Genomic DNA, 144,179 nt, shown 5'->3' on the forward strand with positions numbered 1-144,179 from the left:
GCTACCTCCCCACTGCAGCTCTGCATCTACTGACTGACTGCTGTCACAGGCACAGCATGAAGTCAGCGCATGGAGAGCGGATTTCCAGTACAGCGAGAGCAGAATGAATATAGATTTCCTATAGGCTCCGCTAATGATCATTATTACACGCACCTTAAGATCTTCTCTCATGGCCCTCGCAGCCTGATGTAATGAACTGCAGAGAAAGACAGATATTTGTAAAGTCGCCATTAGTTGGTGCCTGCTCCATCGTGCGGGCAGTGTAATACCCTATGGCTGCAGCTTTTTATATGGCTGCAGATTGGAGACCGCCAAGCACCATGGTAGGGCAACAGCCAGTGGGGGATTAAGCCATTACATAGAGTACATTATCAGCAATGCCAACCAGCTGTTGGTTCTCTAGGTCAACATATTGTGGAATGGTTGGTAAGTGCCCAGCAGATTTGGTGCACATGGGCACCAATGACAAAGTTGCAGGGAGGTGGCAGGTGCTCCGACTCAATCTTACCTGTAGTCCCACAGATAGATAAACTGCAGTTGCATCTCCCTCCTCCCCTTCCCTATGTCTTGAATTTGCTGCACTTTAGAAGGATATACTGACAAGATTTCATTTTCAAACATGAAAGTCTGGCTACTGGTTACTAAGCACAATATCCCTAGCAACCAGACTGTCAGACATGATCCAGCTCTTCTACTCGGGACGGGAATGACACTGTCCATACTGTCCCACTGAACTGCTTAGCATGACTCTGTCAGAATGACTACCTGCAGCCACCACTAGGGGGAGCTCACTGCATCCAGATTCATACAGTTCCTATAGGGTATCTAGGAAAATACAAGAGATGGTGGAGTTTGTGTCAAACCTCTTATAACACATACCTAATGAGACGGTGTAACAAAAGTAGAATAAAATGTAAAGTCCCTGTGGATGGAAGTAAATACAGAGTTAACTGAATGCTAGTAAAAAAATATATATATATAATATGCAAAAATCATGGTGTTTTTGTTATGGGGGACGTTAATTACTTGACTTTTTCACTCCAAACGACCTTACCAAGACGAGTCCACCCCACTATTCCTGCAGCGCCACCAAAGGAGAAATGAAGCATTACATTGTACCCATTGTAATCAGTTGACTTTCTGTGTAATTCATGGTCATGACCATGGGTTGTAATTGAACACAGGCTAGGACAGGTCCTCCAGAGCAAGAGACACTCTCTGTAGCCACTGTCCTATCTGGCCAAGAGTTGAGGATCCTGAACAGAGGACCCCGTCTATTAAATTGGGATTTTCCACTGAGGAATATGATAATGTTTTTTTAAAGATGGTGGTTGGTTTGTAAAGGAGGAGAAAGGCCATCAAGATAAAAAAACATCAAGAAACAAGCTACGCGTGATACACTTACATCAAAGTTCTTCTGGGCCCATTGGAAAAAAAAAAAGAATGGAGATGGCTCCACTTCAGGCAATAGGAACTGGAATAAAAAAAAGTGATTTTAGTAAAAACCAATGGTGAGCATGTGATTGTCTAACACTTCAGAAGATCCTCAGTATCTGGTGGTCTTCCCTTTGGCCTCAAGAAAGTAATAGACTTTCTATCTAAAGTTTAACATTTGTTTTCCAGCAGGGTTGGCTACAGGCTTTTAGGAGGACATTTACTAATTTACTTACGTCACAAAGGTGGTGTAAATAAGTTGCAAATTTACATAACTTACAACTTTTCTCCGCTCACTCCATTTTTAGGCCCAGCTCATTTATCATTTTGAACGTTGCCTTTTGGCATGGAAAATGGCTTAAATCTACGCCGCCACGAGGGCTGGTGTAGAGTGAAGTCTTTCACACGACCTGCCGGACGATGCACTAAATTTATGTAGAGGTCTGCGCCTCACCATAACTTTGGCGCTTCCTCCGGCAGCACAGAGGGACTTGAGACCGGTGTGGAAAACGTTGGTCTTAATAAATGTCCCCCTTAGTCTACAGAGGGCCCTCCCTCTACATGGCCCGCAAGTCTTCTGGGCACCGCTAAAAAATATAACTCCTTTCAGTAGTCCTCCATGTCTTCACTGCTCAACACTAGCATCAGACTTGTAGGCCATTGTGAATAGACCATAGTATAGTCCCATTATAGGAATCCCCAATATTGGACATTTTTAAGCTTACCTCAAAGATCTCTTCAAGCAGGTTAAGTATGGTTTCAGCCATACTTGTTTCTCTCTCTGGTTCTGCTGAAATAACCTGAGACATAATGTGAAGATAGAAGTGGAGGCTATGGTGATATCTGACATGGAAACAAAAAATATGTCTTCTTGGGTCAGGATGTCCTCAACATGACAGGTCCACTGTGGCAAAGGAATAGATGCAATATTACCGTACTTTAGTACTTATGGCTATTCTGAATTTCTGGCACCATTATAGGGGTGCATTAAATTGCACTGTTTATGGGGGAACTCTCTATTTATGAGGACACATACTGGTAAGGTTTATAGAGGCACTCTGACTTTCACTGCAGGCATAGTGTATAGGAACACTGTATTAGGTGGTCATACATACTCGGACATTATTGGAGAAAAAGATCTACCCTCAACTATTGGCCATTTCACTACAGACCAGAGGTAGGCAAGCTCCAGCTGTTGTGAAACTACAACTCCCAGCATGCATACTTGCTCTGCTCTTCTAAGAACTCTCATCGAAATTAATGGAGCATGCTGGGAATTGTAGTTTCATAACAGCTGAAGTGCCGAAGGTTGCTGATCACTGCTATAGACGGAGCACTACCATAATTTTCTTCATCAAAAACTTTCTTAATACTAAAGAATACAGTTACATAATAAAACCTCCATGCCACGACCATATTTTACACCACATAGTGATAGAAAAATCCCATCACAGAGTTACCATGATCAGAAACCAGTTTCCTCATGCTGCAGATCGTACAGTATTGATCGGACGCATTCACAGGCAGCAGACACTGATTATACGTATTCTGCAGTGTTTGCTGCCCAGACATCTTTGGCTCCTCATTTCTCCTGCACATCCATACCCCCTGAAGTTACACGAGCTCCCCATCTTGCTGCCCCCTTGAACACTGCCTTCAGTGTACCCAAATACAGAACTGCCAAAATAATAGTGCTATATTAATGGTTACCCCAAAAATTATATTCCCCCTGACAGATAGCACCATTGAAAGTGCCATGTAGGACCTGCCCTTACAGAGCTCTCCATGAGCTGTTGTGCGGTTGCTTTGGCAACCAGGCTGCCTCATCTGTTGTGGGCCTCAATCTCGGCCTTTGGCTCCATTTCAAGGCATTCACTGTCACGATTACACCAGTTACAACAAAACAGCACAGATGTGTGACCGTTAGGAACAGTTCCACCATATGCCCCCAAAAATGGCTCAACCACATGCCCACCATGAACAAGCTGAGCCTCGTGTCCTTCAGAAAGCACTCCACCATGTTTCCACCCCATGAAACCATACAGCCATAGCTCATCCAAATATCCCAGAAACTGCTCCGCTACATGCCTATTGCAGCGACTCGGATGGTAGGAGGTTAGGAGTGGTGGTTGGGGCCCTGAGGGCGATAGTAGTACTCACAGTTTACAGCTGCAATCTCCCCCCTGGCTCTTCCTGGGGAGTGTGGGGATTCGCTCTGGTAGGTAGTTTAGCGGACGCAGTATAGAGGCAATCACAAAGTCTTTAACTTAAACAGTTCAGTGTTTATTCACACAGAAGGCAAAACAAAATAAAAGTTTGCAGTCTTGGTGTTTGTTCACACCATGGAAAGTCCACAGAACACAAACATTCACCTTGATAGCAGTTTTTCATCAGCGGTCCCCAGCCGGCTTTAGGGGCCTGTTTTCCAGCATGCGGCTCTCAGCCCTTTCGCACGGCACACAGCTTCAGATCCCAAACCACAGAGACTCCACAGCTTCACTATGAGATGGAGGATAATCCACACTACCTGATTAATGGTGACTGCTTTTTATAAGCCTCCCAAGATCCGGCCTGGAACGTGGGGAGTAGCCACCCACCCAGAACTTCCAGTAAGAGCCGTCCTGGATCGGCTTTACAGCCATACTCAACTGCTGAAGTGTCAGACTGCAAAGCAATAATGACACTTTAGGAAAAAAATGGCTCTTACCTCACCAAGGCCAGGAACCTCGGTGACACGTACCGACCATCAATGATGGTCCCTTGTTCCTTACTACAGGACATACAGTCACTAGGGGGCGCACATGGTCTTCCCTTGGGGTACTGGGGCTACTGCCTGGTGTTAGTTGGGGTGCCCTTGATGTCAGGTGTTTGGCAGGAGTGTCGATGCAGCGGCCAATATATAATGGAGTCTGTAACCAGGCCGATTGGTATATATAATTAAAGGGGTTATACAATTTCAGAAACATCCCCCCCCCCCCCCCATGTGCAGGGCCCCTCACAGGTAATATACTTACCCCGCTCCTTGCGCTGCTCCTGGCTCCCGCACCGCCGCTGCTTCTCCCTGCACACTGATGAAAACATCCGGTGTCGGGAGGGAACGGCCAATGGCAGACGAGGACGAGCCTCCCTAGCATCACCCACGATGCTAGGGAGGCTTGTCCTGCCCCGGCCATTGGCTGCTCTCCCCGATACTGGATGTTTTCATCAGTGTGCAGGGAGAAGCAGCGGCGGTGCGGGGACCAGGAGCGGCGTAAGTATATTACCTGTGAGGGGCCCGGCCCATGGGGGGATGTTTCTGAAATTGGATATCCCCCTTTAAGTTTCTTTTTACTAAAGAGGAGTAGTGTAGGAGTAGTGGTATATCCGGCAATAGCAAGGCACAGTTCCAAGGCATATAACAGTTAAAGCCCCTAATAGCAATGTATGGACAGCAGCAATGATGGAGGTTGTAGTGCTCTGTCTTGTTAAACACTTATGTGATTCCCGGGCTGAAGGATGCAGATTAGTGATGAGCAAATCTGCTGCTACAGCCCTCAGCATGTCCAGGCGTTATTACACTGACCAAAAATATAAACGCAACACTTTCGGTTTCGCTCCCATTTTGCATGAGCTGAACTCAAAGATCTGAAGCATTTTCTACATACACAAAAGACCCATTACTCTCCAATATTGTTCACAAATCTGTCTAAATCTGTGTTAGTGAGCACTTCTCCTTTGCCAAGATAATCCATCCCACCTCACAAGTGTGGCATATCAAGGTGCTGATTAGACAGCATGAATATTGCACAGGCGTGCCTTAGACTGCCCACAATGAAAGGCCACTCTGAAATGTGCAGTTTGATCACACAGCACAATGCCACAGATGTCGCAACGTTTGAGGGAGCGTGCAATTGGCATGCTGACTGCAGGAATATCTACCAGAGCTGTTGCCCATGCAATGAATGTTCATTTCTCTACCATAAGCAGTCTCCAAAGACGTTTCAGAGAATTTGGCAGTACATCCAACCGGCCTCACAACCGCAGACCACGTGTAACCACACCAGCCCAGGACCTCCACATCCAGCATGTTCACCTCCATGATCGTCTAAGACCAGCCACCCGGACAGCTGCAGCAACAATCGGTTTGCATAACCAAAGAATTTCTGCTCAAACTGTCAGAAACCATCTCGAAAAGCTTATGCTCGTCGTCCTCATCGGGGTCTGGACCAGACTGCAGCTCGTCGTCATAACCGACTTGAGTGGGCAAATGCTCACATTTGATGGCGTCTGGCACGTTGGAGAGGCGTTCTGTTCACGGATGAGTCCCGGTTTTCACTGTTCAGGGCAGATAGCAGACAGCGTGCGTGGCGTCGTGTGGGTGAGCGGTTTGCTGACGTCAACGTTGTGGATCGAGTGGCCCATGGTGGTGGTGGGGTTATTGTATGGGCAGGCATATGTTATGGACAAGAAACACAGGTGCATTTTATTGATGGCATTTTGAATGCACAGAGATACCGTGACGAGGTCCTGAGGCCCATTGTTGTGCGATTCATCCACGACCATCACCTCATGTTGCAGCAGGATAATGCACGGCCCCATATTGCAAGGATCTGTACACAATTCCTGGAAGCTGAAAACATCCCAGTTCTTGCATGGCCAGCATACTCACCGGACATGTCACCCATTGAGCAGGTTTGGGATGCTCTGGATCGGTGTATATGGCAGCGTGTTCCAGTTCCTGACAATATTCTGCAACTTCGCACAGCTACTGAAGAGGAGTGGACCAACATTCCACAGGCCACAATCAACAATCTGATCAACTCTATGCGACGGAGATGTGTTGCACGGCGTGAGGCAAATGGTGACCACACCAGATACTGACTGGTTTTCTGACTCCCCCCAGTACGGCAAAACTGTGCACATTTCAGAGTGTCCTTTTATTGTGGGCAGTCTAAGACACACATGTGCAATATTCATACTGTCTAATCAGCACCTTGATATGCCACACCTGTGAGGTGGGATGGATTATCTCGGCAAAGGAGAAGTGCTCACTAACACAGATTTAGACAGATTTGTGAACAATATTTGACAGTAATGGGTCTTTTGTGTATGTAGAAAATGGTTCAGATCTTTGAGTTCAGCTCATGCAAAATGGGAGCAAAACCAAAAATATTGTGTTTATATTTTTGGTCAGTGTATGTGATATCAGAGGACATTACAGGAGAAGGTATAAGAGGAGAGGACTACAACTCCTAGAATGTACAGGCCGTTATTATGTGATATCAGAGGGCATTACAGGAGAGGACTACAACTCCCAGCATGTCCAGGACATTATGATGTAATATCAGAGGATGTTACAGGAGAATGTAAAAGAGCAGAGGAGTACAGTTCCCAGCATATCCAGGCTATTCTAATGTGAAATCAGAGCATATTACAAGAGGAGGTATAAGAGGGAGAACTACAACTCCCAGCATGTCCAGGCTGTTATTATGTGATTTCAGAGCACATTACAAGAGGAGGAATAAGAGGAGAGAACTACGGGATGTTATGTGATATCAGAATACATTACAGTAGAAAGCATTAGAGAGGACTACAACTCCCAGCATGCCCCAGATGTTATTATGTAATAGTAGAGCATATTACAAGAAGAGGTATAAGAGGAGATGACTACAATTCCCAGCATGTCCAGGCTGTTATTATGTGATATCAGAGGACATTACAGGAGAAGGTATAAAAGAAGAGGACTACAACCCCCAGCATGTCCAGGCTGTTGTTATGTCACATCAGAGGACATTACAGGAAGGAGGCCTAGGAGGAGACAACTACAACTCCCAGGATTTCCCTGGCTCTCACAGTGAAACCATGCTTCCCTTACGTCCTCAACAGCAGCACAGATGGGGTTAACTGCCCCTGTGGACTGGTAGGACCGGCGGAATTTTAATGAGCCCAAGAACCAATAAACGATCTTCAGCTCCCTGAAAGGGAGGAGATCACCCCCCAGCCCACCGTGTTTTTTTCTGTCCTCTGGACAGGTGGACTGGCGTGTCGCTCCCTCTCTGGGAGCTGAAGATTGCTTAAGGGTTCCTTTTTCCCTCCTTAAAGCTTAGCTCGCTTTCTATGGATCTCAGTGCCTTTATTTTAGGCCTGATCATGGCGATTTCGGTCTGGGGTACCGTTGGGGAGGGGGGCGTCCCCTCCCCTCTTCTTTCATCATCTGTAGACGGTCCTCCGTTCCTCCGTTACCGCATGTGTGCGGCGCTATGGGCGCCGCCATTTTCCGGAAGTGACGCGCCCTAGGTGCGCTACGTCACTTCCGGTTTTCCGAAGCGATGCGGTGATGTATAAAACTCACCTTTCTTTAAACTGGCTCCCTAGAATGACATCCTGGACTTAGGAATTAGTCTGGGGAGACAATTTTTCGTTTAGGAAGAGCCAGTATAGGCTCTGGTTTTTCTGAGTGCTTGCTTTGGCAGCACATATACAGAAAAAAAAAAAAGGGAGTGGTGCTGATCTCGTTTCAGGAACCCGCCCATTGGGCGGGGTTTCCTCCTTTTAAGCGCCCAGAGCCCATCAGTCAGTGCTCTGGTTGCGTTGCTTTCACAAGTTAGCTCCAGAGCTCTCCTGTGCTTTGTGATATTCCTGCAGTATTGCTTTGCTTGGGTTTTGTACTTCCTCTTCTTTCAGCTCTATTTCTTCTAGTGCTGGTGGGCCCCCTTAAGGTCTGGTTTTCTCCACCTCCTGATGTTGTAGGTGTTATGACCTGTTTTGTTTCTTCCATTACAGACTATGGCTTCCCCTAAGGAGGATCAGCGGAAGGCTGGGGCCAAGAGGAAGCATTTGGCATGTTACGAATGTAACACACCCCTAGTTGACAGCTGTCCTTACTCCAGATGTGAGAGTTGTCGCACGGCATCCACGGAACCCACGATGCAGGAGATGTTCCAATGGACCAAGACATACGTGGATGATTCCATCAAGGGAGTAGTTCAGCTACTTAATGAGAGGCTACCAGGTCCCTCTCAGACTCCCATGGAGGTGGTCGCACCGGTCGAAAGACCTACCCCCTGTTCAGTGGGGTCTTCTTCTTCTGAGGAAGAAGAATCTACTTCTTGCTTTTTTCCTCCAGAAAAGACGCAGAAGTTACTCAAGTCCATCAGGTCGGGGGACCAGGATGTTGACATGGGGGAGTCCTCCGATCCCGCCGGTCGGACACAGCGTGTCTTTAGAGCGGATGAGACCCTCCTCTCTGTGATGCGCACAGAGTGGAAAAAGCCTGAGAAGGGTCCAGTGCTTACCAGAAAATTCAGACTCATGTACCCGATGGCTAAACCCTTGGTGGAATCGTGGGGTTCCGTTCCCAAGGTGGACATGGCTATAGCCAAGTTGTCCCGGCGCACTCTAGTCCCTGCAGACGATGGGTCTAGCCTGCAGGACCCTCTAGACCGGAGGGCAGAGTGCACCCTTAGGAGGGGTTACGCGGCGGCCGCTGCCTCCGCATCTACTTCCATTGCGGCCACTGAGGTAGCCACCTATCTACGCTCTAGGCTTAATCAAATCCAGACGGATGTGGACCAGAGCGTATCAAGAGACGACATCCTGGCAGCCTTCAAGTCAGCCAACCTGGCTATGGACTTTTTAGTTGATTCCTCCCAGATGCAGCTAAAGCTGGCCGCCAAAACTATGGCCCTAGTTTCAGCTGCCCGCAGACCACTCTGGCTGAAACCGTGGATCGCGGATAACGCATCCAAGTTTAACCTTTGTGGGCTCCCCTTCGAACCAGATAGGTTATTCGGGTCCGAATTGGACAAAATAATGGAGGGCTCTCCGATAAAAAAGGGAAGAGCCTCCCCCAGCAGCCCTTTCGGGGACGCCCCAGACAGGAAAAGAAGGGCGGAGGTCGTTCTGGGCAGCAGTCTAGGCGCAGAGATTGGGGGGGGCCGCCTCGTAAATATCCGAGACGCCCCCGCAAACCCACCAGGGAGGCAAAACCCTCCTGACTATGGGCCTCCTCGAGGCTCTTGGATAAGCCCTGCTGCCCCTGCAGTGTCTCCTCTAGATTTTCCCGTACCCCTCCCCCAGATTCCCGTGGGGGCCGTCTTACCCACTTCAAAGACTCTTGGAGCCGGTTGATTGCAGACCCCTGGGTCCAGGACATAGTTTCCGCCGGGTACCGGTTAGATCTTATCTCTCTCCCCCCTGAGAGATTCATCGCCACACGAAGCTTCGGGTCTGCCAAACAGGTGGTCCTAGAATCTTACATTCAGGACTATATTTCCAAGGGAGCCCTGGAGGAGGTACCGGCAGGGGAGAGGGGCCTAGGGATTTATTCACCAGTGTTCCTGGTTCCCAAGAAGACAGGAGATCTCCGGATGATCATCGATTTGAGATTCCTCAATCGATTTATAAGGAAAACAAGGTTTCGCATGGAAACCATAAGGTCAGTCAGCCATATCCTCAATCTTGGGGACGTCATGGCTACTCTGGACCTCAAGGATGCGTACCTTCACATTCCGATCCATTCCGCTTCCCGGAAACTCCTCAGGATCGCGGTCCAGATCTCAGGGGTTTGCAGGCACTTTCAGTTCGCCGTGCTTCCCTTCGGAATCTCTTCTGCCCCCCTCATCTTCACCAAGGTGGTGGTTTCGGTGGTGGCAGCTTTGAGACTCCAAGGTCTGACTATTATTCCTTATCTGGACGATTGGCTTTTCATAGCCTCTTCAGTTCCGATCCTTACCCACCATCTTCAGGTCGCAGTCTCCTTTCTCTTCCGCCTAGGCTGGATTATCAACTGGCAGAAGTCGAATGTGAGCCCATCGACTTCAATCCATTACTTAGGATTCGTGGTCGACTCTGGGGAGATGTCCCTCCGGTTGACTCCAGAAAGGAGAGCGTGGATTCAGGACCTGGCAAAGGTCCTTTATGTCCCCCGTCGAGTCTCTATCCGGACTCTCATGAAGATGCTGGGGCTCATGTCAGCGGCTGCGGATGCGGTCCCTTGGGCGTTATGGCATCTCCGTCCTCTTCAGTCGGAGGTCTTACACCTATGGAACGGCAGCCCTGCGGGGCTAGATTCCCTGTGCTCCCTGTCCGGTCAAACCCAAAATTCCCTCAAATGGTGGTTTCAGCTACCAGCAGGGAAGTCTATGACCCAACCAGCTTGGGTCATATTGACTACAGACGCGTCCCTTGTAGGCTGGGGCGCTCACCTGGACGGATCCCCAATTCAGGGATCTTGGTCTCCTCTGGAGCGGCATCTTTCCTCCAATCTTCGCGAGATGCGAGCTATCCAGCTAGCCCTCCTTCACTTTGCGCCTCAGATCCGGGGCAAAGCAGTGAAAGTCCAGTCAGACAATATGACTGCAGTCCTCTATATAAACAAACAGGGAGGCACAAGATCATTGCCCCTTCTGTCAGAGATCGGGGTAATTCTTCAGTGGGCAGAGCTGAACCTTTCCCATCTATCTGCCGTTCATATTCCAGGCTCCCTCAATATGATAGCGGACCGCTTAAGTCGAGGATTTATCGACCATGGAGTGGTCTCTGCATCCGGAGATCTTCAGGCAGCTAGTTCACAGATGGGGTATGCCAGAAGTGGATCTCATGGCAACCAGGTTCAACACCAAGGTGATGAGGTTCTGTTCCCTCTACAGGGAAGACAACCCCCTGGCGATAGATGCTCTGTCAATACCGTGGAGGTTCAGGCTGGCTTACATCTTCCCTCCCTTTTCCATGATACCGAGGGTATTGATGAAAATCCGTCAGGATCAGGCCTCGGTAATAGCTATCATACCGTTTTGGCCCAGAAGATCCTGGTTTACCCAGCTCATTCAGATGAGTCGGGGACAATACTGGAGACTCCCCCCGGAGCAGACCCTGGTGTCGTGGGACACTCACCTCTGCCCAGATCTGCACAGGTTCAACCTGAAAGCCTGGAGGTTGATCAGTCCCTTCCCAATATAGAAGGGCTTTCCGAGTCGGTCCTGAGAACTTTGTCGCATTCCCGAGCAGAGTCTACAAAGAAGGCCTACTCCAGGATCATGAGAATCTTCGAGGCATGGTGTGATTCCAGACAGGTGGCGTCTGCAGATCCGCCCCTTCCTGCGATACTTCAATTTCTTCAGGATGGATTAGATAGAGGCCTATCTCCAGCTACCTTGAAGGTACAGGTTTATGCCATCTCGGCCTGTCTCAACAGGCCACATTCTCGGGACCCACTCATCAAACGCTTCCTGAAGGGAGCTGAAAGACTAAAGCCTACTATACTGAAACCTATCCCCCAGTGGGATCTTTCAGTAGTGCTCAGGGGGCTAGCATCTCCCCCCTTCGAGCTCTTGGAGGAAGTAAATTTTAAATTTTTGACTTTAAAGATGGTCTTTCTTCTGGCTATAGCTTCAGCCAAAAGAGTTTCTGAATTGCTGGCTTTCTCCGCAAATCACCCGTACATTATTTTTCTACAGGATAGAGTACTCCTGAAGTTTTTACCTTACTTCAGGCCTAAGGTGCCTACTTTCCAGAACATCAATCAGGTAATATCTTTACCAGTTTTGTTTACAGCCTCCTCCTCTGATACTCCAGCTAGAGACCCGCTGGATATTTCAAGATGCCTCCAGATCTATGTGGATAGATCTAGTGAGTTCAGGATAGATGAGAATCTTCTTATCCTGTTTGCCGGTAAGTCTAAAGGCCGTAAAGCGTCTAAAGCCACCATTAGTCGCTGGATCAAGGAGGCCATTATGGAAGCTTTCGTCTCCCAATCCTTAGATCCTCCCGAGTTTGTGAGGGCCCATTCTACTAGGGCGGTCTCCACCTCGGTTGCGGAGAGAAGACTCCTCCCCTTAGAGTTGATCTGTAAGGCGGCCTCCTGGAGCTCTGAGTCAACCTTCATCTCCCATTATAGGATAGATGCTAGGATGGCAGAGTTTTCGGCTTTTGGGCAGACTGTTCTTAGTTCTGCCAGGCATGAGGACCCTCCCTAGGGGATTCTTCTTGCTATCTCCCCATCTGTGCTGCTGTTGAGGACGTAAGGGAATCGTTAATTTCTAACGATAATTTGTTTTCCCTTAGTCCTAACAGCAGCACACAAATATCCCACCCTAAATACATTATGCTTGTTAAAAACACGGTGGGCTGGGGGGTGATCTCCTCCCTTTCAGGGAGCTGAAGATCGTTTATTGGTTCTTGGGCTCATTAAAATTCCGCCGGTCCTACCAGTCCACAGGGGCAGTTAACCCCATCTGTGCTGCTGTTAGGACTAAGGGAAAACAAATTATCGTTAGAAATTAACGATTCTTCACTTCCCCTCATGTCCCATGATGTCATCACAAGTCTTCATCGCCATTTCTCTGCACTGCTGAGCTCCACCCCTTGCACTGATCACATGACTGTGACGTCATCACGGGTCCTTCAGCTCCAGTAGAAGGATGTTACTGGTGTCCTGTGGTAATGATTAGTTTCATACGTATTGCGCGTTCCGTAGTGGCTGTACTGTGTGTAGAGCGCTTATACTGCGGTGGACAGGGGACCTTGACAGAAAATACTGCCGTAAAAACAGAAACAAAAAAAAAAACTAACACTTTTTGAACAAAATACCTGCTAGGCCTATAAAATACCAGCAAGGTGGCAACCCTACCTGTAGAAGTCTCAGAGACGAAGGTTCCCTGAGTTCGGGCCTAGCTCTGAGGAGAATGCACATGCAGTTCTTCACTGTAGCAACCTTAAGAGCAGACAGACTTTCTCATAAATCAGGGGCGGACCCAAGTCCATCACCTGAAAACCTAGCAGGATGAGCCAAGGTTTAGGCCCTGGTTAATTGTCAGGGTACACATATATAGCAAATCACAACATTTAACTTAACAGTATAACATTACATCAGTTAACCCTTTGCAGTGATTCTGTTCTCGGGTACTGCACTATTAGGGTCCATTCAGACAGATGAACAGTATGAACGGGTCCGCACCCGTCCTGCAATATTGCGGACCCATTCATTTCAATGGGACTGCAAAAGAAGCCAGGTTTCGTGGTTCCGTTCCGCGGAAAGGATAGAGCATGTCCTATTCTTGTCCGCAATCACGGACAGGATTAGGCATTTTCTATTATGGTTGTGGCCATGTGTGGTCCACTACAGCCATCTGAATGTGCCACAGCCTCCTGGACCCATCACGTCTTGTACTCACCACCTGGATCCTTCTAGTCCTGACATGGGCAGGAAGCAGTTGCCCTGTTTAAAGCTGCCACCTGCTGGTGGGATTAATTATAGCTCTCCTTCATCAGGAAGAAAACCGACTCTCTAGTGCCACCTTTAGGTGGCTACCCTTTTGTCTGCTATAAGACAGAGAAGGCAATTGTTAAAGCTAACCTTGTAGAGAAAAACACAACCCATAAATTAAATTTAAAAAAAAAAAACTAAAATTTATTAGAATCTTACAAAAATACAGTAATTCTCCTGTGCATCTCATTATTCTCACAATTATCCCATGAAAAATAAAATAAATTAATAATTTAAGTCCTTGGCCCTTGGGTGACAACTAACAAGGCGGCCATTGTATCTCCCTCAGAGCTTTTCCACAGACTGGCAAATCGACATGAAAATTCCTTGAAGCCATCATCATGGGATCTAATGGATTAGTAAATAGTCTGCAGTACTGAAAACAAAAAAATGGATATGAATTTCAGTTGTAAGGTTGAAGAACCTTAAAGGGGCTGTCCCAATAGTACATTACCTGTCTATATACCGTATTAAGGCATATGGAGGGCAATGGCGGATCATAATAGGACATTTTGGATTGCCGCCCAAAACGCCCATCAATATTCCTGCACAACTCTAGGTCAAAACATTCAGGGCTTTTGCCTCGGACAGTCTGCCCAGTGCCCCTAATTTGAATACTGTGGCGGGGGTCCGGATACCGATGGCTGTTACCCCAGCCATTCACTCTCAAAAGGCCACTGGGCCTGAAGCCTATAAGGCCGTAGAGCGGCACAAGCAGTCAGAATGCAATGACATCATCGTGATGCTTGTGTCGGGTCACAGGTAGCACGATGATGTCATCGCGATGATGCAGGTAACTCAGGCCAGAAGTCAGGACTGTGGTTTGCATCACAGCTTGCGGGAGCGATTTTTTTTATTTTTCTTTGTCACTACTACTGCAAGGCACTTCAAGAGGTAAACTGGGGCTTTAAAGCGTGACATTATGGCTACTAAGTGCTCCGCATGGGGGGCTTTATAACTACTAGGGGCACTGGTGTGGCCATATTATGACTGGGCGCATTATTACTACTGTGGCCATTATAGCGAGGCATTATTGCTACTGCAGGCTCTATAGGAAGGCCTGACGCTGGGTTCAGACCTTGAACGTACACTCTGTATGCGCGATTGTACGGGCGTTTGCAATCGCGCATACAGAGACAAGCGAACGCCCATTGTCGCGCGTTCCCGCTGAAGTCTATGTACGGGAACGCGCGACAAGATGCTCCAAAGAAGCTCATGTACTTCTTGGGGCGTCGGGCGTTTTACAGCGCGATCGTACGCGCTGTAAAACGCTCAGGTGAGAACCATGCCCATAGGGAATCATTGGTTGTTGCCTGTTGAGCGTTTTACAGCGCGTAGGAACGCGCTGTAAAACACTCAGGTCTGAACCCAGCCTTATAGAGAGGCTTTATCACTCCTGGGGCCACTGTAGGGGGGGCTTTATTACTATTATTATTACTTTATTACTGGGGCACTATGGGTACATTGTTACTACTGAGAGTACTATGGGGGCATTTTTATTAGTGAAAACAATATGGAGGGCACTACTACTAATGGGGGCACTCAGGGAAATAATCACTATTGGGGCAATTTAGGGGGTTTATTACTAATGAGGGCACTCTGGGAGAGAATTACTATTGATAGGGCTTTTGGGACTAATCTTATTATGAGGGGGACTATCTGTATGGTACTATTATTTCTGCAGTATAGTATTTTGGGGCATTGGGGAGCACAGTTTATTTATTATACACACTTATATAGCGCTACTAATTCTGCAGCGCTTAGTTGGCACAGTATTGGCGGCAGCAGCAGGATAACATTGTTGGGGCACCAGAAGGAAGAGGATGAGAGAAAAGCAAGGAACCAAAGATGTTTGTGTGGCATCAACCTAAGATGGCATCTGCTTCCTTGGAGAAGATGATGAAACAGAATGTCTACATCAGAGGAGACCTCACTGGATGTAATAGGTATGTGGTACTGCATTCTCCTGTATGTTTGGTAGTGCTGAATTTAATGTCAGGGTATGTCTTTAGCATTAGGGCTGGGGGGGTGTAATTTTTTTTATCCCATGGGACCCAGGCTTGAGGAACAGCCCGGTGTCTTTGGGCCACTTAATCCGCAGTTGATGGAGGACATTCCCTGGTTGGGACTCCGCAGTTGATGGAGGACATTTCCTGGTTGGGACCCCTCCCTCTCTATTAGCCAGACTTCAGAGTGATGCGAGCAACATGGGCAAAATGTAATACCACATTTCCCCAGTAGTGGCCTCTGCAGAAGAAACAAGCAACTTTGTGTCAGAGGTGTCAGCTAATTTCTCATCAAGAATTTCCTAATTGGTTCCTTCTGCTTGGTCTTCTACTCCTGGTCCATATTACATTGTAGATCTGATCCAGATGACCAACATTTCTAAATGATTAAAGAAAATAAATTCATGAACTTTTCCGGATTATCCGATGCAGGCAAAAAGGAATTTCACTCTAGCTGTCTCAAAAAGCTGTGGTGGCCACCCCTCTTTCCAGAATGCAGATAAGGACTGGAGGTAAAGAAAATGCTTTTCAAGTTTTGGATAAAAAAAAAAAAAAATTCTTCACAGTTGGTTGGAAACTGCATTACGGTCCTCGCTGGAGGTCCAGCCTGTGCCCTCCGAAGATAACCCTCATGGGCAAGCCACTGGTCCTTTTCACAAGAGACCATCACATGGTCGAATCGGAGCGATAACGTCAATGAAGTAACCTGCCAAAGCAGAGAGCTGGCAGGAGGGTGGCATCTCATGTACCCACCCCTGAGGTTGCCAGTGGAGTCCTTATTTGGGATGACTGGGTCCGGCTCCTCCAACCTCAGTCCCTCATGTAGAGCTTCATTACCCCGGCATTGTGCAGCTTCTGCCAGAGGTTCATCTCCTTACGGAAGTTGTGGTTTGAATAGAAGATGACCGGCTTGTAGGTGGAGTCAAAGTAGTGGTCGGAAAATGTCTTATAGTTTGGCGTCATGAACCCATAAGCGCTGACCTGGAGGGGACAAGAGAGGCAGTGGTTAATCTCGATGTGGCCATAAGGTGACCCCTTTGGGGGTGGTGGTGTTTGGGTGGGAGGTGACCACTACCATGGAATCAATAAAATGGTTTCATTATAAGGAGCGGGTGAGTGCTACTTCTGCGCCCCCTATCGCCACCTTCCTTTCTCAGAGACCTACCAGGGGAACCTTCGCCATTAAGGGTACGCCTACATGGCGACACTGGTCGCGGTCATGTACGCAGGGGCATTGCAGAGCCCATAGAAATGAATGGAGTTGGAATGCATGTTGCGCAACTGTGACCCCTGAATCGCAAAAAAGAGTTGGATTTTTTCCGCGATTCAGGAGTCGTAGTTGCGGCACACATGCACCGCGACCCCATTCATTTCTATGAGATCACCGCTACACTGCAATGTGCCTGCATACCTGACTGCGACCAATGTCTACATGCAGCCATACCCTTAAAGGGGATGTCCCGCAAATAATATTCTACGGTTTTCTAACCAGCATCCTGATCTGAATACTTCTGTAATTGCATGTCATTACAAATGTAGCATAGCTACGGAGTTATTCAATGAAATCTATCCATGTAGCGCCATCTGCTGGTTGCTCTTTTTCTAATTTCTTTGTCCTGTTCACAGAGATGGAAGCACATGCTCAGTTCCATCCTTCAACTGTCACCAGCTGCATCAGACAGGACATGCCCCCCCCCCCCCCAACTGCCAGCTTGAAATTAATCTAGCAGAACAATTGGAGCAATGAATGGGGAGATCTCTGGATCCATGTGAGGTACAGGGCTGGTTCTAGCTTTGTTAGAAAGATCATTTGAAGTGCTATACTATATATGATTTTCATACATGGGAGAACTCCTGATGCTGAGATTTCAATACTTGGAAAATGTGTAAATTATGGGAAATAGAATCATTTTGGGGTCCGGTCTGGATTAATGGGATCTGAGATCACTGTTGTGGGCATATATCTCCCTCTATTCTGTTCTCACTGTAAGGTCCTTATAGAGGGGACAATATACAGGGAATATTTGGGGGAAAAAGGGTTTATTCTAAACACACTTCACTCTCTGACAAGCCATGCCACAACACACCCCACTCCATACCAAACCCAAACCCCAATAAAACATCCTCTGTGTCCCTAGAAAAAAGTTCTCAAATGTTTGCAACCATGAAAGGGGTCTCCAGGAGGGGGCTGTATTTGGTACTACAGCACATCTCCATTGAAGTGAATGGGACTGAACTGCAATACCACCCACAACCTGTAGAAAGGTGTGGCACTGTTTTTTTTTGGGGGGGGGGGGGAGCAGCCATATATATTTCATCTTGTACAATCCCGTTAAGATAGACTTGATGATACATAACGGTTGTATAGTGTTTTGTTAATAACCTTTTAGTGCCATTCCCATCCACTAGGTGGCGATCTTGTCACAGCTGTTTCCAATCTACTATTGGCACATGTAAAATTCCGGAAATAAACTGAGTAATTGTGCTGCTCCTTAGCACAAGTACGTTGTTGACTTACGGTTTCTTCCTGATTTAACCGTACTTTATTATGTAAACAGTAGAGTCCTACTCAATATTTGCCTGTATCCGCACCTACGAATATTTGGAAGAAGGCCCAACTATGTAATTAGTGTTGCCACCTTGTTACTAACAGGAAATATTGGCAGGATAAGGCTACATGCACACAACAGTTGTTTTTCTCTGCGCCCGCTCCGTTTTTTTTTGGCTGATGGGATGGTTACCTATGCATTTCTATGGAGCCGTTAAAATTTCAGTGTAGTCAACCATTTCTTTTCCGCGTCTGCTGTCCGTGTTTCCCGTCCGTAAAAAAAAAGTATTGCATGTCCTATTCTTGTCCACAATAAACGTTTTGCGGACCCATTGAAGTCAATGGGTCTGCAAAAAAATGCGGAAGACCAACGGAAGCCATCCATATGTCATCCGCATCCGTTTTTTTTTTTTGCGGATGGTAGCTGGAAAACCTCTATATATTAAATTTCAAGAATTACAGCCTTAGTTTTTTTGGACGGACCGCAACAAAAACCTGAAGACACACGGAAACACAACCTACAAAATTTGCGGACAAATGGAACGGATATAAAAAAAACAGGAACACGGATCCGCTTTTTGCGGACCGCATAAAACAACTGTCGTGTCCATGTAGCATTAAACTGACTGTTTATTATGCAATATCTGTAAAGCAAAGGGGTTAATGTCAGCGTTCCTGGTGGTCTAGTGAAGATGCTGTTAATGTCATCATCCTGGTAGTCTAGTGAAGATGCTGTTAATGTCATCATCCTGGTAGTCTAGTGAAGATGCAGTTTATGTCAGTATCCCTGGTGGTCTAGGATACATAGAGTTAATGTCAGTATCCCTGGTGGTCTAGTGAAGATGCAGTTAATGTCAGCATCCCTGGTGGTCTAGTGAAGATGCAGTTAATGTCGGTATCCCTGGTGGTCTAGGATAAATGGAGTTAATGTCAGCATCCCTGGTGGTCAAGTGAAGATGCAGTTAATGTCAGTATCTCTGGTGGTCTAGGATAGATGTAGTTAATGTCAGCATCCCAGGTGGTCAAGTGAAGATGCAGTTTATGTCAGTATCCCTGGTGGTCTAGGATACATGGAGTTAATGTCAGTATCCATGGTGGTCTAGTGAAGATGCAGTTAATGTCAGCATCCCTGGTGGTCTAGTGAAGATGCAGTTAATGTCGGTATCTCTGGTGGTCTAGGATAGATGTAGTTAATGTCAGTATCCCTGGTGGTCTAGGATAAATGGAGTTAATGTCAGCATCCCTGGTGGTCAAGTGAAGATGCAGTTAATGTCAGTATCTCTGGTGGTCTAGGATAGATGCAGTTGATGTCAGCATCCCAGGTGGTCTAGTGAAGATGCAGTTAATGTCAGTATCTCTGGTGGTCTAGGATAGATGGAGTTAATGTCAGCATCCCTGGTGGTCTAGTGAAGATGCAGTTAATATCATCATCCTGGTGGGCTAGTGAAGATGTAGTTAATGTCATCATCCTGGTGGTCTAGTGAAGATGTAGTTAATGTCAGTATCTCTGGTGGTCTAGGATAGATGGATTTAATGTCAGCATCCCTGGTGGTCTAGGATCGATGGAGTTAATGTCGGTATCTCTGGTGGTCAAGTGAATATGCAGTTAATGTCAGCATCCCTGGTGGACTAGGATAGATGGATTTAATGTCAGCATCCCTGGTGGTCTAGTGAAGATGCAGTTATCAGTATCCCTGGTGGTCTAGTGAAGATGCAGTTAATGTCAGTATCTCTGGTCTAGGATAGATGTAGTTAATGTCAGTATCCCTGGTGGTCTAGTGAAGATGCAGTTAATGTCAGTATCCCTGGTGGTCTAGGATAGATGCAGTTAATGTCAGTATCCCAGGTGGTCTAGTGAAGATGCAGTTAATGTCATCATCCTGGTGGTTTAGTGAAGATGTAGTTAATGACATCATCCCTGGTGGTCTAGTGAAGATGTAGTTAATGTCAGTATCCCTGGTGGTCTAGGATAGATGCAGTTAATGTCAGTATCCCTGGTGGTCTAGGATAGATGCAGTTAATGTCAGTATCCCTGGTGGTCTAGGATAGATGCAGTTAATGTCAGCATCCCTGGTGGTCTAGGACAGATGGAGTTAAATAGGTTGTCTCACTTCAGCAAATGGCATTTATCACGTAGACACTATAAAACAAGGCACTTACTAATATATTGTGATTGCCTGTATTGCCTCCTTTGCTGGCTGGATTCTCTTTTCCATCACATCATACAGTGCTCATTTCCAGGGGTTATGGCCACTGCTGCATCATATATACGCAGGGGCCAGGTCGGGAGCTGCTGCGTATGTGTGCTTATTCACGCTTCCACGGGCCCGAACACCAGAGAGGCCAGTGCTTTTTCGTATATTGTGCAAGCACGACCACCGCTACTGGATTCCAGGGTGGTTGTAGCCATGGAAATGAGCAGTATATAATGTGATGGAAAGGAGGCAATATGGACAATCCCAATTAATTAGGAGGTGCCTTGTATTACCTTTACCTACATGATAAATTCCATTTGCATCCCTGGTGGTCTAGGAGAGAGGGGGTTAATATCAGCATCCCTGGTGGTATAAGGCAGATGTGGTTAATATTAGCATCCATGGTGGTTTCCTTCTGTGAAGGGGTTAATGTAAGCATCACTGGAGGTCTAGGACATATGGAGCTAATATCACCATCGCTTGTGGTCTAGCGCAGATGGGGTTAATGTCAGCATCCCTGGTGGTCTAGGGCAGATGGGGTTAATATCGCTATCCCTAGTGGTCAGTGACAGATGGGAATAATTCAGCATCTCTGGAGGTCTAGGACAGATAGGTTAATATCAGCGTCCCTTATCAGCGTAGTTTAGGTTAGATGGAGTTATTAGCATCCCTTGTGATGTAGGACAGATGGGGTTAATATCAGCATCCCTGGAGGTCTAGGACAGATGGGGTTAATATCAGCATCCCTGGAGGTCTAGGACAGATGGGGTTAATATCAGCATCCCTGGAGGTCTAGAACAGATGGGGTTAATAGCAACATCCCTAGTGGTCTACAGCTGAGTCATATCATATAGATCAGTGCCGACTGTGTGATAGCGTGTCGGTGCACAGTCTTAGCGTTGCATCCCCAATAGTAATAATAATAAAGCAGGTCCGGTGTAACGTTACATTACCCTACTTCGTGAGATTTCCCTACCTCGTAACTTCCGGTCGCACCGGAAATGACGTGAGGAGACGTGCGGGAGTTGTGCCGATCTGTGTATGCGCAAAACTACGGTTTAGGGAAATCTCACAGTTGTGCCGCTCTCCGCGCCTGCACAGTGTAGGGGTAGGGAGATCTGATGGCCATTTTTTCTGTTAAATAAATATATACATATATATATTTATTGAACAGAAAAAATGGCCATCAGATCTCCCTACCCCCACACGGTGCAGGCGCGGAGATCGGATGGATGTTCTGTAGTTAGCCGCGCATGCGCACTTGGCCGTAATTCTTCCCTACTGTAAGGCTGGTGAGGATCTCCGGCGCATGCGCAGTGTCCCGGTGTCCAGCTAAACTCCGCTGTGAGATTTCCCTAAACCGTCGTTTTGCGCATGCACAGATCGGCACAACTCCGGCACGCTTCTTACGTCATTTCCGGTGCGACCGGAAGTTACAAGGTAGGGAAATCTCACGAAGTAGGGTAATGTAACGTTACACTGACACTCCAATATTGCCGTGAGTTTTTCTTTTTATCTTCACTCTGTGACGTGTTTCGGCACCAGCAGTGCCTTTGTCAAACAGTGAAACACCACCATAGCAAACAAATTTAAATACCCCGCCAAAATCCCCAAAGTCGCGTTGTCAGGGTAACCAAATAAACAATGAAATCCCAGCTGAAGGTGCGTGTGGAATGGAGATCAGCAGTCCACTGCATCGGTGAGTTCCGGAGGAAAAATGAACCATCCATGTAGAAATTGCGCTGTAGAAATATCATATAAGAATACAGAAATACTAGGAAATAAAGCAGCGCAATTCCAGAAAGCTGTTGAGCGCATATTCCCTTCGGTTTAAGGGTCTGAAGACGGTGGATCCGGTATGCCTCACATCTCATCAGAGTCTCAATCCTGTTCCCTCCACGTCGGGGTAATGGTGCCTCCTCCACAATCCGGATATATTGTGCTTGTGTGTGTGGAAATGATGTGGGATCGGTAGTAGTCTTTCCTTTATCCGCGTGGATGTCTCCCCCACATTACCTAATCCATAGGGGCATTTTAAAGTGTAAATGATAAATCTACTGTCACATGTGAAGAAACCGCGTGTGGGGGTCCTCTCCCCGGTATGTGGGTGTATCACATGGGAGCAATGTGTACAATTTATACATGGAAAGGTGCCTTTTTTGGCTGTGGAGAGAACCCTTTGTCTTGGTTCCACTCTACTACTGCCTATGTCCGCTCTGGTTACAACACTCCAGTGTTTGTTGATGACCGATCCCACTCTATTCATCCAGGGATTATATTTTACAATGAAAGGTAGGCGCGTTTTTTTTTCTCCTTGTGGTCTGTTGGTTGTGGTGTATTTATCCTTTTCCTTTTGTGCGGGATACCCTCTCTGCTTAGATTTAGTTGTCATGTCTTATAGCCTTTTTCCCCCCCGAGTATCTGGGTCACTGACTATCCGATTCACTTGCTGGAATTGGGAATAGGGGAGAGATTTTTTAATGGCTGCTGTATGTTAGTAGACTGTTGCGATCTGTGCTCTTAAAGGGGTTTTCTCATCTCAGACAATGGGGGCATATCGCTAGGATATGCCCCCATTGTCTTATAGGCGCGGGTCCCGCACCTATATTGAGAACGGAGCCCCGAAAGTGAAGGAGAGCGCACTACGCATGCGCAGCCACCCTCCATTCATTTTTATGGGGCCGCTGAAAATAGCCGAGCGCTGGTTTGGCTATTGCCGTTTGCCCCATAGAAATGAATGGGAGCATGGACTGCGCATGCGCGGCACGCTCCCATTCACTTCCATGGGAGAGGCGAGGATTAGCGCTTGGTGGTGGACGAACCCTGGAAAATCTGGGGTCCTCCAGCCACAGCGCTCCCTGCTCCGTTCTTGATATAGGTGCAGGCCCTAGCGATATGCCCCCATTGTCTAAGATGGGAATACCCCTTTTAACAAAAAGATCTGTCTTGCATCTACCGCCCCCCCTTGATAACCCAAGTGTCCAGGAATGAAATACGTTGCATATCCCAATGTAATGTGAACTGGAGCTCAGGTCTGATCAAGTTAATGGATGATGTGAACTCCTGTAGGGTTTCGAGTTACAGCGCAAATGACCGTGAGATGATTCATTTTTCTTCCGGAACTCACTGATGCAGTGGACTGCTGATCTCCATTCCACACGCACCTTCAGGTGTGACTTCATTGTTTATTTAGTTAGCCTGACAACAAGACGTCAGGGTTTTGGGATTTTGGCGGGGTATTTAAGTTTGTTTGCTATGGTGGTGTTTCACTGTTTGACAAAGGCACTGGCTGGTGCCGAAACGTGTCACAGAGTGACAATAAAATAAAAACCTGCTTTATTATTACAAACCGGATTCCAAAAAAGTTGGGACACTATACAAATCGTGAATAAAAACTGAATGCAATGATGTGGAGGTGCCAACTTCTAATATTTTATTCAGAATAGAACATAAATCACAGAACGAAAGTTTAAACTGAGAAAATGTACCATTTTAAGGGAAAAATATGTTGAATCAGAATTTCATGGTGTCAACAAATCCCCAAAAAGTTGGGACAAGGCCATTTTCACCACTGTGTGGCATCTCCCCTTCTTCTTACAACACTCAACAGACGTCTGGGGACCGAGGAGACCGGTTTCTCAAGTTTAGAAATAGGAATGCTCTCCCATTCTTGTCTAATACAGGCCTCTAACTGTCCAATCGTCTCGGGCCTCCTTTGTTGCACCTTCCTCTTTATGATGCGCCAAATGTTCTCTATAGGTGAAAGATCTGGACTGCAGACTGGCCATTTCAGTACCCGGATCCTTCTCCTACGCAGCCATGATGTTGTGATTGATGCAGAATGTGGTCTGGCATTATCTTGTTGAAAAATGCAGGGTCTTCCCTAAAAGAGATGACGTCTGGATGGGAGCATATGTTGTTCTAGAACCTGAATATATTTTTCTGCATTGATGGTGCCTTTCCAGACATGCAAGCTGCCCATGCCACACGCACTCATGCAACCCCATACCATCAGAGATGCAGGCTTCTGAACTGAGCGTTGATAACAACTTGGGTTGTCCTTGTCCTCTTTGGTGCGGATGACATGGCGTCCCAGATTTCCAAAAAGAACTTCGAATCGTGACTCGTCTGACCACAGAACAGTCTTCCATTTTGCCACACTCCATTTTAAATGATCCCTGGCCCAGTGAAAACGCCTGAGCTTGTGGATCTTGCTTAGAAATGGCTTCTTCTTTGCACTGTAGAGTTTCAGCTGGCAACGGCGGATGGCACGGTGGATTGTGTTCACTGACAATGGTTTCTGGAAGTATTCCTGAGCCCATTCTGTGATTTCCTTTACAGTAGCATTCCTGTTTGTGGTGCAGTGTCGTTTAAGGGCCCGGAGATCACGGGCATCCAGTATGGTTTTACGGCCTTGACCAGAGATTGTTCCAGATTCTCTGAATCTTCGGATGATGTTATGCACAGTTGATGATGATAGATGCAAAGTCTTTGCAATGTTTCGCTGGGTAACACCTTTCTGATATTGCTCCACTATCTTTCTGCGCAACATTGTGGGAATTGGTGATCCTCTACCCATCTTGGCTTCTGAGAGACACTGCCACTCTGAGAAGCTCTTTTTATACCCAATCATGTTGCCAATTGACCTAATTAGTGTTAATTGGTCTTCCAGCTCTTCGTTATGGTCAAATTTACTTTTTCCAGCCTCTTATTGCTACTTGTCCCAACTTTTTGGGGATTTGTTGACACCATGAAAATTTGAATCAACTTATTTTTCCTTTTAAATGATACATTTACTCGGATTAAACGTTTGATCTGTCATCTACGTTCTATTACAAATAAAATATTGACATTTGCCATCTCCACATCATTGCATTCAGTTTTTATTCACAATTTGTTTAGTGTCCCAACTTTTGGGGAATCCGGTTTGTATTACTAGTGGTCTACAGCTGTGAAGGGGATTAATGTAAGCATTCCTAGTGGTCTACGACAGGTGGGGTAATATCAGCATACCTGATAGTCTAGGGCAAATGGGGTTGATATCACTATCTCATGACAGTGAAGGAATAGGAAATATCGCTAAGACATTTTGGAATAACCTTTGATTACTAGGGGCTCTTCATGCTACATATCGTGACAAATGATGGGGTCAACTACAGCTGGACACACTCCCTCTGAGCCCATGATCTGCAGAGCAATAGGCTCCTATTCTCCATGACTTTAATAATAATGTAAATCATGGAGACCCCCAAGCCCACAGGCCCCCTTCCCATATGAGCATCACAGAACAACCCCTCTAACATGTCAGATATGGCAGAGCAGATAGGGAAGGCATAATTAATATAGTGCTAGTGGGTAACCATGCTGCTTCCCAATGAAGTGCTCCCTCACCTGGTCACAAGTGTGTATAGCAGCCAGCAGCAGAGAGGCTCCTGTAGATGCCCGATAAATGTCACGACTCGTTGTCCTTAAAATTGGATCATTGAGGAACCTGGGAAAGTAAATCAGTATAAATTAAGCTGGAGGTTGATGGCGGACGCACCAGATGTTCAGGCCACGAGTGGCGCCAACTGATAGCACGTGGGCCCTATTTGTCTGCCAACAGTATGGCATTGTGTGCACACTGTTGTATCAGGCACAAAGTATGGCACTGTGTGCCACAGTGGGCAATTTATGGCTCTCAGTCACTACCGAAGTGTTGGTATGGCACTGTTTGTTTAGCTTAGTATGGCCACATTATGGCACCATGGGCAGAGCTGTCCACTCTCGCAGGTCGGGTCACCAGGCTCCTGGGTTTTCCCGGACTTAATTGTATCTGCACCCAATACTCACAGATACAGCGCTGGCGGGCAAGGGAACCATTGGTGTTCTGCCAGAGCTTTATTGTGGTGCAGACGGTGCGATTATGCCATTGTGCCACATGTGACTGTTCTGCAAGAGCAGGCCTGGTCAGAAGAGGCCGGGATGACAATGCGTGTGTGCGGAAAGGTGAGTATCTTTCAATTATGGGGGCACAGAGTATTTGCCGCTATCGAGAGGTGGAGACTCTCTAGGGGGCACAGAGTGCATGGCTTTATCAGAATGGGACACAAAATCCAGAGGAAAAAAAAGCAGGCTCGTTTGAGAGCTGCCCTGATACAAGCAGACAAACAATGCGAGTTTGTGAGCGTTCGCGTGTTTGAGTTCCAGTGTGCGTTCGTATTAAGTGTATGACTTTAGATGATGTGACTTGAGATTCAGGGACTTTAGGAGGGGACTGCAGTAAATCAGTTTCTTATCACTGCACTGTATTGTATTTTTTTGCTTTCTTTGCGTAATCCCCATTTGGTATGTGTCATTATTGACAGCGCAGCCCAGTGCACATCCTGTGTAATGTATGCAGTCCTCGAACAGCCGTTTGAGGGTGCATATCTTTGTTCAAAATGTAAGCAAATTGCTAATTTGGAATTGCACATCGAGTATCTAAAAGGGTGAGTTTCAACACTGAGAGGCGTTGACAATTTGGAAAAGAGTTTGCTTCTCACTGAGCAAGCACTCTATGGGCCAGATGTTGGGGAGGATGGTTGCGAGGAGGCTCAGGAAAGTGAGGTAGCTAGCTGGGTAACAGAAAGCGGGGTAGAGGGAAGAGTGCCAGGGAGGCTAGCCCTGATCTGACACACCCCAACAAGTTTACAAGGTTGGCAGATGAGGGGGATGTCAGTTCAGGGAGAGCACTGCTGCAGCCGGACCCTTCCTCTGCCAGTCAGGGGAATGTCAGCTCCAGTAAGCAGGGAACCAGGAGAGCAGGGCAGGCCAGACAGGTTCTGGTAATGGGAGACTCTTATTAGGGGTACAGATAGGGCGATCTGTCACAAAGACCGAGATCGTCAAACGGTGTGTTGTCTTCTTGGCGCTCTAGTTCGACACATCACGGATCGGGTTGACAGATTACTGGGAGGGGCTGGAGAAGATCCAGCGGTCATGGTCCATATCGGAACCAATGACAAAGTTAGAGGTAGGTGGAGCGTGTTTAGAAAGGATCGTCAAAACTGGAGAGGGGGAGGGGTCTGCCTTTAAGTAAAGTCCTGTCTAAAGCCCACACTCGGGGAATATATAAGTGAGGGACATGAACATGTGGAGTCACTGTGGGTAGAAATACATGGAGGCAAAAACAATAATAAAATACTAATAGGAGTTTATTATAAACTACCTGATATACTAGAGGCCACAGAAAATCTACTACTGAACGAGATAGACAAGGTGGCAGATCATAATGAGGTGGTTATTATGGGGGACTAAAAATACCGCCACAAAATGGGATATTTTTAAAAGCATCCTAAAATCTCATTGTGAGAGGTACATACCTTATGGGAATAAAATGTTAAGGAACAAGAAAAAACCAATAAGGAAGAAGAAAAAAAACAATGTTGATAAATAGAACTGTAAAGAAAGCAATAAATTACAAAAATAAAGCATTTAAATCACTAAAACAGGAGGGTAGCACAGAAGCACTGAAAAACTATAAGGAAAAAAGGAAAATATGTAAAAACCAAATAAAAGCAGTCAAACTAGAGAACAAGAGATTTATTGCCAAAGAGAGCAAAACTAACCTTAAAATGTTCTACAATTATATAAATGGTGAAAAGTATAAATCTGAAGGTGTCAGCCCTTTACAGAGTGATGAGGGGGGAGTTGCAGAGAGCGATGAGGGGAGAGCAAAGCTATTAAATATTTTTTTCTCCACTATATTCACTGAAGAAAATAAACTGTCAGATGAAATGCAGAATGTAAAAGTAAATTCCCCATTAAAAGTGTCCTGTCTGACCCAGGAAGAAGTACAACAGCGCCTTAAAAAGATTAAAATAGACAAATCGCCAGGACCAGATGGCATACACCCCTGTATCCTAAGAGAATTAAGTAATGCCATAACCAGACCCTTATTTCTGATATTTAAGACTCTATACTGACAGGAAGTGTTCCACAGGATTGGCGCATAGCAAATGTCGTGCCAATATTCAAAAAGGGTCTAAAAACAGAGCCCGGAAACTATAGTCCGGTAAGTTTAACATCTGTTGCGGGTAAACTGCTTGAAGGTTTTCTAAGAGTGCTATCTTGGAATACCTCAATAAAAAATAAGCAAATAACGCCATATCAGCATGGCTTCATGAGGGATCGGTCATGTCAAACTAATTTAATCAGTTTCTTTGAGGAGGTAAGTACTAGACTTGACAGCGGCAAATCAATGGATGTGGTATATGTGGACTTCTCCAAAGCATTTTACACTGTACCGCATAAAAGTTTAGTATATAAAGCCTCCAGATATAATCTGACCTCCTCATGAGGTTATCTGGTGTTCTGTTACTTCTGGCCCAGGGGAAGGGATGCAACTATATTTGCTTTACCTCTCCCCATGTAGAAACGCGACTCTCAGTCTGCTCAACTGTGGGCACCTGGAGGTTCGCCAAGTCTTTTGTTTTGGTTACATATGTATAATTTTTGTTAGTTTCTATTCCTTTAACTGCTCCATTGTCCTCACTCTACCCGCTCTAGATTAGCTGGACCGAGTATTTGGCTTACAAAGGGAAAATTCTTACCGGGATTTTACTTTCCTTGAGTCCGGAGGCAGCACAGAATGGGTTAACTTCGTCGTCATCCTTTTCCAGGACCGCCCACCTAGAACATATTAATTAACACATAATCAATGAATTAACTCCCCTATAAAACGCCTCCTCCACAATGCCTCCTTGTGTTTAAAAGAATAGACTCCGACAAATAGTGGATGCCAAAAATTTTTTTATTAGGGAGGGTATACTTGTGCTGCCTCCGGACTCAAGGAAAGTAAAATCCCGGTAAGAATTTTCCCTTTCCCGTTTCGTCCTCCGGCAGCACAGAATGGGATTTTCATAGACCTCAAAGGGGGGGAGTTTCAGAAAGAGCTGCCGACAACACACCAGTGCCAAAGGCTGAGCTCCTAGCGTTGATGTCCAGACGGTAGTGTTTCACGAAGGTGAGAGATGAAGACCAAGATGCCGCATTGCAAATTTCTTCTATCGGAACCTGCGCCATCTCCGCCCAGGAAGTGGCTGTGGCTCTGGTGGAGTGCGCTCTGATGGGGAAAGGAGGAGGCACTGCCTCAAGAGAATAAGCTTCCAGAATCGTGGACTTTATCCATCTTGCAAGGGTATCTTTGGAAGGAGAGAGTCCTTTCCTTGGGCCAGAGAAAAGGATAAACAGGTTTTCACTGCTTCTGAATTCTCCTGTTCTTTGGAGATAAATTTCTAATGCTCTCTTCACATCCAAGGTATGGCAGAGACTCTGTTGTTCGTCAAGAGGCTCCGGACAGAATACAGGGAGGAATGCTTCCCTGTTTTTGTTTCCTGAAGACGGAACCTTGGGCATGAAGAATGGCATGGTGCGAAGCAGGATCCCATCCGGAAGGAAACGCAAGTATGGAAACTTGGACGACAAGGCTTGGAGTTCCCCCAGTCTCTTTGCAGAAGTGATTGCTGTGAGAAAGAGTGCTTTGTAAGAGAGCCATTTGAGATCAGCCTCTTCCAATGGTTCAAATGGAGAAAGGGTCAGTCTTTTCAGAACCAAGGAAAGATCCCAGACCGGAAACGGATCCCTATGCGTAGGATTAAGTCTTCTGACTGTTTTAAAAAATCTCACGATCAACGGATGATGGAGGTATTTATTCTCAGTCATGGAATTAATAGCGGTCATATGTGACCTTAGGGTATTAGGCTTTAGCCCTTTCTGGAATCCATCTTGAAGGAACTGAAGGATGGAGGAAACATTAATAGTTTGAAAGCCAGTCTCAGACAACCAGGATATAAACCTTCTCCAGACTTTAGCATATTTTCTATTTGTAGAGTCTTTCCTTGAAGAAAGTAGAGTATTAACAACTGATTGAGAGAGGCCTTTTCCCTCTAATCTATTTCTTTCAGCCTCCAAGCAGTAAGGTGTAGATGGTCCAGACTCTGGTGATGCAATCCATTCTGAATCAGAAGATCCGGACGCAGAGGAAGTTTCCAGAAGTGGCCTTTGGACAGCTGGAACAGGAGAGGGAACCACGACCTCCTCGGCCAAAAAGGAGCTATTAATATGGCTTGAGGTTTCTCCTCTACTATTTTTCTCAGGACTCTCGGGATAAGGGGAACTGGAGGGAAGATGTAGACTGACAGGTGTCTCCAATTCATGGAAAATGCGTCTATCACCGTGGGGTTGTCGTGACTGTTTAGAGAACAGAATCTGTCCAGCTTTTTGTTCTTTGCTGACGCCATCAGATCCCAGGACGGTGTCCCCCATCTGGATATGATCTGTTGAAAGATGATTGGGTTGAGTTCCCAGTCGGCTTGATTGATCGTCTTCCTGCTCAGATGGTCCGCTCGAGTATTGTAGCAAGCTCTGATATGCATTGCTTTTAATTCCAGCAGATGTAATTCTGCCCACTTGAATATTTTTTTGCATAGCCTCAGAAGACGAGAGCTTCTTGTTCCACCTTGTTTGTTCAAATAAAATACCGTCGGCAGGTTGTCTGACCGGATCAACACAGGTTTCCCTGACACATAGGTTCTGAACCGGTGAAGAGCTAGAAGGACTGCTTTCATCTCTCTGTAGTTGGAGGATTGTTTCCTTTCCTTGGAAGACCAGAGACCCTGCGCCCATTTGTCCTGGAGGTGAGCCCCCCATCCTCGACCGGAAGCATCTGTAGTGATGATCACTGGCGTAAGAAACCGGAAATTTTTCCCCATGGTCAAATGGCTCGTGCGTAGCCACCATCTGAGGCTCTGGATAGTAGAGGGTCTCATCTTCATTCTTGCATCCAATCTGAATTTGTTCCGACGCCAGGCACGCAGCATATATTGTTGCAGCTCTCGGCTGTGAATATTTGCCCAAGGAACAGCATCGGAAACTGACGTGAGATGGCCGAGTGTCTTCATCACCCTGCGGATAGATGGGGAATGAAGCGACATCAATTTTTTTATTTCCTTCTTCAGGGTCCCTACTTTCCCAGGGGGGAGATAGAGCTTCATAGTCCTTGTGTCTATTGTAAATCCCAAGAAGGTCTTGGAGGTAGCTGGGACGATATCCGACTTCTCCCAGTTCACTAGGAATCCTGCCGATTGTAGGGCTTCTATAGTTTTCTTTAGATGTAGATGAAGTAGGACTTCTGATTCCGCTGCAATTAGCCAATCGTCCAGGTAGGGGAATATCTGAATCCCCTGGAGGCGCAGTGTCACTGCAATTACCACGGCTATTTTGGTGAAGACTCTCGGGGCTGAGCATAGACCAAATGGCAGGGCCTTGAACTGGTAGTGGAGTGTCACCCCATTCCTCTTGATGGCCACTCTTAAGAATTTCCTTGATTCTCGACTTATCGGGACATGGAGGTACGCGTCCTTTAGGTCTAGAGACGCCATAAACACCTTTCCCCTGAGAACAGCAGTGATGGATCTTATTGTCTCCATTTTGAAGTGTATTTTCTTCATATAACGGTTCAGGTAGCGGAGGTCTATAATCAACCGACTTTTGCCATCTCTTTTTGGGATACAGAAGATCCTGGAGTATACCCCCAAATTTTTCTGAGCCCTTGGAACTTCTTCCAGAACTCCTTTGACCAGGAACTCGTTTAGTAGAAGAAAGACATGAGGATTTTCTCCTTTGCTGAGTACAAATCTGTCTCTTGGAATATGATCGAGTTCCAGTCGATAACCTCTTCTTATAATCTCTAGGACCCAGATGTCTGAAGTGATGTGACACCAGTTCTCGTAGAAGAGAGACAACCGACCTCCTACTTTCTGCCCTCTGGCGTCAGAACTCGGATTTTGGAGGTCTGGTATCCTCTCCCTTTCTCTTGGACTTTTCGGAGGAGGTCCAGGCTCTTCGATCGGATCTTCCTCGTCCAGCCCGTCCTCTGAAGCTCGGTCTTCTTGAATCTTGACCCCTATAGGGACGAAAAAACCTGGTCTTGTCCCTGCGTCTGGGTTGCGGAAAGTTCAAGGCTTTATCTTCCTTATTAGCCTCCAGTAATTTATCTAACTGTGATCCAAACAGTTTCCCTGGTTCAAAGGGGAGGGCACACAAGTTGTTTTTTGAAGAGGAGTCGCCAGACCAGATTTTCAGCCAGAGAGATCTACGGATCGAGTTGGCTAACGCCATGTTTTTGGCACAAAACCGTATTGTGTCGACCGGGAAATCACAGAGAAATTCTGCCGCTGACTTGAGTGTAGGTAATTGCTTGAGAAGCTCTTCTCTTGACACCCCGTCTTCAATATCCCTGCCCAGGTGACTGAGCCATACTCTAAGAGCTCGCGCAACCGGGACGGTCGCCATTGCTGCTTTATTAAGTGAGGCAAGATATGTATGTTGTCTTTTGAGGAGACCATCAGCCTTTTTTTCCATGGGATCCTTCAACAAGGATGAATCATCAGAAGGGAAGAATGATCTTTTAGCCAATCTAGCTACAGCCGGGTCCACTTTAGCCGGGGTACCCCAGGAGGATGATTCCACTGGGTCCGTCTTGTATACACTTCTAAATCTGGAACCTAGGTTTATTCTTCCTACAGGATGTTCCCACTCTTTAGACATCACTGCATCCAGGACTGGGTGCCCAGGGAACACTGACGCCTTCTTTTTAGGAAAATAAAAAAGATCCTCTTCATTATGTTTGCTGCACTTTTCTTTATTGGTCTCCATAATATTCTTGACTTCCTTAATCAGCTGATTTGTGTCAGCTTTGTCAAATAAAAAATTATCCTCCATAACGGGAGAATCAGAAAATGAGGAGATCTCCCCCTCAGAACGTGACGATTTCTCGGACGAGGATGGGGAACGCGGTCTCCTCTTGGTACCTTTCTTCTTTGCCTTAGATTTTTTAAGGAAGGATTTAAAGAGGGAAACCATCTTGCGCGTCTCGTCGTCAGAAGACTCATCAGCATGAGAACATTGCTCACAGATATTAGTTGCGTGGTTATCCGGTAGGGGCTGGAGACAAGAAATACACACGGGGAACTGGCTCTCCGTTTTTTCTTTTGCGGGGAGGGTTCCTGGGTATCCTGATGGCATCTTATGCACAGGTCCTGAGGAAAGTCATCCGGAAGTGGCTGTTCGCATGATTGGCACATCCTGTGCCTACTCTTGCGGGAACTCTTTTCCCCTCTGTAGTCAGCCCAGGAACACATCTTCACATCGGGGCTATCGCTGCAGGTACTCCGGACACTAGCCGGCCAGACATGGAGCCAGGTACTCATGGCTATCCCCATACTGAGGCCTCCAAACCTTGTCACAACAAGGTATACGGCCGGACAATAGGTGGGCTTCATCCTCAGATGAGGACAAAAAAAAACACAAGGAGGCATTGTGGAGGAGGCGTTTTATAGGGGAGTTAATTCATTGATTAATTGTTAATTAATATGTTCTAGGTGGGCGGTCCTGGAAAAGGATGACGACGAAGTTAACCCATTCTGTGCTGCCGTAGGACGAAACGGGAAAGCTAATCTACTGTATATATGTCCTATTTGGGTACTTTCACACTTACGGCAGAGGATTCCGGCAGGCGGTTCCGTCGCAATCCGGACGCAAACTGATGGTATTTGTCAGACAGATCCGGATGCGGATCCGTCTGACAAATGCATTGAAATACTAGATCCGTCTCTCCGGCGTCATCTGGAAAAACGGATCCGGTATTAATTTTCTTTGCATTTTAAAAGATCTTTTCCGGAACAGGCACTAAAACACTTCAATGCCAGATCCGGCATTCTGGCAAGTGGTCAGTATTTTTGGCCGGAGAGAAAACTGCAGCATACTGTGGTATTTTCTCAGTCGAAAAAACTTAAGAGGGACTGAACTGAAGACATCCTGATGCATCCTGAACGGAATGCTCTCCATTCAGAATGCATGGGGATAAAACTGATCAGTTTTTTTCTGGTATTGAGCTCCTGTGACGGAACTCAATACCGGAAAACAAAAACGCTAGTGTGAAAGTACCCTTGGGTCAACCTTCGTGTGTCGTCCCCCCTAACCTTTTGTACTTACGTTTATCACTCCTTAACCCCCCTCCCCTTTTTTTAAAAAAAAAATTTTTTAATTTTTTTATTTTATTAGGTCAGGATAATGTCAACCTTCAATTTTGCTTCCATCAACGCCAATGGGTTGAACATCCTCTATTCTCCGGCAAGAAGGTACAAATTGCATTCATACAGGAGACCCACTTCTGCAAGGGCGCTCCCCCTCTGTTTAGATCACCCAGGTACCTGGACGCTTACCGTAGTTGTTACTCCTTTTTCGAAATCAAGGGGGGTGCGCATACTAGTCTACAGAACCGCCCTATGGGAATTGGGAGCCGTCCAGATAGATGATAATGGCAGGTACCTATTTGTAAAGGGTCATCTAGCCGGACATCTTTATACCCTTGCCAATGTATACCTACCCAATACCAACCAACTTATGGCCTTAGCAGGAATACTGTTGAAACTTGATCGTTTTCCGGAGGGCACGCTACTGGTCAGGGGGGGGGGGGCTTAAATTTTGCCATAGACCCTTTGGTAGATGTTTCCAGAGGTGCCTCTCATTTGGTTTACTCCTATCTCCATCGCATCAAACGTCTCCTTCACTCTCACCAGCTGGTTGAAGTGTGGAGGGCGGTTAATCCGGATGTTAGAAATTATACCTACTATTCCCCAAGCAAGAAATGGGTACTCTAGGCTAGATTATTTCCTTATACGGCACTCTGCGGTACCCCTCCTCGCCTCTTCCACCATTGATTTTATGACTTTTTCAGATAATGCTATGCTCCATGTTTCTCTGAGATCCCCCCTTCCTGCTCCTAAGTCCTGGCAGTGGCGACTGAATGAGTCCCTGATACAGAATCTAGAAATCGTTCAAGATATAAATACGGTTCTCTCACGTTACTTTGAAGAAAACCAAGTGGAGAAGACTTCTCCTCTTACAGTTTGGGCCGCAAATAAATGTGTGGTAAGGGGGGCACTCATTAAGCATAAAGCTAGGATGCAAGAAAGAGCAAGCAGCAGAGATCTCCCAGCTTTTGGCGGAAGTCTCCCGCATGGAACATTCGCATAAACAATCTCATGCTCTAGCCTCCCGTTCTGCCTTGCTAATGGCTCAGAAGAAAATTAAGGAGAAACTTGATATACGCACCAAAACCATGTTAACTAGGGGCAGACGCCACTTCTTTGAATTTTGGTAATAAATGTAGCAGGACACTAGCTAGGTCCTTACGGGAACAGAGAGCGAGAAACTATGTACCAGCGATTTCCACTCCACAGGGCCCCAAAACGAAATGACCCAGCTAGGATAGCAGAGGCCTTTGCTTAATATTATCAGGCTTTATATAACTTACCTTGTTCAAACCCTGCCAGCCCATCTCTACCATTAGCTATGTGCAAATACCTATCTGACTTGGGTCTCCCGAAAATTCCACGGGAGGCTACCATGGACAGACCAATATCGGAGGAGGAATTACCTGAAGCACTAAAATCTATGCAACCCAGTAAAGCCTCTGGACTATGGACGATGGACTATCAGCCTCCTATTATAAAAAAAATACCTACCTCTTCTAAGGCCCCCGCTCACTAGGGCATTAAACATGGTAACAAAAGGATGACAGGTCGAACTGGATGGACAAATGTCTTTTTTCGGCCTTATGTACTATGTTACTAAAAGGTAGTCCACTCCCTAGAGACATGACACACACACACATATTACAGTTATACACAAAGAGGGAAAGGATCCAGCTGCCTGCGCAAGTTACCTCCGTATCTCACTGCTAAATGTAGACCTCAAGCTGTTTGCAAATATTTGAGCCATGCGCCTTGTCCCTCTCTTATCAGGTCTTATCCATACCGGCAAGGTGAGCTTCATCCAATCTAGAGAGGCTCGCGACAATACCAAAGTGCTGAACCTGATTCACCATGCTAAATTACAGTGCTCTTCTTTGTCTTTTGTCCACAGATGCTGAAAAGGCATTTCACAGAGTAAGTTGGCCATGGCTTTTCGCAGTCTTGAAGCATGTGGGCATAGGCGATTCCATGATGGCCTGGATCCGTTCCCTCTATACCGCCCCCACTGCCTCTACGAAGGTTAATTGTAACTGGGTGCCGAAGGCGCACTCGGTCTCCCATCAGCCGCAGACCTGCTGCTTAGCTTCGGGAGCGAGGATCTGTGTTTGACCTCGTTCCCAGGGCAGCTTTGCTAGCTGGGAGGCTCCCTGCTCCTAGGTCTGCCTTGAGTGCCGAGCTGATCACTCGGTGCTCGACTGGTCGGTCTGTCGGTCATGTGACGCTGGCCACCTCACATGATCCTCACTCCCCACTATAAATACAGGCAGCCTGCTGGCCACAGGTTGCCTGTTAATTTAGGTTTCTGGCAGTTGTTGGATACCTGTGTACTTACCTGATCCTGTTCCCTGACGATCCTTTGCCTGTTCCTCCTGTACTGCGCATCCTTCCTGATATATTGACCTCGGCTTCCACCTGACTATTCTTTGCAGACTTCTTTGGTACTTCTCAACTCTCCTGGTATTTATGACCCCGGCTTCTCCTGACCTTCCTTTGCTTATCCCTCTGTACTGCGTTGTCCTCTTGGTTTTGACCCGGTCCGTTCACTATCCATTATTTGTCTTGTCTGTCCTTCCCGCACGTATTCTAAGTTAGGGACTGCCGTCCAGTTGTCCACTGTCATCAGGACTCGTGAGGCAAGTAGGCAGGGCCAGGGGTGAGGGTGGAGCGCAGTGGTCACTATCCTCCCCCCTGTGTGTGTGTGTACGTGACCGTTACATTAATGGTTATTATCATCCGCTTTTGACCTAAGAAATGGGACACGTCAGGGTTGCCCTCTTTCTCCTTTGATTTTTGTCCTTACCCCATAGCCCCTGCTCCAAAAGGTGAGGATGAATCACAATATCACAGGCCTCTCTGTGTGCTCCCAGGAATTTAAGATTGCCGCATATGCGGATGACCTGATGTTTACGATCACCAAGCCCATAACCTCCTTCCCGAATCTGATTGCAGAGTTCCACACGTTTAACATTCTAGCCAATTTGAAAATCAACTTCCAAAAGTCAGAGGCCTTAAATATATCATTAGCAGCTCATTGGAATCGACCCTTACCATCTCTCTCCCATTTAGATAGACAGTCGGAACCGTCACATGCCTGGGTACTTGGATCCCAAGGGATCTGAGAGAGGTATTCAGCAGGAATTATGCCCCCAGTCTGGGTCGGATTAGAGAGGATCTTAAGAGAATGTCGAAGGGACTTTACACATGGTTTGGCAGGTGTGCCATATTTAAGATGAACGTTCTGCCTCGTCTGCTGTACCTCTTTCAGACTCTCCCTATAAAATGACCTACAAGTTTCTTTGTAACTGCTCACCAAGATCTTTTTAGGTTTATCTGGGTGGGTAAGAGACCGCGACTGGCCCGTTCCCTACTTCATACCCCGAAGGAGCAGGGGGTCTGGGGTTACCTGATCTCTGCAAATATTATGCAGCCACGATGCTCCAACGAATCATGGACTGGTGCCGTCACGCACCTTTTAAACAATCGGTTACCATTGAGCAGCAGTGTTCCTAGTCCTCCCTAGCTCTCTTACCCTGGGCTAAGTCTCTGATCCCTACTACACTCTTTACCCGTCCCACCATAGGTCCTACCCTACTACAATTCTACAAACGCCATCACCAACGCCATCCCCACTGTTTCCAGTCCTAGGACATCCGGATTTCCCAGCTAGCTGCTCCCCTGGCCCTTTTATGAACTGGCGCATAGGGGGTAAGTGTTGAGCCCCTTACTTTAGAACTTCAGGACGATGGTTTACATTTTCAGAACTACTGAAACTCACAAACCCATGTGCATTGGGACCTTGGAGAATTAGGCAACTGTCTCATTTCCTTTCCACTATCCCCTCGTCCCCAATGTTGGATAGACCTCTCACCCCCTTTGAAAAAATATGTGTTGGATCGGGTGTATACCGGCACTCTCTGTCTGAATTCCATAAGGCTTTGGTGACCGGACCGGATTTTCGCCCTCCCTACGTTGACAGATGGGCCTCTGACTTACAGGTTGACATCCCCTCCGACCAGTGGCCAAGACTATACCGCTTTACCCACAAATCCTCGCTAGTATTGGGCCCTATTCTCTTCAATATATGTATTAATGATCTTGTAGAAGGCTTGCATAGTAAAGTATAAATTTTTGAGGATGACACTAAACTGTGTAAAGTAATTGACACGGAAGAGGGTAATATACTATGTGTATATATATATATATACAGTACAGACCAAAAGTTTGGACACACCTTCTCATTCAAAGAGTTTTCTTTATTTTCATGACTATGAAAATTGTAGATTCACACTGAAGGCATCAAAACTATGAATTAACACATGTGGAATTATTATATGGATTTGTCCATACTGCTAGCTTCACAGATTAAATATCATTTAACGCCATTGGAAGATTCTTCTCTTAGATTCTTCATTTCTCAAAGTCTTCTTCATAGTTGCCATCACCTCTGCAATGTGTATTAGTGAGCTGCAGGATTTGTCATACAAGGAACCTTATCTCAAAGATCTAGAGGATTGTCTAGTTTTTTATGAACCATGTTTGCTTTCCTCGTAAACAGGGGCATAGCTAGAAATGACTGGGCCCCATAGCAAAAAAAAATTATGGGACCTCCCCCCCCTCCCGGATCTTCCACCTCCACATTACCTCTCGGACTTTGACGCCACATCCGCAGCTCCTCATGCACTTACGACGGTTACGCGTAGGACTGAGCACAGACAGTTGGTCACTGGCAACGCATTTGTGCCAGTGTAGGAAATGTATGAATCTAAATGTCTGTGTATTAAAGTAGGACTAGTCAGAACTGCCGCCCAGACTGCGGGACCACTCCGGGGGCAAGTCCTGGGAAAAAAAAGTGTGGGAACTCCCCCAAGACCCACTGCCACCCCCCCCCCCCAAAAAATAATAATAATAATAATAATAATATATATTTATACCGTACAGACCAAAAGTTTGGACACACCTTCTCATTCAAAGAGTTTTCTTTATTTTCATGACTATGAAAATTGTGGATTTACACTGAAGGCATCAAAACTATGAATTAACACATCTGCAATTATATACATAACAAAAAAAGTGTGAAACAACTGAAAATATGTAATATTCTAGGTTCTTCAAAGTAGCCACCTTTTGCTTTGATTACTGCTTTGCACACTCTTGGCATTCTCTTGATGATCTTAAAGACGTAGTCACCTGAAATGGTCTTCCAACAGTCTTGAAAGAGTTCCCAGAGATGCTTAGCACTTGTTGGCCCTTTTGCCTTCACTCTGCGGTCCAGCTCACCCCAAACCATCTTGATTGGGGCCAGGTCATCTGCCGCAGCACCCCATCACCCCTTCATGGTCAAATAGCCCTTACACAGCCTGGAGGTGTGTTTGGGGTCATTGTCCTGTGGAAAAATAAATGATGGTCCAACTAAACGCTAACCGGATGGAATAGCATGCCGCTGCAAGATGCTGTGGTTGCCATGCTGGTTCAGTATGCCTTCAATTTTGAATAAATCCCCAACAGTGTCACCAGCAAAGCACCCCCACACCATCACACCTCCTCCTCCATGCTTCACGGTGGGAACCAGGCATGTAGAGTCCATCCGTTCACCTTTTCTGCGTCGCACAAAGACACGGTGGTTGGAACCAAAGATCTCAAATTTGGACTCATCAGACCAAAGCACAGATTTCCACTGGTCTAATGTCCATTCCTTGTGTTCTTTAGCCCAAACAAGTCTCTTCTGCTTGTTGCCTGTCCTTAGCAGTGGTTTCCTAGCAGATATTCTACCATGAAGGCCCGATTCACACAGTCTCCTCTTAACAGTTGTTCTAGAGATGTGTCTGCTGCTAGAACTCTGTGTGGCATCGACCTGGTCTCTAATCTGAGCTGCTGTTAACCTGCGATTTCTGAGGCTGGTGACTCGGATGAACTTATCCTCCGCAGCAGAGGTGACTCTTGGTCTTCCTTTCCTGGGGCGGTCTGCATGTAAGCCGGTTTCTTTGTAGCGCTTGATGGTTTTTGTGACTGCACTTGAGGACACTTTCAAAGTTTTCCCAATTTTTCGGACTGACTGACCTTCATTTCTTAAAGTAATGATGGCCACTCGTTTTTCTTTACTTAGCTGCTTTTTTCTTGCCATAATACAAATTCTAACAGTCTATTCAGTAGGACTATAAGCTGTGTATCCACCTCACTTCTCCACAACGCAACTGATGGTCCCAACCCCATTTATAAGGCAAGAAATCCCACTTATTAAACCTGACAGGGCACACCTGTGAAGTGAAAACCATTTCAGGTGACTACCTCTTGAAGCTCATCAAGAGAATGCCAAGAGTGTGCAAAGCAGTAATCAAAGCAAAAGGTGGCTACTTTGAAGAACCTAGAATATGACATATTTTCAGTTGTTTCACACTTTTTTGTTATGTATATAATTCCACATGTGTTAATTAATAGTTTTGATGCCTTCAGTGTGAATCTACAATTTTCATAGTCATGAAAATAAAGAAAACTCTTTGAATGAGAAGGTGCGTCCAAACTTTTGGTCTGTACTGTATATACTGTATACTGCAGAGGACAGTATACTGCCACAGAGGGATCTGGATAGATTGGAGGCTTAGGCAAAGAAGTGGCAGATGAGGTTTAACACTGATAAATGTAAGGTTATGCACATGGGAAGGAATAATGCAAGTCACCTGTACATACTAAATGGTAAAACACTGGGTAACACTGACATGGAAAAGGACCTAGGAATTTTAGTGAACAGCAAACTAAGCTGTAGAAACCAGTGTCAGGCAGCGGCTGCCAAGGCCAATAAGATAATGCGTTGCATCAAAAGGGGTATAGATACCCGGGATGAGAACATATTCCTGCCACTTTACAGGTCACTGGTCAGACCACACATGGAGTACTGTGTACAGTTCTGGGCTCCTGTGAACAAGGCAGACATAGCAGAGCTGGAGAGGGTTCAGAGGTGAGCAACTAAAGTAAGAACTGGAATGGGGCAACTACAGTACCCTGAAAGATTATCAAAATTAGGGTTATTCACTTTAGAAAAACAACGACTGAGAGGAGATCTAATTACTATGTATAAATATATCAGGGGACAGTACAGAGATCTATCCCATCATCTATTTATCCCCAGGACTGTGACGAGGGGACATCCCCTGCGTCTGGAGGAAAGAAGGTTTGTACACAAACATAGAAGAGGATTCTTTACGGTAAGAGCAGTGAGACTATGGAACTCTCTACCTGAGAAGGTGGTGATGGGGAGCACAATAAAGGAATTCAAGAGGGGCCTGGATGTATTTCTGGAGTGTAATAATATTACAGGCTATAGCAACTAGAGAGGGGTCGTTGATCCAGGGAGTTATCTGATTGCCCGATTGGAGTCGGGAAGGAATTGTTTTCCCCTTAGTGGGGAAAATTGGCTTCTACCTCACAGGTTGTTTTTTATTTTTTGCCTTCCTCTGGATCAAGTTGCAGGATGACAGGCCGAACTGGATGGACAGACGTATTTTTTTCGGCCTTATAAACTATGTTACTATATACAGGGGGTACTGAATATGTGAAACTATATACAGGGGGTGCCTAGCATAAGGCAATATACACAGGGGTCATATAATCTGTGGCACTATACAAGGGGCACAGAGTCTACAGCAGTGTACACTGGAAGCACAGAGCATGAGGCACTATAAACAGGGGGCACAGAGTCTATGTCACTATACACTGGGGGCACAGCATGTGTGGTACAATATACATGGGGCACAGAGTGTGTACCATTATATACTGGGAGTACAAGGGTGTAGTACTATATGCAGGGGGCACATGGTATGTGGCACTATCTATTGTATGCAAAGAGTGTGTGCCACTATCTGTAGGAGCGCTGAACATGTGGTACTATATTTAGGGGGCACTGTGTATGGAGCTTTATTTTAGACAGTATTATAGTAGCTCTGTACAGGAATATAACTACTATATTACTGCTCCTATTTACAAGAATATTACTACTATAATACTGCCTCTTATGTACAAGAATATAACATCTATAATACTGCCCCTATGTACAAGAATATAACTACTATAATACTGCTCCTCAGTACAAGAATATAACTACTATAATACTGCCTCCTATGTACAAGAATATAACTACTGTAATACTGCTCCTGTGTACAAGAATATAACTACTATAATACTGCTCCTGTGTACAAGAATACAACTACTATACTACTGCCTCCTATGTACAAGAATATAACTACAATAATACTGCTCCTGTGTACAAGAATACAACTACTATAATACTGCCTCTTATGTACAAGAATATAACTACTATAATACTGCTCCTATATACAAGCATATAACTACTATAATACTACCTCCTATGTACAAGAATATAACGACTATTATACTGCCTTCTATGTACAAGAATATAACTACTATAATCCTGCTCCTTTGTACAAGAATATAACTATTGTAATACTGTCTCCTATGTACTAGACTACAACTACAACAATACTGCCTCCTATTTACAAGATAATAACTACTATAATACTGCTCCTTTGTACAAGAATATAATTACTATAATACTGCTCCTATTTACAAGAATATAACTACTATAATACTGCCCCATGTACAAGAATATAACTACTATAATACTGCCCCTATGTACAAGAATATAACTACTATAATACTGCTCCTATATACAAGAATATAACTACTATAATACTACCTTCTATGTACAAGATTATAACTACTATAATACTGCCTCCTATGTACAAGAATATAGCTACTATAATACTGCTCCTTTGTACAAGAATATAACTACTATAATACTGCTCCTATATACAAGCATATAACTACTATAATACTACCTTCTATGTACAAGAATATAACTACTATAATACTGCCTATGTACAAGAATATAACTACTATAATACTGCTCCTATGTACAAGAATATAACTACTATAATACTGCTCCTATGTACAAGAATATAACTACAATAATATTGGCTCCTATGTGCAAGAATATAACTACTATAATACTGCTCCTATGTACAAGAATGTAACTACTATAATACTGCTCCTATGTACAAGAATATAACTACTATAATACTGCTCCTATGTACAAGAATATAACTACTATAATACTGTGCCTATGTACAAGAATATAACTGCTATAATACTGCCTCCTATGTACAAGAATATAACTACTATAATACTGTATCCTATGTACAAGAATGTAACTACTATAATACTGCTCCTATGTACAAGAATGTAACTACAATAATATTGGCTCCTATGTGCAAGAATGTAACTACAATAATGCCGCTCCTATGTACAAAACTATAAATCTAATGACATTATCTTTATATCTCTATAACCTTTGGAAGTGAAGTCTATATAATAGACAATACGCATTTGTGAATAATTCTTTTTGATAAAGAACAATGAGGGGTATAACATGCCAGAAATCATTTGATTTATTATGTCCTTTCTGGAATCACGAGGGATAAACGGTGGCTTTGACCTCTGTTGAGTCATGTTGACGGTCCCAAGCTCATTAGTCATGACATTCATTAAAAGAGAGCAAAGTACAAGACAAGAGCCCTATTGTGTTTCCATACAGATGTAGTAGAGGTATGGGTGTCAGATTTAGCAGAGCAGGCAGCATCACTTGTCGAAGAAGTTGACTGATTTGGTCAATCCGTGCATGATGAAGTCATCATGATAGGCCAGAGACCTGGTGAAGATGCACTAGGGCGGCTTCTAGTAAAGTATTTCTATGTCCCAACAAATAAAATTGGTGTGTATGTTCTTTTATGACATTTTAGCCCTCTAAATATAGGTGTAATATGGTGCCTCCCAATATAAATAAGGGGGGAACTTACCCCTACGGGTTCTCCAGAAGTAATCTAGTAGAACAAGACAGACTAAGTGGTCAGGTAAGTTGGAGATTTAGGCTGGTTAGGATCCTAAGGGACATTAGCTGATGACTGACCAACTGAACTCTCAAATCATGTCGTGTCACCTCACCAGGCATGGTGATGTCACTAATCTTGATCCAAGGAGGTCTCAGCCTACCCATGACTGTGTGGTCACCCCTTGTAAAGATTATTTTGGTGACTACTTGATCTCTGTTGGACTGACCACCATGTTCAAGACCTCTCTGATGCTGCTTCTGGTTTTAAGTGTCTTGTTACAGGAAGTTATTTCCTCAATTCCCTTTATAGGTTTGACTGTGTCAACCTAGAGCAGATGTCAAAATGGAAAAAAGTCCTTTTATCTTAATGGCAGCCGTGTAGTGCCTAATGAATAGGTCAGTAATCCTCGATGGCAGATAAACAAGACACACCAATGTATACACTGAGATAAAGGAGCCATACAAGGAGTTCTCATAAAGGAAACCAGTTCTCACGGCCAACTGCTTACATTTGCCACCTCCCTGTACTCAGTAGTCAACCCATGAATAGTTTTTTGAAGAATGGAGATTGGAGAGGTCTTCCATAATAGCCCCAGTCACAGTGCCCCCATGGCAGTACCAGACACATTGCTCCATAATTATGCTCTACTGGTGCTCCGGTACCAGTGCCAGCCATTGTGTCTCTTCAACAGTGCCGTCCACAACAGTATCAGCTACAGTGCCCCCAAAACAATAACAACCACATTATAGTGGCAGCTACTGTGCGTCCATTACAGTACCAACTACAATGCCCTAAAACCAGTGACAGCCAAAGTGTTGCATATCGGTATCAATTACTGTGTCCCTATAACAGTGCCAGCCAGTTCACAAAAAAAGTACAACCAACAGTGCCCCAATAGCAGTGACATCCACAGTGCTGCCATTACAGGTCCAGCTTCAGTGCCCTTATACCATTGACAGCCATTGTGCTCTCTTATTAAGAACAGCTATGCTGCCCCCAATAACAGTGGCAAGCACAGTGACCCTATAACAGTGTTAAAACAATACAAAAAAGTAGGATAGTACCACTTACTGACTATAGATAGTCTATACTAGGCGGCAGTGCTCGCGGTGTCAGGCCCCGGCCTCAGGGGTCCCACAGTCACAAGAGAAGATGTAGGAAGGAACCGCAGCACTCCAATCTACAATCCAATCATGTGTTTATTAACACCGAATCAAAGCAACGTTTCGACTTTACAAGTCTTTTTCAAGCTTGAAATAGACTTGTAAAGTCGAAACGTTGCTTTGATTCGGTGTTAATAAACACATGATTGGATTGTAGATTGGAGTGCTGCGGTTCCTTCCTACATCTTCTCCTATAACAGTGTTAGTCATTCTGCCCCATAACAGTGCTAGTCATTCTACCCCCATCAGAGTGCAAGCACAATAACCCATAACAGTGCTAGTCATATTGGCTCCATACCGCTGCTAGTCATTCTACCACCTTAACAAAGCCAGTCCCAATACCCCAATAAGTGATAGTCATTCTACCCCCATCACAGTGGCAGCCATATTGTCCCCATAACAGTGCTAATCATTCTACCCCCATAATATGGCTAGTCATTCTACTCTTATAACCGTGTCAGCCACAGTCCCCCCAGAACAGTCATCCTATCCCATAACAGGGCTAGTCAATCTATTCCCATAACAGTGTCAGCCACAGTCCCCCCATAACAGTGCTAGTCATTCTCCCATAACAGTGTCAGCCACGGTCCCCCCATAACAGTGCTAGTCATTCTCCCATAACAGTGTCAGCCACAGTCCCCTCTTAACAGTGCTAGTCATTCTCCCATAACAGTGTCATCCACAGTCCCCCCCATAACAGTGCTAGTCATTCTCCCATAACAGTGTCATCCACAGTCCCCCCCATAACAGTGCTAGTCATTCTCCCATAACAGTGTCAGCCACAGTCCCCTCTTAACAGTGCTAGTCATTCTCCCATAACAGTGTCAGCCACAGTCCCCCCCCATAACAGTGCTAGTCATTCTCCCATAACAGTGTCAGCCACAGTCCCCCCATAACAGTGCTAGTCATTCTCCCATAACAGTGTCAGCCACAGTCTCCCCCCCCCCCCCATAATAGTGCTAGTCATTCTGTCCCCATAACAATTTTAATTATTCTGTTCACATAACAATGCCAGCCATTGGACAATCACAGTCATATTGATAGGGCCAATAACAGCACCAAATAATCTGGATAACCACTTTGCCCCCATAAGAGTGTCATAAAATCTCATGTATATATGTATACCCATTATCCTATAATGTAGCTTTTCAGGAAAATATTGGTGAGAGTAAAGAACTCACCTGTTTCTGAGGTATCGCATAAAGTCGGGGTGCAGGATCTTAAAATGTTCTGTGGTCAGGTTCTTGCCAAAATAATGGGAAGGACTATGGACGGAAAAGAGAGGGAAGTTAATATCTGGTTATATGAAAAAAATGTATGACAAGTGCAGATCTCACCTTTGGGACTGCACCTTATGGGATGCGCTTCATCTGCCAATTTCTGTTACTCGAACACTCTATACATTTCAGAGGGGAGGTACCTACACCTGCAGGTGACCCTTTGCATTGAAGTCAATGAGAGATACAGAAATAACCAAGCATAGCCACCTCTCCTTTGAACTGTATGGAGATGGCAGGGAATGGGAATCAGCAAACTGGGGTCACTGGACTTCCTGATGGTTCCAGAGGTTGGACTATCAAGTATTTATGACCTATACTATGAATAGGCTATAACTCCTATAAATGGAAATACCCCTTTAAGGATATCATTATTCACAAGCAATATGGCTGATATTCCATTCCTGGTTTAGGATACTAAAGAAGATTAGCGTTGCTGTCATGACCACCATTTTGCTTGTTTACAGGAGCAATTCATCTTTAAATACATTTTTCTGTAGGATCTGACTCTGTAGAACTGAGACCTGCTCTCCTGAGATATAGGAGTTCTGGTCTTTTGTATATCTCTTGGTTGACATATCTAATGTCTGATTAGAAACAGTCAGACGCTCCCTAATTTGAAGCTGAGCTGATACACTGTCATTGGGCAGTAAGCTTCTTATGCATCGGATACTTGAATAGTTGCTGCTATAAATAGGGAAATATTATGAGATTTCAGCTCTAAAGCTTGTAGAATTGTGAATGGAGCTCTGGAGTATAATACAGGCAGAAACTCAGGATAAGTAGTGTGATGTATTTAGGAAGTTCCAAGTCTATTCCACCTAATAGGAAATCTAGTTAAGACAAAAAGACTTACTCTTTGCCCTTGTCCCAGCCCCGATCAATAATGGTGTTTGTGAGAGCTGCCCGCACCATTAAATAGTCTCTGTCATGATCCGGTAAGATGACATAGCGGGTTTCCTGAGGAGATGAAAGTGTGTAGTTAGAAACTAGACCGTGACCAGGGCACAATACTTGGAGCAAAGCTTACAATTTATCTACAGAGACAATCATGAATACGCTACTCAGGGGTGGAGCATGACTCATAGTTCAAAGACAACAAAGGAAAGCCCCACCAACTCTGGCCCTGGACTTGAAGTGTATCAGTTTTGCCCAGACTGCCCCTTTAAAAACTGAAGGGTATCTGTGAATAGAGTGGTCATCTTCAAAAGAAGAACAATGGACGCTATAACCAACTAGTGGTTCAGGGTCATTCTATCATTCTATGGCCTACGGTGAAAAATAAAATAGTGCTGCCCCCTTATGATGGTAAACCGATGAGTCCATATGACAAGCTCAGCATTCTGTGATGGAATTTTCAGAGATGCATCCTACCCCTGAATACTCAGGCCAAACTCTCTTCTCGGCCTGCCCACAAGTAGGACCTTTAGTCACATGACAGACAAAAGGGGCATGACCTGAAGCATTTGTAGATGTTGCATGAGTAGTGTAATAGGGATCACAAAGAAAAGGGAAATGTAGTAAATCCCACCTGATCCAAGTGGACAAAGTCTTCTACACTGGTTGACTATGGAGAGTGGCCCAAGATGGAGGGATGTGTATCCACATATGGCACTGAGGGTGGTGTACTTGACTCTTGAGTCTTTAAGATGCCTACAGCCAAAATTTAGGTAACAATGCCAATAAGTGTGTATATTTTGCATTACCGGTGTACGGGGAACCATCTTGAATCCTTTATTCCCATATGCATATAATGAATTCATCAATGTATTTGTTGAGAATGAAAAGAACGAAGTTCGTTCGCCAACATCCTTCTCAAAACCCTTCGTAATGGCACCATTTACCCTGAAAGTTAAGCCAATAAATAGAACATGAGGAACCGGCTACAATCATGGTCTTTGTGGTGAATTTTATAAGTGAAGCTTGATACCTGAAGACATAGTCATGGGAATCAATCTCTTGTCCCATTCCAGATCCATTCAAAATGCCACCATTGCCCACCACAGCACACCGAATACAAGGCTTCTGCCCTCTCCAGGTATCGAACATGTAGGCATTACCCGTGGAGTTCAACATGTTAAGGGATTCATTAATAACTGGAGAAAGATATATGAAAAAGTATTAAGTATATGACTAGTTTCCATCTGTGTGCTTGTCATGATTTTGGCTATGGGTGTTATAGCCGAAAAAGGGCCAACTGCATTTGAACGGCCATGGTTTTGGAATGGAATTAGAGATGTGTGAATCGCAGTTGACGAAGTGGAATTCAATCAGAATTTCAGGAAAAATTTGATTTGCACCGAATCCGAATTTCCTCACGCTTTGTGGTAACGAATTCCTTTTTTTTTTTCTAAAATGGCTGCTGCACATGTTAGGACATGGAGTAAGGAACTCTGGGAACAAGGAATCACCCACAATGCCATGCATGCAGCCAATCAGCAGCCAGCCAGCCCTGTGATGTCACAGCCCTATAAATAGCCTCAGCCATCTTGGATTCAGACATTTTCCAGTGTATTTAGTGCAGGGAGAGACGTCAGCAGGCACTAGGGAAAGTGCTAGGAAAACTTTAAAACTTTTATTTTGCTGTATAGACGTTCAGGGAAAGAACATTAGAAGTGTAGGGAAAGGATAGGGAGGAATTATTCCACAGTATTGAAGCAGAACAGGGTCCAATAGAGAGGTGTACAGCCTGGATAATAGGAGCAATCCTATTACACCTTGCTGCAATGACTGGGGATCCAAATTGCCAATATACAGCTGCTTTTAGGTTTGCAATAGATGATAGTTCTGCAATTCCAGCAAACCATTCTTTTTATTGGAGTGTAAGTGCTGTGTGATACAGCCATTAACAGGGTGTATTACTAGGAAATATTTCTACGTCTTATTAGCCCTTGTGCGGTGCGGTTATATCTTCTAAAGCCTTTTTTGGCGTGTATAAGTGGTGGAAAAAAAGGGCTTATTAGCCGTTGTGTGGTGAAGTGAGAAAACGACAGCCCTTTTTGGCATGTATTAGTGGCAAAAAAAAGTATTATTTGCTGTTCAGCGGTGCAGTTATATGGTCTAAAGTCTTTTTTAGGTATGTATTAGTGGGGAAAAAAGGGCTTATTTGCCGTTGTGTGGTGAAGTGAAAAAATTACAGCCTTTTTTAGCGTGTATTAGTGGGGGGCGGGAAAAAGTATTATTTGCCATTCAGTGGTGCAGTTATATGTTCTAATGCCTTTTTTGGCTTGTATTAGTGGTGGAAAAAAAGGGGCTTATTAGCCGTTGTGTGGTGAAGTGAGAAAATTACAGCCTTTTTTAGCATGTATTAGTGGGGGGAAAAAGTATTATTTGCCGTTCAAGGGTGCAGTTATATGTTCTAATGTTTTTTTGACATGTATTAGTGGGAAAAAAAGGGCTTATTAGCCGTTGTGTGGTGAAGTGAGAAAATTACAGCCCTTTTTGGCGTATATTAGTGGCAAAAAAAGTATTATTTTCCGTTCAGCGGTGCAGTTATATGTTCTGAAGCCTTTTTTGGCGTGTATTAGTGGCAAAAAAAAAGTATTATTTGCCATTTAGCGGTGCAGTTATATGTTCTGAAGCCTTTTTTGGCGTGTATTAGTGGCAAAAAAAAAGTATTATTTGCCATTTAGCGGTGCAGTTATATGTTCTGAAGCCTTTTTTGGCGTGTATTAGTGGCAAAAAAAAGTTATTTGCCATTGTGTGGTGAAGTGACAAAATTACAGCCTTTTTTGGGGTGTATTAATTTCCTTTTTATTTACTTATTTGATCTGACAGTATGTGAGACAGAGAAGTGAAAGGCCCTGCACAGGGAAGGGGCAGAGCCCTAAATGTTTCTGGCGCAGGGACAGGTCGCAGCAGAGTAAGGGTGCGTGGCAGCAGGAGTCACTTCCATAGGCCTGAGCTTCCAGTGTCAGCTAGCGGTTGTGTCTTGACCAGCAACCCAGCGGTTCTTGAATGGTTGACTCGGTCATCCACTTTGTCCCAAGTGACATCAGACACCGCCAGCCAAGAGTTGGTGGGTTCGTCAGACACAACCCTTAGTTGACATGGCCCTCACCTGTCCTCAACCCTCCTCTGTCCTTTTCTGTTCCCTCAGCCAAAGAAGTATTATATGCTGTGGACTCAGCTCCACTATACAGCGAGGACGAGCTACTAGAGAACAGTCAGCAGCTACTGCCCAGCAATGATCTGGAGGAGACATCCACCGCTTTCATCGGTAGGCGGGCAAGTAGTGATCAGGAGAGTGGCGTGGGAGCTGGTGTTGCAAGCGGTCAGGCTACTGGCTCAGAGACTGTTGAGGAGGACATCAGTGATGTGCAGACAGTACTCGATGATGATGTAGCCGATCGCAATTGGGAGCTGGGTGTCGAAGGGGCTTCATTGTCATCGAGAGAAGAGTGTGGCAGCTTGCTTGTAAGGCAGCGGCAGAGCCAGCAAGTCGGTCGCATGGCCGGGAGTCAGCAGGGTGGCAGCAGTGGGAGGTTGGGAGCCAAACATGCCCAGGGTAGACCACCCGCTGTGCAGGAGCCTACCTGCCCAGAAAGTACTGGTCCAGGTGTTCATGGAGCCAGCGGCGGTAGCAGTCAGTGCGGAGTGTTGGGGGTAAAATCACCTACTTGGCGGTGTGGCAGTTATTTGGTTAAGCCACCGGAGGAGGTGAACATGGCCATTTTCCAAATCTGTGGGCAGAATGTGAAGCGTGGCCAGGGTGCCAATGTTGGCACCACAGCCCTGCGTCAACATATGCAGCGTCACCATAAAAGTGACCTGGGAGAACCGTGGCTCCAATGTGGTGGTCCAGCCTGCTGCAGAAACCACTGCATCACCCAGTGGCACGCACCAGATTTCAGGCAGTCAAGGCTCCACCACCTCAGCCGAAGGGAGCTGTCTGTACTTTTCATCATCTGCTGGTCCTGATGCTTCTGCTGCTCGCCCTCCAACTCCATGTCAGTCATTCCGTCAGCAATCGATCCCCGATGCGATTTCCAGGAGACAACAGTATGCTTGCACTCATCCAACGGCGCAGAAGCTGAACGTGCTCCTGGCCAAGTTGCTGGTGCTGCAGTCCCTACCTTTCCAAGAGGTGGACTCTGCACCTTTCAGAGAACTGATGGCTTGTGCAGAGCCGATGTGGAGAGTCCCAAGCCGCCATTTCTTTGCCAAAAAGGCAGCCAGCCCTGCACACACATGTAGAACAGAAGGTCGGCCAGTCCTTGAGCCTGTTAGTGTCTGCCAAAGTGTACAGCAACGCCGACTTGTGGAGCAGTAACTATGGTCAAGTACAATATATGTCCTTTACAGCCCACTGGATAAATGTGGTTCCTGCCCAGCCAAACCAGCAACTTCGCCAGGTGATGCCGCTTCCGCCTCACGTTCTCACGTCGTTGGTCCTGTGACAATGTCTGCCTCTGCCTCCTCATCATCCATCGTGTCCTCAGCCTCCACTGCAGGGAAAATTCACAGTGCTCCTTCAGCATACCACATGTGCAGGGCACGGTGGTGTCACACTGTTCTACACCTCGTTTGCCTGGGCGAACAGAGTCACACAGGGGAGGAACTGCTCCACGTCCATCATCAAGAAATCAAATCCTTGCTTTCTCTGCGACAACTCGAAATCAGAACCATTGTGACCGAGAACTGGAAAAACATGGTGTCGGCGCTGTGTCTAGTAGGGCTGAGCCGTGCGCCCTGCATGGTGCACATGTTTAATCTGGTTGTCAAGCGGTTTTTGAAGTCTTCCACCCATCTGCAAGACATCCTAAAAATGACCAGGAAACTTTGCATGCACTTCAGCCACTCGTACACTGCCAAGCACACCCTCGAGGACTACGGGATGAACAACGTCATTCCACTACTTCATATCCTGGAACAGATGCTGGAACATCTGGCTGGTCAGGAGACTGGAGATATGGCGTCTACATCACCGTGGCAGTATGCAGTGGAGATGGAGGCAGGGAGTCTCTCCGAGTCATTTGCGCAAATGGCCTGCTGCATGCTCGCTTTCTAAGGTAGTGACAGCCGAATTGTGACCATTCGGCAGAGGGATGACTTCTGGCTCTCCACCTTTTTGGACCCTCGCTACCGGTCCAAATTGGGGGCCTTTTTTAGACCCACTAAGAGGGAGAACTACTATAGAGACATCCTATGTAGTCAGTTGGCTGCTGCCTATCTGCGCCATTGTCCATCCTCTCGTAGGTCTGACTGGGGGGCCCTCTGCCCTCTCATTCTACTGCCATGGCTGCTGTTGCGGGGTGGGGGGTGGGGGGTAGGAGCAGTACCAGCTCCATCAGCAGCAGCTTGAGTCTAGAGTCGATGATGAGCAGCTTTCTTAACCCGCCTAGTGAAGAAACTACTCACCAGCAGCAACACCTAGACCTGGAGCAGAACCTGAACTAGCAGGTGGCGGCATACTTGGACAGCACCCTGCCACCCCACATTGAAGATCCGCTGGACTACTGGGCAGCCAAACTGAATTTGTTATCGCAACTGGCCGAGTTTGGCCTGGAAAAGCTGTCCACCCAGCCAGTAGTGTGGCATCAGAGTGGGTGTTTAGTGTGGCGGGGGCCATAGTTACCCCAAGGAGAACTCGCCTATCGACCCAAAATGTGGAGAAACTGACCTTTGTTAAGATAAATCAGGTGTGAATCAGCCATCAGGCATGGATCCACGAATGCCTGATGCATCAGATTAGATCATCCATGTTTCCTCACCCAAACCTTGACAAAATAGGCCAGTTTCTTCTGGCTACCTGCCTCAGCTACTATTCTGATGCTGCCACCCGCCTGATGCCACATATCTAATGCCAAGTGCTCTTTCTTACACCCACCGTCAGCAGGTACTGTTATTGCCACCCACCTCCCCACTCTGTCACTGGTTCACTCTGTGGTCTCCTGATGCTGCTGCCACCTACACACCCTGTCATTGTGCCACTCTGTGGCCTTCTCATGCTGCTGCTGCCACCTCCACACTATGTCACCTTGCCACTCTGTGGTCTCCTCATGCTGCTGCTAAATCAACACTATGTCACTGGGGCACTCTGTGGCCAGCTCATGCTGCTGCTGCAACCTCCATACTATGTCACCTTGCCACTCTGTGGTCTCCTCATGCTGCTGCCAACTCACAACTCTGTCTCTGGGCCACTCTGTGGTCTCCTCATGCAGCTGCCACCTCCACACTCTGTCATTGTACCACTATGGCCTCCTCATGCTGCTGCTGCCACCTCTACACTATGTCACCTTTCCAGTCTGTGGCCTCCTCCATGCTGCTGCTGCTACCGCCTTGCTATGTCACCGTGCCACTCTGTGGTCTCTTCATGCTTATGCTAACTCAACACTATGTCCATGGGCCACTCTGTGGGCTCCTCATGCTGCTGCTGTTGCTGCCACCTCCACACTATGTCACCTTGCCAGTCTGTGACCTCCTCATGCTGCTGCTAACTCAACACTATGTCACTGGACACCTCTGTGGGCTCCTCATGCTGCTGCTGTTGCTGCCACCTCCACACTATGTCACCTTGCCAGTCTGTGGCCTCCTCATGCTGCTGCTAACTCAACACTATATAAATGGGCCACTCTGTGGTGTCCTAATGCTGCTGCTGCTGCCACCTCCCCACTATGTCACTGTGCCACTCTGTGGTCTCCTCATGCTGCTGCTACCTCAACACTATGTAATTGGGCCACTCTGTGGACTTCTCAAGCTGTTCTCCCACCCTCCGCACTCCATGACTGGGCCACTATTTTGCCTTTTTGGCCTGGTTGACATCATCATTTATTTGAACCTTCTTCTGATCTGTCAGAAGGAAGGGAAAATGAGACGCACAACGGATCCTGTCTATGTAGCAGCTGTAAGGCCTGTATGGTCCCATCAAAATTGGCTTATGATTTGGTAGCCAAAAGCAGGAGTGGTTACAAAACACAGAAAACATGCAAATATTCCATTCACGTGTCATCTCTGTTTTAGATCCACTCCTGTTTTTTTTTAACTTTAGCAATACTGATGGATTACTGACCAAATGCTGATCGAGTGAAGGCAGATGCTCAACAGACAGGATCTGTTTTTTGGGGGCTTATTGTTCTGATGAATCATAGGAAGGGAGGACTCTACTTGTATAAGCGTTTAATAGAACAGGTTCTGTAGACATCTATGTGGAATCAGCTGATGACGGTGTAAAAGGAGTGCGCTCTTTCACGCTACAGTAGGATCTTGGGTCTCTGCGCGGTTCTTTATACCTGGTGCTAACATCGATCTGTAAGGCTGAGTTAACACTTGAGTTATTTGGTCAGTCTTGGCCCTGTAACTGCCCAAATAAGTGAAGTGTGCAGTGATTCTAAAAGTGACACCTGTCATGTGCATGTCATACTGAGTCACAGTATTGTTTCACTACCACAGCAGACTCCCTATGCATGTTACTGCAGGGCACAGTGTTATACACCACTATACAGGCTTTCTGCAGCCAGGAAATAGCAGAATCTAATCTTTTCGGAAAATGTGGCAAACCGGACAAATCAAATTTTTTAGAAATTCTCTCATCTCTAAATGGAATGTCCAACAAGCTCATGTAGGTTTGATGGTTGGGTGTCCACATAGTGTTGGCCATGTAGTGTATCATTTGGCTGGTCTGTTTAGTGGACATTCATATAGCTCATCAGATGGTCATCTAATTGGTTTTTGTAGACCTTGAAGAACAAACCATGCCTAGACCTGAATGCATTGGGGATACTGATGGTTTAGATGTTCATTTAAAACCATCTTATGTATAAGTAATGCATGCTGTAGGGCTCAAGGACCACTTTGCTCTAGACATTAGACATGGTCATGAAATAAATAAATAACTTACTCTGCCAGGTCACTCCCTCCCAGCCTTGAGCTCCATTGTATTTCTTAAGTCTTTGGTATTCCGACTCTTGAGCGTGTTTTTTCCACTGCAAAACTGGTATTTTTTCCAAAAACATATCTTGGAATTCCTTACTCCCGAGCTTATCTCTTGTGCGGTTTGGACATTTCTGTAAATATGTGTAAGGAACACATTGAGGATGTATAGAGGTTCTCTAAAGATTATTCAGAATTCTTCTAGATCAGTGTTACTCAACTCCAGTCCTCAAGTTCTGATTCATTGACACTAATTATATCACCTGCTCAATACTAAGAAAATCCTGAAAACATGACCGGCAGGTGCACTGTAAGGACTTGAGGAACACTGTCTAGATTGTTGAAAGGACCAACCTTCAATACCCATAAAACCCAGAACTGTTTTCTTTAACCTAGGTCCTAACTTGATGACTTTGCTTGACCAATGGGCTTTATATTCTCTAGTCAATTTACTGTCTACTGAGCCAGGGTCGGTCTAGGATTCCTTGGGCCCACCAGAAAATCTCGGGGCCCAACTCTCATATCATCAATAATGTCAAATACTTGTTGATTTAAGAAAACAGACCCTGGTAGCAATTTATGGTCTCCTAAGGCAGCTCCAAATGTTGTTTTTCTCTGGACTTTGGGGGCCCACTATGGTAGCAGAGCTTCCGTCCACAGGAGGATCCTCTGGTGAGCCAGTCCAATGCTGTAAAGTAACTACATTAATGAAGCTCCATTAATGGTTCATTAGTGGGGCTCCACATTTTTGGGACATTCTCTAACACAAAGAGGTTGCCCAAATCTGTCAACTCCATTTGAGTTAAAGCGGCTAGTCTACTTTCAATAATTTGTGTTAATCTATCCTTAGGAAAGTTAATAAGAGGTTTTCCAAGATTTGGCAGAGAGCTTTGTAAAAAATTGTTAAGAAAACCTACTCACCTGTTTATGTTTCACTGCTTCAGTCGCTGCCACTCCGATCTCCACTGGGCATGAAGTGATGATTTCAGGTTCATCATTCACGTGACCTCTGCAACCAATCACTGGCCTCAGCAAGTGGACATAAATGAATGACACATGACTGCTGAGGCCGGTGATTGGCAGCAGTGGCCACTGGGACATTTTAAAGGTGAGTACAATTTCTTTTTTAATTTTACAAAGCCCACTGCTCCCTGCTAAATTTTAGCAAATCTTGGAGAACCCTCTGTTTAGGATCTTCATTTCTCCATGGTGTACAGAGCAGTTACAAAGAGCATCTTTCGCTACAGATGACCTGTCTTGTCCTGCATTATAAACAAAAATCACATAAAAGAGATAAAAAAACAAAGATAAAAACATCCTGCATTATATGACAAATAAATATGCGGATGTCCCTGGCTACATTTTTTTTTTTTAAATCACAGGAAAAAAAATATAATAATGCACTAACAAAATAGATGCAAACATTATATATGGACTAAGCCCTCATTCTGATGTAATAAAATCTGAGACTCTTAGCCAATATATTTGTTTATCATATCGTGCAGGATGTTTTTATCTTAGTTTTTTATCTCTTTTCTGTGATTTTTGTTTTTTTTGTAGTATATGCTTAAGGGGGTGGCTCCTTCAAGTGTGAATGCGCTCCTGTGCACTTTTGCCCTTTTTATCAAAGAGACCACCTTGATTAGGTGGTACATATAGGTGTGCTTGCTCCTCCTCTGGATGCACATAGAGGTTACTAGGAGCAGCACACTATATGTGCAGAGTCTTCGCTCCTGAACATAGATGGCCAGTTGTACAGGTAGGTTTTGCGTGGGACCTGCCTGACCTGAGACCACCTTGGTAGGGGGGCACAGATGTGTTTTGATTAAAATATATTGGCTAAGAGTCTCAGATTTTATTACATCAGAATGAGGGCTTAGTCCATATATAATGCTTGCATCTATTTTGTTAGTGCATTATTATCTTTTTTTCTATGATTCTTGTCCTGCATTACACAGAAAACCCATCAATGTGAATGGACACTGTGTAATATTTAATTTCTCCTATGGTGGCGCCACAGATTACAACTGATCATTGGTGGTCACAGCATGTAGACACTTAATAATCGTCTTATAGAATCTAACAAGCAGGTACTGTCTAAAGTGGAGAACCCCTTTAAGGATTAATGTTATATTCAGATTATGGATGCAAAAGTGAGCGTTGTGTTGGAAGCAAGAAACTTTTATGGACGGGCAGTCACTTTCTTGGCCATGTTTGGTCTCATTGTTCCCGATATTTGCACAGGTTTGTTCTTAGATGGGACAATAACAAGCATTCAGGATGGAAAGCATCCAAAGGCAGCATAAATGAATTAAATGATCCATGAAATATAGCTGCTTATGACCTCCCGAGTGATCAGCCGATTGCATGGCTGGGGGAGGTGGATGTGGAGGAATTGGGGGAGGAGAACAGGTGACCATGTAATACATATCCACAACAAGTCCTAAAGAGCTGGATCTGCTCTTACCACTAGTAGATGTGCTCCAGGATGTAGGAATTTCCAACTTTTACCCTTCAATTCAAAGACATCTTTACTAAACGCTATTTGCTCTATCAGTAACCAATATTTCCTTCCCTGAGTCTGGTGACATAAATAGATCACTAAGAGATTCATTATCACCGAAGAAGAACATACCTAGGGCCTGTGTAGAAGAGTTCTTAATAAGCCAGGACCCTCTGCTGCTAAAAGGCACAGACATAGAAAACTGAACGATAGGCATGAAAAAAGTAATTTTAATTGGAAACCAACAACAAGCATCATGCCTGCTTTTAATGGGTCTTCTAATGGCTATACTATTAGTTTAAAACCACCTGAAGCTGAAGACCTAGGGTAATAATCCAGGCATCAGTGGTATTACAGAAGTGACACATAAAAACACAGATCTGTAAAAAAAAGTTGCTGTTTCCAGAGTAAAAAATTAAATATTTTGTATCATGGTTACCCCTTTCATGGACCAACTGTGACCCATCTCTGATAAGCAGTGATCATCTAAAATCTGATATCACATACCATATGTAAAAAATAACTGATAGCATTGACTTACAGAATTGACGTGTGTCTCATCGGTGGCGTACTTTTCCCCCAAGTAGTTAAAGGTTGTGGATTTTCGAGTTGATGCATTCTGAAGCTTGAGGTTCACATTTGGTCTTTGGGTGGGTCCACGTGGTGATTCCACCAACTCATCTATTGGCTTGATGGACACTTTTTGAAGTGTAGGGGTCAGTTTTATAGGCTTGTTGGGGCCCATAGATGGTTTTGGTGAAGGGGCTGCGGTGGTGTCCTTAGGTTGTAGAGGCTCTGTAGAAAATTGTGTAGATGTGACTAGTTGTTCGTCTATTTCTTCGGACCCACTATTGTCCTTTGTTAGGTAGCTGTAAAATATCATATTGAGGTTAGGCAGGTTCAATAGTTTCAATACATTTCGAAACAGAAGAATGTAGAAAATCTATGGCTGAATAAGTTCTCCTCCAACAGTGGAACACAAGGGAGTCCAGTAGCCCTCCATAAACAGTGATGGATAAACAAGTGCAAGGAAAAGGCGACATAACAGAGGGAGAACACGCTGGTAATATCCTCACTGCTCCACAAGTTGATGGGTAGGTAAAGTGCAAGTGCAAATATACAAATATCAAAGACATATTAGCCATGGTGTGTTTCCTCCAGGGTGGCGCCAACCCTGACGCACGTTTCGGCGAACCTTCGTCTGGGGGTGTCGTCATCACCACAAGGCTCACAATAAATACCCTCATCCACCAATCACAATACTAATTGTACAAGCGTGCACACCTGGGCCAATGAATAATAGCGAATCGCATCTTAGTGACTGAGGCGTCACATGACTCCTCGGTCACGTGACCCATATCGCGTCACGTAATGACATCGGCACATCCTGCGAGATTATTGGGGATAGTACCGGTGGCATCAAATTACAAATAGCGCATGCACAGGCCTGCATAATAGCGCTGCAAAGAGAAAGAACACTGAAGGGGCAAAACAATTAATACTAGTGCAAGAACAGGCATTGTAATACCCCAATCCTGGCATACGACAACAAGTGATATAATAAAAAATATATTATGCATAACATAAATCATGGACCATAAGGAGTGAGACAAGTATAATACAAATAAACTGAGTGATACTAGAGTAGTCCAAAAATCTGTGATTTTCAAATAAAACATGTGATTTTTGGACTACTCTAGTATCACTCAGTTTATTTGTATTATACTTGTCTCACTCCTTATGGTCGGTTATATATATTGTGATTAGGGGTGAGCCCTAAATTTTGTTTGGGCTATATATAGGTTTCTAACATAAATCATGGCCATGAACATAAATTGTGAAAGAACACATCACATTTATGTGAACAAGGTGAATCACTTAGGCTATAAAAAACTCAAACAATTAATTGTGTGTACAAGTGTGTGTGCAAAAAGGAGCAGAAGAAAAAAGAACCATGATGATGACCTGAAAAAATAAAGTAATTATAAAATTATATATAATTATATATAATATAATATTAAAATTATAAAATAATTATGTAATCATAATGAATTAATCACAAATTAAATATCATGATAATTGATAGACGCATATTTGAGTGATGAAAAATATAGTGACCATGATTATGTATTGAAAGCCTAATAAAAACATGATTATGAATTGAAATATATATTATTATTTTTTTTTAATTTGATTATCTTTATTAATTAATATATCAAAACATTACAAATAGAAAAAAGGATACAATTCCCCCCCAACCCCAATTCCCTAAAACCCTCCCCTCCCCCCCTACCTGTGGTGCGTCAAAATAAAACCTTTATAAATAAAGAAATTAAACACAACTAATTAAGTCCTCCAACCACCCCATATCTTAATCCACTTCTCCTCAGCTTCCCTCTGTTTATACATAATTTTCTCATAATTTTTTACCTTAACAATTAGATTTATCCATGTAATTATATCTGGAGTATATCGCGCAAACCAGGTCCGACTGACCAACACTCTGGCCAACATCAGTATCCTACTCAGGAGGATCTTTTGATACTTGTGATTATTTAGTTTGGAAAGATCATTAAGCACGAATACTTGTAGTTCAAAAGGGATTCGTATTTTTAGTTTATACATAATACAATTATTTATAGTATTCCAGTAGTTTATGAGTTCTGGACAAGTCCATATCATATGAAGAAAATCCGCTCCTACAGTGTCGCATTTAGGGCAGTTAGACGTGTCTCTTAATCCACATTTATTCATCCATAGGGGAGTGATATATAATCTATGGCAAATATAAAATTGTATTAAAACATGGTTGAAGTTCTGGGATAGTGAGCCTAAGTTCCCAAAAATATTCTCCCACCCTTCTATTTGTAAATTCGGACAATCCACCTCCCACGCTTTTTGTCCTGGTGACTGTGTATCACTAAACCGTGCCTTAAGTAATAACTTATATATATTTGAAATTTTTATTCTAGACAGTGTACCCCCTACCCAATCATTCAAAAAAGATGAATTATCTATATCCAACACCAGTTTATCATCCAAACTGGATAGTACTGAGCGCAGTTGAAAATACCTAAACCATGAAAGGTTTTCTATATTATGTGTCATCTCTATAAATGGTTTAATTTCTCTATCTTTAACTACCTGTGAAATATACAGAATTTTATTCTTCTGCCAAAATGTGTCAGCTGCAATATCATCTAGCCTTTGTAAATACAGATTATGCCAGAGCGGCGTAAATGTAAGTGAACCCTTAACCTTCAACCATGTCCTAGTTGTAGCCCACACTTTCAGGAGTAGTTTTATAGTCTCTCTGTAGCCTCGCTCATAACTCTTCAATAGGCCAGATTCCAACAAGGTAAAAATATTATTGTGGGCGTGGCTAGTTACCAACTTCCCCAGCAATGCACTATTCTCTGATTCATAGCACATCAATAACTGGGCTGCAATAAAATACCCTTTAAAGTACGGGAGATTTAAACCCCCGCACTCCACTGATTTATACAAATATTCCAGCTTTATTCGAACTCGCTTTCTTCCCCATATTAAATCATTAATTATTCTTTCCATGAGTTTAAAATATTTATCTTGTATCCAAATAGGTGTATTCCTGAGCACATAAAGAAATTGTGGTAATATCACCATTTTAACTAGTGAAACTCGGTCAGCTCTGGATAGGGGAAGTCTCAGCCAGATCCCTATTTTAGCTCTAATCTTTACCATTATGGGGATCAAATTAAGTTGTACAAAATTTTCAACCCGGGGTGATATAGTCAAACCCAAGTATTGAAAAGTGTCAACAATGTCTAACTGTGTCACAAGAACCTCTTTCTGTGGCAGGGGGTCTATTGGCATCAAACTGGTCTTGGCCCAGTTTATAAGAAGACCAGACACCTCACCAAATGCTTTAACCATTTGAATAATCCTAGGAAGAGTAATTTCCGTGTGGTCTATAAAAAAAAGAACATCATCCGCATATAAGGAGATACGGTCTTGTGATCCTAGCGTACCAAATCCTTTAACCTGATCGTCCTGCCTGATGGCCATCGCAAGGGGTTCGATATAAATATCGAATAACAAGGGGGATAATGGACAGCCCTGCCGCGTGCCTCTATTTAAATCAATACTACTACTCAGTATTCCATTAAGACTCAATTTTGCCCTTGGAGATCTATACAATAACTTAAGAGTACGTATAAACTTTTCCCCAAAGCCCATCCTTGCCAGAACCTTCCAGAGGAAGCGCCACTCCACCCTGTCAAAGGCCTTAGAGGCATCCAATGACAGGATGGAGCGAGCGGTCCCCCCAGGGGCCTGAATATTAGAAAAAAGCCGATGTAAATTATGATGTGTGCCCTTGTTCTGAATAAAGCCACTCTGATCCGGATGGACAATAGAGGAAATGACCCTAGAAAGCCTTGTAGCCAGGACCCTCGCAAGAAGCTTTACATCTGCATTAAGCAGTGAGATTGGTCTATAAGATTCTAAATCTAAAGGGTCCTTGCCTTTTTTTGGAATTAATATTATTACAGCTTCCATCATTGAATCTGGCAACTTCCCATCCTCCATTGATTCAGAAAAGACCTCCAACAGTCTTGGGAGAATACAATCCCTATATTTACTATAGAATTCATATGGGAGCCCATCTGAACCAGGAGTGGAATTGGCGGAGCATAATTTAATAGCTCCCTCAAGTTCCTGAATTGAGACCTCTAGTTCAAGTGCTTTCTTTTGCGTCTCAGTAATAGTTGGAAAGATGATCCTGTCAAGATAGAAATCTATCTTATCATCTGTGATCTTGGATTCAGCTTTATACAAATCAAGGAAATAGTCAACAAAGGCCTTCTCTACCGGACCCTGTCTAGTGACCATCCTACCATCAATCAATCGAACCTTATCTATATATTTTTTGGATTGTTGGCTTGAAATTACTCTGGACAAAAATTTACCAGGTCGCCCTGACTCCGTAAAGTATTTTTGCCCTTTAAAAAAAAGGCTCTGTTGGGCCTTGTCCAATAAAAAATTAGAATATATTTGTGTGGCTCTTTGCATATTTTCCCTATTCTCCTCCGTCTTATTCATATAAAAGGATTCTGTCGCCAGTGCTACACGTTCTTCTAGATTTTTCTGTTTTTTCCCGTACTCCTTTCTAAGGTTCGCGATGTTACTAACCATCAATCCCCTCATATACGCCTTAAAAGTATCCCATACCACTTGAATTTTTGCTGAGCCATAGTTATTATCCCAGAATCGGCCAATTTCATTTTGGATTATTTCATGTGTCTTTATAACTGATAGCCAATAAGGATTTAGTCTAAAAGGAGGTTTTGGTGTGTATCTTTCCTGAGATAAGCAGAGTTCAAGTAGTAACGGAGAGTGATCCGATATTGACCTCGTTTCATATTTCATTCGCTTTACCAATTTCACATGTTTACCAATTTCCCCTGGACCGGACTATCACTCCTGACACTCGTAGAGACCCTATCACGTACAGGATCAATGACACAGTTGAAATCGCCAATAATCAGTGTTGGACACTCTGGCCATTTATCCATAAATAATACCAAAGAATTAAGAACCGAAAAGGAAAATGGCGGTGGAATATAGACAAAGGCCAAAATACATATCTTCCCCCTTAACCTACAATATAAAAAAATAAATCTCCCCTGTTGGTCGACAGAGGATGCCTCACAAACGAAGTCAATAAGTCTATGTATCAAGACAGTAACACCTCTCGAGTAATTAGAGAAAGTAGAATGATACGTGTGCGCAGCCCATCCCCTGTCGACCACCCTAGAGGTCTCCTCAGTGAGGTGGGTCTCTAGCAGGCATACTATTGCTGGTAAGTGGACCTGAGTCAAGTCAAAAACCGCTTGTCTTTTTCCTCTATCCCCCAAACCACGTATATTCCAGGCAATAATTCTAGTCAGCATTATCAACAGCGGTTAAATGGGAAAAGAGGAGAGAGGAAAAAAAAAAAAAAAAAAAACATATATATTTTGACGCACCACAGCCCAACCCCCCCCCCCCCCATACAGGTAATCCACCACGTATTGTAGTAGATTTCTCTCCTATGACCATCCCTCCCGCACTCCCCCCACTCGGCCACCCCCATTAGGAAGCGAAGAAAAAGAAATTTAGGGGTATAGGCCCCTTATAACAATTATTATTCCCGCCACATCATAAAACAATTAAATCATAGATTATTTCGATCAAGCCAATCCACGGCTTCTTCCGAGGTGTCAAAAAAAAGAGTTTTATCATTGAAAATAATCCGCAATTTTGCTGGGAATATAAGAGAATATTTAATATCCCTTTCTCTTAGCCTCTTTTTGACAGTCATAAATGTGCGTCTCTTTTCTTGTATATCTTTTGAGAAATCTGGAAAAAAGGCCAATCTGTTCCCATTGTATACAACCGGTGAGCATTCCCTCGCCCTTCTCAAAAGGATATCTTTATCCCCTGTGGTCAATAACTTAACAAGAAATGTCCGAGGTTGTCTCCCTGGAATTGGTTTACCCCCTGGGACCCGATGAGCTCTTTCTATCATAAAAAAAGGGGAAAACGAATCTTTCCCAAAATTCTCAAAAATTAACTTCTGTATGAATTGGGTTGGGTTCTTCTCTTCCGCACCCTCTGGAATCCCTATTATTCTCACGTTGTATCTTCGTGACCTATCCTCAAGGTCCGCCACCTTTTTCTTCAGGAGGTTATACTCTAATTTAAATGTGGAGACTTCGTGTTTATTTTTTTGGCTTCATTCTGTATCAGGGCAACGGAGCCCTCGAGGTTGTTAACTCTGTCTCGCATTTTTGACAAATTGTCTTTTATTAGTCCCACATCAACTTGGATAAACCCAAGTTGGGTTGTAACAGCCTGTATTAAATCCCCATTTTGTTTGACCGCTAGCAGTATTTCTTCTAACGGAGAGGAGTTGTCGTTAGGGATAACTTCCCCCATTATACCGTCTTCCTCTTCGGGGTATCTAGAGGCTTTTTGTGGTTCTAACTCAGTCATCTCTGAGTCGTCATTTTTTTTTGTGACAAGTTCCTTTTGTCCGCCCCTCGTATTAACCCTCGGAGACCTCAGAAACTGGTCTATTTTTGTTGTTTCAACAGTTTTGGACCCCAGTTTCTGACTTGAGAGGTCAGCCGAGCGCCTACTAGCTTTTGGAGCCATGCCCTGTTCCTGTACTCTTTTTTTTATTTTTATTTTTTTCACTTTTTTCCGCCTCTTTCTCTCCTTTTATATTTGTATCTTGATTTTTGGACTACTCTAGTATCACTCAGTTTATTTGTATTATACTTGTCTCACTCCTTATGGTCGGTTATATATATTGTGATTAGGGGTGAGCCCTAAATTTTGTTTGGGCTATATATAGGTTTCTAACATAAATCATGGCCATGAACATAAATTGTGAAAGAACACATCACATTTATGTGAACAAGGTGAATCACTTAGGCTATAAAAAACTCAAACAATTAATTGTGTGTACAAGTGTGTGTGCAAAAAGGAGCAGAAGAAAAAAGAACCATGATGATGACCTGAAAAAATAAAGTAATTATAAAATTATATATAATTATATATAATATAATATTAAAATTATAAAATAATTATGTAATCATAATGAATTAATCACAAATTAAATATCATGATAATTGATAGACACATATTTGAGTGATGAAAAATATAGTGACCATGATTATGTATTGAAAGCCTAATAAAAACATGATTATGAATTGAAATATATATTAAATTGTGACTACGTATTGAAAACCTAAAAAATAAAAAACATATTTGTGTATTGAAAACCTAATAAAATGATAAAAAGCATGATTGTACATTAAAAACATACTAAAGTGCTGAAAAAATGTCATACGCATGATGAAAGGAATAAAAAAAAGAGAGGAACTTTTTCTTTGCTCCATAAATGAACTAAAGGCCCAGGACTATATTGATGCACAAACCTAGAATGGAGGATGGTTAATAACATGTAATGACGACACTACATAAATAGATAATAATTCAAAAATTCATAAAAACCATTAAAAACAAGGAGCATGCGCTTACCAGGGAAAGCCTATAGGAAAGATGAAAAGACAGAAAATTCATTGAGTCCATTTGGACGCAATGTGTTGAGTTTACAAATCCACTAACATTCCAATTGAGCAAGTTTCCTAGATATCTTTTCACTACAAAAATTCTACATGATGCCCACATAAGAACCCATAAGAACGAAAGAATACCTCCAGGTAGGCCCATTATTTCTGGTAGTGGGAGCCTGATGGAGAAGGTGAGGCGATATTTAGACCGACTTTTTGCAGAGGGTTGATGGCATACATTTGGAAGATGACATGTACTTAGTGACATGTGATGTGGAATCTCTATACACTAGCATCAAACATCAGGATGGAATTCAGGCGGTGGAATTATTTTTGGAGAGAGAGAATGTGGATGAACGTAAGAAAACATTTCTGTTGGACCTCTTGGTCTTTCTACCTGCAGCTTCAGGGGACCGCAATCGGGGCTCCCTGTGCTCCCTCGTATGCTAATCTCTTCTTGGGGCTGTGGGAGAAAGACCTCTTCCTGTCAGATCGACACCCGTTGATGGACAGCGCCGTTTTTTGGGCGCGGTACAACGACTATGTGTTTTTGATCTAGCAGGGGTGCATTCATGATTTACATGAATGGCTCAAATTGTTGAATCAGAATAATAAGAATATAAGATTGACATATAAATTTGATAAGGACATCATTGATTTTTTGGATGTACAGGTCCGACAGAGTGAAGATGGTTCCATTGTGACAAGTGTGTTTAGGAAACCAACTTCTGTCAACTCCTTCCTTCATGCTTCCTCGTCTCATCCTCCACAGTTGATTCGATCCATTCCAGTTGGACAATTTCTTAGAGGACGTAGAATATGTTCCATTGACCATAATTTTGAAGAATATGCGAGTAATTTGAAACAACGTTTCTCTGATCGTGGATATAGTCAACGATGCATTAAAAGTGCTTACAGAAATCATGTTCCCGTTCAAATCTCCTGTACTCTAAGATAGAAAAATCTATAGATGATAAAGTGAGATTTGTCACTAATTTTCACTCCAGATGGTCTGAGACGAAGGCCTGTTTGGTTAAATATTGGCCGGTACTACTGAGGGATCCGATTGTTGCGAAATTAGTATATTTGTATATTTGTATAGTGAGAAATTTGTATATAAAACCGGTCCCTCTAATCCTTTCAGGAATTGGAAAACCCAAATGGGGCTTCACCCCTTGTGGGAAATGTATAGGATGTACCAACATGGAAAGGGCTACTGAGTTTTGTGATGTTACTGGTGAATGGGTTTTTAAAATCACACATCAACTGACTAGTTGCACTAGTACAGCAGTGATTTATTATGCGCAATGTCTATGTTCGAAAGTGTACATGGGCCTCACCACAAGGGAGTTGAAAGTCAGGGTACGGGAGCATGTTCGTGACATCTTGTCTGCTCTTAATGAGAGAGATGTGATGAGTTTGAAATGTGTTGCCAGACACTTTAAGATGTGTCATGCCTGCGACCCTAAGGGTCTGAAGGTTCGGGGGATATATTGCATACCCAAGGAAAATTGCTCAATTGGAATGTAAGTGGATTTGGAAACGCAACACATTTATTGGACTCAAACTCATTCATTGGACTCAGTGAATTTTCTGGCTTTTTGTCTTTCCTATAGGCTTTCCCTGGTCAGCGCACGCTCCTTGTTTTTAATGGTTTTTATTAATTTTTATCAATTTATGTAGTGTCGTCATTGCATGTTATTAACCATCCTCCATTCTAGGTTTGTGCATCAATATAGTCCTAGACCTTTGGTTTATTTATGGAGCAAAGAAAAAGTTCCTTGTTTATTTTTTTTCCCTTTTTTCACAATCATGCATATGACATTTTTTCATCACTTTAATATGCTTTTAATGTACAATCATGCTTTCTTGCTTTTTATCATTTTATTAGGTTTTCAATACACAATTATATATTTTTTTATCATTTATTATTTTATTTTTTTAGGTTTTCAATACGTAGTCACAACTTAATATATAATTAAATTCATAATCGTGTTTTTATTAGGCTTTCAATACATAATCATGGTCACTATATTTTTCATCACTCTAATATGTGTCATGAGATTTAATTTGCGATTAATTTTTATCACATTTACATATTTTACATCACTATATTGCACAATAATTTCCAATCACTTTATTATTTCACGTCATCATCATGGTTCTTTTTTGTTCTTCTCCTTTTTTCACACACACTTGTACACACAATTAATTGTTTGAGTTTTTTTATAGTCTAAGTGATTCACCTTGTTGACAGCGTCCCCCAACATAGACTGATATGTAACGTTTCGACCCATTGGAATTCCACCCCGCATATGTTGGACCAACTGTACAAACAGAGAAAGGCCATTAACGATTTATTGAAGATATAGGTGGACAGAGGTACTCCCCTGTGTAACTTCGATGTTAGCCAGTGACAGCTCATGCATGACACCTGCCGTTTGCTCATGTCCTTTGAGGAGGCCACTTTATTTGTCAGTCGCCAGGACTACGGGATGAACAACATCATTCCACTGGTTCATATCCTGGAACAGATGCTAGTAAATCTGGCTGGTCAGGGGACTGGAGACGTGGCGCCTACATCTCATGGTCACATGAGCCCTGTGGGGGCTGAAATGGAGGGGGAGGGGGAGGAGGACATTGGAGCACAGGCAATGTGTAGTGAAATGGGTGGTTTTTCTACACAGGTGACAGGAAAGGAGGAGCAGGAGCAGCCGGAGGAGCAAGAGGAAGATAAGGAAGATGAGACAGAAGACCAAGACACACTGTGGCAGTATGCAGTGGAGATGGAGGCAGGGAGTCCCTCCGAGTCACTTGCACAAATGACCCGATGCATGCTCACTTGCTTGCGTAGTGACATCCAAATTGTCACCATTAGGCAAAGGGATTACTTCTGGCTCTCCACCTTGTTGGACCCTCGCTACCGGTGAGAGGGAGGACAAACTGAACTACTGTAGAGAAATCCTATGTAGTCAGTTGGCCACTGCCTATCTGCGCCATCGTCCATCCTCTCGCAGGTCTGACCAGGGGGCCCTCTGCTCTCACATTCCTCTGCCATGGCTGCTGGAGGGGGTGGCAGGAGCAGTACCAGCTCCATCAGTAGCAGCCTGAGTCTAGAGTCGCTGATGAGCAGCTTCCTTCACCCGCATAGTGAAGAAACTACTCACCAGCAGCTAGACATAGAGCAGAACCTGAACCAGCAGGTGGCGGCATACTTGGAGTGCACCCTGCCAGCCATCATTGAAGATCCGCTGGACTACTGGGCAGTCAAACTTTATTTGTGTCCGCAACTGGCTGAGTTTCCTCTGGAAAAGCTGTCCTGCCAGCATCAGAGCGGGCGTTTAGTGCGTCAGGGGCCATAGTTACCCCAAGGAGAACTCGCCTGTCCACCCAAAATGTGGAGAGACTGACCTTTGTCAAGATGAATCAGACGTGGATCAGCCTGATTTCCACCCAACAATGCCTGATGGATCAGATTAGATAATCCATGCTGCCTCACCCAAACATTGACAAAAGAGACCGGTTTCTTCTGGCTATATGCCTCAGCTACTATTCTGATGCTGCCACCCACCTGATGCCACACATCTGATGCCAAGTGCTCCTTCTTACACCCACCATTGTCAGCGGGCACTGTTATTGCCACCCACCTCCCCACTCTGTCACCGGGTCACTCTGTGGAAACCTGATGCTTCTGCCACCTCCACACTATGTTGCCTTGCCACTCTGTGGCTTCCTCATGCTGCTGCTGCCAACTCCACACTCTGTCATTGTGCCACTCTGTGGTCTCTTGATGCTGCTGCCATATCCACACTATGTCACCTTGCCACTCTGTGGTCTTCTGATGCTGCTTCCACCTCCACACTATGTCACCTTGCCATTCTGTGGTCTCCTGATGCTGCTGCCACCACCAAACTATGTCATTGGGCCACTCTGTGGACTTCTTAAGCTGTTCTCCCACCCTCCCCACTCCATGACTGGGCCACTATTTTGCCTTTTTGGCCTGGTTGACATAATCATTTATTTGACCCTTCTTCTAATCTGTCAGAAGGAAGGAAAAATGAGACGCACAACGGATACTGTCTGTGTAGCAGCTGTAAGGCCTGTATGGTCCCATCAGAATTGACTTATGATTTGGTAGCCAAAAGCAGGAGTGGGTACAAAACACAGAAGACATGCAAATATTCCATTCACGTGTCATCTCTGTTTTGGATCCACTCCTGTTTTTTTTTGGGCTTTAGTAATACTGATGGATTACTGACCAAATGGTGACTGAGTAATAGCTCAACAGACAGGATCCGTTTTTTTGGGGGGTTATTGTTCTGACGGATCAGAGGGAGTGCAAAATAATCAGTGACGTCAACACAAACTTACTGCTGACACCTGCTCCATTCTGTCAGGGGGGCTCTAGTTGTATAAGCGTTTAATAGAACAGGTTCTGTAGACATCTATGTGGAATCAGTTGACGACGGTGTAAAAGGAGTGCGCTCTTTCACGCTACAGTAGCATCTTGGGTCTCTGCACAGTTCTTTATACCTGACGCTAACATCGACCTGTAAGGCTGAGTTCATACTTGAGTTATTTGGTCAGTTTTGGCCCTGTAACTGCCCAAATAAGTGAAGTGTGCAGTGATTCTAAGAGTGACGCCTGTCATCTGCATGTCATACTGACTCAGTATTGTTTCACTACCACAGCAGACTCCCGATGCGTGTTACTGCAAGGCGCAGTGTTCTACACCACTATACAGGCTCTCTGCAGCCAGGAAATAGCTGTTTTTTAACGCAATTTTCCACAAATTAATTTGGATTGAATATTGTTGGAAAATTTGGCGAACCGACCAAATTGAATTTCTGCGAAATTCTCTCATCTCTAATAGTCATCTTGGAACTACATTGGTCAAATCTGATCAAATCTGAAACTTCCCCAAAAAAATACATTGAGTTGGATCCCTATGTTATCACTTAAAGGTAAATTCATTGACTTGGGTCAAACTACAGATACCGTATATACTCGAGTATAAGATGAGTTTTTTGGCACATATTTTTGTGCTCAAAAAGCCCCTTCGTCTTATACTCGAGTCTCGATTTGGCCGACCCGAAAATGCCGTGATTATATATGAAGGGGCCCCGCGCACATAACTGGCTTTGTGTGTAAAGTATTTTACTAGTGTGTGAAACAATCTCTCTCCTATTGATAACAGGTCCGGCCTCTGTACTCACTTTCACGATGAATGCACTGCAGTAAGCGGCCCGGCCGGCGCGTGACTGACGTCACTTAGTAACGCTCCTGCTTCCTGAAGTGGGAGGAGCGTTACTAAGTGACATCAGTCATGCGCCAGCCAGCCAGCTCCCGCTCGCTGTAGTGCATTCATCGTGACAGTGAGTACAGAGGCGGCCATGTTATCAATAGGAGAGAGATTGTTTCACACAGTAGTAAAATACAAAGCCAGTTATGTGCGCAGCTTAGGACACATAGGGCCATGAGGGGGACCAGCATAAGATACTATATGTCTTATGCTGCCCCCCCCCCCTCATGGCCCTATGTGTCATAGCACATATCCCCTATAACAGTGTCCTCCACAGATCCACCCCATGACAGTGTCCTCCACAGATCCCCCCCATAACAGCGTCCTCCACAGATCCACCCCATAACAGTGCCATCCACAGGTCCCCTTAAGTGTCCTCCACAGATCCCCCATAACACTGTCCTCCACAGATCCCCCACATATGCTGCATTTCCCACCCTAGTCTTATACTCGAGTCAATAATTTTTCCCATTTTTGGGGGGTAAAATTAGGGGCCTCGGCTTATATTCGGGTCGGCTTATACTCGAGTATATACGGTAATCAATATAGGCTCCACAAATGAGACCAATCAGCCATTCATGGATTTCTTGGAGACTTTGTAGTGGGCTTGTGGAGTCCATCTGAACAGGAATGTAAAGCATCAGGAAGGGACACAGCAGATGAATGAGCTTTTGATGAGCAGGGGATAGCTTTTGGGCCACCAACAGACAACGCCGTTAATCTGGTTGTAGATGTGTCCCAGTGGAAGACTGTTAGATAAACATTAGATATTTGCAGATCCCATTGAGGGCAGACTGACGTCTATGGGACTGCCAAGAATTTCCCAAGGTCTCATGTTGGGGTAAAAATGGAAAGTGGTTACATAGAGCGATGGAGGCAGTGGAGAATTAGGCTCTTTCATTTTAATGAGAATTGTGTAATGCTTCCTTTCCCCTGTGGAGGCACTGCAGGAAAATTATACACTAGCCACCAGTGAATGCAACATTTTTATGTTTGACTGATTTCATTGAGACTTGTGTTTGAGATGACTCAGAGTCAAATAATTGCCAAGTTTTTCCATGGAAACCCCACACTATTTTACTGGAATCTCCAGTTTTCTCCCCTGCTATGTCCACCCAGCAGGTTCACTTTCATGTTCAGCGTCCACTGGAGGGTTAATTAAGATGAGGTGACTGCATTCCTTAGATATTAGACTAAAGGTTCAAATGCCCAACCCATGTCTATCGGTGTCCCTGCTTTATTATTAACTCTGATATTTAATAGGTGGCCAAGTCTAACCCAACTAATGGAGGAAATGGATGAAAAACGATCTTCTGACATTATATGACAGCCTGCATTATATGGAGCTCGTCTTCTGAGCTGAAATCTGCCTGCACTCCCTGCTTGTTCAGTGTCAGGCAGTGGATTCTGCAAGGAAAAGCTTCAGATGAGCTTCATCGAATTAACAATGGAACGAACCCTAATGCAGATCTGCTGGCACACTGTGACAGAAATCTGAGTGTCAACCTCAGATTCAATAAAAATGAAACATCAGCAAATTCTGAATTTGGAAACGGAGCCTGATTGTACGGTCTATGACATAGATATAAAAAGACAAATGTATAATTAATTACATATCAACTTATAGTTATTTCCATTGTGGCCAGTTTGCTTTTTATTTTGTACATTTTCATTGTTTTCTATTTTATGAACATTTTCTGCATTTTTTATCTTTTAATTTTTTTTCTACATGTTTATTAGTTATCCAGTTTTTTTTGTTTTCATAAAGATAGTAAATGATAGATACTAAGGCTATTTTTACACTAGCGTTCAGGTGTCCGCTTGTGAGCTCTGTTTGAAGGGGCTCACAAGCGGACCCGAACGCTTCCGTCCAGCACTAATGCATTCTTAGTGGACGCGGATCCGCTCAGAATGCATTAGTCTGGCAGCGATCAGCCTCCGCTCAGCAGGCGGACACTTGAACGCTGCTTGCAGCGTTCGGGTGTCCGCCTGGCCGTGCGGAGGCGTGCGGATCTGTCCAGACTTACAATGTAAGTCAATGGGGACGGATCCGTTTGAAGATGACACACTATGGCTCAATCTTCAAACGGATCCGTCCCCCATTGACTTTACATTGAAAGTCTGGACGGATCCGTCTGAGGCTATTTTCACACTTAGAAATATTTTAACAATATAATGCAGACGGATCCGTACTGAACGCAAGTGTGAAAGGAGCCTAAAATGTATATTTACCTGTTTTTCAACCGCTCACTTGGTAAAAAAAAATTCTAATTGCGAATTAGAATTTTTTTTTAATTTTTTTTAAATTTTATTTAGTACATTGTCATTGTTTTCTATTTAGTGCTTATTTCTCCCATTTGTAATTTTTAAATTCTGATATTTTCATTATTTTTTTTCATGAAGATGTTAAAATATTATTAATTTGTTATACTGAATATTTTGAATGTATTTTTTATTTACTCACAGATTGAAGGGGTTTTCTGGGATTTTGATACTGATGACCTATCCTCAGGATATCCTCCTGTTCTATGCCATATCTTAACAGCCTCTCTCTAATGTATTGCACAGAATTGGAAATCTTCATCAACCCCTCACATGTCTCAGACAATAAGGAAGGTAAATGTTAACTGTAGCTTTGAGAAAATGATTGCCAGAAGCAATAATACATTCGATAAATATACCAAAAATTGGGCACCATGGTCTTCCTCGAGGTACTTCTCATTATTAGACAGCTAAATCGGGTTGTGTCAGGTTGTTTTTTTTCTTTTACATAAGGGACCTAAATAGCTTTTCTAAGTTCTCTTTGATCATCTATCTTTTTATCTTTGGGTTTATTTCATCTCTATCTTCATCTGTCAGTTTATTATTTCTTCTACACTTTACATACAGTATACAATACTATCTTTTTTTTCCGGTCACGTGAAGGAGGCTCCAAGCACCCACTAGAAGGTCGCTATACTGAATCCCAATAAAGAACAGGATAATATCATATATAAGACTAAGAATATTATCTGAATAATTGTATTATATTGAAATGTATGTTCTCCTTTGGCTACCTGACTATAATGGTATTCTGCTTAACATTGTAACAAATCAAACTGTAATCTGCTATCTTTAACTGGTTTGTGTTAAAGTGTCTTTGTTTACTATGACCTATGAAAGTCTGAAGACTTTCTGAATGCACTGTAGAGATAGATAGATAGAAAAAGTCCTGAAAATGTGAACAGCACCGCCGAAAATGTGAAGCTCGGGAGCGATCTTCCTCCAAATGTCACAGGGCGCCGGCGACGCGGTCTTCCTGCGCTGCGCCGCCGGCGTCCTGCCTCTCTCTCTGAGCGACGACGCACACGGTGTCCCCGTCTTCCAGGTAACAGGGGGTGGATCGGACCCGACCGCGCTCCTGCTGTCTGTGCGGTTGGCGTTCTCCAGTCCCCTGGCAACAGTATCAGGCTGAGCACCAAGCTGGCCACTCGGTGCTCGGCTTCTGTGTCTAAGCAGGTCATGTGATGCTGGCCATGTCACATGACCTTAGCCTTTCACTATTTATACAGGCAGCCTGCTGGCCACATGTTGCCTGCGATTTTGGTCCTGTGCCTAACTGCTACTACTCCGTGCTTCTGCTGCTATGGATTTTGATCCTTGGCTTTTGTTCCTGACCCGACCTCGCCGTCCTTGCTATTCCTTGTGTACTGACGTGACATCCTGGTTTGACCTTAGGCGTGTTGGTTACCGTCCTTGTTACCCCTGTTTGCCTACGTTAGTGTTTATCTCTGGCATTTCAGTATTGCTCCTGACACTTTACGTGACTTCGGATCCATCTGCAGGGTTCCCTCCTACTGCCTCTGCCTGGCTATATTCTGTCTCTGTCCGCTCTGCCTCTCTGCTCTTATAGAGGTTAGGGACCGTCGCCCAGTTACGCCCCGTCGCTTAGGACAGGTAGTGTAAGTAGGCAGGGACAGAGGTGTGGGTGGCAGCTAGTGGGTGCTAGTGGGTAACTAGTTCATTACACCAAAATGATAAAAAACCAAGATATCCACGGCACGTTCTTAAGTAGAAAAGTGTATATTTACTCACCAATCACAACATTTTGGTCCTCACACTGAAACCTTTCTCAAGCAGGAAGTGCCGTGGATATCTTGGTTTTATTGATAGATAGATATTAGATAGATAGATATTAGATAGATAGATATTAGATGGATAGATAGATAAATAGATATTAGATAGATATGAGATAGATAGATAGATAGATAGATAGATAGATAGATATTAGATGGATAAATAGATATTAGATAGATATGAGATAGATAGATATTAGATGGATAGATATTATATGGATAAATAGATATTAGATAGATAGATATTATATGGATAAATAGATATTAGATAGATAAATAGATATTAGATAGATAGATATTAGATAGATAAATAGATATTAGATAGATAGATATTAGATAGATAAATAGATATTAGATAGATAGATATTAGATAGATAAATAGATATTAGATAGATAAATAGATATTAGATAGATAGATATTAGATAGATAAATAGATATTAGATAGATAAATAGATATTAGATAGATAGATGAAACATTGTGACTGGGGAAATAAACGGGTCTAACGGCCTTCACTGACATTGGAGTGCTGCCTCATCGTTTGTTTTTGGATACTGTCTATGGATTTTTGCCTGAAGTCCAGGAAGGATTGCACCCACTTCACCATTGACTGTGCTGCTGCTGCCATTCTTTGTTTGTTGTTTTAGATACAGTAGATAGATATTAGATAGATATAGATATTAGATCAGCTGTTTGAAGAGGTTGCTTTGCTCCAGTGATGGCCGAGGCGTCTTTCTAGGTCAGTGACGTCACGGTCATCGGTCACCTATGTGCCGCGTAGTCCCATTCAAGTGAAAGACCTGGTTGCAATACCAATCACATCCACTATACAATGCAGGGCGCTGTGCTCGGTATGCTGTGCGAGGGCCAAAGTGCCGCAGCCTCTTCAAACAGTATGTGTCACGGTAAAAATATGTTACGCCTTCAAAGTGGTAGGATTCTTGTGTAAATCAAATGGCACAAAACTGCCAAAAATACATTCTAATCCCAGACGGCAATGCAACAAAACAGGAAAAACCCTAAGGGAGTGAAAACTTTCACAAAGCACTGTAGATACTGTGGGAAGCTTTAAAAAAGCGCTTAAGGCTATATTGGGCAATCACCAAGGCTTGGCGCTGTCCTTAAGACATTGCTGTAGCTCTGATCCACTTGGCACACAGAAGACAATTTCCTCCTCACACTATGGGTGTGAAGAACATGTCCGCCCCTCTATTACACCACTCTCCAGACTTTAGGACATGCTGTACCTCACATTGTACCTCACATTCTTCCCTGGTGATAAGCTGAACACCTGTCTTACAAGCCCCAGATAGCTGTGTAACTCCGGGAGCCGTCCGGATTCTTTGGATATAACAGTTTCTAGGAAATCTGGGTGACAACCAATATGGCTGCCACTATGGTGGTCACCCAACTACTGGACTTGCTGGAAATGTTGATTCACTTTGGACACATTATGAAAATGGTCCGCTTATGATAAAATGGTAACGTGACCCCCAGCTGTAATCTGTAGGAAAACCTGGCAGCAAGTCTTTAATTTCCCTGCAGCGCCACCACAGGTGAAATAAAGTATTACACCGTTCCAATAGAAATCAATGGGCCATCCATGTAATACACGTACATGCTGGGTCCTCCAGAGGAAGAGACACTCTTTGTAGCCGTCTTTAATAGGAAATGTTGGTTTAATTTCTTGTAATCTTGCTTTCAATGATGCATGGGCGAGTTGGGGCTTATGTGCAAAAGCAGAGCTGCAGTATAAAGCACAGTGGAGGAGCAGAGCACCAGTTTAAAGGGGGTTTGGGTTTCCACTTTCAAATGCCCATTTAGAAAATACTGACTTTAAGGCAGTGTCCCAATCAGATCGACATGGGTCTGGTTCCTGGCACCTCTTACAAACAGCCAGTTTGTCCAGATAATCTCTTGTATAGCCTTTGCAGGGGGAATACACTATAGATACATATACAGTGGAGGAAATAATTATTTGACCCCTCACTGATTTTGTAAGTTTGTCCAATGACAAAGAAATGAAAAGTCTCAGAACAGTATCATTTCAATGGTAGGTTTATTGTAACAGTGGCAGATAGCACATCAAAAGGAAAATCGAAAAAATAACTTTAAATAAAAGATAGCAACTGATTTGCATTTCATTGAGTGAAATAAGTATTTGAACCCCTACCAACCATTAAGAGTTCTGGCTCCCACAGAGTGGTTAGACACTTCTACTCAATTAGTCACCCTCATTAAGGACACCTGTCTTAACTAATCACCTGTATAAAAGACACCTGTCCACAGAATCAATCAATCAAGCAGACTCCAAACTCTCCAACATGGGAAAGACCAAAGAGCTGTCCAAGGATGTCAGAGACAAAATTGTAGACCTGCACAAGGCTGGAATGGGCTACAAAACCATTAGCAAGAAGCTGGGAGAGAAGGTGAAAACTGTTGGTGCGATTGTTCGAAAATGGAATGAGCACAAAATGACCATCAATCGACCTCGCTCTGGGGCTCCACGCAAGATCTCACCTCGTGGGGTGTCAATGGTTCTGAGAAAGGTGAAAAAGCATCCTAGAACTACACGGGAGGAGTTAGTTAATGACCTCAAATTAGCAGGGACCACAGTCACCAAGAAAACCATTGGAAACACATTACACCGCAATGGATTAAAATCCTGCAGGGCTCGCAAGGTCCCCCTGCTCAGGAAGGCACATGTGCAGGCCCGTCTGAAGTTTGCCAATGAACACCTGAATGATTCAGAGAGTGACTGGGAGAAGGTGCTGTGGTCTGATGAGACCAAAATAGAGCTCTTTGGCATTAACTCAACTCGCTGTGTTTGGAGGAAGAAAAATGCTGCCTATGACCCCCAAAACACCGTCCCCACCGTCAAGCATGGGGGTGGAAACATTTTGCTTTGGGGGTGTTTTTCTGCTAAGGGCACAGGACAACTTATTCGCATAAACGGGAAAATGGACGGAGCCATGTATCGTGAAATCCTGAGCGACAACCTCCTTCCCTCTGCCAGGAAACTGAAAATGGGTCGTGGATGGGTGTTCCAGCACGACAATGACCCAAAACATACAGCAAAGGCAACAAAGGAGTGGCTCAAGAAGAAGCACATTAAGGTCATGGAGTGGCCTAGTCAGTCTCCGGACCTTAATCCAATCGAAAACCTATGGAGGGAGCTCAAGCTCAGAGTTGCACAGAGACAGCCTCGAAACCTTAGGGATTTAGAGATGATCTGCAAAGAGGAGTGGACCAATATTCCTCCTAAAATGTGCGCAAACTTGGTCATCAATTACAAGAAACGTTTGACCTCTGTGCTTGCAAACAAGGGTTTTTCCACCAAGTATTAAGTCTTTTTTTGTTAGAGGGTTCAAATACTTATTTCACTCAATGAAATGCAAATCAGTTGCTATCTTTTATTTAAAGTTATTTTTTCGATTTTCCTTTTGATGTGCTATCTGCCACTGTTACAATAAACCTACCATTGAAATGATACTGTTCTGAGACTTTTCATTTCTTTGTCATTGGACAAACTTACAAAATCAGTGAGGGGTCAAATAATTATTTCCTCCACTGTATGTCAGCCATTGTGACGCATGGTCAGGTTCTGTAAACTGAGGGGAACTGGTCTGGGGTTAGATCTCCCCATTCATTGCTCCAATTACTCTGCTAGATTCTCTTTAGCCTGACACCTCAGGGGTGTGTCCTTTGCCAGGGGGTGTGCGCTTTCTGCTGAAGCTCTCTCTCCCTGTAACATCATAGATTCCAACACTAGATCGGGCGGCTGGCAGTTGAAGGATGGAACTGAGCGTGTGCAACCACCTCAGTAGGTGGACGTGCACATTACTATACCAATTACACACCAGGGGGCGCCATTATAATTAAGTAAAGAGAATATCTCACAACTGGAGCATTTTTGTAACAGAAAGTAAATTACAGAAGTAACTAGTATTTCATGCTGAATTATATTACAATCACATTTAAAGGGATTACGTCACGAAACATTCTACATTTTTCAAACCAGCGCCTGGATCTGAATACTTTTGTAAGTGCTTGTAATAAAAAATTTAGTAGAGCCAGTGATTTATTCAATAAAATGTATCTGTATAGCGCCACCTGCTGTTTGTTCTGTTCCTTATTTTTTCTCCACCTCACTGATGTGGTCGCACGCGCGCTGTTTAAATCTTCAACTATTACCAGTCGTTATGTTCTGTTAGAAGCTGTGGCAGTTACAGAGAGAGCTGCAGCAGAAAGGACATGTCCCCTGAGCTGCAGCAGAAAGGACACGTCCCCTGAGCTGCAGCAGAAAGGACACGTCCCCTGAGCTGCAGCAGAAAGGACACGCCCCCTGAGCTGCTAGCTTGATATAAATCTAGCAGAGCAATTTCAGCAGTGAATGAGGAGATCTCTGGACCCATGTGAGGTACAGGGCTGGTTCTAGCTTTATTAGAAAGGGATTCTCATGTACTATGTATATTTTACATCAATCAATCGTGGCACAACCCCTTTAATGGGGCACATTGATAAAGGTTGTCTTCAACCTCTTCAGCCAGAGAGGGACTACAAAGAGCGCCTCTTCCTCTGTAGGACCCAACACGTCCATGCATTAAGAGGACAGTCTATTGATTTTGAAGGGCATTGTGTAACGCTTCGTTTCACCTGTGGAGGTGCTGCAGGGTAATTGAGGGGATAGTAATCCCGGACATGGATTCACAGTGGAGTCATTGACCCTCACATCACAGTGAGCCTATGAATCTTACTGCATCATCAGGCTGCTCTGCTGTGACCCCCTCCTCTATCTATATGGGGACAAACTACTCTGCATTCATCAAATTCCTTCCCAAACCAGCCTCCTGAAACACTCTGTGCCGCTGTATCTATGTGTCTGCGGTCTCCGTTCTAATCCTCCTATCTCCCTGACCCCATGCCACGACATACTGTCCTGCATTATCACTCAACAGGTCACAGTTTCCCATGGTAATAGCACACTCCTCTACTGAAATACTCTGTGCTGTTGGTGCCGCTGCTTATCTATGATTATACCTCTTGCCCACAGGAACAGCAGACCCATCTCCTGAAATACTCTGTGCTGCTGGGAATGTGGCTTCTCCTTTGACTACGTGGCTGTAACCTATTATTGGTTGCTATTCACGTCATGATCCTCCTCACTAATATATTGTAAGTGGTCGATGCGAAATCAGAACATTCTCCTCCTGAAATACTCTGTGCTGCTGGGAATGTGGCTTCTCCTTTGACTACGTGGCTGTAACCTATTATTGGTTGCTATTCACGTCATGATCCTCCTCACTAATATATTGTAAGTGGTCGATGCGAAATCAGAACATTCTCCTTCTGAAATACTCTGTGCCTCCTCATAGTAGGGCTTTGCCTCTGTTACTCCCTGACAATATTACACAAATGCACAGGAATCCAGACACTGACAATCATAACATGAGAGAAATTGTCCCCTGAAATACTCTGTACTGCTGAGGTGCTGTTTTTTGCACTGGGGGCTAGAAAGACTAGCGAAATTTGGGGAAGTAACAACACCCTCATTTTAACAGTTTTTAGACTGGAACAGTCCAATAATCAAGGGGGGGGGGGGGGGGTGCATGGAGGATTTGCAAGCCCTCCTCCGCCCTGCAGGTTATGATCAGGTCATCCCAATAACAGAGATATATTTAGGGAATTGCTATCTATGCCCCATATTCCAGAGGGCTCAGCTTACACACCCCACAGCCAGCTGGATGACCCTCTATGTGTGTCTGACATCTTCCCTCTATGCTTGGCAGGGCTCTACATACTCCAATAATCCCAAAATATACTGATTGTAAGTGGCTAGCCAAACCAGCCCTGATGTGAGTGTGAGGGAAATTAGATTGTAAGCTCTGCTGGTCTTGGGCCTGTTATCATGGATACCAAATGTTGGAGGGAAAGAGTGAAAGCGCAGGGTAAAGGGTTCAGAGCTGGACATGGGAGGTCATTTTAGGAAAGATGCAGAAGTAACTGATATGGTTTATAATAAACCCACATAACACCGATATACAGCACACTGCTAAATACTATACACAAGTATAATAACACCGACATACATAATCACATACCGTAAACACCTGTCATCATAAAGATACATAATCATATACATGAGTATAATCACACAGATACATAATACACGCATAAAACCACACAAACACACATAATACATACATACAGATAAGCACAAAAAAATAAAATACACTATACACACATACAATCACGCAGACACGCACAGAAATAGTGACATACATACGCAAACACCTATATTCATAAAGATATGTCATATACACATAGCATCACACAGACCCACAATACACACATAAAATCACAGAGACACACAGAACATTAACGCACACACACACATAATACACATAAAATCATACAGATACATAATACACAAAAAAATTACACAGAAACATATAAAATATACATAAACACCTATAATCATAAAGACACATTATATACACATAGCATCACACAGACACATAAAAGCACATAAATGCACAGAGCACATAACATGCATACCGATAATATACACTCACCTAAAGAATTATTAGGAACACCTGTTCTATTTCTCATTAATGCGATTATCTAGTCAACCAATCACATGGCAGTTGCTTGAATGCATGTAGGGTTGTGGTCCTGGTCAAGACAATCTCCTGAACTCCAAACTGAATGTCAGAATGGGAAAGAAAGGGGATTTAAGCAATTTTGAGCGTGGCATGGTTGTTGGTGCCAGACGGGCCGGTCTGAGTATTTCACAATCTGCTCAGTGACTGGGATTTTCACGCACAACCATTTCTAGGGTTTACAAAGAATGGTGTGAAAAGGGAAAAACATCCAGTATGCGGCAGTCCTGTGGGCGAAAATGCCTTGTTGATGCTGGAGGTCAGAGGAGAATGGGCCGACTGATTCAAGCTGATAGAAGAGCAACGTTGACTGAAATAACCACTTGTTACAACCGAGGTATGCAGCAAAGCATTTGTGAAGCCACAACACGCACAACCTTGAGGCGGATGGGCCACAACAGCAGAAGACCCCACTGGGTACCACTCATCTCCACTACAAATAGGAAAAAGAGGCTACAATTTGCACGAGCTCACCAAAATTGGACTGTTGAAGACTGGAAAAACGTTGCCTGGTCTGATGAGTCTCGATTTCTGTTGAGACATTCAAATGGTAGAGTCCGAATTTGGCGTAAACAGAATGAGAACATGTATCCATCATGCCTTGTTACCACTGTGCAGGCTGGTGGTGGTGGTGTAATGGTGTGGGGGATGTTTTCTGGGCACACTTTAGGCCCCTTAGTGCCAATTGGCCATCGTTTAAATGCCACGGGCTACCTGAGCATTGTTTCTGACCATGTCCATCCCTTCATGACCACCATGTACCCATCCTCTGGTGGCTACTTCCAGCAGGATAATGCACCATGTCACAAAGCTCGAATCATTTCAAATTGGTTTCTTGAACATGACAATGAGTTCACTGTACTAAAATGGCCCCCAAAGTCACAAGATCTCAACCCAATAGAGCATCTTTGGGATGTGGTGGAACGGGAGCTTCGTGCCCTGGATGTGCATCCCTCAAATCTCCATCAACTGCAAGATGCTATCCTATCAATATGGGCCAACATTTCTAAAGAATGCTATCAGCACCTTGTTGAATCAATGCCACGTAGAATTAAGGCAGTTCTGAAGGCAAAAGGGGGTCCAACACCGTATTAGTATGGTGTTCCTAATAATTCTTTAGGTGAGTGTATAATGAATAATACACAGGTACATACAGTACATAAGATCACAAATATGCCGATATAATACACAGATATCACACAGATACAAACTTATAATACACGTATAAAGAGATAGATCGATCGCCTCCAGCGATAGGACGAGATAAACAAGCAAGTGGATTGTTTTTACAAACCAGATTCCAAAAAAGTTGGGACACTAAACAAATTGTGAATAAAAACTGAATGCAATGATGTGGAGATGGCAAATGTCAATATTTTTTTTGTAATAGAACGTAGATGACAGATCAAACGTTTAATCCGAGTAAATGTATCATTTTAAAGGAAAAATACGTTGATTCAAATTTTCACGGTGTCAACAAATCCCCAAAAAGTTGGGACAAGTAGCAATAAGAGGCTGGAAAAAGAAAATTTCTGCATAACGAAGAGCTGGAAGACCAATTAACACTAATTAGGTCAATTGGCAACATGATTGGGTATAAAAAGAGCTTCTCAGAGTGGCAGTGTCTCTCAGAAGCCAAGATGGGTAGAGGATCACCAGTTCCCACAATGTTGCGCAGAAAGATAGCGGAGCAATATCAGAAAGGTGTTACCCAGCGAAAAATTGCAAAGACTTTGCATCTATCTGTCAGTATGGGATCTGCGTCTCCACGGCAGGGTGGCAGATCGCTGTCTACACATTGCAGCACTATGGGTCCCAGTACTGGCTTACCTTGTAGGAGACGCAGGTGCCCGCCAGCATACCGCCGCATCCGTCCTCTTTGCCAGGTGTCATCTGATGAGCTATAGCACGCGCGTGCGCACCTCTCCCTTTCTTATAGGAGTAGGCAGCTGCTTCCTGATTACCATCCCCACCCGGAGGCGGGACTATTTTGTATTTAAGGCAGCTTCACTCATCATGAAGTGTCCAAGCATGGTTGTTGTACCTCTTGACTCCCGCTGAAGCATTCCACTGTGTCCGTTTATTGGATTTCCTGGATTCTGACCTCCGCTTCATTTGACTACGCATCTGCCTGCTGTCTGTTTATTGGACCACCTGGATTATAGACCTCTGCACTGCCTGACAATGAGACCGCTTATATCTGCACTGCCTGATTACGCATCTGCCCATCTCCTCCTGTAAGTCTGCCTGGATCCAGACCCTGCGCTGCCTATGAGACTGCTTATATCTGCATGCTCTATTGCTCTGAACTTTGTGTTGCCTGTACCTGTCAAGTGACTTTTGAATACTGTCTGCCAGTAAAGACCATCTGTTACTTAATTCTGCCTTTGTTGGACTCTGTTCACACTACTGCAGGTAGCTGCATTCAAGGTAACAGGTGCAGACACCAGGGTCCTGTCTCTGAGAGTCAGCAGTCAGCAATATTGGACTAATTCCAGTCCTCTATCAGCTGACACAGAGGATCCACATCCTCTGGTCGTAACACTATCATCATCAACTGTGCATAACATCATCCGAAGATTCAGAGAATCTGGAACAATCTCTGTGCGTAAGGGTCAAGGGCGTAAAACCATACTGGATGCCCGTGATCTCCGGGCCCTTAAACGACACTGCACCACAAACAGGAATGCTACTGTAAAGGAAATCACAGAATGGGTTCAGGAATACTTCCAGAAACCATTGTCAGTGAACACAATATCACCGTGCCATCCGCCGTTGCCAGCTGAAACTCTACAGTGCAAAGAAGAAGCCATTTCTAAGCAAGATCCACAAGCTCAGGCGTTTTTACTGGGCCAGGGATCATTTAAAATGGAGTGTGGCAAAATGGAAGACTGTTCTGTGGTCAGACGAGTCACGATTCGAAGTTCTTTTTGGAAATCTGGGACGCCATGTCATCCGGACCAAAGAGGACAAGGACAACCCAAGTTGTTATCAACGCTCAGTTCAGAAGCCTGCATCTCTGATGGTATGGGGTTGCATGAGTCCATGTGGCATGGGCAGCTTGCATGTCTGGAAAGGCACCATCAATGCAGAAAAATATATTCAGGTTCTAGAACAACATATGCTCTATCGATCAGTTGGGAGGAGAAGCTGGAGTATGTATTCCCACCGCTTTCATTAGCGCTGAGAGTGCTCAGTAGGGTTCTAGAGAAGTAGACAGTTCTGTTGTGGCCTCACAGGGTCTAGGTCTCGCTCCAGTGGTCACTCTCGATGGGCAGGTGGTAGAGTCTGCCAGGCATTCTGCTCCTTCTCCCCCAGATGTGAATTTTTCTTCCCCATCCACACAAGTTACATCCACAAGTTACATCTCACAGCCTTGAAGCTTGCAAGGACCATCGGTTAAACTTGATGTTTGCCGACTGATGTTGGCACTATGTTAGCTGCCTGAAGGCCTACAAAAGGTGCAATTCACCATCAAGGCACAGTTACAAAACAAGGTTTCTAACCATCATTTTGTAAGGGCTTTCTCCAGATCTCATAGTTGCCATCATCTCTGCAAGGCATATTAGTGAGCTGCTGGATTTGTCATATAAGGAAAGGAACCTTATATCGGAGATCAAGAGGATTGTCTAATGTTTTATGAACCATGCCTGGTTTCCTCCTAAAGTTCCATCAACTAAGAACATTACCCTGGAGATTGTCCAGTGCTTGTTTCCAGATCCACAAGGTCAGAAACAGAAGGACTGGCACCCCCTTGGACTGTCTTAAGACATAGTCAAAGACAGATACCTTGAGCAAGTCTGAAGTCCTGTTTCTTCAACATCAAGGACCCAATAAGAACCAAAAAGAAAGTAATGCCATGAGTTTGGTGGTCCGAGTCACTCTGTCTGCTCCACTGCCACCTTACTGGGATGAATGCCACTGGAGCAAAATTTCAATGCTGCCATATGGTCAACATCTTCACCACTAATGAAGAATTGAAGGCTGGACAATCTCACTGCAAAGGGCTATCACGTTTAGCAAAGAGGGCTTGAAATGGAGTCTTCTATTCCACCCACTCAAATACTGCTTTACAAATGTGCTTGTGCTTGTGCTGCTGTAGGACGTCCAGGAAAACTAAAATTTACTTACCAAAATTTTCTTTTTCTGGAGTCCGTAGGCAGCACAACTTTCCTTCTCTTTAAGAACTGTAATATTGCTGTAGAAAAAGACACACTTCCCCCTTCCTAAACTTTATAGGGTCCATGGTGACCGGTTGCTCATTACTACTCATTGGCCTGTCTCTGATTGTACCAGGGGGACTCTAACCCATTTCTGTTTCTGCTGCCAAAGGACTATAGGAAATGAAAAGCTTTGTAAGTGCATTTTCATTATAAACACAGATACACATAATATACACACATGTACACATAATACACACACAGGTGCACATAATATACACACAGGTACACATAATGTACACAGGTGCACATAATATACACAGGTGCACATAATATACACATGGGTGCACATAATATACAAATACACATACACTCACCTAAAGAATTATTAGGAACACCTGTTCTATTTCTCATTAATGCGATTATCTAGTCAACCAATCACATGGCAGTTGCTTCAATGCATGTAGGGTTGTGCTCCTGGTCAAGACAATCTCCTGAACTCCAAACTGAATGTCAGAATGGGAAAGAAAGGTGGGCTACAACAGCAGGAGACCCCACAGGGTACCACTCATCTCCACTACAAATAGGAAAAAGAGGCTACAATTTGCACGAGCTCACCAAAATTGGACTGTTGAAGACTGGAAAAATGTTGCCTGGTCTGATGAGTCTCGATTTCTGTTGAGACATTCAAATGGTAGAGTCCGAATTTGGCGTAAACAGAATGAGAACATGTATCCATCATGCCTTGTTACCACTGTGCAGGCTGGTGGTGGTGGTGTAATGGTGTGGGGGATGTTTTCTGGGCACACTTTAGGCTCCTTTGTGCAAATTGGCTATTGTTTAAATACCACGGGCTACCTGAGCATTGTTTCTGACCTTGTACATCCCTTTATGACCACCATGTACCCATCCTCTGATGGCTACTTTCAGCAGGATAATGCACCATGTCACAAAGCTCGAATCATTTCAAATTGGTTTCTTGAACATGACAATGAGTTCACTGTACTAACATGGCCCCCACAGTCACCAGATCGCAACCCAATAGAGCATCTTTTGGATGTGGTGGAACGGGAGCTTCGTGCCCTGGATGTGCATCCCTCAAATCTCCATCAACTGCAAGATGCTATCCTATCAATATGGGCCAACATTTCTAAAGAATGCTATCAGCACCTTGTTGAATCAATGCCACGTAGAACTAAGGCAGTTCTGAAGGCAAAAGGGGGTCCAACACCGTATTAGTATGGTGTTCCTAATAATTCTTTAGGTGAGTGTAGATACATATAATATACACACAGAAAGACATGATATACACATAGGTACATATAATATACACATGATATAAACAAAGGCACAAAATAAACACACAGGTACATATAATATACACACAGGTAATAATAATAATAATAATAAAATGTATTTATATAGCACCACCATATTCCGCAGCGCTTTACAAATTCATAGGGTTCATATACAAAACAAAAGTAACTGGCTAATATGCAACTTAAACACTAGGAGTCAGGGTCCTGCTCGCAAGAGCTTACAATCTATGAGGAATTGGGGGTGACACATAAGGTGGTTGATTGTGATAAGTAGGATTTGAGCCATTATTGAGCTGACAGGAGCGGTGCTGGCCGATCTGCTTCGGGTTTGGGACTACTAGAGGTTCGAGTTTAGGCCAGAGGAGTTGGTGGGGGAAAGGTTTAGTTTGGGAAAAGTCATTTTAAATAGCTTAATAAGCCTGCCTGAAAAGATGTGTTTTTAACCCCTTAGGGACCGGGCTCATTTTCACCTTAAGGACCAGGCCATTTTTTGCAAATCTGACCAGTGTCACTTTATGTGGTGATAACTTTAAAACGCTTTGACTAATCCAGGCCATTCTGGGATTGTTTTTTTTGTCACATATTGTACTTCATGAGACTGGTAAAATGGAGTGAAAAAAAAGTTCATTTTTATTTATAAAAAAATACCAAATTTACCCAAAGTTTTTGGAAAATTTGAAAATTTTTTAGTTTCAATTTCTCTACTTCTATAATACATAGTAATACCTCCAAAAATGGTTATTACTTTACATTCCCCATATGTCTACTTCATGTTTGGATCATTTTGAGAATTATATTTTATTTTTTGGGGATGTTGTAATCTTTAAATTTTTCTGAAATTTTCAAAAACCCACTTTTTAAAGGACCAGTTCAGGTCTGAAGTCACTTTGTGAGGCTTATATTTAATACAAACCACCCAAAAATTACTCCATTCTAGAAACTACACCCTTCAAGGTATTCAAAACTGATTTTTACAAACGTTGTTAACCCTTTAGGTGTTCCACAAGAATTAATGGAAAATAGAGATACAATTTCAAAATTTCACATTTTTGGTAGATTTTCCATTTTTATATTTTTTTCCAGTTACAAAGCAAGGGTTAACAGCCAAACAAAACTCAATATTTATGGCCCTGATTCTGTAGTTTACAGAAACAGCCCATATGTGGTCGTAAACTACTGTACAGGCACACAGTAGGGCACAGAAGGAAAGGAACGCCCTACGGTTTTTGGAAGGCAGATTTTGCTGGACTGGTTTTTTGACACCATGTCCCATTTGAAGCCCCCCCCCCCCCCCCCCCCGATGCACCCCTAGAGTAGAAACTCCAAAAAAGTGACCCCATTTTAAAAACTACGGGATAGGGTGGCAGTTTTGTTGGTACTAGTTTAGTGTACATCTGATTTTTGGTTGCTCTATATTGCACTATTTGGCAAGGTAACAAGAAATAGCTGTTTTGGCAGAGTTTTTTTTGTTATTTACAACATTCATCTGACAGGTTAGATCATGTGGTATTTTTATAGAGCAGGTTGTCACGGACGCGCGATACCTAATATGTATACTATTTTTTTTATTTATGTAAGTTTTACACAATGATTTTTTTTTAAACAAAAAAAATCATGTTTTAGTGTTTCCATAGCCTGAGAGCCATAGTTTTTTCAGTTTTTGGGCGATTATCTTGGGTAGGGTGTGATTTTTGTGGGATGAGATTGCGGTTTGATTGGCACTATTTTGTGGTGTGTGTGACTTTTTGATTGCTTGCTATTACACTTTTTGTGTTGTAAGGTGACAAAAAAATTGCTTTTTTTTACAATGTTTTTTATTTTATTTTTTTACAGTGTTCACCTGAGTGGTTAGTTCATGTGATATTTTTATAGAGCAGGTTATTACGGATGCGGCGATACCTAATATGTATACTTTTTTTTATTTATGTAAGTTTTGCACAATAATATCATTTTTGAAACAAAAAAAAAATCATGTTTTAGTGTCTCCATAGTCTGAGAGCCATAGTTTTTTCAGCTTATCTTAAGTAGGGTCTCATTGTTTGCGGGATGAGATGGTGGTTTGATTGGCACTATTTCGGGGTGCATATGACTTTTGATCGCTTGCTATTACAATTTTTGTGATGTAAGGTGACAAAAAATGGCTTTTTTTACACCTTATTTTTTTTAAGGTGTTCACCTGAGGGGTTAGGTCATGTGATATATTTATAGAGCAGGTTATTACAGACACGCGATACCTAATATGTATACTTTTTAAATTTACTTAAGTTTTACACAATAACAGCTTTTTTAAAACAAAAAAAATGATGTTTTAGTGTCTCCATATTCTGAGCCATAGTTTTTTTATTTTTTGGGTGATTGTCTTAGGTAGAGGCAAATTTTTTGCGGGATGACGTGACGGTTTAATTGGTACTATTTTGGTGGGCATACGCCTTTTTGCTCACTTACTGTTGTACTTTTTGTGATGTAAGGTGACCAAAAATTTTTTTTTTTTAGCACAGTTTTTATTTTTTATTTTTTTACTCTGTTCATCTGAGGGGTTAGGTCATGTGATATGTTTATAGAGCCGGTTGGTTGGTTTTTACCATTTTTTTTTTTTACTTTATTTGGGGGATTATAACTTTAGTTTTTTTATTTGAAACTAAATTTTTTGGGGGGCAAACTTTATTTTTTCAACTTTGTTTTTCACATTTTTTTTGTCCCACTTTGGGACTTTTTGGGGGGTCTGATCCCCTTTACAATGCATTCCAATACTTCTGTATTGGAATGCATTGGCTGTATGAGTAATACTGTGTGTATTACTCATACAGCTTCCTGCCTGTGAGATCCAGGGGGCTGGATCTCACAGGCTCGTCACAGGAAGGCAGTGCCGATGCCTAAGGAAGGCATCGCGCTGCCTTCCATGCCATCTGGTCCCCCCTACAGCCCCACGGGGACCCAATTGCACCGCCGCCCGCCGCAACCTGTAAAAGTCGCAAACCGCAGGTCTGAATTGACCTGCGGTTTGCGGCGATCGCCGACATGGAGGGGGGTGGGTCACGGGACCCCCCAGTGCATTGACCCAAGGTGCCTGCTCAATGATTTGAGCAGGCACCTTGTTTCGATCACCGCCCGCCGGTCATCGGAAATACATAGGACGTCAGGGCATTCCTGACGTCATTCCAGGACATCAGGGCATTCCTGTACGCCCTATGTCCCAAACAGTTTAAGGCACGTTTGAAGGTGGAGAAGTTGTGAATTGACCTAGTATTCCGGGGCAGAGTATTCCAGAGAGTAGGTGCAGCTCGAGAAAAGTCTTGAAGATGGGAGTGAGAGGTACGAATTATGGAGGTTATTAATCTTAGGTCGCTAACAGAACGGAGAGCATGAGTAGGGTGGTAGATGGAGATGAGGGAGGAGATTGATGGAGGTGCAGCACTGTGGAGAGCTTTGTGGGTGAGGGTGAGACGTTTGAACTGTATTCTGTGGTGAAGTGACTGGCACAGACTAGTAGCATCAGTGTAGCGGTTGGATGGATAGATGAGCCTGGCTTCAGCATTTAGGACAGACTGAAGGGGTGAGAGTTTAGTGAGAGAGAGACCGATTAGTAATGCATTGCAGTAGTCAAGACGAGAATGAATCAAGGCAACAACAAGAGTTTTTTCCATTTCCACCGTAAGAAAAGGGTGGATTCTGGCGATATTCTTGAGGTGCAGACGACAAAAGCGTGTAAGTTATTGAATATGGAGAACAAAGGATAGATCAGAGTCGAATGTGGCCCCAAGACAGCAGGCATGTTGCACAGGAGTTAGGATAGTGCTGCAGACCGAAATTGAATCATCAAGTTTAGGTGAGTTAGTAGATGGGGAAAGACAAGAAGTTCCGTTTTTGAGAGGTTCAGTTTTAGATACAGAGTGGACATGATGTTAGAGACAGATGTTAGAGACAGCTGCCAGACAACTACTGGTGTTTTGGAGTAAAGCACGAGTGATGTCAGGGGATGAAGTGTAGTTGGGTGTCATCAGCTTAGAGATGGTACTGAAAGCGAAATCTACTGATAGTCTGTCCGATGGGGGCTGTATAGAGGCAGAACAGTAGGGGACCTAGTACTGAGCCCTGAGGAACGCCGACATCAAGAGGAAGAGGAGAAGTAGAGCCAGCAAATGATACACTACAGGAGCGGCCAGAGAGATAGGAAGAGAACCAAGAGAGAACAGTGTCCTTAAGGCCAATTGAGTGGAGCATGGTGAGGAGGAGTTTATGGTCTACGGTATAGAAAGGCTTCAGAGAGATCCAGCAGAATCAGTAGCGAATAGTCACCATTTCTTTTTGCTGTTAGGAGATCGCTAGACACTTTATTAAGGGCAGTTTCTGTAGAGTGAAGGAGGCGAAAGGCAGATTGTAAGGGGTCAAGAAGAGAGTTTGCAGAGAGATAGCTTATTAAGCGAGAGTAGACAAGACGTTCAAGGAGTTTAGAGATGAAGGGGAGGTTAGAAACAGGTCGGTAGTTAGCAGCACAGGTCGGGTCAAGAGATGGTTTCTTTAGTAGTGGGGTTATAACAGAGTGTTTGAAAGAGGAAGGAAAGATAACAGAAGAGAGAGAGAGGTTAAAAGTTGTAGTTAGGTGAGTGATAACAGCCGGGGGGAGAGGGACTGGAGGAGGTGTGATGAAACTAGGATCACTGCTACAGGTTGTGGGTCGAGAAGAAGAGAGAAGCCTGGAGACTTCTTCCTCTGTTATAGGGTCAAAAGAGAAGAGAGAGCATGTGGAGGAATTGGAGGGAGGAGGATTGAAATTATTTGGGGACTGGGAGATTATTTCCTGCCGGATACTGCCAACCTTGTCTCTGAAGTAAGTGGCCATGCCATCAGCGCAGAGGTCAGTGACAGGTTCTGGAACTTTAGGGCATAGAAGGAAATGAAAAGTGTCAAAGAGTCGTTTTGGGTTATTTGAGAGCGAGGAGATGAGAGAGGTGAAGTACTTTTGTTTGGCAATGTTGAGAGCTGAATTGTATGTTTTGAGCATAAATTTATAACGGAGGAAGTCTGCTGATATTCGCGATTTTCTCCATCAACGTTCTGCACATCTGAAGCAGCGCTGGGGAAAACGTGTTTCTTGTGTGTGCCAGGGTTGCAGTGTCGAGCGGGTCGGATTGATATTGGAGCAACTTCATCTAGGGTGGTTTTGAGGGTCTGGTCGTAATGATTGGCAGCCAAGTCTGGACAGGGAAGGAAAGTGATTGGGGTAAGAGCTAGTTGTAGGGTGTTAATAAGTTGCTGGCAGTTAATGGTATGTAGGTTTCTGTAAATGTGAGAAGTAGGATTGCCATGAGAAAAGTGAGAGGTCTTTATGGTAAATGAAAGAAGATTGTGGTCAGAAAGTGGGAAGGATAAGTTACAAAAGTTTGAGCCTGAGCAATGACGAAAGAAGACTAGATCACGTATATTGCCCTGTTCATGCGTGGCAGAGGAATCAAGTTGTGATAGGCCAAGAGAGGAGGTTAAAGTAGTATGCCTCCTCCACCGTGCCTGTCATCAGGTCTGGGGGTATGGGAGCAGTGAAGTCCACCATAGGATAGGGCAGCAGGAAACACATGATATATACACTGGATAGGTGAGCAGGTAGGGGTGGGCGATATGGCCTAAAATCTATATTGCGATATAATTTGAAGCATGTGCGATATATATTGTGATATATTATTTTCTTCTGTATGTATACAAAAAATGCAAATTACTAAACTTTTCAAGAAATTTTTAATATGTGTATTGTGTAACAGATCTTTTTCCAAATAATGTAAAGATGAAAACTAAGTGTTAGTAAAACACAAATTTCATACATGTCCCCCAGAGCCAGTTCCATCAGATCAGCCCCATGGCCATCCTTTGCAAATAGATCCCCCCCGATCATCCAGCCCCCCCAGAAGAATCGCTGTTATACTTACCTTTCCTGCAGGGTGCTCGGCAGCAGCTGGCTGATGGAGTCCACAGGTGACGCGTCTTCTTCCCAGCATGCATTGGGCGGGACCCGATGTCACAGACAGCGTCAGCCAGCAGGCACGCCAGGCCCTGGCCAGTACAGCGCAGTGTGGACTTGCGGAGTCAGGAGGCCACGGAACGGTGAGAAGCTTCTTTAATTCACTACCGCTCCGTGGTCATATCGCGGTCCGGCGATATATGCGATATTGACAAAATCTGTATCGTTTCACAAATTCATATCGTGCATATCGCCTACCCCAGCAGCAGGTACACATAATATACACACAGTTGCACATAATATACATACAGGTACACATCATATACACATAGATACATATAATATACACACAGGTACATATAATATACACACAGAAAGACATGATATACACACAAATACGCATAGGTACACGTGATATACACATAGGTATGCACAATATACACACAGGTACACAATATACACAGGTACACATAATACACACATAGGTGCACATCATATACACACAGGTACATATAATATACTTACAGGTGCACATAATATACACATAGAAAGACATTATATAAACACAGGTACATAATATACACAGGTACATATAATATACTCACAGGTGCACATAATATACAAACCGGATTCCAAAAAAGTTGGGACACTATACAAATCGTGAATAAAAACTGAATGCAATGATGTGGAGGTGCCAACTTCTAATATGTTATTCAGAATAGAACATAAATCACGGAACAAAAGTTTAAACTGAGAAAATGTACAATTTTAAGGGAAAAATATGTTGAATCAGAATTTCATGGTGTCAACAAATCCCCAACAAGTTGGGACAAGGCCATTTTCACCACTGTGTGGCATCTCCCCTTCTGCTTACAACACTCAACAGACGTCTGGGGATCGAGGAGACCAGTTTCTCAAGTTTAGAAATAGGAATGCTCTCCCATTCTTGTCTAATACAGGCCTCTAACTGTTCAATCGTCTTGGGCCTTCTTTGTTGCACCTTCCTCTTTATGATGCGCCAAATGTTCTCTATAGGTGAAAGATCTGGACTGCAGACTGGCCATTTCAGTACCCGGATCCTTCTCCTACGCAGCCATGATGTTGTGATTGATGCAGAATGTGGTCTGGCATTATCTTGTTGAAAAATGCAGGGTCTTCCCTGAAAGAGATGACGTCTGGATGGGAGTATATGTTGTTCTAGAACCTGAATATATTTTCCTGCATTGATGGTGCCTTTCCAGACATGCAAGCTGCCCATGCCACACGCACTCATGCAACCCCATACATCAGAGATGCAGGCTTCTGAACTGAGCGTTGATAACAACTTGGGTTGTCCTTATCCTCTTTGGTGCGGATGACATGGCGTCCCAGATTTCCAAAAATAACTTCGAATCGTGACTCGTCTGACCACAGAACAGTCTTCCATTTTGCCACACTCCATTTTAAATGATCCCTGGCCCAGTGAAAACGCCTGAGCTTGTGGATCTTGCTTAGAAATGGCTTCTTCTTTGCACTGTAGAGTTTCAGCTGGCAACGGCGGATGGCACGGTGGATTGTGTTCACTGACAATGGTTTCTGGAAGTATTCCTGAGCCCATTCTGTGATTTCCTTTACAGTAGCATTCCTGTTTGTGGTGCAGTGTCGTTTAAGGGCCCGGAGATCACGGGCATCCAGTATGGTTTTACGGCCTTGACCCTTACGCACAGAGATTGTTCCAGATTCTCTGAATCTTCGGATGATGTTATGCACAGTTGATGATGATAGATGCAAAGTCTTTGCAATTTTTCGCTGGGTAACACCTTTCTGATATTGCTCCACTATCTTTCTGCGCAACATTGTGGGAATTGGTGATCCTCTACCCATCTTGGCTTCTGAGAGACACTGCCACTCTGAGAAGCTCTTTTTATACCCAATCATGTTGCCAATTGACCTAATTAGTGTTAATTGGTCTTCCAGCTCTTCGTTATGCTGAAATTTACTTTTTCCAGCCTCTTATTGCTACTTGTCCCAACTTTTTGGGGATTTGTTGACACCATAAAAAATTTGAATCAACGTATTTTTCCTTTAAAATTATACATTTACTCGGATTAAACGTTAGATCTGTCATCTACGTTCTATTACAAATAAAATATTGACATTTGCCATCTCCACATCATTCCATTCAGTTTTTATTCACAATTTGTTTAGTGTCCCAACTTTTTTGGAATCCGGTTTGTACACATAGATACATATAATATACACACAGGTACATATATTATCCACACAGAAAGACATAATATACACACAGGTGCACATGATATACACAGATACATATAATATACACACAGGTACACATGATATACACGCAAAAATATATAATATACAGTCGTGGCCAAAAGTTTTGAGAATGACACAAATATTAGTTTTCACAAAGTTTGCTGCTAAACTGCTTTTAGATCTTTGTTTCAGTTGTTTCTGTGATGTAGTGAAATATAATTACACGCACTTCATAAGTTTCAAAGGCTTTTATCGACAATTACATGACATTTATGCAAAGAGTCAGTATTTGCAGTGTTGGCCCTTCTTTTTCAGGACCTCTGCAATTCGACTGGGCATGCTCTCAATCAACTTCTGGGCCAATTCCTGACTGATAGCAACCCATTCTTTCATAATCACTTCTTGGAGTTTGTCAGAATTAGTGGGTTTTTGTTTGTCCACCCGCCTCTTGAGGATTGACCCCAAGTTCTCAAAGGGATTAAGATCTGGGGAGTTTCCAGGCCATGGACCCAAAATGTCAACCTTTTGGTCCCCGAGTCACTTCGTTATCACTTTTGCCTTATGGCACGGTGCTCCATCGTGCTGGAAAATGCATTGTTCTTCACCAAACTGTTGTTGGATTGTTGGAAGAAGTTGCTGTTGGAGGGTGTTTTGGCAGCATTCTTTATTCATGGCTGTGTTTTTGGGCAAAATTGTGAGTGAGCCCACTCCCTTGGATGAGAAGCAACCCCACACATGAATGGTCTCAGGATGCTTTACTGTTGGCATGACACAGGACTGATGGTAGCGCTCACCTTTTCTTCTCCGGACAAGCCTTTTTCCTGATGCCCCAAACAATCGGGAAGAGGCTTCATTGGAGAATATGACTTTGCCCCAGTCCTCAGCAGTCCATTCACCATATTTTCTGCAGAAGATAAATCTGTCCCTGATTTTGGAGAGAAGTGGCTTCTTTGCTGCCCTTCTTGACACCACGCTATCTTCCAAAAGTCTTCGCCTCACTGTGCGTGTAGATGCGCTCACACCTGCCTGCTGCCATTCCTGAGCAAGCTCTGCACTGGTGGCACTCCGATCCTGCAGCTGAATCCTCTTTAGGAGACAATCCTGGCGCTTGCTGGACTTTCTTGGACGCCCTGAAACCTTCTTAACAAGAATTGAACCTCTTTCCTTGAAGTTCTTGATGATCCTATAAATTGTTGATTGAGGTGCAATCTTAGTAGCCACAATATCCTTGCCTGTGAAGCCCTTTTTATGCAACGCAATGATGGCTGCACACGTTTCATTGCAGGTCACCATGGTTAACAATGGAAGAACAATGATTTCAAGCATCACCCTCCTTTTAACAGTTCAAGTCTGCCATTTTAACCCAATCAGCCTGACATAATGATCTCCAGCCTTGTGCTCGGCAACATTCTCACCTGAGTTAACAAGACGATTACTGAAATGATCTCAGCAGGTCATTTAATGACAGCAATGAAATGCAGTGGAAAGTTTTTTTGGGGATTAAGTTAATTTTCATGGCAAAGAAGGACTATGCAATTCATCTGATCACTCTTCATAACATTCTGGAGTATATGGAAATTGCTATTATAAAAATGTAAGCAGCAACTTTTCCAATTTCCAATATTTATGTAATTCTCAAAACTTTTGGCCACGACTGTACACACAGGTACACATAATATACTCACAGGTACATATACACACAGGTACACAATATACACATAGATACATATAATATACACAAAGGTACATTTAATATACACACAGGTACATATAATATACACACAAAGACATGATATACACACACGTGTCTCTAATATACACACAGGTACATATAATATACACACAAAGACATGATATACACACACATGTTTCTATAATATACACACAGGTGCATATGATATACATGCAGAAAGACATAATATGCACACAGGTGCACATAATATACACGGGTACACAATATACACACAGGTATATATAATATACTCACAAGTACACATGATATACACAGATACACATGATATACACATAGGTATGCACAATATACACAGGTACACATAATATACACACAGGTGCACAAAATATACACACAGGTACATACTACATACACAGGTGCACGTAATATACACATGGGTACATATAATATACACACAGAAATACATGATATACACACCGGTTTCTATGATATACACACAGGTACATATAATATACATGCAGAAAGACATAATATACACACAGGTGCACATAATATACATGCAGGTATATATAATATACTCACAGGTGCACACAATACACACACAGCTACACATAATATTCTCAGGTACACATGATATACACATAGATACATATATACATATAATATACACACAGAAAGACAATATACTCACAGGTGCACATAATATACACGCAGGTATATTTAATATACACACAGTTACATATAATATACACACAGGCACACATGATATACACACATAGAATACACATTAGCACGTATAAATGCAGACATGTATACAGAATAAACACAGATATCACACGCACTAACGTACACAAATACACACACATCTCTAACCATCAGTACACACAGGCACACATTACACACACAAGTATTGTCACACCGTGGCATCTTTTTACACCACAGCACATATTTGTCTATTTTGGCACAGAGTAGAGAAACTACAAGCCTCATCGTGTATCCGTTATTATTCTCTTCACATTCGCTTCCTAGAAGTCATAACTGGCAACTAGAAACTCTGCCGTTTCCGTGTTTATGCGGTGCCCACCCAGTACCCACCATCCCAAACAGCATCCCCATGCAAAAATAAAGGCCTATAAAAAGGGCACAAAGGGTCACTTACACCCAACCCAAAAATTCTTACCTCTTGTAATAGGCACTCCACCTTGGTGATAAATTATCAACTATCTGGTCCTTGTGGGCAAGAAGTAGTCCTATGAGGGAGACCAGGCACAGGACCAGCAGGAGCTTCATCAGGAACTTTGAGCTTATGTACAGGTGGGGGGTCATCTTGGCCCTTCTTTTCCCCATTCTTCCAGCTATTCCCGGTCTCAACCCAGTGTGGTGTATGGCTGTATTGTATCAGCAGGGCTCCTACTGCGAGCCTAGTAGTAACAGTACTCTAGTATGTGGCAGGTCCTAACATGAGTGTGCATACACTGTGTGTGCGGTGTGTTATCAGATGGTATGTGTCTGCAGTGCACTCCTGGACAGTACACGGGGTGTTGTGTCAGACACTATGTTTAACACTTCAAGGCGGGTCAGTCAAGTGTGTTTTAGGTCCGGCTATTATAGCAGAGCTGTAGCTAGGCGTTTCTTCATCTGAGGCAAACATTTCTCCCCCTTCATAAACTGTAGCTTAGCATACCGTATATATAAGATATAAAAAATTGTGTTATAATGCACTCCCATTCCTAGAGGGAGGACTACAGCTATAATCTGGATTGCCAATAATTCATATACATAGTGGTGCTTTATCACGTACATAAACAGTGGCACTATACCGCACACATACATTGTACTGCTATACCCACATACTAATTATACACACATGAACACAATTACACATATCACATACAGAAATATGGGCACAATACTGCACACATACACTGTACCGCTATACCAACATACTAATTACCGTATACACACATATATACACAATTATACATATCACATACATAGTGACACTATACCTCACACATACATTGTACTGCAATACCCACATACTAATTATACACACATATATACACAATTACACATATCACATACATAAATAGTGGCACTATAAAGTACACATACAGTACATTGTACCGCAATGCCGCACACTCACAGTACATATTATACACAAATATATATACACCCTCTGAATAGGGGATAATTTTTTGTAACCTGAATAGCCCTTTAACCGCAAAAATAATACATATACATATTGATGCTATATCATATTATACACACATATGTATACAAATAATACAAATGACCACTTATAATACACCTATAAAAAGATACACATAATATACCCACATAAAAAGAGATAAATAATATACATATCATGACATAATGAACATATAAAAATACAGATAGAAAGAAATAAACACGTAGATATACACATAACAGAATATCAAAACGCACATACACACAAATGATACACATACACTGTTAGGCTTCGTTCACACCAGCGTTCAGCCTTTCCGTTCTCCTTCTCCGTTATAGGAGCAGGAGAACGGAAAGGACGGATTGGGCACATAACTGAGCTGAGCAGAGCCTACGGACCCCATAAACTATAATGGGGTCCGTTAGGTTTATGCTCAGAAGATGATTTTGGAGCGGAGACGAAAGTAGTACATGCAGGACTTTTGTCTCCGCTCCAAAATCATCTTCTGAGCGTAAACCTAATGGACCCCATTACAGTCCATTATAGGCTCCGCTCGTCTCAGTTATGTGCCCAATCCGTCCTTTCCGTTCTCCTGCTCCTATAACGGAGCAGGAGAACGGAAAGGCTGAATGCTGGTGTGAACGAAGCCTTAGTGGTCTTTCTCAGGCAGGTTTCTGATGGTTATATGATGAGGCATCAGACCTCCAACCCGTGAATATTTTCCTGTGCAATGAATATCCGGTTTGCTTCTGATCAGGAGATAAATATCAGCCCAGACTTAACTTAGGTTGTTAAATATCTGAAATCTTTATTTCCCAGCACATATTTATAGGGCTTATTGGGGGTGGGCGCATTATGCCCCTAAAGATCCAATTGGAACAATTCTGGTATTTCTTAGCGGGCCTTGGGAAACATGTTTGTCAAGATACAGTTGAAACTTTGTTAAACAATGCTGGTATCTAGTATATACAATACATGAAAAGGGTTATTTTACATTGAACAGGTTTTTCTCTCCATGCTAACAAGTTGAATAAATTATCATAGGTTGCTGTCATTGTATGTGAGGTAAGATGTTAAATAGCCTTGTGTTCAGGCAGACTGCTATTGTGTCCAGAGGGTGTGAGATATGTTATTTTGAGGTACTGCATTCCACAAGAGATGAGGCTTGTATAATATATGTCTAATCTGTGATGTATCAAAAGTAAGATTTATGAAAAATCCCTTTCATACACTTTAAGAGGACCTTTCACCATTTTTTATAAAAGCAATACTTAGTACTGTAGTCCAGGTTTCAGGAGATGCCGTCCTGTATTTTTTTTTCATAATAGACACAGAATTACACATAGAATATACGGTACACATAATACAGATATAATACACCAAGATTCTCACATATACAGTAAACACATAACAAACAGTCTTGCTCAAAGAACCCCATCTCTACAATTTTCTCTCATTGAAGATCTGGAAGGTCCAACGCTAAAGGCCACGGTGACAGAGGAGAATACAAAGACTCTCTGTGGCAATCTCCTCATGCTTTAGCAACAGGCGGTCTATCAATCAGTTGGGAGGAGAAGCTGGAGTATGTATTGCCACTGCGTCCATTAGTTCTGAGAGTGATTAGGAGGGTTCTCGAGAAGCAGACATAAGTCATAATCATTCTCCTGTTCTGGCCTCACAAGATCTAGGTCTCATTCCGGTGGTCACTCTCAATGGGCAGGTGGTAGAGTCTGCCAGACATTCTTTTCCTTCTCCCCCAGAAGGGGATTCTTCTCCCTCATCCACACAAGTTACATCACACAGCCTAGTAGCTGGCAATGACAACTGTTTAAACCTAACATTTCTACTGAGGTTGTTGGCACTATTTTAGTTGCCTGTACGCCTACAAAAACACTCAAGGTTTCTAAGCACCATCTCAGTCCAGTATTTTATTGACCTGCATTTTCTTGGGATTTGTCCATACTGCTAGCTTCACAGATTAAATATCATTTAACGCCATTGGAAGATTCTTCTCTTAGATTCTTCATTTCTCAAAGTCTTCTTCATAGTTGCCATCACCTCTGCAATGTGTATTAGTGAGCTGCAGGATTTGTCATACAAGGAACCTTATCTCAAAGATCTAGAGGATTGTCTAGTTTTTTATGAACCATGTTTGCTTTCCTCGTAAACAGGGGCATAGCTAGAAATGACTGGGCCCCATAGCAAAAAAAAATTATGGGACCCCCCCCCCCCCCTCCCGGATCTTCCACCTCCACATTACCTCTCGGACTTTGACGCCACATCCGCAGCTCCTCATGCACTTACGACGGTTACGCGTAGGACTGAGCACAGACAGTTGGTCACTGGCAACGCATTTGTGCCAGTGTAGGAAATGTATGAATCTAAATGTCTGTGTATTAAAGTAGGAATAGTCAGAACTGCCGCCCAGACTGCGGGACCACTCCAGGGTCAAGTCCTGGGAAAAAAAAGTGTGGGAACTCCCCCAAGACCCACTGCCACCCCGACCCCCCCCCCAAAAAAAAATAATAAAATATATATATATATATATATATATATATACAGTACAGACCAAAAGTTTGGACACACCTTCTCATTCAAAGAGTTTTCTTTAATTTCATGACTATGAAAATTGTTGATTTACACTGAAGGCATCAAAACTATGAATTAACACATGTGGAATTATATACATAACAAAAAAGTGTGAAACAACTGAAAATATGTCATATTCTAGGTTCTTCAAAGTAGCCACCTTTTGCTTTGATTACTGCTTTGCACACTCTTGGCATTCTCTTGATGAGCTTCAAGAGGTAGTCACCTGAAATGGTTTTCACTTCACCGGTGTGCCCTGTCAGGTTTAATAAGTGGGATTTCTTGCCTTATAAATGGGGTTGGGACCATCAGTTGCGTTGTGGAGAAGTCAGGTGGATACACAGCTGATAGTCCTACTGAATAGACTGTTAGAATTTGTATTATGGCAAGAAAAAAGCAGCTAAGTAAAGAAAAACGAGTGGCCATCATTACTTTAAGAAATGAAGGTCAGTCAGTCAGTCCGAAAAATTGGGAAAACTTTGAAAGTGTCCCCAAGTGCAGTCACAAAAACCATCAAGCGCTACAAAAAAAAAATGGCTCACATGCGGACCGCCCCAGGAAAGGAAGACCAAGAGTCACCTCTGCTGCGTAGGATAAGTTCATCCGAGTCACCAGCCTCAGAAATCGCAGGTTAACAGCAGCTCAGATTAGAGACCAGGTCAATGCCACACAGAGTTCTAGCAGCAGACACATCTCTAGAACAACTGTTAAGAGGAGACTGTGTGAATCAGGCCTTCATGGTAGAATATCTGCTAGGAAACCACTGCTAAGGACAGTCAACAAGCAGAAGAGACTTGTTTGGGCTAAAGAACACAAGGAATTAGACCAGTGGAAATCTGTGCATTGGTCTGATGAGTCCAAATTTGAGATCTTTGGTTCCAACCACCGTGTCTTTGTGCGACACAGAAAAGGTGAACGGATGGACTCTACATGCCTGGTTCCCACCGTGAAGCATGGATGAGGAGGTGTGATGGTGTGGGGGTGCTTTGCTGGTGACACTGTTGGGGATTTTTTCAAAATTGAAGGCATACTGAACCAGCATGGCTACCACAGCATCTTGCAGCGGCATGCTATTCCATCCGGTTTGCTTAGTTGGACCATCATTTATTTTTCAACAGGACAATGACCCCAAACACACCTTCAGGCTGTGTAAGGGCTATTTGACCATGAAGAAGAGTGATGGGGTGCTGCGCCAGATGACCTGGCCTCCACAGTCACCGGACCTGAACCCAATCGAAATGGTTTGGGGTGAGCTGGACCGCAGAGTGAAGGCAAAAGGGCCAACAAGAGCTAAGCATCTCTGGGAACTCCTTCAAGACTTTTGGAAGACCATTTCAGGTGACTACCTCTTGAAGCTCATCAAGAGAATGCCAAGAGTGTGCAAAGCAGTAATCAAAGCAAAAGGTGGCTACTTTGAAGAACCTAGAATATGACATATTTTCAGTTGTTTTACACTGTTTTGTTATGTATATAATTCCACATGTGCTAATTCATAGTTTTGATGCCTTCAGTGTGAATCTACAATTTTCATAGTCATGAAAATAAAGAAAACTCTTTGAATGAGGTGTGTCCAAACTTTTGGTCTGTACTGTATATATATATATATATATATATATATATATATATACATATATACACACATTTAGCAGAAAACTCAGTGCAACACAAAACATAAACAAAAACTGGAATTTGCGCTATATGTCTGTTCAAACATAATTAGTCTCTGTCATATTATAAGCTCCCCTTATATATAATTTACTTACAGTTCTGAAGACTCAGGGGTGCTAGCAGGCTTGGCCTCAGGGGTGCTGCCTGGCATGGCCTCAGGGGTGCTGACTGGCTTGGCCTCAGGGGTGCTGACTGGCTTGGCCTCAGGGGTGCTGACTGGCTTGGCCTCAGGGGTGCTGGCAGGCTTGGCCTCAGGGGTGCTGGCAGGCTTGGCCTCAGGGGTGCTGGCAGGCTTGGCCTCAGGGGTGCTGGCAGGCTTGGCCTCAGGGGTGCTGGCAGGCTTGGCCTCAGGGGTGCTGGCAGGCTTGGCCTCAGGGGTGCTGGCAGGCTTGGCCTCAGGGGTGCTGGCAGGCTTGGCCTCAGGGGTGCTGGCAGGCTTGGCCTCAGGGGTGCTGGCAGGCTTGGCCTCAGGGGTGCTGGCTGGCTTGGCCTCAGGGGTGCTGGCTGGCTTGGCCTCAGGGGTGCTGGCTGGCTTGGCCTCAGGGGTGCTGGCTGGCTTGGCCTTAGGGGTGCTGGCTGGCTTGGCCTCAGGGGTGCTGGCTGGCTTGGCCTCAGGGGTGCTGGCTGGCTTGGCCGGGCAGAAGGAGTGTGGGAGACTAAGGCCCCCAATAAGACCTCAGATAAGAGCCCCATGCCTTATAGCAACCCCCAGTAGCCTCATAGCAGCCCCCAGTAGCCTCATAGCAGCCCCCAGTAGCCTCTCCATCAGCCCCAAGTGCCTCTCACCAGCCACCAGTGCCTCTCCATCAGCCCCCAGTGCCTCTCCATCAGCCCCCAGTGCCTCTCCATCAGCCCTCAGTGCCTCTCCATCAGCCCCCAGAGTCTTTCAATCAGCTCCCAGAGTCTTTCAATCAGCTCCCAGTGCCTCTCACCAGCAGCCCCCCAGTGCCTCTCCATCAGCCCCCAGTCAGTGCATCTCCATCAGCCTCCAGTGCCTCTCACCAGCCCCCAGTGCCTCTCCATCAGCCCCCAGAGTCTTTCAATCAGCTCCCAGTGCCTCTCACCAGCGGCCCCCCAGTGCCTCTCACCAGCGGCCCCCCAGTCAGTGCATCTCCATCAGCCTCCAGTGCCTCTCACCAGCCCCCAGTACCCTCTCTATTAGCCCCCAGTGCCTCTCAATCAGCCCCCATTGCGCCCTCCCCGGTATCAAAATCATTGGTGGGCAGTGCACCCTCCCGCCTGTATTAAAATGATTGGTGGGCAGTGCGCCCCTCCACGGTATTAAAATCTATGGTGGGCAGTGCGCCGCCCCCTGCCCGGTATTAAAATCATTACTGGGCAGTGCGCCCCCCCTCCCCGGTATTAAAATCATTGGTGGGCAGTGCACCCTCCCTGATATTAAAATCATTGGTGGGCAGTGCCCCCCCCCCCCCAGTATTATAATCATTGGGTGGGCAGTGCACCCTCCCCGGTAGTAAAATCATTGGTGGGCAGTGCACCCTCCCCCCCTCCCCTGTATTAAAATCATTGGTGGGCAGTGGACCCCCCCCCAGTATTATAATCATATAATCATTGGTGGGCAGTGCGCCCTCCCCCCCCCCAACATTGGTGGCAGTTCCAACCGGAGTCCCAGCAGTGTAATGCTGAGGCTCCGATCGGTTACCATGGCAGCCAGGACGCTGTGACCGCCGGGCGCTCCTTCTTCTTGTAACTCACAGGTCTGTGTGGCGCATTGCTTATGCTGATAGCAATGCGCCGCACAGACCTGTGACGAGTTATAAGAAAGAGGAGCGCCCGGCGGCCACAGCGCATGTAAGTATGCTGCAGAGTAACTGAGTCTGACCATGGCAGCCAGTAGCGTCCTGGCTGCCATGGTAACCGATTGGAGCCCCAGCATTACACTGCTGGGACTCTGATCGGAACTGCCACCAATGATGGGGGGGGGGGGAATCGGGGAGGGGGGAAGGCCGCATCCTCAGCAGGCGGCCTGGGCCCAGTGGCTCTGCTATAGCGATGCTGCCCGCTGCCGCATCTGTCTCTCCCATGGGCCCCCCTTGACTTAGGGGCCCGGTCGCAATTGGGACCGCTGCGACCACTATAGCTACGCCACTGCAGTCGTAAAGTTCCATTAACTTAGAAAATTACCCTAGAGATTGTCTTGTTTTTGTTTCCGGATCCAAAAGGTCAGGAACAGGAGGAATGGCACCCCCTTGATGTCAGGTACCTTCAAAAAGTCTGAATACTTTTGTCTTGAACTTCAAAAGGCCCAATAAGAACTAGAGAACAAGTAATGTTCTCTAGTTCTTACTTAACAAGTGGGAGGCACATATGCAAACTGTTGTAATTCCTACACCGTTCACCTGATTTGGATGTAAATGCCCTCAAATTAAAGCCGACAGTCTGCAGGTAAACCACATCTTGTTCGTTTCATTTCAAATCCATTGTGGTGGTGTATAGAGCCAAAAATGTTACAATTGTGTCCATGTGCCAATATTTATGGACCTGACTGTATAAGTGGTACAAGTGAGAAGTGCAGTCTACCTGCTCCACTGCCACCTCCTGGACCATATTGAGACGTTTGCCACTGGAACAAAATTGCAATGCTGCCACAGCACCACAAATGAAGAATTAGAGGCTGGACAAACTCATAGCAAAGAGGGCTTGAAATGGCATCTTCTATCTCTTCCACTCGAAAGCTGCTTTAGAAATCTCATTTGTGCTTGTGCTGCTGTAGAACGTCCAGGAAAATGAAAATTTGCTTACCGAAATTTTCATTTCTTGGAGTCCATAGGCAATACCACTGACTTCTTCCCTCTGCTCAGCTTTATAGGGTCCATGTGCAGATACAGTAAAGACAGGTACAGGTAAGAAAAAAAAAACAGGTACACGTAATAAACACAGATACACATAAAAACACACAGGTACTGTAAGACACTCTCCTGTTCCGCGATCCACTGGGGTCCTCGTGGGGCTTGGCCTGCGGGTGACCCAGTTTGGGTAGCGGGACAGGTCACGCATGTTCCTGGGTAGTCTTCGGTTCCGACTCCTTCGCGGGCAGACTGGGTAGTGCGTCCGCATGGTCGCCGGAGGGGAAGACTGCCGGGGTCTCGGAAGCAGATTGACCGGACTGGTGGCGGCATGCAGCGGCAGGTCCTGTCTCTGGTATCACCTGCAGGTTCCGTTCCGGCCTCCGTGCCGACATGATTGTGTATTCATGCTTGGCCGCTCGAGAGTCCGCGTGCATGCTTGAGAGGAGTTTCGCAAAAGGATACGCGGCCGAACGTACGCGTATCTTATTCGCTACGCTGGCCGCTGACGGGGAAAATTGCTGTACGTAAATTCTAGTAGATAAGAGGGCAGGCATGGGTTAAGTGACTAAGGACCAGCCTAGGCCGCAAAAGTGTCAGGGATTAGGATCATTATATGACCTATGAGGAATAGACACATGGCACCCTGTGATTGGCGAGCAGGTACTTAAAAGGTGATCTCCCTGGCTGCTCAGTGCCCACTGTTGTTTTGACAACCTGGGTGTATGTTGCAGTTCATATTCTCCCAGACTTACCTGTGCATGACCTCTGCCTTCCTCGATTTATCTCTCTGGATTCCTCATCTTTGCTGAACAGTTTGTCTTATGTAGGACCTTGGATCGGACCCTGGAAATCCTGACGTCTCATCGTTACACAGACTAATACTGCGCATGGGAACTTTGGCCTGGTTACTGGCTGTCCCCTTGGTATTTCTCTGCACAGGTTATTATTCGGGTTGGTTACCTGTATATGTTTACTGGTTTGGACTGTACTGCCGTTTATTTAATAAATCCACTATTGTTTAACCTCTGGGGTTCAGCACCATTACAGGTACACACAATATACACACACAGGTATACATAAATACACACATCACACCCTTATTTACACAGATGATTACACCGTTCCACGCATCTCTAATCATCAGTATACACATGCACACATTACACATACAGATGAATACACAAATATTATCACACCATGGCATCCATTTACATAAAAGCACATACTTGTCTGTTTTGGCACAGCGTAGAGGAAGCCTCATCATGTATCCGTTATTATTTTCTTTACATTCACTTCCTAGAAGTCATGAGATGCTTTTAGACCCCTCCAATATTGTCATTATAGACAAGAGGGCCAATGTGTAGCAGCGGTTTGTGAGAACGCCGACCATCTATATACTAGGTCCAATAATCACTATAGAGAATTTCCTCATTTAATAGTGTCCCCTGATGAGACAGTATTATCAATAAGGCGAAACGCGTTGGTACAACTGGGAGAATAATATCTGTAAAGGGACAAATATATCTGGAAATAATATAATCTAACTATACCACAGGAGGTTTATTGACCTGGGACATTTATATTATTTACAATATGTTGTATTATTGTGAGAAATACATTAATATCCAGTAAATAACTTGTATATGATACTTGCAAGACTGGACCCTGCGGTCCATTACTTTTTATTTTTTATTTTTTTTGTGATAATTTCACTATTTCTCCCAGATAGTAGTGATGGTATCTATCCTTTGCCAGGGCCATCCTAAGGAATACAGGAGGCTCCTGACACGGCATCGCCCCCATCGAGGCGGAAATTCAGTTTTAGGCAGGGTACGTAGCATAGGGACAACCTAGGGATCAGATTTTCCCTCCTTATTTCCAAGGGCTACACAAATGCCGATATCACACTACATGGTGCTTTGGTTTACTTTTTTATATATAAATTCTGAAATATAGGCTAAGTTTTAATGGGGGTGGCCTGTGATTATAGTATTTTTGACCACTATTGTGTCATTTGGGCCTAGTCCCTAGTTGGGAATAGTCAGAACTGCGATAGTGTGACACAATTCTAGGCAGAGAAGGGGTGTCACATGGACAGTCACTGTCATTTACAAAGAATAGGGCACGTGAAGAAATGCTCAGTAAGAGTAGGAAATCCCACACCGGAAGGCAACATGGCATCAGTAGTACATTTACATAGCTAAAAGACCATGCTGAATGCCTGAGAAAAAAATTGGACCCTGTCAACAAACACAATGTCCCCAGCTGTATATTATGGTGTATTGCTTCTCAGTGAATCGTGGCCTAGTCAATGAGAAGTCAACCTCAAGGCAACGATCAATCAGAATATAGAACCTAGTGGCCCAAGGGCCATCATGGCACGTAGTGCTGGGCCGATGATTCCTATCTGGTAACTGCCCTAGTGATAGGTTTGGCCTGGTCACATCATTAAGCCTCGAGTCAGTACAATACAGCGGTATATGCACAAAATACGGTACTTTAGACTGCTTGATACTACGTGGCCATGATTTGGCTCACAATATAGGACTATCTGCACATTGTATGGCAATAGGTGGGCACTGCTTGGTACCATATTGGGCTATGTTGGCACTGTATGGCTATATACACCATGTGTGCACTGTTTGGCTCCATGTGGGCACAGTTTGGAAGTATATCAGAAATTGATGACTATCTGGGAACCTTATGTCAATATGCGCTCTTGCTCTGACCCCGGTATACAAACATCAGAACCATTCGAATGGTGCGCCAAAGCACAGAGGAATGCAGTAGAACAGGATGGACGTCACCTGCTCCTTGAGACCTTCATCTAGATTCACTTTATTGACAGGGATGATTGCCGCTCAATTACAAATCTATATTTTTTGGGGGGGGTTGCTTTAATTTTTTTATTAGATTGTTTTTACTTTGTTATTTGTTTTCATAGTTCCAGTAGGGGACATGAACCTGCATTTCTTTCATTGCCCATAGAAAACACTGCAATAGCAATACTTGATTTTATGTCTAGTAGAGCTTATTCCTATGACCGTGCCTAATTTTTGGTCTGCGAAAGAAAAAGGATAGCTCAGTGATGAAAAAAATCACTGCGCTGTAGTAATATAGCGGCTCACACTTAACTAGTGTTATGGGGCGGGAAGGAGGTCACATGTATCAGTTGGGTTAGGGACTAATTGGCTCTTTAGCCATTTTTGTTTTTGGAAGGGGGACGCTGTATGCCTGTAAGTGTTGTGGAGGTTAGCTGTACAAATGGTAGGCAGTCGGCAGGATTGGATGCAACATAAGGGTTTTATTGGAAAAAACACAACTCAAATTTGTTCCAACAGGATGGCTTGGCTTCAGCCCATCAAAGTTCAGTCACATAAAGCACTTATCTTCAGCCCTCATGTGTCATATAACAGTTAAAATTTTACACAGGCAAAAATACAGGAGTCAGCTTTCTGCAGAAGCTTGTCTTTTCCCTTCTCAGGAACACTGTGGAGATGAATGCTCCTAAGTCCTCTGCAGACCAACACCAACCACACACCGACAGTGAGTTTTTTAAATTAGCTTTCAGCTGGGTGAGGTGGTAACACAGGAGATGGAGTATGGGAGTGACCTTCCCACCCAAACTCTTCAGTCACTCCTAAATCCCGGACGCAAACTCCAGCTACCACAAACTCAGCGATCTAACATCACTGGTTGCCATTTACCTCCGGGATTTACATCACTGAGAGCAGCAGCCTCAGCGACACATACTTACCATCAATAACCTCACCCTTTGGATGCTTACAGTGTGCACTTCTGCACAAGATATCATTTTTGTGGTCTTTTCCTCACCTTTGTCTCATTCACATTGCGGCTAATTAGTTCCTTGCAAAACAATCAAAAAACAGAAAACAGAATAAATTAGTGCATCCTACATGATAGAACAAAAATGCAGGTGCACATAGTCACAGTTAAGGACGGGTTCGCATTACCGTTAGAAATTCCGTTACAGTGTTCCGTTATAACGGAATATAATGGAATTTTAGGACGGAATGCAAAACGGACACTTAAGAGGCACTCTGTTTTGCTCCATCTTAATACATTTCTATGGGCACTGTGAGGGGTTAGCTCTTCTCCGGGGGTCATTCACACAAGTATCTTCGCCAGACACTAAGTTTAAGGTCCAAACATCGCTTTTATTTTGCACCTCAGCAAAATAAACATAAATTATACAAAATAAACACCTGCCCGGCTAGGCTCTAACTAAACAAGGTATCTTCCTACCTTACTTAAAGCACCGTTCGCACATGGTAATTACAAGCGGCTTTCCCAGACTGACACCCTGGGAGGTGCTTTATGCCAGCCCGAGCACCTCCAGCTGGTCTCACCTGTGGTGGAATAGGGGTGTGGACCGCACTATCCACCCCTTCCTTGCCTCTCACCTCTGTGAGATCTGTCACTGTCTCACAGCACATATAACGGTTCTTTTTTTCCGTTATGTATGATGGGAAAAAAAATCCTGTCGACAGCACTTTAATAAAAAACAGATCCTGTTCCATCATTTGTCATCCATTTGAGCCATTTCTGTCTGAGATAGTGTTTTTTTTTTTACACGAGGGAAAAAAAGTCCTGCACGCAGTAATTTTTGGGCTACTTTCACATCTGCGCTTTCCCTTTCTGCTATTGAGATCCGTCATAGGATCTCAATAGCGGGGGGGGGGAAAACCCTTCCGTTTCATCTCCATTCATTGTCAATGGGGACAAAACTGAATTGAAGGTAACGGAGTGCACCAGAATGCATTCTGTTCCATTTCATTGCGATCCCATGACGCACCCAAAAACGCAGCAAGCAGCATTTTTAAATGTGTGTCCTGGGATGTGAAGCAAGACGGATCCGTCAAGACTCACAATGTAAGTCAATGGAGACAGATCCGTTTTCTCTGACACGGATCTGTCATGGCTATTTTAGGAATAATACAACTGGATACGTTCATAATAGATTCAGACGCTTGTATTAGGGAATTTTCACACTTGCGGCAGAGGATTCCGGCAGGCAGTTCCGGCGACGGAATCCGGCAATCCGGACGCAAACGGATGCATTTGTGAGACAGATCAGGATGCGGATCCGTCTCACAAATGCATTGCAATACCGGATCGGTCTTTCTGGTTGTCATCCAGAAAAACGGATCAGGTATTTATTTTTTTATCATTTTTAACCGGATCAGTTTTGCCGAAACACTTGGGGCATTAATGCGTTTCAATGGAATTTAATGCTGGATCCGAATTCCGGCAAGTGTTCAGTATTTTTGGCCGGAGAAAAAACTGCAGCATGCTGCGGTATTTTCTCCAGCCAAAAAACGAAAGGGGGACTGAACTGATGCATCCTGAATGGATTGCCCTCCATTCAGTATGCATTAGGATAAAACTTCCGGTATTGTGCCCCTGTGACGGAACTCAATACCGGAAAACAAAAACGCTAGTATGAAAGTACCCTTATCGTGACGGAAGCGTTTTTGCTGATATATGACGGATCCAGCAAAAACGCAGATGTGAAAGTAGCCTTTCAGTCTAAAAAAAACAGATCTCAGAAGGAAATGGCTCAAACGGATGACAACTGATGCAAAATAATCAGTTTTATTTACAGGATGAGGACCCATTCATTTCAATGGGTCCACAAATCCGGGGAAGCGGAACAGAACCACGGAACAGAACACTACAGAAGCACTACGGAGTGCTTTCTGAGGTTCCGTTCCATGCTTCTGCACCGCAAAAAGAACAAGCTTGCTCTATCTTTTTGCGGAAAGGAGGGATCGCGGACCCATTCAAGTGAATGGGGCCGTGATCCCTATACAGCTGCCACACGGCAGGTGCCCGTGCTTAGCGGACCGCAATTTGTAGTCCACAGCACGGGCACGGGCTTCACACGGTCGTGTGAACAAGCCCTTAGGCCAAGTCCACACTTCAGTTATTTGGAGCCAAAACCTGGTGCGGGTCAAAAACACAGAACAGGCACAGATCTTTCCATTATACCTGATCTCTGTGGCGGTTTCACTACTGGTTTTGGCTCACAATAATGGAATTCCTAATGCTGGTGAAACCCGCCCTTAAGGGGAAAGTCAGACAGGCACAAAAGCATTTTTTAAACTAATTTGTATCATTGATATGCAAAATAATAACTCATCCAATGTACAATCAGAGGTTCTCAGATTGCACTTTAGTTTATTATTATGTATAACGTTCATACACAATTAGTTTTGTGCCCGTCTGACTTTCTCTCTCTCCTTAAGATAAACGTTAAGGCTTCCTTCAGCCGAGGGTGTCCTGACCTTACTGCTACAGAATTTTGTGGCAGTAAAGCCATGCAGAGACACACAGCATTATAAATCCTTATAATGCCGTGCACTCCTGGGAAATAATCACTGTCCATAACGTGAAATCACGCTCACACATAGAGGGAGCGTGATTTTGGCACAGGGCTCGCTTGTCTAAGGGGACATTCACTTGGCGGCTTTTGTAAGCGGAATATTAGCTCGGACAGACGCAACCAAATTTTGCCGAAAACCCATCGACTGCCGCGTCCTCTCTGCCTCCCATAGATCTCAATGGGAGGTAGCGCTAAGGTTCAAGGAGCGGTGGCTTAAAGCTATGGAAGGAACATGTCCTGTATTATACTCCATACTGGTAGTGTGGGACAGTCAGGCCTGCCACAGCAGGAGCATGATCGTAAGCGGCATGCCAATAGGCTGGTATCTGCGGCTGCAGTGGCTAAGTGAGCTGCAGCTGCAACAAGACAGAGGGGCTGATGGTGAGTGCCTTCTCCAAGAAACTGGGCGCTATCTGGGACTGAAACACACTGGAGATGCAGCAGGTTTAGCTGACGCCAAGCAAAGAAAGGTGCAGGCCTCGGATTGTGCATCAACCCCTTTGGGGTCGTGCTGCAAGGAGATAGGGACCGCTGCATGGGGGTGGTGTTGCAAGCAGAGACTGTAAGGTTGCTGCCGATTCCCTGCACTTATAGAAACATAGAGACATAGACTGTGTCGGCAGATAAGAAACTTTTGGCCCATCTAGTCAGCCCAATAAATAGTAGATAGTTTGTGACGTGAACCATAACCGCACCCAAGTTCAAAGCCTCTTGCAGTTATATGAGCATTTTGCAGACTTTGAGTTGTTCTAATGTGGTCACTTCTCATTCTTGTTATCAATTCAGATAAGAGACTGCTATGACAAGAGACAGTTCTAAAGAATTGCTGTACTGATAGTGTCGCTAACGTCTCAGCCAAGAACCGTAACTTGTTACTTTTCTGTCAAAGTTTTTTTTTTTTTGCGGGATGCGGTCTAGTTTTCATTGGTACCACTTGAGGGTACATAAGACTTACTGATCAGCATGTATTATTAATTTGTTGGGAGGAATGGGGAAAAAAGCTATTCTGACGGTTTAAAAGGCCACCTCGTGCGAGGATCAACCCTATTGAGCCAGATGTACTGCTTGGTAGAGTTGATCCTGCAGATTAAAATGATACCTGTCTTGTGAAAATCGGCTATGGAGTTCCTGAGAAAACAAGGCTTTTATTCTTAATGCAAATGCAGACTTCCATTCATCAAGGGGCGTGGCCAGCATGGTTCATCAAGGGGCGTGGCTAGGCCCCACCCCCTCAGTATGCAGAAGTCTGCATTTGCTCAAAATAGTTTTTCTCAGGAACGCCACAATCGATTTTCACAAGACAGGTATCATTTTAATCTGCAGTATGCCTGCTTTAATAGGATTGATCCTGTCGACCAGTACTTTTAAAATACTGCAGCTGAAAGCACTTTAATTTTTAATGGCTGTGTGCAGACAGGCCATATATAGCTGTAGGCAGGATGTTGGCCCATTTTACTATCCAGTTGTTACGTACCTCCCCCTCTTATTAAATTGGCATACACATAGCAGGTGGTGGGAGTGGAAGAATTAGGGGTTCCCCTTCACTCAAGCGGTTTCTCTGAAGCAAAGATTGAGAAGCTGCAGCTGCATCTCCCTCCTCTCCTCCATCTCTACTGTTTCATACAAGATAGATTATTTGGAGACAGGTGGATTTTGCAGGGAAGGCAAACGACAGGGCTCAGGACCTGCAGGATGGAGACTGATGGCTTTCTGAGGACAGGAGGCCACTTAGTGAATATCTCTTCCGTTGTTAATGTTGCTATCACATGTCCATGGAAAATTCAGCTGTGACCCATTTGATTGTTAGGTGTGCCACACGACTGTGGATTCAGACTATATGACCCTTCTCTCCGCCCAAAGCAATGTGAGTCACCCTCTGACAGCAGGTTCCAAAAAAATTGGGTGACAGTCAATTTGAACATCACTTACTTAACTTAGCAAATTTCTTAAGCTTTTTTTTCCCCCCAGACATAGCGTGTTGATGTTTGATATTGTCGGTCAGCACCATTAAGGCGAATGGGTTGAGCTGCAATACACTTTGCAACCTGAAGACAGGTGAGGCGCTGTTTTTAGAACAAAGCAACTATGTTATTCTCTTTCTGGACATCCCTTATGAAGTAATCATGTAAATCCTGCTGCCTCCTTTTGGATAACTGCATAACATATATAACTAAACAACTGCTTAACAAAATTGTGAATTGAAGCGGGTAACTCAATGGCACAGTGCAACAGCAATGGAGATCAATCAGTGTGAGCAATGGAGATCAATTATCCGTATATGTGCCCAGCCCCTAAAATCCTTGTCATAGGAATTCCCAGTTAGGGAGCTAGGGTAGTAAAAAGTTGCTCTTTGGGGGCAGGAAGAAACTAAGAGGGGGAGGGTCCCATTCTGATTTTGATGTCTGAGGTTACTTTTTTTTTGCTAGATAAATACTCATAATACAAAAAACACGTAATAGTTACATATATTTCCTAATAAAAATTATATCATTCAACATGTTTTTCCAAACCATTCCAAACCACATTTGAAGGAATGCCTAGACATCCACAGCTTAAAAATCTACATCTTTGCACACATCAAGGCTCTCACTGTGCACTTTGGAACTTTAAAGAGGTTCTGCAGTTTTTTTTTATTGATGATCTAGCGCTGCTGCCTTCTCAAACAGCTGATCGGCAGGGGTCCCGGGTGTCGGACCCCCACCGGTCAGATGCTGATGATCTATCCAGAGGATAGATCATCAGTTTAAAAAAACTGCAGAACCCCTTTAAGGGATGTAGTATCTGCTGATATACAAATAACAGGACAAAGTGGAATTAAAGTATTAAAGTAACTAATTCTCAACACCGATGACGCTTCGCTTCGGACATTTCCAAAATACTGACCAACACAACCTGACTCCCAATAAAAAAAAATGCTTAAATTGGCCTGCTAAAAAACAAAAAAACATATCGGGTACTGCAAGTCTCCCTTTATCTTTTGGCAGTTTGCGGTGAAATTCACACTGGGCTACTTGCCAAAAAAAAAACTAAAGTTAGGGAAGTACAACCATTTTACCACATGCCATCAGAAGCTATAGATAACGGAAGCCAATTTTATTTTATTTTTTCACTAAACTTTATTGAGGGAGAGAAATGCATGTACAAATCACATAGATCAGAAAATCTCTTACAGAATGCCTGTTACAAAACTTTTTTTGTACGATCCGTTATCAATAGGATAGAAATAGCATGTCATTATTCCCCCATTTTATTGTTATTTTACCCCCCAACTTCCCCTCCTCTCGCATTTTTTCGCTGCCAATAAAAGCAGATGCACCCCTTTAACTCCTACCGCTTGAGTTTGATCTCCCTCCTGATTTCTCGGAATGCATTGAAATATGCATTGTTGTGGAGAAGGACTCACCTCCACTTCCCATACTTCTTTAATATAATCCATCACCTGCCTCCAAAGCTGTGAAATATTAGGGCATTACCATAGACCATGTAATAAATTGGCAATTTACATTTCGGGCAGCTCCTAAGGTAATGTGCAGGGGCATACCTTTACGAGAGATCAAAAGCGTATGTTGCTTTATGAATAATATGAAATTGCATATCTCTCCAGGTTTCGCTACTAATTGCCTGTCTCAATCTCTCCATACCCGCCCTAATTTTTGCGGTCAAGGAGTCATCTTGTAGCTCTTTCTCCCATTTTTTTAAAACTGTCTTCCCCAAAGCTATGGCTTGGGTACTTTGGATTCGATGGTATAGATCCGATATCAGCCCCTCAAACCAGGCCAGTCTGTCACTGTCACCCAATTTTGTTGCTTGCTGCGCACAAAACGATTTAATTTGTCTATACGGTAGAACATGGGAATCTGGAAATAAAAATGTGTGCTGAACTTCTTCCCAGGACATAATCTCCAGCCCTGAAGGAGTCAATAAGTCTCTTCACTTGGCCAGACCCTTTTCCTTCTATTTATGGAACATTTTAGACTCCCGTCCAGACGGTAGAGCCGGGAGTGTCCATAGAGGCATGTGGGGAGTAATATACATTGGTAATCTGTATATTTTCCTGCTTGCTCTCCATGCAGCTGTAGTATCTTTTATCAGGGTGTAGGATTTCACCCCTGAAGGCAAATGTCCTACTTTGGAATGTAGAAGTGCCACCAGATCCCAGGGGTCTACCAATGCTCTCTCCAACTCTATATTTGAAAAAAAGGAGGTGTTCCAGATCCAATCTCTAATATGTCTAGCTAGGTCTGGCAGGTTGTATCTTCTTACGGTATATTTGGGAGTTAAATTCCCCCTTCCCACTTTGTCATGCTTGGTTTTTCATAACTTATTCTCGGGCGTTTCTTATTCCATAGAAATCGAGTGAAACTTTTGTGTAATCTGGTCACGTCTGTGTGTTTAATAGGCAGAGGAATTGTCTGCATTGGGTATAATAATCTCGCAAAGCTAATAATTTTATCAGATGGGCCCTCCCAAAGAGGGATAATGGGAGGCTGGACCATCTGTCTAATTCCTTTTCAATCTTCTATATGAGAGGTATATAATTTAATGAGTATAAGGATGCGGGCAATTTCCCTATTTTAATTCCTAGGTATGTCAAATAATGTGGGACCAATTCCACCCCCTGGCTTGACAAAGGCTCCATGGAGTGAGCTGAAACATTGCTGTCTACACATGGGTGAATAAAATACCCTTTTTTTCACGGATATTTGCGTGTTGCCTTGCCTTTTCTTACATATACAGTACAGACCAAAGGTTTGGACACACCTTCTCATTCAAAGAGTTTTCTTAATTTTCATGACTATGAAAATTGTAGATTCACACTGAAGGCATCAAAACTATGAATTAACACATGTGGAATTATATACATAGCGAAAAAGTGTGAAACAACTGAAAATATGTCATATTCTAGGTTCTTCAAAGTAGCCACCTTTTGCTTTGATTACTGCTTTGCACACTCTTGGCATTCTCTTGATGAGCTTCAAGAGGTAGTCACCTGAAATGGTTTTCACTTCACAGGTGTGCCCCGTCAGGTTTAATAAGTGGTATTTCTTGCCTTATAAATTGGGTTGGGACCATCAGTTGTGTTGTGGAGAAGTCAGGTGGATACACAGCTGATAGTCCTACTGAATAGACTGTTAGAATTTGTATTATGGCAAGAAAAAAGAAGCTAAGTAAAGAAAAACGAGTGGCCATCATTACTTTAAGAAATGAAGGTCAGTCAGTCCGAAAAATGGAGAAAACTTGGAAAGTGTCCCCAAGTGCAGTCACAAAAACCATCAAGCGCTACAAAGAAACCTGGGATGGCCGATCAAGATGAGCCCTGTGGAATGCGCGGACCTTGGCGTCTGCATGAAGGTTACCTGCTGGTTCCCAGGAACGCTCCTCTGGCCTATATTCCTTCCAATGGACAAGGTATTCCAAGACTCCACAGCGTCTGCGGGAGTCCAAGATCCCCTGGACTTCATATTCATCATTGTTATCCACCTGAATGGGAGCGGGTGGCACCGGCACTCTGCCCACAAGGGTGTTGGCATGGTAGGGTTTCAGTAGTGATACATGAAGTGGGCAGGTTTAGTCTCACCGCGACGTCGTTGACCATTGAGGCGATGGTGAATGGTCCCAAATAGCGAGGGCCCAATTTCTTGGACGGGCAGGTCAGTTTAAGGTGCTAAGAAGATAACCATACCCTATCCCCACTTCTGTACTTGGGGCTCTCGGTGCGTCTCCGATTGGCCTGAGTCTTTTGCTGTTGCTGGGTAGTGCGGAGCTTCCGCACTAGGGTACGTAGCAAACCCCAGAGAAAACGGAGGCGCTGGGCCACTTCAGGTACGGGAATGTCCACCGGAAGGTCTGGAAGCTTCAAGGGATGGTACCCGTAATTCTCATAAAAGGGTGAGAGTCCCGTAAAGGTATGCTGCTGTTGATTGTATGCATATTCTGCCAGACGGAGAAGGTCCACCCAGTTGTCTTGTAGGTATGATGAATAGCAGCGGAGATACTGCTCCAAGGTTTGGTTCGTCCTCTCCGTCTGGCCGTTGGACTGGGGATAATAAGCAGAGGACAGGTTGCGGGTGATGTGGAGGCAGCAGCAAAATTGGCTCCAGAAACGGGAGGTGAACTGCGAACCCCGATCAGACACAATAGGGGAGTCCATGTAGGTGGAACACATGCTGTAGAAACAATTTTGAGGTATGTTGGGCTGTTGGAAGGCCGGTAGTTGGAATACAGTGGGCCATCTTGGTGCATCTATCTTCTACAACCAAGATCGTAGTGTGGCCCTGTGAAGGAGGTAAATCCACCACGAAATCCATTGCAAGGTCCCTCCAGGGCAGCGTTGCCACGGGTAGAGGTTGTAGTGGGCCGACTGGCCGGGTGTGGGGTCTCTTGTGCATGGCACAGATAGTGGATGAGCCCACAAAGGACCATACATCCGCCACTAGCGAAGGCCACCAGAACTGCCTCTGCACGTATGCTAAGGTATTGCGCATTCCCCGGTGACCTGCGGTTGGGTGGTCGTGATGATGTTGCAGGATCGGCACCCGATGGGAAGTAGGCACGTAGATCTTTCCTTGATGGTAACGTAGACCCTGCCTTTGTGGCAGGTGTGCTGCTTCTGACGGTACGGTCACGCTGGCTTGTCAGATCTCTTCGAGTAATAAATGTTGTGTGGCCAAAAAGTAGGTGCTTGGAAGGATGGTTTCTAGAGGTGAAAACACGGCATCGGAGTCGTGAAGACGGGAGAGGGTATCGGCCTTCCCGTTCTTTGATCCAGGACGATATGTTATCTGGAGGGTGAAGCGGGAAAAGAAGAGGGCCCACCTGGCTTGCCGGGGCCGTAACCTCTTAGCAGTGCGAAGGTATTCTAGGTTACGGTGATCAGTATAGACAGTTACCGGGTGCTTGGCTCCCTCCAGCAGATGCTGCCACTCCTCCAGTGCATTTTTTATGGCCAGTAGTTCCCTCTCGTCCACATCATAGTTTCGTTCCGCCTTGGTTAACTTGTGGGAGTAGAACGCCACTGGGTGTAGGAGTTGTTTCTCCCCTTGTCTTTGGTAGAGAACTGCCCCGACGGCTTTCTCTGAGGCATCTGTCTCCAGGTAGAAGGGGAGAGCAGTGTCAGGCTCTGCCAGTACCGGAGCTTGTGTGAAGAGCCTTTGGAGGGTTTGGAAGGCCTTATGAGCGGCAGGGGTCCATACAAATGGAACTTTGTTTCCGGTTAGGAACGTAATAGGAGCACATATGGCCGAGAAATTCCGGATGAAGCGACGGTAGAAATTTCGAAACCGATGAACTGTTGGACCATTCGTCGGTTTCATGGAATAGGCCATTCTAGGACGGCCTGAACCTTCTTGGGGTCCATCTCCACTTTTCCGGGAGACAGTATGTATCCCAAGAATTCAATAGAAGGAACCTCAAAGATGCTCTTCTCCAGCTTCCCATAGAGTCGGTGTGTCCGAAGGCGCTGGAGGACTACCTTCACATGTCTCTCATGCTGCTGGAGTGTGTGGGAAAAAATAAGGATGTCATCCAGATACACTACCACATATGTGTCCAGAAGGTCGTGGAAGACATCGTTGATAAAGCTTTGGAAGGTAGCTGGGCCGTTGCAAAGCCCGAAGGGCATCACCAGATGCTCATAATGGCCGAATCTGGAACAAAAAGCCGTCTTCCATTCATCGCCCTCACGGATCCGCACAAGATTATAGGCCCCCCGGAGGTCGATCTTGGAGAACACTCTGGCATCCTTCACTCGGTCCAGGAGATCAGGGATTAGAGGGAGAGGGTATTTATTTTTCCTGGTGAGGTTGTTAAGGCCCCGGTAATCCACACAGGGCCGAAGACCCCCGTCCTTCTTCCCCACAAAAAACATACCTGCACCGACTGGGGAGGTGGACGGGCGGATGAAGCCCTTCGCCAGGCTTTTCTCAATGTAATCCCTCAGCGCCTGTGTCTCGGGCTCAGACAAGTTGTATAACCGTCCGTACGGCAGCGTAGATCAATGGGGCAGTCATAAGGTCTGTGGGGAGGTAAGGTGTCTGCCCCTGCTTTCTCAAAGACATCCGCATATTCTTCGTATTTAGCAGGTAATACCCGAGGAGATAAGGCCAGGACCAGCAGAGAGCCATTAGCGGAGGAGATGCAGTGGGAGATGCAATAGGACTGAAATGTGACACGTCCCAGGGCCCAGTCTATTTGGGGGTTGTGCTTTCTAAGCCATGGGATGCCCAAGATAACAGGAAATAAAGGAGTGGGTACAATGTCCCACACGATCTCTTCACGGTGGTGGCGACCAATGGAAAGGGTAAGAGGGTGTGATTCCAAAGAGACAGGTCCGGTTTTTAGTGTACTGCCGTCCACCATGTGGAGTTGGGATGGGTGTTCCTTGGGGCACAAGGGTATTCCTAGCTGCGTGGCAAGTTTGGAATAAAAAAAACAGTTGCTTGGGCCCGAATCGATTAAGGCCGTGAGTTCATGGCCAGTTCCGTTCAGCTGCAGAGAAACACATAGAGTTAGATGTGAAGAACCGTGGTATACAGGTATGTTCAAGAACACAGCGGAACTGATAGTCCTACCTGTAGGTGGTTTGACAGGACAGTCTCTCAACATATTCCCGAATTTGGCACAGTAGAGGCAGAGATTGAGAGTCCGCCTTCTGGACCTCTCAACTGCTGAGAGTGGACCCCTGACTACTCCGACTGGAGGATTGCCCAAGGACTGAAACTGGAAGAGTATTGGATCGCCGTGCAGGAGGAGGCAAAGCGTGCTGTCTCTCCGTCCTTCGTTCCAGGAAACGGTGGTCCAGTTGGGTAACCGTGCTCATCAGCCCTTCCAGGACCTCCGGGACCCCGATACGGGCGAGTTTGTCTTTTAATTGGTCCGACAGGCCAATCCGGTACTGGTCGATAAGGGCAACTTCATTGAGTCCGGTATCTGGTGCGATCTCCCTGAACTCCGTAATGTAGTCCTCCACTGGACGCCTTCCTTGTCGCAAGGAAAGGAAAGTGTCCCTAGAGGTGGAAGCACGCAGGGGGTCGTCAAAGAGTGCCTGCATGGCCGAAACATAGGAGCCCCAAGAGGACAGCACTGTGCTATCAGTTTGCAGGAGCTGATGGACCCAGGTCTGTGGGGGTCCCGTGAGCAGGGAGATAGCTGTCCGTACTTTGACGTAGTCTGAGGAGTAAGTGCCGGGTTTCAAGAAGAACAGTAGCTCGCAGGAAATAATAAACAAATGGCATTTCTTCTTGTCTCTGGAAAAATGTTCTGGTAGGGCTACAGCTGGTTCACTGTTCACCACTTCTAGTGAGGTGCGTGGAGCGGAAGGAGGTGAGGGTGGTAGTGCCGTAAACTGGGCCGAAATAATCCCAAATATTAGCGTAGTACAAAAAGGTCAATCCAATCGGGTAGTCGGTTCCAGTTCCGGGTCGTGGCGGGCAGCAGAAATCGTAATCGAGGAAACAGGCAAGGAGTCGGTAGCTGGGAAGTCAGAATAAACAGTGGATTCACAGGGATAAGCTGGGTGTTCACCATAAGGTTGAATAACTCAGCAATGAGTCAATGCTCTGACTGGCTTTAAGTACACAGTGAAGCCAGGACCGCCCCCCTGGTTGCCGGGCAACCAGGAGGCTTCCTTAGTCAGAAGTCAATCATAAGGCTGAGGGCGGTGACGGAGGCTGAAGCCCTCCCCCAGCCTGAGTAGCACCTGTGGTCTGGAGTGGTGCATGTGCACAACGCTCGTATCCCCGTGCATGCGCGTACACCTTATGTAGTGCGCACGCGCACCCGGCGTCTGACTCGCGCAGGCGCACTAGCCACATTGACGTCAAGAGTCCTGTCAGGAGGAAGAGGAGGAGCTATCTGTGCCCGCTGCCCGCTCCTGCGAATCTGATGCAAAATGGCCCCCCTGGTTCCCTGACAAATACTGACTGTCCCACATTAGGACCATATATATTGAACACGGTCAGTTCACCTGTATCTGTCTCCATTTTGGTCATCAACACCCTTCCCTCATCATCACTATGACTCGCTATTAATTTATGATGTAGACGTCTGTGATTTAAGATCAGTACTCCTGCCTTCCTCCCCTGTGCCGGGGAACCGTATACTTGACCCACCCACATTCGCCTCATTCGCCAAAAATCTGCCTCCCAGGTGCATCTCCTGTAGTAAAGCAATGTCCGCGTCAAGTTTCTTTAAATGTTGTAAAATCGACACTCTCTTTTGTGGGGCCTTCAAGCCCTTTGCATTCCAGGTCACAATTTTCATGACTTAGTAATATCTTTGATCATATCAGGAGACCCACCTGAAGGACGCAGATTCCTTCTGAATAACACACTTTAAGGCATATCTTTGCATTCATGGAGCAAAACGAAGCTAAGAAAAACCCAACCCCCTTTCCCTAACATCCCAACAACATCCCTTCTTTCAGGAGGTAAAACGAGCCAACAATATTGTAATTTAGACTTCACTTTTTTCGCATTATTCTGGCTAGGTTTGCTGGCGTACACATAACCAGAATACTTTTTCATCTATGTAATATCCCGACTTCCGTGCCCATCAATGAAAAAGTAATAGTCCATCCCTCTATACTCTGACAGAACAGTTTTTTCTGTTTAATCAAAGTCCTGTGGAGGAATCTTTATCTATTCACCTTTACTCCTGAATGTCTCAATCCCATTCCGGGCTTGACGCTTGACTTAGCCCTCTTCGCTGAGTAGTTGGAGAGGAACCAGGACGGTTTCTGCGAGGAAGTCCTTGATGGTGATTCCCCCTCTGGGAGGTACAGACTAAAGTAGATCCAGGCTGGTCTTCCAGGTGTTTTCTGGCTTCCGCCGGAGTGTGGTAGGTTTCAATGGTGCCCTCCTTTCTAAAGATCCTGAGGGTAGCCGGATAGATCAGTGCAAAGTTCACTTTCTCCCGAGCAAGTTGTGTGCAGATAGCGGAGAAGGCCCTCCATTTCCTGGCGACTTCGGCAAAGTAGTCCCCAAACAGTAAGATCTTATGCCCACGAATTTGGATTTGGCGAGTTGCCTTCCTATATTTGTTTAGGAGGACTTCTTTCTCGGCGTAATTAAGGTATTTTACTATCGTGGCTCTAGGTCTTTGTCCAAGGCCCTCTTTAGGAGCCTATCTCATAGGACCGATGCTGTGTGCTCTTTCAACAATCATCTGCTGTTATAGCCCTAAGGCCTGTGGCAGTTCCACCGTGCTAATTAGAGTTAACTGGTTAGGGGGGTTCGATTCAGGCAATCCCACAATTCTTAAATTATTCCGTTTTGAACGGTTTTCAAGATCATCAAGTTTATTTCTGAGAATCTGATTTTCTTTGAGGGTATTCTGGTTCTGCGTTTTTTCAAGCTTGTCTTCCATATCTCCTACCCTCTGTTCTAGCTCCTGCAATTGGAGCGCATGTTGTGCGATCTCCCCTTGTATTTGCTGAAGACATGTGGCCACCGTAGCTTCAAGGGTCACTTTAATGTCAGGCGCCAGCAAGTTCGTCACTTCTATGGCTAGCTCTTAACATGGTAGTTCTAATCCCTGAGTGAGAGCCTGCGTCTTGGTAAGGTGTACCTCGATTTCTGATGGTTGTACTGGAGGCTGAGAAGAGGAGTGTGTGGGTCTTTGGCGCCGGTCCGCCATCTTGCTCTGTAGCATGCAGGGCGATGCGTCTCTTTGTGGGAGTGGAGATACTGAAGTCTGGGTGCAGTCGCGCACAATGTATTTTTCCATCTGTGGTATCCCCACTACTGGAGTTGTTTTATGGGAGCTTTCGTCCTGTTTTGCAGTGGTTACCCCAACTAGTTGTAAGCGGGCACTTGGAGCTGTCTTTCTCTACCTCCTCATGGGTGCGCGCCGGAACCGGAAGTCTCCCAATTTTTCCCCTCAATCTATAGACCAAAGGGATTATATTCAGATAAACATAATCCTCGATTTTCCTAGGAACTATCACCCCCAAGTATTTAAATGTAGCATGTTTTTTGTTTATTATTATCTTCAAGGGGGAACCAAGAGTGAGGGTGCAAGCATCCAAAGGGAAATCAAGGGTCCAGTTGCCAACATCCAAGAGGAAATCAATGGTGACAGTGCCAGCATCCAAGGGGGAATCAAGGGCGATGGTACCACCATCCAAGGCAGAATCAAGGGTGAGGGTGCTAGCATCCAAGGGGGAATCAAGGGTGAGGGTACCATCATTCAAGGGGGAATCAAGGCCGAGTGTACCACCATCCAAGGGGGAATCAAGGGTGAGGGTTCCAGCATCCAAGGGGAAATCAAGGGTGAGGGTTCCAGCATCCAAGGAGAAATCAAGAGTGAGGGTTCCAGAATCCAAGGGGGAATCAAGGACGAGGGTGCCAGCATCCAAGGGGGGAATCAAGGGTGAGGGTGCCAGCATCCAAGAAGGAATCAAGGGAGAGGGTGCCAGCTTCCAAGGGGAGAATAAGGGAGAGGGTGCCAGCATCCAAGGGGAGATCAAGGGAAAGGGTGCTAGCATCCAAGGGGGAATCAAGGGCGAAACTACTAGCATCCAATTGGGAATCAAGGGCGAGGGTGCAAGCATCCAATGGGAAATCAATGGTGAGGGTTCCAGCATCCAACGGGGAAATCAAGGGTGAGGGTTCCAGCATCCAAGGGGAAATCAAGGGTGAGGGTTCTAGCATCCAAGGGAAAATCAAGCGTGAGGGTACCAGCATCCAAGGGGGAATCAAGGGCGAGGGTGCCAGCATCCAAGAGAAAATCAAGTGTGAGGGTGCCAGCATCCAAGGGGTAATTAAGGGCGAGGGTGCAAGCATCCAAGGGGAAATCAATGGCGAGGGTGCTAGCATCCAAGGGGGAATAAAGGATGAGGGTGCCAGCATTCAAGGGGGAATCAAGAGCAATGGTGCCAGCATACAAGGGGAAATCAAGGGTAAGAATTCCAGCATCCAATGGGAATCAAGTGTGAGGGTGCCAGCATCCAAGAGGGAATCAAGGGCGAGGTTGCCAGCATCCAAAGCAGAAATCAAGGCCAAGGGGGCCAGCATCCAAACAGAAATCAAGGGTGAGGGTGTTAGCATCCAAGGGAGAATCAAGGGGAGAATGCCAGCATCCAAGGGGGAATAAAGATCAAGAGTGCCAGCATCCAAGTGGAAATCAAGGGTGAGGGTGCTAGTATTCACGGGGAATCAAGGGCGAAGGTGGCAGCATTCAAGGGGGAATCAAGGGCGAGTGTACAAGCATCCAAGTGGAAATGAAGAGTGAGGGTGTCAGCATCCAAGGCGCAATGAAGGGTGAAGGCGACAGCATCCAAGGGGGACTCAAGGGCGAGGGTGCCAGTATCCAAAGGGGTATCAAGGGCGAGGGTACCAGCATCCAAAGGGGAAATCAAGGGTGGGGATGCTAGCATCCAAGGGGAAATCAAAGGCGAGAGTGCCAGCATCCAAGTGAAAAATCAAGGACGAGGGTGCCAGCATCCAAGGAGAAATCAAGGAAGAGGGTGCCAGCATCCAAGGGAGAATCAAGGCCCATGGTTCCAGCATCCAAAGGACAAACAAGGACGAAGGTGCCATCGGTAAGGGGAAATCAAGGGTGTGGGACCCCTATTGATCTACTAGTTATCCAGAATCCTGTGGATAGGGGAAGTTATACCATTAATGCCTGGTTGAATATTTACTTCCAGTGTTTAGCAGGGTTCTCCATAAACATTCATAGGCTATCCTTAGGACAGTCCCCCAAGGAACCCTGTCAATCAGCACAGTAAAGAAGCCCCACAGAAATGAAAGGGACAAGCTGCAGTACCTGGCACAGCCACCAGCTGAGTTTGTACTAGCATCCAAAGGGAGAATCAAGGATGAAGGTGTGACGTGATGACGTAGGGAGGAGCTACGTCGCGCCACCCTCTCTCCTCCTACCGCTCTGTGATGAACCTTGGCATCCGCATGTAACAGAACCGCTCTGGACACTGGAGATCCCACCGTGCTGATTGCGCTCAGTGGATGTGTCCTTCCCCTCAAGCTAGTGCTCCCTGGACTTGGGAGCTTGCAGGCTTTGTGGTCTTTTCTGCCTCCTCCATTGCATCACCGAAGGGACCGGAAGACTTGGTTTGCTTCTCTCTTTTGTAGCTGTCTCCGTTTGTAGCGGCGTTGCCTCCTGCTGCCTGGATCTACGAACGAGCCACCGCATGCCTCCATTCTTTCCCAGAATGGAGTGGAAGGTTTGACTGTCTGTCTTTTTAGCCTCCACCTGTTTTAAAGTATCTCCTGCCTCCTGGTTATGTGAAAAAGCTACCTCCAGCCTATATAAATAAGCCACCTCTCTATGAGTTTTGAATTTGGCCTTGGACCCCTTTGAAGCTTAATACATATATAAATATATATATATATATATATATATATATACACACATATAGTCAGGTCCATAAATATTGGGACATCAACACAATTCTAACATTTTTGCCTCTATACACCACCACAATTGATTTGAAATAAAACAAACAAGATGTACTTTAACTGCAGACTGTCGGCTTTAATTTGAGGGTATTTACATCCAAATCAGGTGAACGGTGTAGGAATTACAACAGTTTGCATATGTGCCTCCCACTTGTTAAGGAACCAAAAGTAATAGGACAATTGGCTTCTCAGCTGTTCCATGGCCAGGTGTGTGTTATTCCCTAATTATGCCAATTACAGTGAGCAGATAAAATGTCCAGAGTTCATTTCAAGTGTGCTATTTGCATTTGGAATCTGTTGCTGTCAACTCTCAAGATGAAATCCAGAGAGCTGTCACTATCAGTTGTCGTTCCAGAGCACTACCCTCCGGATCCCTGTTGGGCTTTTGTTGTCCGCTATTGTCGCCCACCTGGGGTTATATGTTTTGTCTGTATTGTCTGTCCTCTCCTTGGCGTTTTCCTTTAGTGTTAGTGGTGACTAGTGTCCCCACCACCCTATTCACTACTTAGGGAAAGCCAGGGTTTAGGCACGTGATCGGCGTATGGGTGAGAAACCTGTCTAAGGACGTCAGGGCAGTCAGGTGCAAGCCTCAAGGTGAGTTAAGGGTCATCACCTTTCCCTCTCCCTTGGACAGGGCCTTCCCTTTTCCCTCCCTTTGCGTCACGTATGTGATCGGCACACCGGTCGTGATAGCTAGCAAAAACATTAGGCATGGCCAAAACAACTGTTTGGAACATTCTTCAAAAGAAGGAACGCACCGGTGAGCTCAGCAACACCGAAAGACCCGGAAGACTACGGAAAACAACTGTGGTGGATGACCGAAGAATTCTTTCCCTGGTGAAGAAAATACCCTTCTCAACAGTTAGCCAGATCAAGAACACTCTCCAGGAGGTAGGTGTATGTGTGTCAAAGTCAACAATCAAGAGAAGACTTCACCAGAGTGAATAGAGAGGGTTCTCCACAAGATGTAAACCATTGGTGAGCCTCAAAAACAGGAATGCACTTCCGGTTCCAGCGCCAGCCAGGGCCGTCTTTACCAAGGGGCAAAAGGGGCAGCTGCCCCGGGCCCAGTTGCTCCTGGGGGGCCCAAGGCAGCTGCCTCTTGAGCCCTGCTAGCCACTGCCCTGGGTGTCAGGCTGTTAGCTACACAGGGGTGCTGCCATGCCATGCCTGCCGGCACTGAGTCCAGGCATCGTACTGTTAGAGCTGTGAATGTGATCTAGGACCTTAGATTACATCATCACCATGTGACCAGTAACCTAGCAATATTACTGGTCACATGGCTATGAGGTCATGACAGGTCCTAACAGGAGTGTTGTAGGAAAAGTTTGGAGCTTTTTTTGTGAAGATTACATCAGAAAAAGGTGACAGGGGCTGTTATGCTAATATACTGTAAACTACTGTATAGTGGGGTGCTGTATACTGTGTGGGGCTGTATAGTGTGGGGGGCCTGTATAGTGTGGGGGCCTGTAAAGTGTGGGGGGCTGTATACTGTGGGTGCTGTATACTGTATACTGTGGGTGCAGTATATTGTGGAGTGCTATACTGCTGTACTGTATACTGTGGGGGGCTGTATACTGTATACTGTGGGGGCTGTATAGTGTGGAGTGCTATACTGCTGTAGTGTATAGTGTGGGGGCTGTATAGTGTGGGGTGCTGTATCGTGTATAGTTTGGGGTGCTGTATACAGTGAGGTGCTATACTGCTCTACTGTATACTGTGAGGTGTTGTATACTGTGGGGTGTTGTATACTGTGGGCTGCTATACTGCTCTACTATATACTGTGGGGTACTGTATAGTGTGGGGTGTTATACTGCATACTGTGTGGTGCTGTATACTATAGGGTGCTATACTGAATACTGTGGGGTGCTGGGGTGCACTGTAACACTAGGGTGAGCCAAGCCCTGGTCTCCTTCCTGCAGTGCCCACTTCCAGCTTGAGCCCAGAGCACTGATCCTGAGCCGCTGGAGTCTTCAGAACTGGAAGTATTTACAGTCATTCACTGTACTCTACCAGATGTGTGGATTTTTTGTGTGTGTGTTGTGGTGGAGGGCGAGATTGCCTGCTAAGGTGTGGGAAGGCGGGATCCAGGGGGCCCAAGTAAATTTTTGCCCAGGGTCCAATCAATATTAAAGACGGCCCTGCCCGACATTGCTAAAAGTGCAACACCAAGCGATCAAAAAGATGTATGCCCCCCAAAATAGAACCAATCTAACCGTCACCCCACACCTCTACCTAAGACAATAGCCAAAAAAATAAAAATAAATATGGCTCTCAGACTATGGAGACACTAAAACATGATTTTTTTATTTTTTATTCTGTTATTGTGTAAAACTTAAATAAAAAAAATACATATTAAGTATTGCCGCATCTGTAAGAACCTGCTGTATAAAAATATCACATGAACTAATGGTGTAAAAAAAAGCAATTTTTTGTCACCTTACATCACAAAAAGTGTAATACCAAGCAATCAAAAAGTCATATGCACCCTAAAATAGTGCCAATGAAACCATCTTCTTATCCCAAAAAAATGATACCCTACCTAAGATAATCGCCCAAAAAAATAAAAATAAACGATGGCTCTCAGACTATGGAGACACTAAAACATGATTTATTTATTTTTTGCTTCAAAAATTATATTATTGTGTAAAACTTTAATAAAAAAAAAGTATACATATTAGGCAATGCCTTTTGCGCTGTGGCATTAGGAGAATTTTGATATCTCTCCCTTTTTAGTCCAACCAGACTGTTTGTTAATCTGTAATTCTTTTAGCGCCGTTCTATGAAAGCAGTAGGTTTAAAGGGCACACCAAATGCTTGAAATAACTTATTCATTAACTTCAACTTTTCTTCATATATAACACTGACGCTTCCGCAGCAGATAGTCCATGTACATAACACATGTTGAATAAAGTATCACAAAATGGCAGTATGCATAAGATGGTGGTTTAACTGTTCAATCTTATCATTCAACATAAAATGGTGGATATATTTCTCTCTTCAGTATCTGTACTCTCACTTTAAGTTATTTAGCACTTTATGATCTCTCTGAGACATATATCTGAGGTTTAACCAATAGTTCTACTTGGTCTACTTGGTTTGCAGTTTGCAGTAACTATTTGCAGATTGGTTGCTTAGTTTCCTTTTTATGGTTCAGTATGATCGGGTATGAGCAGTTCATAATTTGCAATTTGCTTGGATTGTATGATTGTATGGCTCAGTAGTTCGCTTGCATGCAATAAAATTTGTGGTTAGTATGGTGGAACTGTAAGTAAACATACATATAACCAGTTCAGTATACAGTTCTAATAACTATATTACCTGTAGGAACATTATATAACTGTTTTAAATACCTATTCTGGCCTCTTGCTTCGATAAAACACAGCTCTTAGTGGAGTGTGTGTCTGTTCTCAGCTCCTCTCTCTGGTGAATAATTATTCCAGCAGCTCCTGCTAGGAGAATTTCCCACACAAGCTGTGTGTGAGGCTGGCTGTAATTGGTCAAAACTGCGCTGTGTGAGGCTAGCTAGGATTGGTCAAGACTCCTACTAAGCAACAACAGTTTAACTCTATGCTTTCTGCTGTGTCTGCTGTGTCATTGATCTTACCTTACATTATATAATGAATCTTAAAGGCACATTATCTTTTTCTGCTTCTGTGAACACAACATAACATAAATATTATATGACATCCAAAACATGAAGTCACAGTAAATAACTCTGCTTTTGTCTTTAACACATAAACATAGGAACTGTATTAAGGATATTGGCAGGTCTAGCTGTATAAACATTTAAGCTATGTTAGCAACCTAGGACAGGTCTTAGTTGGCCAGCTACATTTCCTTTTTTCAATATTAATGTTATTACAGCCTCTGTAATTGATTCTGGAAGACTACCCTCCTCATATGATCCTAAAAACACCCTTAACAAACGAGGGAGGATATTCTCTCCATATTTACTATAGAATTCATATGAGAGTCGATTTGACCCAGGGAAAGAATTTCCCGAACATGCCTTTAATGCAGCCTCTAGCTCCTCTAGAGAGAGATCTATATCCAGAAACTCCCTCTGAGTATCGGTTAGAACTGCAATAGAGATAGAGTCTAAATATGAATTAATCTCTTCATCTGATATAACCCTATCTGAGTTATATAATTCAGAAAAATGCTTCAAAAAGGTTCCTTTCATACACTCTTGTTCTTCAATAATTATACCCTCAGATGACCGAATATTAACTATCTCTTTTTTCTGTTCTTGATTATAAATCACCCTTGCCAGGAGTTTCCCTGGTATCTCCGCCTCAGAGAAATATTTTTGTCCCCTAAAGAAGAGTCTCTGCTGGGCCTTTTCTAAGAGAAATTCGGCATACACCTGGCTTGCCTTCTGCAACCTTTCCCCTTTTTCTGGAGTTTTATTGCTAGAGAACTCATTCATGGCAACTAGCGATGTTCTTTTTAACTCCCCCTCGTTCTTGCCATATCCCTTTTTTAAATTGTATATATTGCTAATAAAAATTCCCCTCATAAAGGCCTTAAATGCATCCCATACCAGTTGGGGTCTAGCCGTGTTCTCATTACTATGCCAAAAGTACCCCATATCCTGTCCAACCCGATCATGAGTATCTTTATCCATTATAGAAATACAACGGGGTTCAACCTAAATAAGGCTCTTACTTTATAATCATTACCCCTCATGGTTAATTCAAGAGATAGGGGTACATGGTCAAAAAACTACCTGACCTCGTATTTCATCGATTTAATAAATCTAAGATAATTTTTATTTATCAAGGCCAGGTCTTTATACAGTTTTATTTATACAGGAGTAAGTTATTTTCCCTTTTCCAGCCGAATCCCATACATCCACATAACCTGCTTCCAAACAAAAGCATGCCAAAGGGGACCCTTGGTTTGGAGTATAAGTATCTCCCCCCCCCCCCCCCAGAGATCCTATCTATTTTTGGATTCATAACACAGTTAAAATCCCTAATAACCAGCGAGGGACATTCAGGCCACTGGTCAGTGGCTTAGGGATCGCCATAGCAACCATAGTAGTGGCTATGGGGCCCTACACCACTGGGGGCCCGTCCGGACCGCCTTCTGTTTTTTTTATTTTTTTTTATTAACACACACACGGTGACACTACACACAGGCAGCCAGGCCCGACAGCCCGCCCAGTCGCGGGCGGTCCACGGCTCGGGCCTGGCTGGGGAGAAGCTAAGGAGTCAGGTCAGGACTGAAGCAGGCGGGGCACACGGCCGCACGAGCAGCAGATGAGGTAGGCGGTGGAGGGGGCCCGGAACTGGGGCGTACCTGAGGGACGGAGGCGGAGCCAGGCACCAGCGCCGCAGGCCCGGCCGCAGCGCAGGAAAGAATTATTGATTCCTACTAACTAGAGGGAGGAGGCGGACTCAGGCGGTGGAGGGGGCCGGGCCGGGGGTGTACCTGGTGTGGAGGGACTAGGGAGGGAGTGGTCCCACCGGCCGCACTGGCGCCAGTCAGATTCGCGCTCTCTGACTGCCCGAAACCAGTCTGAGGCTCTGAGCAGAGCAGCTCAGAGTGAGAGAAAGGAACCTCACTCCTCACTGGTCTGCAGTCTCCAGTCTGTGGCTCTAAAAGTAAGTGATTCACTTAAAGTGAATTTAAGCAAGTGAGAACTTATGATTTCTGAGATACCTGATCTAAATTCTTAAGTTAAAAAGAGCTGCCTGCAGAGTGGGGCCCCCAAGAGAAGCAAGGGGCGCTCTCCTTATCCTTGCAGGTCTGCAGGCAGCTCTTTTTAACTTCAGAATTCAGATCATCAGACTCTCACTAATTACAGATTTACAGCACACACCCTGGCCTGTAGTGTCCACCATCAGACAGGGGAGGGAAGAAACCCCAGAACTAGAGTGTGCCCCCCAACTTGGGGGGCACACTGACACTCTAGTTCTGGGGTTTGTTTTCTTCCCTCCCCTGTCTGATGGTGGACACTACAGGGGTGTGTACTGTAAATTTGTAAGTGAGAGTCTGATGATCTGAAGTTAAAAAGAGATGCCAGCAGTGATAAGGAGTGCGCCCCTTCCTTCTTTGGGGGGCACACTCTTATATGACAGACTAAGGGTACTTTAACACTTGCGGCAGGACGGATCCAGCAGGCTGTTCAGCCTGTCGGATCCGTCCTGCCGCTATTTCGCTGGACCGCTGCTCCGTCCCCATTGACTATAATGGGGATGGGGGGCGGAGCTCCTGCGCAGCACGGCACTGCGCGGTGAGAGGCCACCGGACGAAAAAGTCGGACTTGCAGTACTTTTTCGGCCGCCAGTCTTTCACCGTACACTGCCGCGCTGCATCGGAGCTCCGTCCCCGTTCCCATTATAGTCAATAGGGATGGAGTGGCGGCAAGGCGAAATAGCGGCAGGACGGATCCAACAGGCTGAACAGCCTGTCGGATCCGTCCTGCCGCAAGTGTGAAACTACCCTAAGTTCTGCTCCTTATTGAAGGTTGCTGTACTCGCAGTAGATGGTTCCAGTTCCACTGTGGACGGGCTCAGGGCTGGTGGTCTGGTGGTGGCAGACGCACTACTGTGGCAGGCACCAGGCTAGTCTGGACTGGGAGTCTGATGGGACTGACTTGTAAAAGTTAGATGAGAGAGAAAGACGCATGGTAAGGCCCGATTCACGGGCCCGTGCATCCGCAAAACACTGACATCGGTAATGTGCGATCCGTAATTTGCGGACCGCACATTGCCGCCACTGCATAGAATATGCCTACTTTTGTCCGCAGTTGTGGACAAGAGTAGGACGTGTTCTATTTTTTTTTCAGGAATGGAATTGCGGACCCGCAACTCCGCAACTCCGTGTCCAGGCTGCACATCGTGCAGCCCCATAGAAATTAATAGGTCCGCAATTCCGTTCTGCAAAATGCAGAACAGAATTGCGAACGTGTGAATGGGGCCTTATTGGTAGGTGCCAGACGTGACAACTTCAGACCCCAGAATCTGCTCTGCACCCCTATAGTATATAAGGTGGCACTGCCTTGGGGTGCCCCATTACAGGACCAATGATCCAGCTTCCAGCCCGTTACTCTCCTGGGGCAGAGGGCTGGTCTGGTGGTGGCAGGCAGTACTGTGGGACTTGCAAAAGTCTGACTTTTCTATGCTCATGGCGGTGGGAGATCTAGGATGGGTTTTTGGGTGGGAGCTCTGGAAGGGGTGGTGGGGGGCCCGATAGATATGGGGGGGCCCATAATTTTTTTTTGCTATGGGGCCCATGCATTTCTAGCTATGCCCCTGCCACTGGTCCACAAAAGTTAATAGGCAATTAAGTAAAGAAAAGGGTGGTGGAATATAAACCAAAGCAAAAATACACAATCTTCCAGAAAGTTTCCCATAAAGAAAAACAAACCTCCCTTGTTTATGGATAGAGGAAGCCACGCAGACAAAATCAATTCCCCTATGGATCAAAACTGTAACACCCGTGGGGGGGGCGGAGCCTGACCACGCTGAATGGTGGCCGTCTGAAAGAGCTCTCCTGCCAGCAAACTCCATAAAGCCCGCTTCTTAGCACCATCCCGGCAGTATGGTGAAACCCCAGGCAAGGGAAAAGAACAGGGACCCTTCAGAGACTCCCTACCCTCCTAGGTCTGAGCCAGACATTGAGAAATTCCTCCGGAGACAGGGTGCTCCACAGTCAGTGCGCCCTCCCAAAATGGTGCAGGCAAGCTCATGCACCGAGCACTGCGGTGAAGACTCCGAGGCAGAAAGTGCAGCGGAACGTGCGCAGGAGGTGAGCGACTCCCAATCTCTCAAGCGCTGTTTGGAGCACTGGCCCCACTAGCTGCAGATCTAGCCAGTAGTAAGGCAGACATTTGCCATATCGGCGACAGGGTGGAGGCGCTAGAAGACACGCAGCAAGATCTGCTCACATTCAACGCAGCTGTAAAAGACACTATGAAACAGTACAAAGCTGCTATCACTAATTCCCTGCTTCTATTAGAAGACCAGGAAAATCAGGAGTCGAAGAAAAAACATCAGAATAAGAGGACTCCCAGAGCCTGCAGTTCAGGAAGACCAATTTCTATTCATGGGCAAACTCTTTGCGTTGCTACTGGGGCCTGAACGGGCAGGAGCCATAGTCATTGAAAAAGTGCACAGGGCTCTCTGCCCAAAACCGCAGCCAGCAGAAAATCCCAGAGATGTTATCTGCGGTCTACTTAGCTATAGGGACACTGAGGCGATTCTACAAAAAGCCAGAGAGACCAATGATGTGGTGATTGACGACTCCAGGATCCAGCTATATCAAGACCTGGCCCCGTCGACCTTGCAAAAAAGAAAAGCCTTAAAACCCTTAACAGACATACTGGGGGCTTCCAAAACACCATATAAATGGCTTTTCCCCTTCGGGCTCCTCATTAACTCAGGCAATAGGTGTATGCTGATTCGTACCCCAGAAGATCTCCAGCAAGTTTGGGACAATCTGCAGATAGCCCTGGTGGAAATCCCTTGCTGGCTCCCGCTACCGGACAACATGGATAATCTACCACACCTGCCCACTGCTTGCCACCGTCGACATCTAAGAAGCAGAAAAGCGGGAAAACGAAGAGGAGCAGCAATGCCGTGGCCTGGCCATAACCTGACTCTTAAGTACCCTATTTTTATCTTACAGGGTCCCTTCACTGTGATACCTGTCACTTTTTCTGCCTGGTTTACTTATATCCTGTCTTCACTCATGCTTACGGGATATGGTAATGATTCTCTAGATATATCTGCGAGTTATTATCACTGTTTTTTAGTTCATGCAAGTTCTTATATCAGGGCTGGTACTAGAGGAGTTTGCCCGATCAGGCAAAACATGTTATGTACACCTCCCCCAACGTTAGCTCTATATAGAGCTCTATGTCTAAAGACAACCTGTTTTAGTCATGTTATGTCGAGTGTTTTATTATGGTTTCACAGGTCACTACTACTAGTATTATCTTGCACTTATATATTCCACAGGAAATATGGTTGCACGACATCTTAAAGGGAACCTGTCACTGGGATTTTGTCCAAAGAGCTGAGGAGATGGGTTGCTAGATGGCCGCTAGCACATCTGCAATACCCAGTCCCCATAGCTCTGTGTGCTTTTATTGTGTAAAAAAAAACAATTTGATACATATGCAAATTAACCTGAGATGAGTCCTGTCCCTGACTCATCTCACATACAGGACTCATCTCAGGTTAATTTGCACATGTATCAAATCTTTTTTTACACAAGAAAAGCACACAGAGCTATGGGGACTGGGTATTGCGGATGTGCTAGCGGCCATCTAGCAACCCATGTCCTCAGCTCTATACACAAAATCCTGGTGACAGATTCCCTTCAAATTTGCCTCCTTTAATTGTGAACGGATGCAACTCCCCAGTGAAAAGGAGTCGTGTCTTCCAAATATTGAGGAGGGCAAAAGCTGATATTATAATGTTACAGGAGACTCACTTTAGGCAGGGCAAAGAACCGAACCTATCCCAATCTCAATTTCAATACTGGCATCATGCGAGTTGTGATCAAAAAGCCATAAGAGGAGTCAGTATAGGCATCCATAAGAACGTCCCGTTTACCAAAACCGCAGCCCTGGTGGACCCAGAAGGAAGGTATCTGCTGCTGAAGGGCCTAGTGGGCAACTCTGAGTTTACCATATGTAATATTTATGCACCCAACAAAAAGACGGCCAAGTGGCTAAAAGACACGCTACACACAATTTCATTGTTACCTCATTATTGGTGGAGACCTAAATCTAACTCTGAACCCCCTGATGGATTCCTCAAAACAAAAATCAGAAATTTCCCACAGAGCATTAAGAGGCATTTTGCATAAACTACAGGAACTAGTGGTTTGCGACATTTGGCGATCCTTACATGCAGACCACAAGGATTATACCTTCTACTCAAACACCCATAGGTCTTATCAATCATCATAAACAGCAGATACCTTCCTATGGTTGTAGATGCGGATGTACTTTGCATAGCTGTCTCTGACCATGCACCAGTCACCTTCTCATTGGCCTTACAAGATCTCCCTAAAAGGGAATGGTCGTGGAGACTGAACGCTACGCTACTTGACAATCCCAGCACTATAACCAAGATATCAAACTGTATTGACAGTTATTTCTCAACTAATATTTCTCCAGATGTGACTTGGGCAGCCAATTAGGAAGCTCAAAAAGCAGTGCTGATGGGGGAACTTATAGCCCTGGGCATACACCTAAAGAAGGCCAGGACTTCCCAGATAACCTCACTAGTTGACCAGATTATCCAATTAGAGTATACACACAAGAAATCCCTCTGAGAGCAGGGCTTTTTCGGCCTTCTATCAGGAGCTTTACAATATAAATACAGACACATCCCCAAAAAATAGGGAAGAAAAACTGATCATGACAAAACAATTCTTGTCTTCCTTGCAATTACCCAAATTGAAGAAAGACCATCTTTCGCAACTCCTTGCCCCCATTACTTTACAAGAAATAAAACAGGTCATGAAGAGCATCCCACTTGGTAAAAGTCCGGGACCAGACGGCTTCCCTATAGTGTACTACCAAAAATTCTTCCACGTCTTAGGACCAAACATGGTACAATATTTCAATAATTTACTTGCCGGCCAGCCAATGGCAAAACAAGCACTAGAAGCGCACATTGTGGTTCTCCCCAAACCTGGAAAGGATCAGGAACTAACGTCTAGCTACAGACCCATCTCCCTACTAAATTCCGACACCAAATTATGGGCCAAAATACTTGCCGCTAGATTATCACCATTGCTTTATTCCTTAATATCCCCGGAACAGACAGATTTTATCAGAGGGATAAAGTGTAGAGATAGCACCTTTAGAGTCATCCAGGAGGTGGAATTTGCCATCAGAAATAAAACCAAACTGGCCTTACTCGGCACTGACGCCGAGAAGGCCTTTGATAGAGCGGGGCTTCATGGAATTAACGCTTTTCAAATTCGGCCTTCCTTCTCAATTTGTCAAGGAGATAATGTCACTATATACATCCCCATATGCCAGAGTGAAAGTAAACGATATACGGTCCCAAAGCTTTGAAATTCGCAATGGTACTAGACAGGGATGTCCCCTATCACCTTCCCTATTTATACTCTGTTTAGAAACCCTTATCCAACCCATCAGACAGGATTCCTCCATCGTAGGCCTCATAATTAATAAAATCACACATCATGTAGCCGCATTCGCGGACGATATGCTCCTCTTCCTCACTGACCCTAGTAAAGCTTTTCCTGCCCTGATCTCCTCCTTGTTAGACAATGTTAGCGGTTTTTCTCAGGCAGGTTTATGATGGTTATATGATGAGGCATCAGACCTCCAACCCGTGAATATTTTCCTGTGCAATGAATATCCGGTTTGCTTCTGATCAGGAGATATATATCAGCCCAGACTTAATTTAGATCTGAAATCTTTATTTCCCAGCACATATTTATAGGGCTTATTGGGGGTGGGAGCATATTGTTTCTCAAGATCCAATTGGAACAATCCTGGTATTTCTTATAGCGGGCCTTGGGAAACATGTTTGTCAAGATACAGTTGAAACTTTGTTAAACAATGCTGGTATCTAGTATATACAATACATGAAAAGGGTTATTTTACATTGAACAGGTTTTTCTCTCCATGCTAACAAGTTGAATAAGTTATCATGGTTTTCTGTCATTGTATGTGAGGTGAGATGTTAAATAGACTTTTGTTCAGGCAGGCTGCTATGCTAGTGAGATATGTTATTTCGAGGTACTGCATTCCACAAGAGATGAGGCTTGTATAATATATGTTTAATCTGTGATGTATCAAAAGTAAGATTATGAAAAATCCCTTTCAATCCAACCATTGATCCCAACTTTTATATATATATAAAAACGGGATCACTGTATGTTTTCCTCCATCTAAGGCTGTGTGTGTGTATATGTGTATATATATATATATATATATATGTGTGTGTGTGTGTGTGTGTGTGTGAGACACATGAAGACAATAAAGACTTTGAAGGAGATAAAAAAAACTTCTGTGTAATTTGGCGCACAGTAGGAAAAAATCTCCTGCATAGTGAAAAGAGAGAAGAAAGAAAAGTAAGAAAAAACATAAGGCATGCAAGCTCTACACATAGATAGGATGTTCGAGTTAGACCTTTTTACTGGGCTAACCCTGCCCTCCATGGCACATGGCTGCCCAGTAATGATACAGATAGGCAGGTACATTCCACCTCATGCCTTGACCAATAGAAATTCTTTTTAGACCTGGAAGGTACACATTCGCACATTTTCTGAGAGTGCCGGTGGGTGGCGCTCAAACACTCACCATCCACTACCACACCCAGAACACGTGCAAATGCTCCCAAATGAATCAGCCCTTTTTTTAAACAAATGTGCCCTAATCAGACAACATCTATTTAATCTGGTATAAATATGCTACTGACCCACAGTTAATCTCTGTTAGACATGGTTCCGAAAGGGGGGGATCAGTCCCTGAGGAAGGTCTTTTTAAAACAGGGACGACCAAGAAAGGTGACATACCATTCACATGGACACCAGTCCCACCAACCAATGTTTCATGTTGGGGCGCCCATGGTTCAGTGAGACCGGCATCAGCGTGCTATACCCCACCGTTGCTGATGAGGACCCACTGGTAGGTTTCACTAAGAACATTGCTCTCAGAGCCAGCAGCCATTAGATCCCTCTCAAACCAACGGTGGTGGCTTTCACATGGGAAGTAGGAACCAGACTGCTAATCTATAGAATTTCTCTTGCAACGACCTGACCCGATCACGTTCTCATAGCCGTAATTAGGTCAGACCCTAAACAGGGAGGCATATACAAAATAAACCTACATACCATTCCTAAGCGAAAAAAGAAAGTCTACTATAGTCATCCTATGCTTAATGAAACTTTCCACGATAGTTCCCTCCTCTCTGTAATATGTCCCCTGTGTTCGTTGAGTCTCTTGCTGAATCTTAGGTTCCTCTTGCCTCCATGATGAAGCTCCATCCTTCGGTTTGATTCTTCGGGGAGTTGACTCTGAGCGAGGTCCTGATGTGGTAAGGTGTGGCATGGCGATGAACGTTTAGTTGGACATCGTTTCCATCAAAGACATAGGTTGATCCGTGGTGTATCTGGGAGCTGCGATGAGAGTGTGATTATCTGCACGTGACTGGGCGATCCGATCGATCAAACAGCAGGAGCATCTCACCAGGATATATATGATAAAGAGAAAAACAACAACATGAGGATATATACTCCTATTTCCTTCAACCAGTTACCTATGGAAAACAGGAAATCTCCAAAACCACCCAAAGCTGTGAAAGGATTCTATCCCTCATTAGTAATAGCCCTATCTATGCCCTGAATTACAGTGACCTTATCCATATGGGCCTGGACTTTATCCCTGGTATCTGCAGTCCTCTCCTATAAACTCACAGAAACCCCCCATAAGAAGCTAAAAGATAATCCAGCGCCATCTTTTCCTGTAAGACGAGGGTTGGGTTGGTGCACCTGTTGGCAAGGGAAACAAGAGCGAAATATCATTATCATCAATGTTTAATTTTTCAATCAGTTTTGCCACATATTCCTCTTATATCTGCTGCAAGTCTCTAGGCATCAGAATTGATGGACTCCTTGTCCATGGGGTTGGGAAGGGTCTCCCCATCCAAATACTACTCCTCCCTTTGACCATAGACTGTTAGCGTCTTTGGTCATCCCTTGAATCTTTGATGCCCTTGCATATATTGTTCTACTTGGCTGCTCAGACCAAACCTGTTCCTCAGGTTCTGTGAAACCAGAAACTGTGGTAGAGTCAAGTGTGTGCATATCTCATCATCTGATTCTGTTGTTAATTTTGTTACTACAGGGTACAATGGCACGTATGGGGGTGGGGCAGGAGTTGGAGTCACAATGGGGGTTTTACTTTTCTGTCTTGTATTTGAACTGCACAAGTCAGTCCAAAACTTTTGCACAGATAGCCATGCTTGGCCGCAAGTTTTCATATACATTTTATTCCAGTGAGGGTCTGCTTTGTACCATGGAAAAGTGTCTATGTCATTCAGACATAGGCCCTTGATCATGGCCATATGAAAGTCTTTTGGGAATGGGTCAGAACATTTCATTCCTTCTGTCCATTTACACATATTATCAACCCAAGGATAAGTATAAAATGGACCTAAACACCTCTGGAGAAACATTTTTGGACTTTCCCCCCAATTCATTTTTAGGAGACAGTTTCACCATAGAGATTTGCAGCAGACTCAGGGTACATGATTTTCAGTTCCAAACTTAAAATTCCGTTTCTTTTTGGGATTCTTCTTACCATAAGAATTGCCTATTTTTACTTAGCTAAAATATACAGTGAGATCAGCTGAATTTGGAGGTTTATCAAAGGATGATTATGTATGTGTTCAGTGCAAAAATACTTACTGATAAACCTTATGCTTATCAGTTTATGTGTTTTTTTAAATCCTATTTCTTCTAATTCAGGTTCATAACTACTCCTGAATTTATGGCAGATTTTAAACTATTCTGGATGGTATTACTTCTAATTCAGGCTCATATTACTCCTGAATCTATGGCAGATTTTAAACTATTGATGGCCAATTTTATACCTTCAATTTCAGCATGAACTCACATACAATCTATACATAATCTATACACAGTCTATACAGTAAAATTTAACCTTATATATATATATATATATATATAACGACTAAAAATGCTTAAGCAACTATACAGCTATATACAGGTTTTAGCAAAGGATATTCGTTGCACACAATACTGTTTTTCAGATTAGGGGACTACAGACCCCATTTTTTTCTTCAGGAATATCAGATTCCTGCGGGACTTCAGATCCCTCTATTTCTTTAGGAATATCAGATTCCTGGGAGACGCTTATCAGAAGCACTTACCGGGTTCAAATAATCCACTCTTACAGTATAGGGCAGTAATAATATATATCTTAAATATAGAATCACTTACCCGATACTGTTTTGGTGGATCCCACTTCTGACACCAAACTGTTAGCGTTTTTTCTCAGGCAGGTTTATGATGGTTATATGATGAGGCATCAGACCTCCAACCTGTGAATATTTCCCCGTGCAATGAATATCCGGTTTGCTTCTGATCAGGAGATAAATATCAACCCAGACTTAACTTAGGTTGTTAAATATCTGAAATCTTTATTTCCCAGCACATATTTATAGGGCTTATTGGGGGTGGGCGCATTATGCCCCTAAAGATCCAATTGGAACAATCCTGGTATTTCTTATAGCGGGCCTTGGGAAACATGTTTGTCAAGATACAGTTGAAACTTTGTTAAACAATGCTGGTATCTGCTATATACAATACATGAAAAGGGTTATTTTACATTGAACAGGTTTTTCTCTCCATGCTAACAAGTTGAATAGGTTATCATAGTTTTCTGTCATTGTATGTGAGGTGAGATGTTAAATAGCCTTGTGTTCGGGCAGGCTGCTATTGTGTCCAGAGGGTGTGAGATATGCTATTTCGAGGTACTGTATTCCACAAGAGATGAGGCTTGTATAATATATCTTTAATCTGTGATGTATCAAAAGTAAGATTATGAAAAATCCCTTTCAGACTAGTTCGGCCAAATATCCAACTTTAAAATCAACTTATCAAAATGTACAGCACTAGGCATAAATGTCCCTAAAGCCAGGCTGACAAATCTGGCCCGTAATGCTCCCTTCAAATGGGAACCTACCTCAATAAAATATCTGGGAATTCAAATCCCCAAAGACCTGAATTCACTGTTCCAATTAAATTATCCCCCACTATTAGCTGCAATAAAGTCCCAACTGTCATCCCTAGAATTTCCGTTCATGACTTGGATGGGCAGAAAAAAACCTGATAAAAACATATATTGCCCCTAAGTTGCTATTTACCTTACAAACAGTCCCTATACTCCTATCGGAAAGTTTTCTCTTAGCCACTCGCAGACTCTTCTCCAAGTTTATATGAAAGCAAGCAAGACCCAGGATTGCATACATTCCCTATGCCAACCCAAATACACAGGAGGTTTTGGCTTCCCGGACATAAAAAGCTATTACAGAGCTATCCAACTGAGACTTCACACAGAAATATTACTTCGCAGCAACAATAAATTGGGTTGTCAGATAGCGTCAGCTCTTATCTCACCCATAGACTATTCAGGACTGTGGCAAATGCCAAATCCTGCTTCTAAGACCTCTAGCTCTATTCCCAAAACTTTGTTAGGTATGTACTCAACCTGGCTAGCTCTAAGCTCTCTCATAAATTTGTGGCATAACCCCTCATTATTCATGCCGATTTACCTCCTCCCGTATGTAGTGGACCCTCATTATACAGAT

General features: G+C 44.4%; 1 protein-coding gene across 1 annotated transcript; it reads right to left on the reverse strand.

The window, feature by feature from the left end:
• Positions 1-14,986: 14,986 nt before the first annotated feature.
• On the reverse strand, positions 14,987-99,277 carry LOC122941255 (alpha-N-acetylgalactosaminide alpha-2,6-sialyltransferase 2-like). The gene is made up of 9 exons (XM_044298345.1): positions 98,939-99,277; positions 58,742-59,069; positions 55,666-55,831; positions 48,757-48,922; positions 48,533-48,671; positions 47,683-47,786; positions 46,731-46,814; positions 25,819-25,918; positions 14,987-16,665 (listed from the first exon to the last, which is right to left on the reverse strand). The coding sequence occupies exons 1-9, from the start codon at positions 99,103-99,105 to the stop codon at positions 16,495-16,497; spliced, it is 1,425 nt and encodes a 474-aa protein (XP_044154280.1). The 5' UTR covers positions 99,106-99,277; the 3' UTR covers positions 14,987-16,494.
• Positions 99,278-144,179: the final 44,902 nt, after the last annotated feature.

Source organism: Bufo gargarizans, chromosome 6 (assembly GCF_014858855.1).
Source record: "Bufo gargarizans isolate SCDJY-AF-19 chromosome 6, ASM1485885v1, whole genome shotgun sequence".
NCBI classification, from domain to species: Eukaryota; Metazoa; Chordata; class Amphibia; order Anura; family Bufonidae; genus Bufo; species Bufo gargarizans.

Coding starts and splice junctions, on each gene's coding strand:
- LOC122941255 (XM_044298345.1), bottom strand. CDS start 99,105: ATGGGGAAAAGAAGGGCCAAGATGACCCCCCACCTGTACATAAGCTCA. Junction 48,923..55,665: donor GGAGGGAGTGACCTGGCAGA/GTAAGTTATTTA, acceptor ATCTTTCTCCAG/TTATTAATGAATCCCTTAAC. Junction 16,666..25,818: donor CTATACACACTTGTGACCAG/GTGAGGGAGCAC, acceptor TGTCCCCTCCAG/GTCAGCGCTTATGGGTTCAT.